Source organism: Trachurus trachurus, assembly GCF_905171665.1.
Source record: "Trachurus trachurus genome assembly, chromosome: 6".
In the NCBI taxonomy this organism is placed as follows: Eukaryota; Metazoa; Chordata; class Actinopteri; order Carangiformes; family Carangidae; genus Trachurus; species Trachurus trachurus.
In genome coordinates, this window is record NC_139897.1 from 26,366,927 (window position 1) to 26,488,822 (window position 121,896).

Below are 121,896 nucleotides of genomic sequence, written 5' to 3' on the forward strand. Positions count from 1 at the left end.
AACGTGCTTTCACTGGCAGATTTTTCTACTTATTTCAAGTGAAAATTTGTTTGAAACAAGTGAAAATGATCTAAAAACAAGTTACTTTATAGGTGGTGAGGTGGAAAGAGATTAGTTTTGACTAGAAATTATACATTTTGACAAGAAATAAATAAGACAAATATTCTTGGAAAGATTTAGAGTTTTTGCAATGCGCCGGGTGGTGCACTTTGACTCAACGTGGGATAAAACAAACGCACACAACACAAGCCCCGAGGAGGAGGAGCTGTTCTGAAAACTGTGATTTAAACATGAGGAATGTGAAAATTGTGGAGATCCGAGCCGAGTGAAGCTGTTATTAAAGAGCCCAGTGAGTGTGTGTGTGTGTGCGTTGTCATCATGTATCATCCTCGTCTTCACCGCTGTGGCTCCATGTGGTGATAGCGATCAGTAAACGTGTGTTCAAGATGATGTGAAGAAGTTGTCCGGACACGTTTTGTTTTGAAGTTTAAGAAAAAACACAAAGACACAAGAAGAAGCCGAGTTGTTTTTCCAGTGCGACAAAAAAAAAGAAAAAAAAAGAAAAAAAAAGTTTAATCCCTGGTTTTAAAAGCTCATGGGACAGATTCAGATACCGAAGTCACAGCAGCACGAAGGTGAAACAACAAACTGGATCTGAAGCAGAAAAGATTTTAATCAGAGTGTCTTTGTTTCTCCACAGCTGGAATCGAACCAGCGATCTTCGTGTTTCATGGTATTTCAGACGACAAGGCCACAGGAATCTAAATGGACCTGGATTTATGTTTTCTGGCACTTTTCTTGTCACATTCACACACACACACATCCATGCAGCACTGTTTCAAACACGCGTTGTGATTGGAGGCGTAAAGTTTCACACACAAGTTGCATCACGATACAGACGACATCGTACCAACATGTAACTGACAACGATTGGATGTTTGCCAATGTCACAGAAACTGATCGGTGATTGATATGAGACGATGTTGTCAACTGAGTCATCACAATCACTTCTATTCAAATGAAATGAAAAACACAAAAAGCAACTAAAATATCATCACCCAGACATGTAAATGAAAAACTATCTTATTTTCTTAAAGGGATAGTTGAACTATTTTTTTTTAGCAGTAGGTTCGTTACCTTACCTACCTGCTATGACTATAGGGATTATGGCAATGGGCCAATTTGCCAAAATGTTGAACTATCCCTTTAAGTTTAAAAATAAGCCTCCTGTTCTGTCCTGATTTATTGAACTTTTATAATTTTCATATTCTATTAAATAAATTTGGAAAAACGTAATAATCAGTCATAGACGTGTCGTCTTTGTGCGTGACAAGTATGAAACTGCAGCAGATACTCATTGCTCAGACATGCCGGGGCGAATTTCAAAATAAAAGCACATCTTACAAACAATGACATATATCAATGATGTCTGATCGATGTTTTAATTTTGGATCAATGCTAAATGACTTATTGATCACTGAATCGATATATCCATGTAGATCGATGTATCATTATACACTTAAAGGAGAATTCCGGCCATTTTTGACCCCTAAATCGTTTTCCTGATGGTCACCCAATGTTGAGGCCACAGAACAGTGTTTGTTTCTGTGGCGGGGAGAGCAGGCGCTCTAATGTCTTTCCAGGATGTTTCAGAGTTCGGCTATCTGAGGTGAGTGATTACATGCAAAAACACAAAGTTTATACTGTACACTATATGAGTTCAGTGGTGTCTCGCCGGGTAGCCATGGTGTAACTCTGGTTTGCCTGCATCAATTTTAGTCGCGTTTTTTGCTCCCCCCAATACTGGGTGACCATCAGGACAACAATTTAGGGGTCAAAAATGTTTATCTTCAGGTATACTGCATTTCATGAAATATGAAATGTTAAAGGGATAGTTCAACATTTTGGCAAATTCACCTATTACCATAATTCCTATAGTCATAGCAGTAGCAGGAAAACGATTTAGGAGTCAAAAATGGCCGTAATTCTCCTTTAATTGTGATACATCAGTTTGGGATTCACTGTCTTGCACATGGACACATCGAGCTGGGAATCAGTTGACTACACGTGTTTTTAAATATACTCACTAAACCGTGAAATGTGTGTGAACGGTTCAGAACAAACTTATAAACTAACACACACACACACGGCACTTACCTGTAGCACCAGAGACTCCTTGTCTCCCTCTAGGCGGAGCAGTCGCTCTTGGTAGGTTTCATTGTTGGCTGGAGAACACAGGTTCACCTGGACACACAGACACACACACACACACACACACACAGAGAAAACATCATTAGACATTATTATAATTATTTCCCTCTGGACCTTCTCCTCCTCTCGACACAGAGTCGACCAACTTCACCTTGATCTGATTGTTGATGATCTGGTTTGAGTGAAACTCGTTCATCAAAATTCAGCTTCTTGACTTTTATCACATTTAACCTCAGTGAAACCAGCGGCGATCCAATTATGAGGATTTCTTGATTTATTTAATCTAATTAATTCACGTTTAAGTGTATTTCAGTGTGTTTATGGTCTGTGAGCTGCCTCTGTTGCCGAGCAGCTGGTTGCAGGTACAGACTCATCGTCGTCTCCGGGACAAACTGCTGACTCGTTGCTGCACCGGCGGCCGACAGAGCGACTCCTGTTCCAACTTCACTTCACAATTTTTTCCCGAGCCACATGACGCAGAGTTATGAAAAGATCATCTGACTCATCTGACTCCAATTTGTCCAGAAATAACTCGGCATTGGACACAACATTATCGACATGCCACTGGAGCTTGTGTTGTGATTTTCACAGCTCACGTCCATGAACATGCACGTATACATTCACCTTTTCCTGCTCATTAATTTATCTTTATATTAGTAATTATTCATTCATGATGAGAATGTTTCACCTCAAACTTTCCTGACAATTTAACATACAATAAAACACACGTAACAGCCATTATGATCAGTACAGGTTTCACCGTTTCCACAACAGTGTTACTGCACATTACATAATAGGAGGAAATGATTTGATTCTTTTCTCATTGGTTGATGTCGTTATTACTTATTATGACTCATTTTTAAATCCTTTTTTAATATTTTCTAGTAGTAATAACCACAAATTACATTACAGTTGCATTTCTTTTTTTATATATATATTTTTTGGGGCTTTTTCGCCTTTAATTGACAGGATAGTTGAGAGAGACAGGAAATGGGAGGCAGAGGGGGGGGGGGATGACATGCAGGATAGGGCCGCTCGACGCGGGATTCAAACCGGGGTCGCCTGCAGTGAGGACTGTAGCCTCAACACATGGGGCGGGTGCTCTACCAACTGAGCTAAACCCCAAAAAGGAAAATAAATAACTTTTGAGTTCCCAACTTCAGTTTTCGACCGGATGCGCCGGTTTGGGCTGAAAATCTAAATACAAATTGGGTAATACAAACAGGCTTCCTTTTTTTTTCTTCTTTTTTTTAGTAAAACACATCTTCTCGCTGGTTGCACTGTGTGAAATGCACTCAATTGGCACTTTTTAAATTTTCTTTGCCGGGTTCGGGCCAGCCTCTCTGCTACTTTGTGTCCTTGTCCAGTTTCAGTCCGATTAAGGCCTTTACACATGCAGAAGAATTTCCAATCGCATTATCTGGGCGTCTTAGTCAGGTTTGAAGAAGTCCGGTATTAGTCGGACTAACACGTTTATTGTACATGCACTTCAGTTGTCCAGTTATAGTCGGATTAAGGCAATAATTCGTTTTTTTCAACTGTCATGTAAACGTACTGACTTTTTTGTTTCTCCGGAAACACTTCTGTTGTGTTGTGTTGTGTCTTTGTTTGTTTTTTTGCAGTGGGTTGAGCTGTCTGGGCCACCATAGTTTTGACCTGGATCAGATCCTAGCAGACGTATCTGAACTGTTAGAGGAGTTAGCATCTTTTATTTGTTTGTTCGCTTGTGGTTTACACAGTGTTAGTTTAGTTTGTACTGATGCAAACTGTGGCTCTCTGTGTAGCCGATGTCGATCTGGCCCTCTGCGTTGTGTTTCTCACGGCCTGCCCTAGGTGGGGTTCGATCCCACGACCTCCCGCACCAGAGGCGACGATGCTAACCTCTTCGCCAAGAGGTTGACAACCACTTGGCGGGTTGGTTAGCACGTCCTTTATGGGTGGAGTGAGTGCACATCCGTTACATCTGCACATGATAAGGTTTCAGGTTTATCACCTGTCACTGGTTCACTGCAGATCGAAGCAGGAAACACACAGTTTTCTCATGATCTGTCCTGTATAACATAAAATAAAAACACTCTATTGACGTGTTATCAAGGTTAAAACTTGATGTTCATCGGCAGAGAATAACAATCACGGCTGCAGCTGAGACGTCAAGCTGCATTAAACCGTATTTATACACAAACAATGGATCAAATGACACCGAGACTTGACCTCATGTGTTCGTCTGAGTGTCTAAGAACAACGCAGATGAAAAGGCCCCGAAAGCAGCGTGTTGTAATCCTCCATGATCTGTCTGACTGCAGCCGAGCTCAGAGAGGATGTATACACACTGGGCTTCCTGTCGCCCACCATATGGACGACGCATTAAACCTATTAACATCATGTAAACTAAAAAAGACAGGAAAGGAAACACAGAGAGAGAGATAGATAGATAGATAGAGGAGGGCTGAGATCCTGAACGCCTCACGAACGCCATATTTGGATTATGTGTCACACCAAAGGTACCAAGAGAAGAGCAGAGCGGGGCCAAGAGAGTTTATATCTCAGCATCGTCCCCTGTGACCCCTCCTTGTTTGGACTAATGTTACAGTGCAGTACGGCGTGCAGGCAGGGGGAGCGGCCAGGAAGTGCGTTAAATGTCCTGTAATCACAGTCAGATATTCCCGTCAGGCTGCAGCAGTTGAAGAGGCTGATAAAGTAAAAAAAAAAAAAAAAAAAACCAGGCCGCTCTGCTTCTGTCTGTCTGTCATCGCCTGCTGGACTGAGAGGAGGGAGGTGGAGGAGGACAAGGGGGGCAACAGGGGCGACACATTATCACTCTCCTGGATGTTTCAACAAACGGTGCAGCTGAAGAAATATTATCTATGTTTCCATTGATGTCTTATAGTGGAAATATGATCCTCACATCTTCTGACTCACAGGCTCCAAGATTTACACATTACAACTCAGTAATATTCATTATTTTCTATTTATCAACGACTGTGCTCTACATCAATGGTTCTCAAAGTGGGGTCCGGGGACCCCCTGGGGTCCTTGAGAGGGTTAAAGGGGGTCCCGAACTTTTTCTTGAAAATTTTACCATATTTTTTAAAATAAATGTTACCTCCAAACTTTTTTTGGGGGGGGGATTTTACCACTTTTTTCTAGAAAATGTTTAACTTTTTTCTTTTTTTTCCTCAGAAATCTTACTTTTTTCCCAGAAATTTCTCTACAATATTTCCAAAAATTCACACCATTGGCCCTAATTTGAATGTACATTGACTAAAAAAGTAACATTCTTCAGTCTCAGAACAAATATTTGTTTATTTCTGGTGTTTGCTTCAAAATTTTGTCCAATGGGGGTCCGTGGTCTAATTTGTGTCAATTTAGGGGTCCTTGATGTAAAAAAGTTTGAGAAGCACTGCTCTATATCATCCACTATTTCATAACCTATAGATGTTGGTGGAGCCACTTGAAGTCAGGCTGCACAGTTACATGCATCTTGTTTGATGACAGTTGCACTATGGCTGCAATTTTGCAAGTTTGATAGAGATGAAATGTGCCACAACATCACTCATCATCATTGTGCACTGATTGCACCATAAGTGGTGTGTTGCTATAGGGATGCCTAAATCTTAAAAGTCAAGGGACATGTTTTTATGGTGTTGTTTTGTCTGTTATTTTGTGGTGTTTTTTTTCTTAAATATTTTTAAGCGCAAATTAAAAGCAAAAGAAACCGTTCCAACTGAAATTGCATATTACACTTGTAATATCTAGACATATAATCTCAATATGATGTTTTATTGTGCAGTGAAGTCCAAATTACAAGTTTGCTTTCACAAGATTTTGAAAAAGAAAGTCCAGACAATTCAATGTTTTCAGCATTTGGAGTCAAATGAAAGTCGCCTGACAACAGAAAGAGTTGAAACTGCTCTGAAACATATTTTGCACATTATATCATAAAAATGAAAACGGTCCTCGGGCCTCAGAGAATGAGTTACACTCTCTACAGCTCTGTGCAGTGTTTACAATAAAGCTGTGGCCAGTGGAGTGGGTGTGTCCTCATGACGAACAGTGGAGTTTACAGTGTGATCCCAGAGTCGAAGAATGTCTGACAACACACAGGACAACACCTACTTTTAATGACCCGCAGCTAAAAGCTTCTCTCTTTGTAACAACCACTGCTCTGGAAATATATATATATATACTATATAAACGTATATGTTCTCCTCTTGTTGCTGTGACTTTTCGCCGTGCAGACTGTGTGTGTCACATTAAGCGTAGGCGGCCTCTCTGCAGTCACACCACCCCGACTCTAAATCCAATTTGGTTAAATTCAATTTCATGTTTGTGCAGTTCAACAATCGACGACGACTGAGAGAGAGTGTGTACGTAAAGTGAATTTTAAAGTGACTCAGCCACAGCAGGGATGAATTGTTGTTCACTTGTTTTCTGCAGATTTGAATTTCACCCGTGGGTTTGAGTCAATGCAGATTATCAAACAATAAACAGGAAAAACATCACATTTGTTGAAAAATACTGAAAATGTTGCAGTGAGCAAAAGTTTTCGTGACGTAATGTGATGTCCACTGATCACCCACAACATTAAAGTCTGAGTTTGATCCATAATATTCAAGCCTCCAACACTGATCTAAATCTTAAACTGAATATTAATAACAACTCTTCCTGTAAAGTGTTGTCTGCTTCTCTACAATCACTGAAACAACGGGGCATTTATTGGAAGACAAGTCATTTATTAGTTTTGTTCTGTCGTCTATGTCTTCGTTCATCATGTTTAGTTAGTTATAATCTACATTTGTCTCTTTAACCATGAGAATTAAACCAGTCTCTAGTTGTTCGACCTTTAGTGGTTATGAGGTGTACATGTGATTAATATAAATATCATAAAATACAAATTGCAAGCCAATTACTGTAGATGAGTAAAACACACACAGGTGACTGGTTCATTCAGATTCCTAGGTTTTTTTTTAATTTTAACCATAATAAATGGATTCAATTAAGAAAAAAAACTGAATAGCCATGTGTTTTGATAAATTGTGTGTGAACTGTTGCACCAAATACTTGGATATAAGATTCCTATGAGTTGTGTGATGGGGAACGACAGATCTGTTGTCAGTGCTGGTTGCAAGTAAAAAAAGAAAGAAAAAGCAATTACATTAAACTCTGGGAGAGTAGAAGAAGCACTGACCAAGGGATCAATATCTAATTGAATTCAATTACTGAAGAAATTTACAAAATGGAAAAAACTGATGCATAAAACTAAGTTCACAAGAAACATGACTGGACGATTTCCTCAAACTGAGAAAAGGAGAAACTGACGGACGCAGGATAAACTCCACATCAGGTTATTTCATGTTTTACATCCTCTGAGTCGACAGAGAGTTTCTCTCAGAGTCACTGTCACCGTCTCTGAGACCTCAGAGCCGAACGTCATCATCATCATCCTCATCTATCTATCTATCTATCTATCTATCTATCTATCTATCTATTGATCTGCTGCGTCAGGATGTTCACGGGGAAACGGAGCAGAACGAGCTGGAAGCTGCAAGACGACGCTGATTTAGATATCAGAGAAACAGAGATCGTCTGCAGAGCGAAGAACCGAGGAGGAGGAGTCCATCCTTTGTTACCTTCGTCCTTACTTCTTCCTTCCTCTTTTGATCTAATTGGCCCAATCTGTTATTCCCTCCATCTTTCTTTCCTTCCTTTTCCCTTCCTTCTTTCCACAATCCTTTTTCTCTTCCTTCCTTCCTTCCTTCCTTCCTTCCTTCCTTCCTTCCTTCCTTCCTTCCTTCCTTCCTTCCTTCCTTCCTTCCTTCCTTCCTTCCTTCGTGCTTCCTGCCTTCCTTCCTTCTTTCTATTCGTCCATCCTGCCTTCCTTCCCTGCTTCCTTTTTTCCCTTCGTCCTTCCTTCTTTGACCCAGAAGGACAACAGGAGAGTTAAACTGTCAGATTTCTGCTTTTACTTGGGCTTTTATTGTGAAAATCCTGAAAGCTGGAGGTTAGCAAAATAAAAGTTCTGCAGGACAACAACAACACCTGATCGCTTTCTGTAAATCAGATGATCGAAAAAATCTGATTAAAAGTGAGATGGTGTTTCACACAATGTGCTCTTAGTGTGTGTGTCTGACTGTGTGTGTGTGTGTGTCTGTGTTTGTGTAGTGGCCCCAAACAGTTGTTGGTCACGTCCCTGAACGACCTCTAGAAGGTCACATTAAAGGTCACCGTCTACTGGTGAAACTGAAACTGGGAAAAGTTTTCCAATGAACGACGTGAACGCTGAATATTCCAAGCCGAACATGAAGGCATCACATAAATAAATAAATAAATAAATAAATAAATAGAGCTATTTATTACTGTATTACTGATTCACATCTGCATTTGAAGGCATCACAATAACACAATAAATAGTCTCTTCCCCTGATTGAATCTCACTCTTGATATCAAGACGCTGCTGCTTTGTCAACAACAACCAGCTGATGGATAATGCTTTTAATCTGATAACACACTCCTTATGACAACACACACACACACACACTAATACACACACACACACACATGCTACTCTTCAAATCTTGAGGGAAATTACATCAGAAAACAGTCAAGTCACCGGGAAACAAGACAATAAGAAGCAGGACAATAAGACGGAGGAGCAGTGATTATCTCACAGGGACAGAGGAGCTTATCCTCTTCCTTCAGACACTCAACTAAACTGTAAAACTCCTCAAACAGACAAAAAAAGAGACGACAACGAGGCTGAAAGTCACAGACGGAGGAGAAAAAGTGTAAAAAAAGAAAAGAAAAAAGTGTAAAAGTGAAGTTAAAGTTAAAGTTAAAGCTCCTGGTTCTGGTTTCTCACCTTTTTGAGCCAGGAGAAGTGTCTGTAGAAGTCAATAGGAGTCTCCATGCTCCCGGCCCATCGCTGCCTCTCTGCTCCGGGTTTATGTCCGATTTTATCTCACTGTGTGTGTGTGTGTGTGTCTGTGTGTGTGTGTGTGTGTGTGTGTGTGTGTGTGTGTGTGTGTGTGTGTGTGTGTGATACAACCGGACAAAGACTGAGTGTGTTCTTGAGTTTGTAGCATGTGAGCACTGTCAAGTAAGTAAGTGTGTACGAGTGTGTGTGTGTGTGTGTGTGTGTGTGGCGGCAACATTCACAGCTGTGGAAGAGGAGGAGGGCGTTTTACGATCTCTGAGTGAGACAACTCCCCCGTGTTTTGTCCTCCCTCCTCCTCCTCCTCCTCCTCTTTTTTCCTTTTCCTCCTCCTCTTCTTCTTCTTTCAACGCTTCTTTCTTCTTTTCCTTCTTCTACTATCACTCTTTCCGCTCCGCCGCCGCTCTCTCTCCACTTTCTCTCTCGCTGCTTCCTCCTCCTCCTCCTCTTCTCTTCTCACCCATGTCCTGGTTGGAGTTGTTCCTCCTCTCCTGCTCCTGCCAAACTCCCCTCCTCTCTTTCTTTCTTTCTTTCTTTCTCTATTTCTTTCTTTTCCTCTCTCTTTTGCTTCACTTCAGAGCCACTTCCCCTCTTTTCTTTTCTTCTCCCTCCTCTCTGAGGTCCGTCTGACAGCCAAATGGCCGAGCCCAAAGAGAGAGAAAAGAAAGGTGGGGGCTTGTGTTTTTCTTCTTTCCTTGTCATCTGTTTGCATCTGAGTCTCTCTCTCTCTCTCTCTCTCTCTCTCTCTCTCTCTCTCTCTCTCTCTCTCTCTCTCTCTCTCTCTCTCTCTCTCTCTCTCTCTCTCTCTCTCTCTCTCTCTCTCTCTCTCTCTCTCTCTCTCTCTCTCTCTCTCTCTCTCTCTCTCTCTCTCTCTCTCTCTCTCACACACACACACACACACCCTAAATCAGCAGCATCTAATGTCGGACACACACAACAAAGCTGTGATGTCAGCACAAACACCGACGCTGCCAGATCTCTCTCCCTCTCCTTCGCTTATGCTCTTTTTTAATTAAGTTACGCTCACAGAGCCTGGAGACTTCAAAACACACAAACACACTGCAGGAGCAAAAGACTTTCTCTCTCTCTCTCTCCCTTTCTTCTCTATGTCACTCTACCTCCCTCTCTCTATCTCTCTCTCTCTTGAGCCCATCTGTCCATCTGATGTTTGCATCCATTTGCTCAGGTTCCAGCTTTCTGTGTATTTTCACTATTGCTGTAACTCTGAATGAAAGGCTCATTTGCCCACACACACTCTCTCTCTGTCTCAATGTTACGAGAACTGTGTTGCCAAAGCATCAAGAATCAATGAAACAAAACAAATACAACTCACAGAATCAAATATATACAAATAAAATAAAAATAAAAAGTATATATACATTTATACTGTATACAGTATATGCGTGTGTGCTGATGAAGTGCTGTCTCTCTCTTATACAAAGATTGGGTGTCATTACAGTAGGTAAGTTGTTATATATAATGAAAAATATATATACAGTTCATATTAAATGATGATGATGATGATAATAATAATAATCATACATAAAATAAAGAACTAACTTTACAAATTGTGGATCTTCTCCCAGACAGACTTTGGTCGTTTACAGACTCTTAATTCTCTGGGCTTCCATTCTTTCTTATGCCGACGTTTTTCAACCTGTAGTTGATGGTCACACACACACTCTCTCACACACACACACACACACACACACACACACACACAAACACTGTCCAACACAACACTAACTGTTGACTTTATGCTCATTTGCATGCCTGTATAAGTTTCACTGGAGACACGTTCATCACAGGGTCTCAACTTCCTGCCTGTAACACACTCATCGCTTCCTGTGTTTACATGTGTGTATCAGTGTGTATATGTGTGTATGTGTGTGTGTGTGTGTTTCACGGTGGATTATCCCCCGGAGAGAGGCCTGCAGGGTGCAGACTAATTGAGGAGCACAAGTGGCTTTAATCCTGTTGCTCCGGGTCAGCAGGGGAGGGGGGAGGAGAGGAGGGGCAGGAAAGGAGAGGGGGGGGAGAAGGAGGATGAGAGGGAGCAGCCGACCCTGCGCACACGAAGACCGCCTTGATAATCTGCCAGGCTTTTGTTCATCGTGAGCTATTGAAATTCACCGACCACGTGAAGTTTCTGCCGAGGAAACACTGACGTCTGTGGACCGACACGGAGCGACACGGACGGACGCCGTTTCTCTGCTCTGTAAGTTTCTCAAATGTAACTTTTATTTTGGTGCAGCCTTGTGCATCTTCATCTGTGACCTCATGACCAACTCTGACCTTATACCATGTGCAGATACAGAGGAGAAAGCAGGAAATGTAAAAACTGCAGGTTTTGGGTGTAAAAAATAAAGAACTGGCACAAAATAAATGTGGGGTTTTCCAGAAGACATTGATATCAGATAAGTATAAGGGAAAAACCTGGTAAAAAGGTTCGACTTATTCATTGCTACTGGAATTTCATTAAATGTATCACACATGAAAATATGCAAAAATGTCATTATATTAAGCAACTATGCAAGTTTGGTCGCTTTTCCTCTGTTTTGCTAACCTTCCTCTCGGCCATGTGCATTAGTTTACAATGAAGCCAACGAGAAATCAATCAATAGAGCGGTAGATAACGTTATATATAATGTATATATGATGTTACAACGTGTATATTTGTGTAGTTTTATCTGTCATAAACAAGAGATTACAGGTTATGGGGCGCGTTTGTGTCATGGTGTGAAGAGACGAGAGCTGGGACACCGGGTCGTTGGCTCTGATCTTACAGTTTTCAGCCAAGAGACGCTATGTGGAAGGCAGAGAGCCTCCATTCTCCCTGGAACAAGTTACAAGTCATTTATTAAACCATCACAATGACTCCAAAGCTGTTTAATTAAGGTACAAATGTAGCGTAGTTAACTTAAAAATCCTGCATAGTTCCTCTTTAATCTATGGACATCTATTGACTGAAATGTCCAAATCTTTATAAATAGTAAAACATGTAAGTATGTGCAGCCATCTTGCTGGTGTAACCGCTCTATTCTGGGAGATTTGTCGCACCTCTTCATTTGTATTGTGTGGTCATCTAACATCTTGGTTAGAAAGGCCGAGTTAACCCTCCCATCATGATACAACTACCCCGTTGACATGTACATGCAAAACAGAGGAGGGGGGAGGGGCTGAGGGCTAAAAACTCAACCAAAACTCAGGACTGAATGAGGAGCACATGACCTGTTCTTCTCATTCATTCATCGTCTCTCTCTTCCTTCATTTCTCCACCGTCCACTATTTATTTATTTGAGAAATTAAACAGCTTGAGAAACCAGTAAACACCTCCTGGCTGCAGCCGTTTCTCTCTACATCATCTGATCCAATCAATCTGCATCTGGCTCCTATTTGTTTGTATTTTCAGAAGCTTTTTCTCTTTTTGCAGCAGCAGCAGCACACATACAATGAGAAAAAACCTCATGCACTAAAAAGAATAAAAACATCTGCACAGAAACATTATCAAGTCAGAGTGAATAATTAGCATAAACACATCTGGAGGATTTTTACTATTGCAAAAACAGTGAGTTTTTTACTTGCAGGTGGTCACATTGATGTTCTGCTGTTTAATTTGAATGAAATGAGTTTTAAATAAGTTTAATTTCTGCTCCAGTGGAGTGAAACAGACACTTAATGACTGATTAATGAGTTGTAGGCCGGTCGTTCAAAGTTAGAAAGTAAAGACAGACAACAGACGGAGTGAGTGGAGGTCCGGTCGGTGCAACATGTGAGACATCTGCTGTCGAAACAATGTAGGAGCTGAAGCAGCAGCTGAACCAGATCCAGGATCCACCTTTCCTTTTCCTTTTTTTTTTTTTAAACACAGCACTGCACTGAGAACAGCAGCCTCTGCAGGACAAAGCTCAGCAACAGCAACAAAGCCACAGCGTCTACAGACAGCAACAGCTGCAGGTCAGTGAACCCACAGGAAACGAGACACACACTTTAAATAAGTTATAGGAAAAAAAATACACAAGATTGATGCACCGAGTGATGTGGTTTAAAAAATAAGAGTTGTTTGGATTCTTGCAGCGCGTTGAAGAAGTTTGTTTCTTACCTCAACCGTCCTGAGCAGCTCAGTTTCCTTCACAAAGAGTCAAACTAAAGCACCTCATGTCCAAACAGAGAGCAGAGGGAGGGTGTGAGAGGAAATGAAAGAGAGTGGAGGAAAGTAGAGAAAGAGAGAGTGAGGGAGAGAGAGAGATGTAAAATGTTGAGGGATGTAAACAAGTGAGAGCAGCTCCAGGACTGAGGACTGAGGGTGTGAGGGAGGGAGCTCAGCTCAGCACAGGAAGTTGATAATAAGCCGAGTTGTAATAGTTTCCCTGAGGAGAAGAGTGTGGACCAGGGCCAAACTCTCACTCCCCCTCCCTCTCTCCTTCCATCCCTCCCTCTCTCTGTCTCTATGGATATTATATGAAAGGAGGGAAAGGAAGGAAGGAAGGAAGGAAGGAAGGAAACGAGGAAGGAAGGAAGACCTAATGAGCTGTGAGTTCATCCTCACAGAGAGATGTAAAATGTCCCTCCTCTCCCTCTGACCTCTCGTCTGACCCTCAGGTCTGAGCATGAGTTTGATCCCATATTTAAAGAGGAACTATACAAGTCCGGTCGCTTCTCCTCTGTTTTGCTAACCCTCCTCCTCCTCCTCTCGGCCATGTGCATTTGTTTCTGCAGAGGAAACACTGACGGCGTCTGTAGATTAACACGGAGCGACATGGACGCTGTTTCTCTGCTCTGTACTGTAAGTTTCTCAATTACAACTTTATTTTTGTGCAGCCTTGTGCATCTTCATCTGTGACCTAACGACCAACTCTAACAGTATACCATGTGCAGATATAATGGAGGAAGCAGGAAATGTAAAAACTACAGGTTCTTGGTGTTAATAAAAAAGAAAAAAAGAAGGAAAAAAAAAGAACTGGCACAAAATAAATGTGGGGTTTTCCAGAATACTTGAGTCCAATCCAATTTCCAACTCATACCCCGTCATCTACTCTTCACCCCTTGCAACAGGGGTAGAAATATTCCCCTTCATAAAGCATTAATGATAAGTGGTAAAAAGGTTCGCCTAATTCATTGCTACTGGACTTTCATTAAATGTATCACACGTGAAAATATGCAAAAATGTTATGAAATTTAGCAACTATGCAAGTCTGGTTGCTTTTCCTCTGTTTTGCTAACCCTCCTCCCGGCCATGTGCATTAGTTTACAACAAAGCCAACGATGTGTAGCTATATTTGTGTAGTCTTATCTGTCATAAACAATAGATTACAGGTTACGGGGCGCGTTTGTGTCGCGGTGCGCAGAGACGAGAGCTGGGACACCGGGTCGGAGGCTCTGATCTTAACAAGGTTGGTTTTCAGCCAAGAGACGCTACTGTAGGCGGAAGGCAGAGAGCCTCCATTCTCACTGGTACAAGTTACAAGTCATTTATTAAACATCACAATCACAATGACTCCAAAGCTGCTTAAATAAGGTAAAAATGTAGCATAGTTCCTCTTTAACTTCTCCTTTAAAACACATAGGAGCCTGGACACGTCCACAGACTGACGGTTCATGCTCACAAGCAGCTGATGCCTTCATCCCTTCAGTTACATCACGGTAAAACGAGAGTCTTCAGAGCCGGCGGTCGTGTAAAAAAAAACCTCTGATGAGACACACAGAGCCTCTATTTGCTAATGTGTTTTCTGAGAAACTCTGAGCAGGAAGAAAAACACTGTAACTCTAAACATAAATAATAATCTCCGCTCAACGTGAAACAGCTGTTTCATTTAGTCGTCAGTTAGTTCGTCGTGTGTCGGAGGCTCGGAGCTTCACGACGGCTTCACTTATGTAACCTGAGCATCACCAGGCGATCGGAGAGCAGAGGTGGAAACAACATTTACTCACAGTGACATGTGAGCCAGTGGTTGTTCCTAAAAACAGCTGAGTCATTGCAGAGATTATGGAAAATAATGGATTTGCATTTATATTGTACTTTTCTAGTCTCTACTATGATGCAAAGTGCTTTACTGTACACCACTTGTTACATATGGGGCATTTCTATCTAACTGTTCACATGCTGATAATAATACATTGGAGGCAAAGTTTGGGACACTTCAACATCTGGACTGGAGGAGCAGGGGATCGAACCACTGCCCAACACGCTCTACCTCCTCCACCCACATTAATTAATAAAGATTGAATCAATTTCCTCTGAATTCCTTCTTCATGCCGACTTATTAAAGCTCAAACTTCTGCATTATTGAGCGTGTGGTCGCTTTGAGTGAGAGCTGGTTGAGAATATACAGTAACTGCAATAAACCAACATTTATTATTATTTATTTACATATTTATTACTTCTTTATGCCATTTTAACCCTTTTTTGACCTGAACAGTTATTTGCTTATTTCTTTCTACTTTTTATTCTTTTTTTTTCTTTTTTTTAAATATTTCTTATCTATTTTCTAGTGTTCCCACACTTCAGATTGTTGAGTGTAAGATGGTGAGGGGATATCTTTTGTGTCAACTGTTTTATGTAAAGCACTTTCAGCTGCTTCTCTCTGCATGAAAAGTGCTCTGTAAATAAAGTTTGACTGACTGATTGAACATGCAACAGAGTTTTAGCTCCTCTTTGATTAATTTTGTATTAGTCTGGAGTTTCGTGGTGTCACATATTGGCAAGATGGCGACATCATGTGATGTCATGTAGGCCACCTCCGTTTTTTATTTAAAGGAGACATATTATGCCCCCTTGCCACAAACTTAAAATAGATCCCAGGTGTCTTAAAGACATGTTTGTGACATGCTTCGGTCAAAACACCCCAAGGATCAAACATCACAGCTCTTTTCATCCTCTCAAAACAGCCCTGTTCAGAACAGCTGGTTTCAGTGCCTGTCCCTTTAAATGCAAATGAACCACAGCTTGCCCTGCCCCTTCTACCGGTCCCAGGTAGGGGTGGGATTATGCAAATTGAATCCTAGTTACATCACTGGAAGAAAACTGAGGGAACAGCTCATAAAACCACGTGGATTTCAACCTAGGGAGTCTGAAAATTACACATTTTGTTGTCAATTCTCACATTTTGGGACCAGAAGGCAAGACAAACACCCAACTATATGTTAAAGAGCCTTCAAAAAGTGATATTTCCATAATTTGTCCACTTTAAAGTCTATAGTGTGATCAAACGTACTTGTGCAAAGTTCATGACATTGAAACGTGCTGCCCTGTCCACACAGGAGAAACTGCCTCTAGTGAATAATTAGGATTTAGACAACAGGTTTGTTATGTGATACATAGCATCTAAGAAATATAGCAGCAGCTAAAGATAAAATCAAAGGACTCTCTCACAGGTGTCAGAATAAATTCAAGCGTTGGCTCCTTATTCAAGACAAATGTGTGAGAAAATAAACTGAAACATCCCAAACACGAAGCTTTGTGGGAATTAGAAAAACCAGACAGCACAGCAGCTCCTCGTGCTCCGAGAGCCAAACAAAACAAACATCCACAGTCTGGGCTGATTCATTCTCAGATATTTCGTCTCACCAAAGACGACGACGATGATGGTCATAAATGGCAAAAACCAGAAGTGCAAACTGCACTCAAATAACTCGTGTTGGGAAAACAGCTTGATACGATGCAGATGATGAATCACGTTTCCATTGACGTAGAAAGAAAGTTGAAAGAGAGACTCACGGTGCCGCTCTGGAGCCACTCGATCAGAGCCTGGGCCGTCTCCGCCTGCAGCTGCGCCCGCAGGTTGTCCCTCTGCTCCTGGCTGGGCTGCAGCTCCAGCGCCAGTTTCAGATCCTCGGCCAACTGGACGACCTGCAGAGGGCCGGCGCTGATGGGCGAGCCCAGGTCGTACATGCTATTGGAGAACTCCACCGCTGCTGCTTTCGAACCTGGAGAGTTGTGGTTGGAGAAGTGAAAGGAGGAAATTCAAAATCAAGATCAATTTATTCAGTTTTTTTTTCTTTTCTTGTTTTTGCAAGAATCCCTCAAACGAAGCTCTGAACACTGAGAAGGACTGAGTCTAATCAGAGCCATACATCCTCCTCCTGAAGGTTTCCAAAGCGTCCATGTGTCACCTGGATCGTTTCCCTGGAACTCAAACATACTGTCAGACACACACACACTCATACACACATACACATCTGGATGCACTCAAACGTCTCTGCAAAAACAGCCACACTTTACAGCGCCTGCATAAAGTGCACTAAGTTCGCAATTAATAAACACAACATAATGGGAATAATGCAAGTTTATGTCAATGTGAATATCTGATCACGCTTCGTCGAGGAGGTTATCGCTGAAAAACATAAAAAGTCCATGAAAACTTTATCGTCCAAGAGGTTTACAGTGAATATTTGTCATATTTTAGTGCTATTTATGTTTTGTTTTCAGTTTCAGGAGACTGTGAGTATGCTGGATATTAAAAATGATGCTGAGACGTCCTGAGCAGAAGCTGCTGCGTTTTTACTGCACTGTTATATAATCCAGTAAGTTTTGGCTGGTCGAGGAGAATCCGAGCACAAAATGAGCAGAGACACTGAGACAGAACATGAACCCCATGAATCTCATTTTCATTTATCCGTCCAGGCTTCAGTTTATTAGAGCACAGAGGGAGAAAAAAACTTGTTGTTCATGCGCTGTCGACTCGGCTGAGTCCAGATCTGCAGCCGCCGCAGCAGCGCCTCCAGCACACGTTTCCACTCGATACCGCTCTGCTGTACATTTAGGAAAACACACGCAACACTGTCATCATCTGTTCCACAGGGAGGTCACGGCAAGTTACAGAGGAATGAATGAATGAATGAATGAATGAATGACTTATTTTTATTTCGATTATGTCTAAAATAAGTATCAACAAATCATAATATACAAGTTCGAAAAGTAGGAAGAAGTAGATAGAGAAGCAGACAGAAATAAATATCAAACTTTTCCACTGCTGTTTAAATCTCAGAGAGAGAAACCAAAGTTTTTCATTATTATTAATCCATTTCTTTAAAAGAAGTTGTTACATTTGTAAATTTATGTAAATTTCTTCCAGGTTTGAGCATTTCCCTGCTGATATGCATTGTGTTAAACTGGCAATGTGCTTCATGACACTCAAGGAACTAACTCAGGAAATAACATTTAAATTAAAATTTAAAAAATGTGCGGCTGTCACAGGAGCACAAAGGTACGGTGGCCCTGAGAGGTCAACACACTTAAAATTGAGAAAACATGCACAAAGGACGCAAACGTGCTTCAAATACAAAAACCTGCTTCATCAATTTGTCAACACATGAGCTGCAACAGTAGTGTTTCCACGGGGACAGAAAATAGTGATGGACTTGGCTAACGACTAACGCTAAGCTAACAGTATACATTTGAATTTGATTTGACTTTTTATTCTTTTTATTTGAACATATAAGCAAAAATATTTTGTATTGTTGTATATTTTATACATATATACACAAAAGAGTGAAAAAAGAAAATAATATGTGAGGTATACCACTAACCGATGGCCGTCTTTGTAACTTCTTAAAGCAGAAGTAAGTGATATATTTGTGTTAATATAAGTCTTAAATAGTTATATATATATATATCTTCCGACAGCAATCACTTACATGGAGTGTTTGGACCGAAACACGGGTCTCTCAGTCCCTCTGCTCTGCTCTGAGCCGAGGAGAAAACTTTCCTTGTATCCTACAAGTTTTATCCAATGAGGAGAGAGAACGGCATGCAGGGCTGTGTGTGCAGCCAAGGGACGCCGTGAATGTGGTGACGTAGGGACGAGGACTGTTATGGTGCGTTCAAGGAAACTCGTAACTCGTGTTTTTCCGACCTGTGAAGTCGTACCAGTTCAATCTGGTACGAGTTCACGGGTCGGAAGTTACGAGTGGCCGTTATAGTGACTTTCACCGGTAAAACAGGTCGGAAAAACACGAGTGGGTTGCCTGGAACGCTACAAAGTCGTAAGTCGTGACTTGAAGCTGTAATTTACGATTTCAAAAGCCTGCCTGGAACGCAGCATTAGCCAAAACGACCGGATTGCTTACTTCTGCTTTAAGTCAAAAAACATTGAAACAAAATCGCACCACAGGTGTGTCCGACACTTTTTTGTGTCCCCCTGGAAACACTTCTGTTGTGATGTGAGTTTTTGTAGATGTTTTCTGAATTTGCAAGACAAAACACCTGGATACTTCAGTGAACACCTGAGATAGTAGTAATATACATAATAAATGCTTTGATTGTTGCTGCTTAATTGCACCTTCGTATTTCACGATACTGCATCTGCACAATTTGGTCTGATTTAATATTTATCTTGTATTAAACCGTCTGATGACTGACGTCCTGCTCTGTGTTTAGCGTGAGTGAAGGGAGTGGATGGGGCGGGGTGGGGTGGGGGGTTAAAAAGTAGAGAAGTCAGTAAATGTGGACATGGTTACATCAACAGCATCCGAGTCATTAACCAATGGAGCAGCTTCCACTGTTATTCCCACTAGATGTTTAATCAGACAGAGGGAAAAAGAGAAAAGTCTTCATCATGGAACGTAATATGACCGACATATCTGCACCCTGTTGATAAGTGGCTCTAATTTCCTTGTTAGTGATTGGCTGATGTTATCACAAATGGGATTTTTAATGTATTTCTATTTGCGGTCACTTGCCTGAGAGCCGGGGATGGCAAAAAAAAAAACTCAAGAGCACTCGATGAGATGAGGTCAGTGGGTTTTTTTCCTCTGAAACAGAGAGAGAGCAGCGACGGTGAACGCTGCTCACTAGTTCACTGCTGCTTCATGTGAAACTGTCGCTGTGTGTGTTGATCCAGAGGGAAGACGTGACACACAGTCCTGACGGAGCTGCAGTGTAATATCCAGTGATTATGTTTCGTCTAAAGTGTTGGTGTGTCACTCCTCTCTCTGTCTCTCTCTCTCTCTTCCCACATAACGACTGTTGCACCACATTAAACATTTACTTCACTGTTAGTTCATGTTGTTGGACGAGGCCGAAGTGGCTGCAGCAAACGTGACTCGACCGACTGATACGGGATTATTGGAGCTGACACCGATGTCAGGGAGCAAAAACTTCAGATAACTGATTAACTGGATGATACAAAACAGCTTTTAACCAAGAGCTCTGCACTTTAAAGGAATAGTTCAACATTTAGGTAAATTGGCCCATTGCCATTATCCCTACAGCAGTAGGTTTGTTACCTTTAATTGTCGGTGCAAGCTATTTTTAAAACGGCGAAGCAGAGCCGTGAGCTGCTCAGAGCTACGCTACGGAGGCTCATGGGATTTCTTGGTTTCTCTCATCAAACTCGCTGTGACCTGCACATTCACCACGCTATGAGAAAATAACAGAACGTTACGAGACAGAGTTGTTTTAGAGGTAAATTCATGCAAAATTGCTGATGCGCGTTCCTGTCGGGGGCAGTTTTTCAGCAAGCAGTCTCTGCATTTCCCTCTAAAACAACTCTGTCTGGTAACATTCTGTTATTATCTCATAACGTGCATGTGCAGGTCACAACTTGTCCACCAGAGCGTTTTGGAGTTGTTGGATTGTGTATTTGATGAGTTTGATGAGGGAAACCAAGAAATCCCATGAGCCTCCGTAGTGTAGCTCTGAGCAGCTCACGGCTCTGCTCCGCCGTTCTAAAAATAGCTTGCACTGACAATTAAAGGTAACGAACCTACTCCTAAAACTATAGGGATTATGGCAATGGGCTAATTTGTCAAAAATGTTGAACTATCCCTTTGAATCTAAAATGCACATTCAAATGATACAATAGTCTGTTATGTGCACTATATTGTTTTAACAGCACTGAAGCTGAGAGTTTTTACCTCAATTTAATTTTACTTGTGCAATGACAGTAAAGATACTCTGATTCTGTAAGCACTTTTTTTTTGCAGTGATCTCTCAAATGTTGTTACATAACAAACAAATCTATAGCAGGGGCTCAACATTTTACTGTTTTACAATAAATAACATTTATTATCCAAAATGGCCTCAGTGCAGCAGTGCAGTAAACTGTTGGAAAACATAAACAAAATGAAAATATACAACTATAAAAATGGGAAAAAGCCTCCACTGCACATTGTGTGGACCAGACCTTTATAAATCATCATAAACTACAAACTTAGAAAACATAATACCACATTGTTTTTCTGTATTGGATGAACCAATGCAAAGTTGTCATTTCTATGTCAAACTCACACTTTGCAGTTCACCTGAAAAGTTTGAAGGCACAAAAAAAGTGTTGACATCTTGTTCTTATCGGCCAACACGAACCCTGATACTGATAATTATGAGAAAATCTAGTGTTTAAAACACAAATACTGCACATGAACATACAAAATGATGCCGTAAAATGTCAGTATTGACCGCACGGGAACCTGCTGTTGTTAGAGAAGATCAAACTGGTGGTTGTCTGAGGTTTAAGATCATTTACAGCTTCAAAAATAATAATCATGAGAGAAAATAAGGCCTTGATGAAGCAGAGTAGAAAAAGTGTGCAGACCAACATACATCCTTATATTTGAGTGTGATATCAACTGAACCTTTTGCCCAAACGAAGAATGCAAGATGGGATAGAAACGACGAGGGATTAAAAGTTGTTTTGGTGATTCAGATCCTGTTGTTTAAATCCAAATCTTTATATATTTATGTTTGTCAGGTTGTCGTTATTGAGGGAATCTGCAGTACGGCTACAAAAACAACGCACAAACGCTGCTGCTCTGGTGGCGTTAACTCCTTTAACACGGCAGTGAGTCCATTAAGGCAGAGTGACAGAGGATCCAGCTGTGCTGCAATCATCAGAAGCAGATGTTGCTTCCTCTCTCTCTCTCTCTCTCTCTCTCTACAGACTCTGTAGTAGCAGCGCGTACTGTACCTGCGATGATGTCATCCATCTGCTCCAGCGCCGCCTCCAGCATGTGACTGGCCTCCGTTTCCATGGTGATGGCGGGAAGCATCAGATCTCAGCGACTCCGATGTGCTGCAGAGAATCAGAAAAGAAAAAAATGTTAAACTTTTACCTACTACTAGACTACTAGTCTCATCTAGTCTGTGACAGGCGACAGGTCCGACATATACAGTAAATTTGATAAAATCTCGTCTGCATTTTGAAGCATGACAAAAGCTGATATTGTATTTTATAAACACTGTACATGTTTCAGAGTCTGTGTTTGCTGTGCGCTACTTCCTCCTCCTCCCATCCTGCTGTGGATGCTCCAAACAACTCTAATCAAATCAGGATAATGTTTCTCATTTGCTCAGTAACTTCCTATGGACATCGAAAATCATCTACACTCAGAAACAAAAACACAAACACCTGAAAACCTCGAGTTCTTTTCTTTTTTTTCTTATTCTGTCATCAATAGAAAGACAATTAAACATTTGAGAGTGATCATGTGGTGATGGATTGACGAGGAATGGTTATTTAAAGCTGCGTTCAGGCTGTCATTGTTGCACACAGTAGTGGTAGAAGTTGTTGTGTATAGATTTAGCATTAAAGCAGGTGAGTAGGGGCAACATGGATTAATGTTAACATGTTATATCTCTGTTGTATAAATCACATGCCCCATGTGCCCTTTAGCGCAGAGCTGCAGGAGGCCGCTTCTAATTTCCAATAATCTCTCTTTTTTATTTTTTTTTATCTCCAGTTTTCTGCTTGTCTCAGCTTTTTCTTTTTCTTTTTTTTTTTAAAGTAAAAGCAAGTGTTACATTTTTACAGATGTTGCTGCAGTTCCACTCGGTCGCCAGCAGAGGTCCAGAAAGTTCACAGATTTCCAGATGCAACTTTTTGTTTGGCTCTGCTTTAATTCAACCAAGTGCTCACAGTGTTTATTCATTTTTATTTCATAACATATCCATCAAAAACAAGCATGTAAGCCAACATGAAGTTTCTATACAGAGATCCAGAGGCAACTACACACTCATATATATATATATTATATGTAACGTCCCTCAAACTATTTCTTGGAGCAGGACTGACTTTCCTCCATCCATCCTCTCCGCCTGTGGTTGCCCCTCCGTCTACCTCGTCTCACGCTGCTGCCTGCTGCCCGTCCTCCCTCCCTCCCTCCCTCCCTCCTCCCCGCTGTCATCCCGTCTTTCCCTGGCACTCGTCCTCCCTCCCTGTCATCTCTCCCTCAAGGCTCTCGTCCCCTCTGTTCGGCTGTCACGCCGACTTAACAGACAAACAGACGTCGTCAACGTGCAGCAATCACCCAGAATGACAGCAATGTAATCGACTGACGCCTCCAGAGAAAGACCCCCCCCCCCCACACACACACACACACAGAGCAGCCCTAATGCTCGTCTTCATTAGCACCAACTTTCACAGCCGCCATGACAGCTGACACCAACAATCTGCATGAAAAACACAGCGAGCATCTCGGATTTACCCCAATGTAACTGATTCATGTACAGAAATAGGTGCAAACAATCTCCAGCCGACCATTCCCATATGTTTTGGTTTTGTCCCAGGCTTGCCACATTTTGGTCTGAATGAAATCTTTGGTAACACTTTATTTTAAGGGGTCCTTGTTCCTGTGTATCTACCTAATTAATTACAGTGTAATTACCTATGTAACCGTATGTAATAACATGTACTTACATTGTAAATACATAGTGTATTTTGGTGTACTTACAGGTCCTTGTTACACTTGTAATAAGAAATGCCAAAGTGGCCTCTCTCTTTGCAAAAGCATTTCTTATTACAAGTGTAACAAGGACCTGTAAGTACACCAAAATACACTATGTATTTACAATGTAAGTACATGTTATTACATACGGTTACATAGGTAATTACACTGTAATTAATTAGGTAGATACACAGGAACAAGGACCCCTTAAAATAAAGTGTTACCAAATCTTTAATACTCTTAGCACAGCATATAACACTACTCCTGATCCTCTCTTGTCCCTTATTTGGTTCCCCCCTGCAGCCTCTTGCCTCTAAAGTTATGCAAACGGTTTTTGCCTTTGCCAACCTGTTAGCCAGGTGACTCATACTTCTTAATTGGAAACACCCTCAACCTCCATCTCACAGCAGGTGGGTGAAAGAGGTGCTACTGTCCATTAAACTTGAAAAAGCTTAGATTTTCCCTCAATGGTTCCTTAAGTCCTTTTGAAAAGACTTGGAGACCTCTCTTAAATTATATTGAATCTTTGACATCTCTGCCTGATTGCGACGACTGGGGGGAAAAAATGATAGTATGGAAGTCTTCTCTGTCACGTTGTACTGTTATGTTGCTACCTGTGAAATTGCTTCCAATAAAGAAAGTCATTTAAAAAAAACACAGTGAGCGCAGTTACAGTAACACGCTGCCATCATCACGTGTGTCCCCTTTCCCATGATGCATCAGTATGTGTGTGTGTGTGTGTGTGTGCATGCATGGAGAAGTGTGCGTGTTCAATTTTATTGTTAATAATCACAAATGGCTCCGTATGAGTCTGGTTGGGACAAAGGGGGACAGCACCATTCAGACACATGACAGTGACTCTGTTCAGCAGCTCTGTGACAACACTTGACCTCAACAGAACAAAGGCCATCTATCTATCTGTGTGTGTGTGTGTGTGTGTGTGTGTGTGTGTGTGTGTGTGTGTGTGTGTGTGTGTGTGTGTGTGTGTATGTGTGTGGGAGAGGAAGTAGTGGGTTGTATAGGACCCTCTGTTGTGTGTTAAGGTGCTCATACTGAGGTTATTGTGCAGCTCCGGCACCGAGCTGACGAGACAAACTGCAACAAGCTATCCACCGTCGCTCCCATGTTGCACAATCTGCACGACTGCTGTGTGTGGAAATGAGTGTGTGTGTGTGTGTGTTAGTGCTTGAGGGAAAGACAGTTTGTAGGCTATATGTATGTGTGTGTATGTGTGTTAGAGAGCGAGGGTGTGTCTGCATGAGTGTGTGATCTGTCTCCTTGTGATCCTGGATTATTATAACAGAAACGCCTTATAATGAATATGATTCACAAACTGACCGAGGAGCCACTTTCACTTTTACTTTAACACACTGACACACAAAACAGCTGAGAATAAAAACTGTGCAACACAATAATAAAAATGTTCTATTTTCTTATCATCTCAAGGTTCATCAACTATGTTACGCATTAAAAAATGTGTTTTGCTGTTGTTACCGCTGAGTACAAGAGTAATAAAGAAACAAAACACACTTGAGAGTTTATTTTAAAACACTTAACACTGCATTATAGTTTGTTCTCATTGTGTATTGGTTGAAGTATTGATCAAGAGTTCCTGTTAAAGTAAACGGCGGGATCATTTTCTAGTGTGACTGAAACACACACAGAGACTCGTAGAGACACACCTTTTCCCAGGAAGAGTCACACACTCCAGAAAAACTAGTTTGTCTGTCGTGAGAATCTGTGACCTGTTTTTCACAACTACACCCGCCTCTGAGTGCTGACAGCTCTGTGTGTGTGTGTGAAGGGTGGAAACACCACAGCAGAGTCATGATGAGAGGTGATATTATTATCAGGCAGATTTAAGATCCCCAACGGTTATTCAGCTGTTTTGAGCCTACTGTATCAATATCTGCAAAGTGGGTTTAATTAATGGGGTTCATTCTCATTTATATACTGTAGGTTTGCTCAATACAACACTGTAGGACTTTCTTTTATTTGCCTTATCCAAGGGTTTACCGTAGGCCATTTTGGATAATTAAAGTTATTGACTGTTAAACCAGAAAAATGTTGAGCCTCTATTATATATTTGTATGGGTTATAAATGCAAAAGCAAAACAAAATGTGAGTTTATGTATAGGCTAAACATGAGGAATATCTGCAGATTAAATGTGATTACTCCAAAGTACTCCCAATATATTAAATAAAGTGTTTTGAAAAATTGCACATGAAATAAACATAACATGCAAAAACTAAGTTATTACGAATAATGAAATGATTTCTTATATTTTAAAGCAGCTTAAATAGAAATAACAAAACAAATAGCTCCTTCAATTAAGTTGTTATTGTAGCCTGAACCAAACTTTAATATCTGAAGTTTTGTGTCTCAAGTTAAGTTAAGCTAAACTAAAACTAAGCTAAGCTAAGCTAAAATAAGATAAGCTAAACGAAGTTAAGCTAAAATAAGTTAAAATAAAATAAACTCAGTTAAGATAAATTAAGATAGCCTAAATTAAGTCAAGTTTAGATAAGATAACTGCTGCTGCAGGTTAAATCAGAGAATAAAAGGGGATAACACGACGTGTGGTCGTTCAGGTTGGAGGAGTTTGTTGGGAAACTGGAAGGCCACAAGAATTTCAAGAACTTCAAAAATGAAGTCGACTCAATCTGAAACCAACAATTTGTTGGACCTGTCATCCTGTGATCACCTGATGAAAGGTGTTTTCCATCTGACAGAGCAGGTTATCGACTTCACAGAGTCCACACACACACAGACACACATACTTCATACAGACACTATACAAACACCTGCTGCTCCATAATAAAACAGTAGTCTCTGATTAAAAATCCAGAGTGGAAAATGGTTCAACAAACTGTAGCTGCGCTGATCCAGCTCTGTTATTACATCCTGATGAGATAAAACATCTGTCATGATGCACACAATCATATCATGAGATCTTTTCCATGTTCTGCACCTGCACAACATATGGAAACAGGAACCAAACGAGTGCTTGTTCGCTGCAGCTTCATATAACCTAAAACCTCCCTCCTCCTCCTCCTGCTGCTGCTGCAGCTTCATAAAGTCTCTGTCCAACCCCGACCACCACACAGAGATCCCTCTATCACAGAAATAAATGGAGACATAGATAAGAAATAGAGAAATGTTTATGTGCAACATCACGACGGTCACAAGGCTCCATACTGTACATCACTGTGTAGCCTATACATCTCCTTCTTTCATAACACTCTGCTGCTCTGATGTGATTCCTCACTGATTTAACAGTTTTTGTTTTTCAGCTGCATGGACCTGCACTACTTTGGGTCGCTCATCAATCAATCTATCAATTAACAATGATGAACTAAAGCTGCAAATGCAAGAAACAACTTAATTTGATTAATTGATCAAACTGATTCATCTTCCAGCTCAACTAAAATGTTAAATATGTGATCTTTTAGATATACAGTAAAACCAATTATTATTGTATTCGGATTTTCAATGTTTATTTTTTATTTTTTAGCTCATTATACCTTTACCAGCTTATTATTACGTCCCCCATCCACTAAAGGGTATTTCAACCAAATCTGTTATGTAACATTTGCAACACACTTAAGTTTTACCAACTCAATATAAAACTTCAAGAAGGGAAATGGAAATATTAGCAGGCTAGTGGTAAAATGGATCACAGTCGCTCTCCACGCCACGGATTGGCATGCAGGTGGTCTGCGGATCTATCGATTAAAAAGGTGTGTGGTGCACCCGGCCCAGCCAAATAAATGGGCAATTAAAAAAACTCTGCTCGTATTTGAAGCTTCAGCTCTACCTCACGCACAACAACAGAATTGTTTGTTTTATCAACTTATTTACTACCCTGAACATCGCGATACACAACGTTAATTTGTGTCGTTGCAGAAGGCACACGTTCAAACGCCAGTTTCCACCTTCGAATGTTCTCATTTTGAAAATAATTCAAATTCTGTTCGGATAGCAAAGTTTGTTCTGACAGCCCGAACGTGTAATTCACTGTCATTACACTAGGGTGTGTTTGTCTGGGGTGGTCACAGGGGCAGGAGCATAAATCAAGCTTTAGGCTGCAGATATTTCTCATGCATGCAGATAATCGTCGATTGTAGTATGAACTTTAAAAAACCCCTTTTGGTTTCACACTGACACACTGTAAGGATTAGGGTTAGAGGCTACATAACATATGAGACCAGCCCACATACAGTACAGTGTGACGGGACGAGGCTACGGCGTGTTAGTGGATGAGGCATCAGATTGTGGGAGCGTGAAACACTGAGAAAGACTCTTGTGTGACGCCCACATGATGACGATTCTAGACACAGATTTATGTTGTGAGAACAGCGACGCACCACAAATTTGTGTTTTCCTTTTCCGCTGGAGTGTTTAAAGTGAGTTTAAACATCCACAGCCGAGAGCGTCCACACTCCACCACCTGGACACACACACTGCAGTATCTGCTTTGTCCAGGCCATAAGAAGCATGATGGCTCTACTTTTTTTTATTTACTGAGATTATTTCTCTATAAGTGGAGCTACTCTCTCCTTTAGACCCCCACACAGGAGAGAGAGGCAGATAAAAAGCTATATATAAAGTATCATCTTAGAGCTGAGTCTGTGGTTAGATTATCTCCTCTGGTGTATGACTGTGGGTCGTGTGTGTGTGTGTGTGTGTGTGTGTGTGTGTGTGTGTGTGTGTGTGTGTGTGTGTGTGTGTGTGCGTGTGATCTGTGAACCGTGGCTGATGCATAGCTGCTGGGAGTGCAGGAATAATATATAGTTTTAATGTGACTCGCAGCGCTGCTCTGCTCTGCTCCGTGTTGAACCGCCCTGCTCTTTATTGTCCTATTTAGTCGCTGTTCAAGCACTTTTGATTCTCTTCTCTCAAGGAAACACAGCTCTGTATTTCCTCTCTCTCTCTCTTTCTCTCTTCATATTATCTGATTTTATTTTTTTCCTTTCTCGTCGGCCGTGCTCCTCCTCCTCGTTACGCTCTCATCCGTCCAGTTTGACTTCTGACTTCGTTGCTGCTGTAATCTATTTTGCCCTCAGAGTTAGAGTAATGAACCATAACACAGAACAACACATGACCTCCAGTCAATGATCATCATGAGGGCAACACACAGCAACATGAGTGTAGTGAAATATCACTACAAATCTTAGGATTTTATAAAGGTTGCTGTTGATTATTTATTATCATGTTGACAATAAGTTTAACCATTTGTGTGATGGAATCAAGCCACAAATACAATACAATGGAGGTCACAGAAATCACAGGAAACTGATCAGGTATTTTATTAAAGGAGATATATTATGCCCCTTTTCCACAAATTAAAATAGTTCCCAGGTGTCTTAAAGACATCACAGCTCTTTTCATTCGCTCAAAACTGCCCTGTTTAGAACAGATGGTTTCAGTGCCTGTCCCTTTAAATGCAAATGAGCCACTGCTTGCCCCGCCCCTTCTACCGGTCCCAGGTAGGGGTGGGGTTATGCAAATTCAAAACCTAGTTACATCACTGGAAGACAACTGAGGGAACAGCTCATAAAACCACATGGATTTCAACCTAGGGAGCCTGAAAATTACAGATTTTTTTGTCAATTCTCGCATTTTGGGGGCTGGAAGGCAAGACAAACACCCAAATATATGTTAAAGAGCCTTCAAAAAGTGATATTTCCATAATTCAATCCCCTTTAAACCTTAAAAAAAATTCCCAAACTGAGTATCAGGCTAACTTTATACTGGAAAAGAGTCCCAATGCAAAGCACATCCATGTTTTCTGCACTGCCACACACTCCTGGTGAAGGACACACAAGGACACACATATCTTTTGAAATGTGAAATCCCTCTGGATATTGAAACTATAAACTTTGGACATCTATCTCAAAAAAGGTAGATTAATATATAACCAGAAAACCAGGAAAAGTTGAAAAAAAATATATGTTTATCTCATTCATAAAAGTGAAAAATTCATATCATACTGTGGAAAATGGATGAATTATGTAAACCCACAAAGGCCTGGTTTTATTTTTTACAATCAGTAAAGATAATTTCTTCATTGATCATAGCTTTTCAGGATCTTAAATCACATCATCAGCATTTCTTATATTTGAAAGTGAAGTGCAAACATGTCAGTTATTCCCACTATCACCAAACTAATCATGATAACCTGTTTTTTTTGTTTGCATATGATCCAACCCTGTTGAGATAAGACAAAACTGCAGCACAGACCATGATGATGATGATGATGATGACGACGACGCTGAGCTCGGTGCACTGAGTCTGAACTAACGTGCAACTGACAAGAGTCACAGGGAGGAGAGAGAAACAACGGGCGAGTCAGAGGAGTCATATCACACCACAGGACGGCAGCGTACTCTGCTCCAAACACATGAGCTGACACTGAAACTTTACCCCTCCCCTCCCCCCTAAAAAATACAGATTTCAGCCAAAAACAACTTGACTGTTGAACCTGAAGCTTTGTTGTGCTTCATTTTACCTCACAGTTAAGAAATCTTCACTATCCTGTAATGATTCCTGAGCATTTTACTCTTTTTTCTACCAATTTAAAGTAACTTGAAGTAATTAATCATTTAATGTGGTTATTAATTACAGTGAAGCAGCTTTAAGACTTTTGAAACAATTCACCACCTGCTAGTTCAACTACATGGTGAGGATTTAGCTGGACAACTGTTTTAAGGTTTGTTTGTTTTTTTCTATTATCACTATTATTATGCTTCTGCAGAAGAGACATCAGGGAAATGGTGGAGACTGTGTGGGATGGATGTCGCCAGTCATTTCTATAGCTTATGGAAATACAAGAGATTTGTGCCATATTAGAAGGAAATACACACAAACACATTAAAAATGTATTTGTTGTAAAAGAGTCCTGATGAGGGACGTCCCTGTGCTAGTGATTAAAAAAAAACTGCCTAAAAAGGTATAATAAGCAAAATCAACAACCAAAAAGAAACACTTGACCAAGTTAAATACTTCTATTAAACCTGCAGAGTCAGACTTTAGCCAATTTCCATTTAAATGAATGAATGAGCCTGTGATGTTGATCTAGAGCCTCTTTGTTCTTTCTCTCTCCCTTGTAACTTCCTGTAATGTTGCAGGTGAAAGTTTCCATAAATATATATATATAAATAAAAAAGGGAACAGCTGCCCCGGACTATGAATAAAACACACACACACACACACACACACACAGGTTGTCTCTACACACATTTAAACCCAAGGCTGCAGCCTGAAGGAGAGATCACAGGGCAGCTATTGTTGCAGTATCACACACAAACTCTCACACGCTCTCACACCTGGCAGGTGTCCAGTACGACCACATTTTTTGTCGTGTCGGTTACAGAGCAGTTTGCCTGTGTTAATCACCCCCTGTAGCAGCTCCGGCCCCTCGGAGGCATCAACAGCTGAGATGGACAGATAAAAAACCTGTAACAGAAACAGACCTGTAACAGCATCTGTGAGGAAGTCGCTGCAGTGAATCACAACCACTCACCCATTAGGACATTAAATGGTATTTAGCTATGGCTCTTTGGCTCTGGCTTGTGATGCCAGCATTAAAATATTACAACATGATGCAACTGAATTTACTGTGAGAAAACACACACACACACACACACACACACACACACACACACACATACACACAGTGATGTACTGTACAAGGGTAGAGAAGCGGAGCCAGAGGAAGTCAGAGATAAGCTATAAAGTGGCCGATTTCACCCACAAGGCAGAGCTGCTGCAACAAAGGCAAACAGCAGAGCTGATATGAGCCGACACTAAGCGGATTGATGTATGACACTTAGCCGCTGGACTATTAACATAAGCATATTACTTATTGCTAATCATCAAACTGACTTACTGTAATCAGGAGGAGGATGGAGACACACACACACACACACACACACACACACACACACTTAGCTGTATGTCAGCGAAACACAACTCATTTCACATTAATTTCTCTCCAATGTCAGCCACCGCTCATCTCTGCTGGAGATAATGAAGGAAGAGATAAAAGCAGCAGAAACAGGGTTAGGGTTACAAACTGTAATCTACCGGTGAGGGGGTAGGGGCACCTTCACAGATAACCAATACAATCAATCGTTTATTAGAGTGAATAGTTGGAGAAACGACCTTCACAGGTATCAAACAGCAAGAAGCAAGAAATCCTCATTAATCAGAAACCTCCAACCAGGAAGTGTTTGACATTTCAACATTCAAATCAATTGATCCACTGTCAGACTTTATTGTTAACTGATTTTATGTCGCTCAATCCCCCTGCAACAGGAACTGCTACTGTAAAATATAATAGAAAATATAAACAGAGATTTTCAGTATAGACTGAACCGACATTGTGATTTTCAAAATAAAAATTTGTACGAAACAACATAACTTAAAGAGAACAGTTAGCAAAGATGCTAAATGCTGTGTAGCATCAAAACAAACGCTCAACTTCCAGAGTTGAAAAATGAAGTAGACACTTTAGCAGCAAAACTTTTCAACTCCAAAACTTCAACTTTAAACAGGAACAAACACGTACGGATCATTAGATTTATAACCAACTCATTTCAGTTTCATTAAGGCCTATAGTTTTAGCATAATTGTGGGTGTGGCCACTTTGAGTGACAGGTATGCAAGGGTATCTATGCCTCAATCAAACATTACAGTACTTAAAGCAGAAGTGAGTGATCCGGTCGTTTTGGCTAATGCTGCGTTCCAGGCAGGCTTTTGAAACCGTAAATTACAGCTTCAAGTCACAACTTACGACTTTGTAGCGTTCCAGGCAACCCACTCGTGTTTTTCCGACCTGTTTTACCTGTGAAAGTCACTATAACGGCCACTCGTAACTTCCGACCCGTGAACTCGTACCAGATCGAACTGGTACGACTTCACAGGTCGGAAAAACACGAGTTACGAGTTTCCTTGAACGCACCATAACAGTCCTCGTCCCTACGTCACCACATTCACGGCGTTCCTTGGCTGCACACACAGCCCTGCATGCCGTTCTCTCTCCTCATTGGATAAAAACTGTAGGATACGATAAATGTTTTCTCCTCGGCTCAGAGCAGAGCAGAGTGACTGACAGACCCGTGTTTCGGTCCAAACACTCTATGTAAGTGATTGCTGTCGGAAGATATAACTATTTAAGACTTATGTTAACACAAATATATCACTTACTTCTGCTTTAAGTCTCAGGCAGCTCCTCTTCCTCTGCCCATATATGGAACAGCCAGGAGAGTGGGCGGAGTCAGACGCTGCCAAGTCGACTACAGCTCAGCAACTCACTCTGAGCTTCAACAACCGACATCACAGAAGCCGTGTCCACCTTTAATTACACTTTTCTGCTCATTCCTGACAGTGTTTTCACTATTTCATTCAGAATTTTGACACATTTAGCACAAGAAATCCTGTAGAGACAGTGAACGCACCATCATGAACACTAAAATACATCTGCTTTAAAAATGTGTGATGCTACTGTTACAAAGACATGATGCAGTTTGAATTTACTGTTCTTATAAATACACAGGTGGGTTCACCCATCGCTGCCTCCCTGATTATAACACAGGGGGAAATATTAGGGACGTGAGGCAGCGGAGCAGTAACAGCTGTGATCTATGAGAAGAAAATGTTCCATCTGCACTTTGTTTTCTAACTCGCCTGACAGGAACAGAAGGTTGGAAACATTATTCCAGTGTATTCACATATATATAAATATATATATACACGCACACGATGTAGCCAAGGCATTTGGATGTGCATATATTACTGTACACATGCAAATGGCTGCATCATGCATCTTGCGGAAAAAAATAAAATAAAAAAAGTTTATTTACTGTTATGTAACAGTATCAGGCTGTGAAATGACCAGGATTCACCTTTCACTCACTGATAAAAGGTCACGACACGGCTCAGCTCAGCTCAGCTCAGGGGTCCCTGCATGTTAAACATTAAGCGAGTCGACCTGTCAAACATCCACAGGCCTGTCATTGTTTCGCTAAAAGTAATGAAACCGGCAGCGTTTGAAATTCCAGCATCACTGGACTGAAACCTTAAATGCAACACGGGGGGTTTTAGTTTGGGATGAGCCTGAGAGAAGAGAGAGAGGAAATGCCAGAAGGACGCATGTGAAGCTGCACGGTCGAGAGGAAGGGTTAAACATTAACACAGGAAAACACAAACGCAAGAAGAGACACACACACACATACACATACATATATAAACACACACAGCGAGGGGTGTGTGTGAGTTTGCTGTTCCTCCTCATTTCACTGAGGTCTGGCCTCTAGCTGGTGACACTAATCCAAACAGGCTAAGCCCCCGAGGCCCTCCTGTCACACGGGGTAAATACAACTGTGTTTAAACACCGACCTTGTCAGGACCAGTCGTCCTCATGAGGACCGCGGCCCGGGTTTTAACGAGGAAAACGTCACTAGTGAGGTCCTGGTGAAGGTGGGGGGGTGAGGTGTGAGGTGAGGCTGAGTTACTGTACGCATGGATCTGTGGTTGTGGTGGTTATTACTAGGGGTGTGCCAAAAAAATCGATTCACATAAGAATCGCAATTCTCATTTAATACGATTCAGAATCGATATAAAATGTCCCAAAACCGATTTTAAAAAAAAGTGAAAAGTAAAAAATGAAACAAATCTGCTGGCTGTCGGCCTCCATTTCCTTAGAATTTAAAAGGCGGCATGTTTAACTGCACTATTATTTTTTTTAAATGAAGAGGCACTTTTAATTTTGTTACTTAAGCAATATGTGATAGTATTGCTTTTATGCAACAGTTTCAACAATTCTATCTAAGCATGGATAAATGTTTAAAACTCAATAAATGTGAAAAAGACACTTTAGTCATTCTGTCTTGCAAAGCAGACTGGAGTAGATCATGAGGATCTTTGCACATCGATAGACTGAAGCAGAAATCATTATGAATCAAATCGTTTTGAATCGAAAATCGATTTTGAATCGAATCGTAGCCCCAAAAATCAGAATCAAATCGAATCGTGAGATAGTAAAAGATTCCCACCCCTAGTTATTACGGTTCAGTGTTGTGGGGTAGGAAGTGGGTGCAGCGTCCTAACAAGGACAATGACACAAACCTCTGTGTGTGTGTGTGTGTGTGTGTGTGTGTGTGTGTGTGTGTGTGTGTGTGTGTGTGTAGCACCGAGCCAACAAGAAACACCAGATTCTTCACCAATTGACATCAATGCGACAGGACCACTGACATTTAAGACGAGGATGTTCCCTGTGCCGGTCTGTAGTTCAGCCAGAAAATCTACCTCCTCCTCACCCTCCCTCCCTCCCTCCCTCCCTCCCTCTTTCTGTGTGTGTGTGTGTGTGTCTCTCTCTCTCCCTGTTGTGGTTTTTGGAGCAATGTGTTTTCACATTTTCCACCACTTGGACTTCTTGGTCGTCGAGGAACCGGTGGAGTTCAGGTCAGTTCATGGTTTGTGCTCAGCCTCAGACTGACACAGACTGTGGACATTGTATTCACACTACAATCTGAGATACATACATATAGTAGGGATGTCACAATTATAGATTTTCTTGGTACAATTATTGTCAGAGAAATAAACACGGTATTACAATTATCTATCTATCTACATCGTCTCTTGCAAAGTGTGGAGAGCATCAACTGGGTTTTAGCCTAAAACACTGGTTCACTAATGCAAATGAACGTCTGCAGTCGACCATAACCGACAGATAACAGCCTTCTTTACATATTTGGCTGGTTTTGATGCTGTGGAAACATTTTACACTGTCACAAAACATAATCATAAGAAATACAATGAATTAATTTGTTCCTTTATGTGTTAAAAATCCACAGATCAAGACCGGTCACCTCTATTTCTATGGTCGCCTATTTTTTTTTCTCTCTTATTTTGGTTATTTGAGTGAGCCACAGTATGAACATGCATTGACATGCTAAATAATTTAATTTTGAAAATATAAATAAACTTGATATTGGAGAAGTGTGTTCAGTAAAAGGATGTTGAACTGCAGCATCACATATCAGATGCTGGTCAATCTCAGGCTATCAAACTGTTGAGTCGCCAAATTAATTAACCATTAACAATTAATGAGGGAGAGAAAACCTGCAGAACGTGGAAGAACATGGAAACTCCACACAGAGAGGCTGCAGATTCTTCCTAACCGCTGTACCACCGTGCCGCCGCCTCACAGTCAAATTGAAATTTAAAGGGACTACAAGGACTTTTGGAAAGCGGAAGTGTTTTCACACTACATTTCCCATGAGCCTCTGCACGCACGATGAAATTCTTGGACCGGTGCAAGATGGGCAAAAGCGAAAACATTTTCCAAGAATGTTTTCATTAATCAAGAACAAAAGTCGGAGGTTGGAAGACGATCAGATACCGTCGCAGTTCTGACCATCAACGATGCCAACTAGCGATCCAGCGGCATTATTCCCAAACCAGGAAACTAGGAAATGCTGGGCAAGTCAACCACTAAATAATAATATCAAAATAACTATAAAGACAAAACGATATATTTATTGAAAATGGACCCATTAACAAGTGGGTAACATAGATTCATCCACATTAATGTGAGACTCTTTTATAACCAAAAGCAAACTCCTCGGGGGTCTCTTTAATCAAAAATTTAACTCACAAATTCACAATTTCCTGACTTTGAGCTGATTTCTGAAACTTGAAAATTATAACTTTGACTTCTTTTTCCCACAGTGTTTGAAGGACTTTGTTGATTTTTATCTGGTTTCTACACAACACTGGTAAATCAGTGGCTGAAGCTGAAGCCATGGTTGACTTATACACAAACATCTCCATGTCTATATTTAGCTCTTCCACCTCAACAGCCTCGCTCACGATGAAATGATCACTGGTTAGGTCACAGTCTGTGTGTGTATTTGTGTGTGTGTTTTTGTGTTATCTCTCTGGGACACGTTCTGGTGTAAACAGCGACCCTGTCAGCACCCGTCGTCCTCGTGGGAGACAAAACCTGGACAAAAAACCTCACCTCTAAAGTCCTGGACAGGGTCGGGGGTCACGCTCTGGGTCCTGGAAGTCAACACAATGTCCTAACAAGGATAGCTGCACAACACAATCTGTGTGTGTGTGTGTGTGTGTGTGTGTGTGTGATGACCATAGTAAAATGACTTCTGACAAGTCGATGTTGCATGGCCCTGTCACACACATTCACACACAGATGCAGAGCCTGCAGAGCGGCAGTGAGAGCGGGTTTGTCAGGCGAAACACAACAACAAGAGCCTCGCGTACAACAGCTCTCTGATGATGATACTTTAAACCCTGTATCGTGTTAATATTTGGCTACGACCTCGTCAACCAACACTCAGCTAAATGCACAGAGCACAATCGTGTTCGACAACGTGGACGAAGTGTGAAGCTTCACACAAAACCGACAAGTCAGGATGTTGTTTATGGGACAGATTTTGTTCTCATGGGGAACAACTTATCAAATATCACAGGAGGGATCTTAGCTGCTGCCAGATTTATGATGCACATTGTTATCCGAGACATTTCTAATGTAAAAAGTCAGAGGTTCGTTTGCTGTTTGTTTGCATGAGTTTCAAGGACACCAACAATGAGCCAGGTGATGTGTTAGACTGCTAATGGAGCAACAAGTTGACACAGGCTAATAGAGAGAAACCTATTTGTATCTGGGCAGCCGATACCTTGTGCAATACATCAATATCATTTGAGCTTCTGCACAAGGTGGAAAAAACGTCAACATATTGAAACATGCACAGGAAGTTGGTTTTCAGTATAAAATGTCTGATTCCAAAGGTTGCCAAGAGTAAAACAACTAAAACAGCAGCATTTTGCAGTTTTCCACATCTCAGCGACAGGTGTGAATGCAGCACAAGTTTTGTGTTTTAAAGGAGACATATTATGCCCCTTTTCCACAAATTAAAATAGTTTCCAGGTGTCCTAAAGACATGTCTGTGACATGCTTTGGTGAAAATACCCCAAGGATCAAACATCACAGCTCTTTTCATCCGCTAAAAGCAGTCCTGTTCAGAACGGCTGGTTTCAGTGCCTGTCCCTTTAAATGCAAATGAACCACTGCTTGCCCCGCCCACTATACTGGTACCAGGTAGGGGTGGCATTGTGCAAATTCGAAAGCTAGTTACATCACTGGAAGACATCTGGGGAAACAGCTCATAAAACCACGTGGATTTCAGCCTGAAAATTACAGTTTTTTTTGTCAATCCTCACGTTTTGGGGCCGAAAGGCAAGACAATCACCCAAATATATATTAAAGAGCCTTCAAAAAGTGATATTTCCATAATATGTCCCCTTTAAAACTACAATGGATCAGTGTGGGTGCAGACTAATGACGCATTAGACTTCATATCACATCACCACTCTTGCAATTAAGTAATTAGCTTTTAGTGAATTCCTGATTAAACAGGAAGTTCATGATGTACTTCCTGGACATCAACTCACTGAAGTCCATCAAAAAACAAGCTCCTCTCTCTAATTACTGGCCGGGGATCGTGATTCGTGACGACAATTAATGGTGTGTAATGATTTTTTTCTTCATGGATTTTCTCTGGTAAAGAAACAGCCTCCAGAGCTCACATGCACAACACGAGCACTGATGAGAATAAATCATTATCAATCGCACATGATTCTTTAGAGAGGAGATGGGACGGAGTATAGGCCTACACACATGCAAAAACCACAGATGTGCAGGAAACGAACCGTCGGACGTCCTGCGGTTCATAAAAACAGGACTTTTACTGTTCCTCGTAACTTCTAACTGTCGACCTACAAAAAGCAGGAAAGGAAACCGGTTCTTTCTGAAGCAACACCTGGATTAGGAAGCACACACAGCCTGTGCAGACGACACACTCCTCTGTCTCGTCCTTCTTTCCAGAACAGATGTAAAAACTTTTTTTTCCCCTACTCATTTCGAGGCCCCGACGACGCGGCCCCGAGCGTAGAAACCAGCAGAGAGCTCAAAGACCAGTGTCAGCAAGCCAGTGCTGTAAAAACAACATGTCAACACCACTTAATACACACACATACACACACATTAAAGACCAACACGGACCCATGTGACAGCTGGAGATAACCAATCAGCACTGAGCTGTGGACTGACTGGGGGGTGGGAAAGAAAACACAGTGGGAGCTACTGTGAGTAATGAAGTGGACAATTAGATAGTGGACTCATTCTGCCATGTGTTGAAGCTGATGAGATGACACAGCAAAGCATCATGGGAGCGACAGCCACATAGCGGCTATAGAGGCAGATGAAGCGCCCACGTCCTCTCTATGGACTCATTTAAAAACACACATCGCGATGCAAATTAAAACAAAGACGTCGTGTTGAATGAGACGGTTGAAGCTGTTGTTGGTCGACGAAGTTCAAAGAAAACAAATAATTTGCACAACTATTGGTTTTATTGATGTTAAGTTGTGATTTAAACTAATTTTAAAGTTTTAGTTTAGCATTAGCGTAGCAAGACTTCAGCAGATTTAGCACAGAGCAACAACGGTTCAAGGGTTCATGTTGTAAGCTATATAAGTCAAAGATTGTTTGTTTTTTTATCAATGAAGTTACTGTGCATGTAATTTACCACCGAAAACTGTTAACAATAGATTTTACATCAACCCATTAATAATTCATCAGTGTGACAGAGCTGTTTGGAGGGATTTTGGTTTGTTTTTTGCTGGTGATATTAACATCAAAGTCCTTTGACCTTTAAATTAGCAAAACTTTTGTTTATATGAATTTAAATAAGACTAATTAGGTGCTTAAATAGAAGTAAATGACATGTTTTAGGCCGGAGACTTTTGACATATTGTAAAGGTAGCCTAAACAGAGTTTGTTTGAATCTGGCACTTATATATGTTCCTATACTACTAAGTTTTGATCCTGCCCTTTACTCTATATATCTTTATTATCTTATAACTACTTTTTAAAAATTAATGTAATTATTATTGGTTAATTCAGAAAACTAAAAACACACACATGGCTCATACACATTTCCCATATTGACCCTGATATACTGTACAACTAAGCTTCTTTGATCGTTTCTGCCACCTCCAGTTTTAAGCTCTTTCGTAATCTCCAAACTTGAATTTCCTCACATTCAAGTACGAACATCACTCCTCCACTGACCTTTCCATCTGTGTGTGAACGCTAGCTACTTAATGTCAAAACAGAAACGGCTTTTTTTAAATCCCAGTGTAGATGTTCCTGAATAAAACCCACTGTTGTCATTATCTCACAGGCCGATCTCATCCCATTCCCATTTATGAGAAAGTGCAACACACACACACACAGAGCCAAGAAACGTCTCGGTCGGGTCAGGTGACAAGAGCAAGAAACAAAAACTTTCAGTTGCATGAAAAAGAAACAATGACGGTAGGCCTATAAAACGGAGCCAGTGCCACTTCCTGCTGGAGCAAAGACCCAACTTGAGCTGCTGAAGTGTTTTTGTGCTCTGCCAGCTGATTCAGACGGAGCTCAAAGGTTTTTTTGTGCAACGGTCTCATTCGCCTCCTTCCTGAGTGTAAGAAGCTCGCCGGGTGGTAACGACTTGTATCTCCACGATGATGACGACGAGCCAAGCATGCAGACCGACCGACCGGGCAGGGACAGAACAGAAAAGCAGCAGCAGCAGCAGCAGCTCTCCTTCTACGGGAGGAGATAAGGTTTCACAGAGTCAAGATCACATTACAGGATGATGTTGCAGTCACATAAGCAGAGGCTGTATGTGCACGTTATGTGTGCGTTTGTCTTCCAGAGGGTCTCAGGTAAACGTTGTCATGCAGGATCTGCAGCAGGCAGAAAAACTGACTAAAACCCCTGTTTTTTTTTACACTCAAACTAATGACAGTTCAATTTTTAATCTGGAAAAAGGAGAATTGGGATTTCTGTCCACCCACATCCACTGACCTCATTCAGCATCTTGCTCTTTCTTTCCACTTAATTCACATATTTTTATCTCTTCATTGAAAACCACAGACTTCTTGCATAAGAAAGTTAAACAGCAACTCTGCAAAGTGATATATCTTCCTCTGGTAATATATGTGTATCTATAAATCATGCACCAGAGGACGGACATAAAGGGATAGTTCAACCAGACAGGGTTGTTTTAGAGGTAAATTCATGCAAAACCGCTGATGCGCGTTCCCGTCGGGGGCAGTTTTTCAGCAAGCAGCTGCATTTTCCTCTAAAACAACTCTGTCTGGTAACGTTCTGTTATTATCTCATAGCGTGGTGAATGTGCAGGTCACAACTTGTCCACCAGAGCGTTTTGGAGTTGTTGGATTGTGTATTTGATGAGTTTGATGAGGGAAACCAACAAATCCCATTAGCCTCCGTAGCGTAGCGCTGATCAGCTCGTGGCTCTGCTCCGCCGTTCTAAAAATAGCTTGCACCGACAATTAAAGGTAACGAACCTATTGCTATGACTATAGGGATTATGGCAATGGGCCAATTTGCCAAAATGTTGAACTATCCCTTTAAGACAAGTGACAAATATTCTCATCAGTCACATTTCCTTCAGTGATTATTGGTTCTTTATCTTTGTGAAAACGACACTGACGATCGTGTCCCTGCAGCACAAGACACCCTGATAAAAGACAGAAGTCATACTCGTAGAGGGGAAGTGAAAGGTTCAAATGCAGCAGTGACAACTCTTATACATCGTTTAAGCAAATGTGTTTTTCTTCTCTCAGCGGACGGACGTACAACTCTGCTGTTTGTTTAACGTGTCAGTGCATGTGTTTGTGTTTGTTTATGCACAGAAAACAGCCACTTCCTAAACTATTGCATAACATCACAGACAAACTGACTTCCAAGCGTCTTAAACGTGCGAAATGACAAAGTGCTGCTTCCTCATCTCAGAGTGTCGAGCTGATGGAGACGGAAACAAACAAGCTGCTGACTGATTCCCCTTCTTTCCGTCCTGATTTTCCATCTTGACACTTCCTGTCCTCGTCCAATCACATCCCTCTCTCAACATCAACATCCCTGGAGTCACATCATGGAGATCCACTACTATATAAATATGTTTAATACGTCCATACCAACCAGGAGAGAGTAGGAGACACATGGCTGCAGTGGAAGAGTTGATTCAGTCACACAAGTGAAAAATCGATAACTCTGAGTGTAAATACAGAATAAGCAAATGGAGGACGCAGCTCCACCCACTCATCAGATTATTTTCTTGATTCACTAATCAATAAAGGGAAGTGCATCAGCTTTAATCCTCCATCCTCAAACAACCAGAGGCTTTAAAGACTCTTCTCAAACAGGGGGATTAAAGTTTAAAGTCGTGAAGTTTCATGATGGTGCGTTATATTTTCTTTATCACCTGTTAAATCTTTTAAATATGCAAAGAAATGTGCATCCACCTTTCCATTTTACTTTCTTCCTTGTCTGTTTTCCGTCCACGGCCTCGGTGCACCCTCCGTCCTCTGTTGCTCTTCTCTACCTCCTTTTTCTCATTTCCTTTCCCTCGGCTCGACGGCAAACTAAAGATAACCTCTAATAAACTACAGTTCACTCATTTCATTTTGTTTATGCCCCCCCAGCCCCCCACCCCACCCCACCCCTCTCTATCTCTTTCTTTTCTTCCACCCTCTCTGAGGATTTTTTTTCTTTCCCTCCCTGCAGATTAACAGCATGACTTTTTTTTCCTCCTCTTGGTTTCTTCTCCTTTTCTTGCTCTTTCTATCTCATCCCTCTTTGTGCAGCTATTCCTCTGACTTAATCTGCCCCCCTACCCTCCACCCACCACCACCACCACCCTGTACTGTACTGTATCTCTCTCCTTCTCTTATTCATCTCTCAGTTTTTTCCCCTCCCCATTAGGGAACAGTGGATTACCTCCAGTGAACTGCAGTGCAGCGCTGTGATTAGCAGCGGCGGTGAAGATGACAGGCGAATCATCTGAACCTATCTGACTGCAAGAGAAAGACCACCGCTCTTGGTATTACACGAGCCGCTTTGATCACAGGGATGAGTGCCATCATCTGCTGATGATCCAGCGCGCGCGTGTGTGTGTGTGTTAATGTGTGTGGTGCAGAAGCTTGGCTTTAAAACAAGTGGGCTAAAACAAACTGCTGGAGTGAACAACTATAAATTTGCTCCAACATGCTCGTCTCGCCACTTCACTTCAGCCTCTTGTGTTTTCATTTCCTCTGTTGTCTCTGATGAGTGCTGCTAATGCCACCCGACTGCCAACCGACCGGAGCGGCTTTAATCAATTCACTGTCATCAGTGGCAAATGATGCTTTTCAACTCCCCCCCACCCCAACTCCCACCCCCCACTCCATTTATTTTATTTTTTTTTTTAAATGGGATTTGCAATAGAAAAGAGGCACCGTCCTGCTGCATTCACTGGCAGGAGGCTCCTTCAGCTCTCTCCAGCCGCCCGCCTGTGATCTCCTGCTTTGCTTGTGTGTGTGTGTGTGTGTGTGTGTGTGTGTGTGTGTGTGTGTGTGTGTGTGTGTGTGTGTGTGTGTGTGTGTGTGTGTGTGTGTGTGTGTGTGTGTGTGTGTGTGTGTGTGTGTGTCGTGTTGCGTTCATGTGTATAACTCCGGCGTTGGATGCAGCAGATGCTTTAGCAGAGGGGAGCCACACATCAGCCTTGGTAATTCTGCCATTAGCATATCAGCATCCCTTCTTTTTTTCCCCCTCTGTCCCTCCTCTCCTCTCTCTCTCTCTGTTTCCCTCCTCCCCTCCTTTACTCACGCTGTCAGAGGCTGATGATTTGCAATTACACAGCATGTGTCAGTACAACTAAACATCATTTTGTATCTCCGAGCTGACAGTGGTGGTGGTGCTACATGACTGAGCAGGCGGAGAAACAAGGGGAAAAGTCGCCTGTCTTCTGTCCTGGAGTGTGTGGCTTGTATAAAAAGGGGTGGGAGAAAATGTTCAATATACTGAAATATCACGATATTTTAGGACATGATGGTGTATCGATTGATATTTTATCTGTAGTTTACATGGTGACAGTGGTTTTGTGTTGTATTTGAACCTCCGACTGGTGTTTAATGCTCTATTCAGATGGTACAACAAGTATTTACACTGATATATAAGATGTTATAGGAGCTGTAAAACACAAAAACGTCTGTATGCATGAAAATAAACTGTGAACTGAGAATTATTCTAAAAATAGACGATTTTCCCCCTCCGTCCCTTTCAGATATCTATCATAACGCCATATTCTCACCAATACACAGCCCTATAGTTGCTTGTGCACAAGCCACATTTACTGTCATGTGGGAAAAACCAGCATCTATCCTACTAACTGTAAATGCATACCAAATAGCCTAGTTACTATTAAAGCCATACATTACATACTGACATTAAAAGCAACAATAAGTCCCTATAAGAAAAGTATATAGTGTGTCCTGGTATTAGTCAAGAGAATTAAAGGTATGATTAAGTGTGCAGACAACACACCCGAGGCACCATGATATAAACAGCAGAAAGAAAGAAAGAAAGAAAGAAAGAAAGAAAGAAAGAAAGAAAGAAAGATCCTTCAAAATAAACACAGCTAGCTTAGAAAACATATTTTTGTTGAGTTTAAAAACTAATGTTGTAATAAACTTGACATCCACTATGTTCATTTCAACTTCTCAAGGGAAACCAATGACATTTATCTCAAGGTGTAACAACCACAACAACAACAACCACAACAACCAGTGTTCACGTTAATGAGCGTCATGTTGACAGTTTACTTACAGGACAGGCGCTGCAAACTCCTCTGAAGCTTTTACCGGAACTAAATCCTCTGATTCTGCTGTGCGGGGAGAGAGAGACACCTAAAGTGATGAAGTGAGCCCTCAAACACACACACACTTCCTCATAACATACATAACACTCACAAACACACACGCACACACTCACTCACCACTCAATCACTCACTCACACACATGTAACACATTCACACGGGCAGGGAGATGCCGTGAACTGAACACTTGCCCCTCCGTCTGTTGCACCCAGCAGCGTCCTCACTCTGCGCGAGCTCCTCTCAGCGATCACCTGCCATGTGATAGGCGCGATGCGTTCACGAGCGCCTCGAAACTGGCAACTTCATGTCTCCTCCGCTCCTCATATTAGGCTACTGGACTTTGTGCGGTTTTTTTTTCTAAATGATTTGAGATAATTAAGATGAAAGGAGTGTAATAAAGTTGTGTGAGACTAATAAATATATAAGACACCATGGAAGTGGGCTAATTTGTGAAGAATGAATTCAATGTGTGGTTAAAGTTATTATATCCGTCAGTAGCCTATGTGAAGGCAGTAAAATAGCAGAAGGTAATACTGTAAGAATAACTGGTTGTTGGATGTAGAGTTTAAAGACTTTAAACAAACAAATGAAACAAATAAAATATTGTTATTGTACATTCTCTACCTGTTAACCAGCGATATTTATTGATTTAATAGGCTAACCTTCAACTAAATGACAGTTTATCCAGATGGAATGAATGGATCTTTGTCAATGCTTTCAGAAAAATAGATATAAACAAAGAAAAATCAATAAAAATACAACTACAACAATAGCAAACAAACAACACGTGGTTAAAGCGTGTGAAGTTTAGCTTTACAGCCATGCATCTTTTTTTTCCTATGACCTAACACTGACATCTAGTGGCTTAATGTGTGTTTGCAATAAAAGCCACAAAACCTCATATTCATCTCCTGTAACAAGCACAGACCTTCTAGCTATTTGTTTCCAATATGAGTGAATATAATTTGTCTAATAATGAGAAGAAGTTAAGTTATTGCAGTGTCACTTTACTAATTGTTGTTAATTACAGTTCCCTGGAGGTCAAATAAAGTTTACCTTATTTCCATACACTCAACTACTGTCTTTATCTCCAGTGAAAACGAAGGGTAAGCTAGTAGCCTATTGAGTTACTGTTTGAGGACCCAGACCCAGGCAGTTGTCTTCATGTTGATATTTATTTATAGCCATAAATTCAGTCAATAATTTGGATCAAGGGGGATACAAAGTGCTACATGAGCCAAATCTGAGTCACCTGCTCTTCCCAAACAAGCTTGATACAAGATTTTCTCTGCAGCGACCAGGACAGACAAGTATGAAGTCGCTATAGAGTCGGACCTAGATGTCCAGGTGAGTTGGTTTCTACCTGTGATATTTCATCAGAAGGCTAATTGAGAGGAAGAAAGAGGAAGAATGATACAAATAGTGATAGAGAGCGATACAAAGCACTGACCCAAAGCCATACAGCATTGAAATCATATAAATGTTGTTAGAGAAAAGTGACTTTGATATTCTGCAGTTCTTTATTATCTTTTGCCCTCTGATTGAAAATTGATAAATCACTTTCACCAAACTGTTTGAAAAGTCAAATTCTTGTTATGGTGCATCTGGTACTGTTTTGATTTTATTGTTCATGTAACATGATGATGGTTTATTTCTTTATTAGCAGTATAAAGAGTTGATTGGCTTGATGACTTGATTCAAAACGGGTCAAGAAACAATTTTGTCAAACAGCTTTCATCAGAAAAACAAAAGCATCAGTGAGATAATGATCCTTACAATGTATTTTTGTGTGTATATGTGTGTTTGAACAACATCACAACACTTTTGTTCTCTTCTTTCATTGTCGGGGATCCAGCTGTGCACTGAACAATTAACGACCAAATCAGTCTCTGTCACCCCCCACTGTGAACCATCCAATGAGGACAAAGTGCTAAAAAATGATAATAATACTAATAAAAATAGACATATTATAAGTGCACCCTTGAATATGACTTTGGGAAATACACATAGGAGTGTGCAGTAATATCAAAACAAATGATAATAGCTTCAAGGTAAGTTACACATCTTTTCTGTCTGTGTTCTCAGATGAGCCTCTCATCAAAATTAACCAAGTTAAACCAAATCACCACAAAAATAAAACAGCAGGGGGCAGTAACTTGACTTTTCTTCTCATGGTCTCCTAGTGGGTGAATGGGATGGGACGGTATGTACTGTATAATGTTCCTTTCCTTTTGTACTTCATTTCTCAGTTTTCTGTGAGAGTATAAAGGAAAAGAAATCAAATACATTATATGTACATGACCCTTTAAATAAAACTATCTGGTTACAGTATTTATTGTGTGGGCTATTTTTTCTAGGCTATTTGTAAAGGAGGTAGAAATATGATCAGCAAGTGGCATAAATGCAGCCTATACCGTGTGGGCAAGTAATTTGATGCAGACAATAGGTATGTTACTTGTTCTCACGAATATCTCCAGGTTTCAAAGTTGATTGTAAAGACACATTTGAATTTTACATTTTTTTATTGACAAGTAAACTTTAGGTGCTTTTTTGACCTACTAAAAGTGAGGAAAAATACAGTGTAAGGCAATTTATACTCGACCACCTGCTTTTATAGGCCACAAACATTTGGGAAATTATAGGGAGAAGAACCATAATAAAAGGAGTTGTGACATTTAAATGCATCTTTGCAATACGGTATGTGTGCTTTTAAGTGGTGTGCAATTAAGCACCAGGCCACCTCACATTTCATGCAGTGTTTATTTATCTTTTCTTCTTTATAATGTTGAGTAAACGTTACCTGCTTTTCTATATATAGCCTACTCTGTAGAGAGCTGGAAAACCGTGGGAAAAAGCTGAATAAAGGGGATTAAAACACATAATAGGATGATATACAAACAAACAAGGAAAAATCGTAATTATTTTACCATATAATGATAATAACATGCATCGTTTAAGATCTTATATCACTTCTAATCAGTATAAGTAGGCTAAGTGGGCAGATCCTCCTGGTACAACAACGTAACGACATTAAAATACAGGCAGTTCAGCACCGGTCCACCTCATGTCTCCTGGTGTGTGCTTACCTTCCAAATGACTCGTAATGCAGCGTCCACAAGTAGCCTCTGCATTCCGTTCTACCTCGGCTGTGATTGGCCGATGGGCACGTCAATCACATTCTCCTAGCGTGAACTTGCCTGTGATTGGCTGGAGGAGTACCTACGGCAGTAGCGCGCACGCCATTGGCTGAAAAACTAGGTTAGTGGTCCGACAGGCATGACGGTGAAGAGAAACTGGGTCACCGATTGAAATTCGTTTATGTCACACTTGTGTGGGTTGCTATTACATATTACCCGGCGGCTTCCAATGGATAGACTACTCTCAGTGGACCCGATGTAAGTACACAGCGAACGGCAGCCTATGAGTTATCGATATTGCATCTCAGTGGCTTTGGTGTCGGGAGGGAGGTTTAATCTATGATGGATATCATCGTCGATGTTTTCCCAGCGATGTGGTCATGTCAGTGTGGTTTTCTGGAGCAGCAGCAGTAGGAGGAGGGACATTTAGCTCGCTGCTGGCCAAGTCTTGACAGTTAGCAGCTGTATGCTAATATTAGGCTACGGGGACTAAACGTTGTAAAGGAAAAAAACGAATAAAAGAGAGTAAAAAGGTAAGGAAACCGCCCCGCGTGCGACCTCCGTTGTGACTGTTGACGTCAACGTTCGGGAGGTTTTAACGGCCGTTCGGCGTTTAACGTTCGGGGAAACGTCACCCATCAGTGCTATCTGAGTGCTAGCACGCATGCTAGCTATGTAAACAGGCCTTGGTTGAGGGGGGGTTAAATGTAGCACACGGTTTCTTCGACAGCATCCAACCTGCTGCGCTAACTTCAAAGCTCACATCGCGTATTTCTTAAAATAAGACTCAAGTGAATGTGTTATGTGTGTGTATGTGGTAGGTGCAGCCCAGAAACGGACACCACCACCGCTGCGAGCTTAGCTGTTATCTTTCGCAGCAGTGTTGGTTGGTTGGTTGGTTGGTTGGTTGGATGGATGATGGATGGACCCATGGTGGGTTATTATGAAATATCCGTGACACAGTGTTGGCACTGGCAGTGGAAATGAATGTGGCGACCGCTCGGTTTCTGCAGTTTCCGCAGTGATTCCCCAAAAGATGTTCATGATATTGTGTTTTTTTTTTTTTGTGTGTTTTATTTTTTTTTCCTCGGATGTGGTTTCGTTGTTGTGTATCAGCAGCAGACACCTCTCTGCTGCCTGTTGGTGGGTGATTTAACTTCAACTCGAGGTGCAAGGATTTAAAAAAAAATCTCTTCATGAGTAGTAGTAGATCTTGCTTGCCTTTTTGTTGTCATTTAATCTCCCGAGTCATTCCCACCAGCATGAATCCTCCTCACTCTGATTTGTATTTATTTATTTATTTTCAAGGCTTTTCCAGTGGATTCAGGGTGTGTTGTGGGGATCCTCGATGTGGAAAAGTCTAGTAATAGTTGATTATCAGTTTGCAGTGGCTGCTATTTTTAGGATTGGAAATATGTTTATTGGATTTTTAAATGTGCAACTTGTGTCTTCCGATGTTTTTATTGTAATTTCTGCTAAAAGTCTACACTGTTTGTCAAATGTTTGGACATACCTTCTCATTCAATGGTTTTTCCTTTATTTTTTTCACTTTCTACATTGTAGATTCATATTAGAGACATCAAAGCTATGCAGGAACACATATGGAGTTATACACAAATGTATCAATTAAAACCAAAGTGTTATCTGTCACCTGACCTAAACCCAACTGAGATGCTGAAGGCAAAACAGCCAACAAGTGCTCAGCACCAATGGGAACTCCTTCAGAAAAGAAGAATCAAAAATATAAAACATATTCTGCTCTGTTTAACACTTTTTGTTTACTACGTAGGCTAATCGCATATGTGTTCCTTCATAGTTTGAATCTACAATGTAGAAAGTAATGAAAACACTGTCCCCAAACTTTCGACTGGTAGTGTATCTTGTAACATCAGCATCAGCAGTGTTATCAGTAGTTTTCATTTAAAAAAGAAGAAGGAAAGAACACCCAACGTGAACTTCAGACCTCAACTGACAAGTGTTATTTTTCTTCTGGTATTCAGGTAGCAACCTACATGAGGGTTTATCGGTGCTGCTATGCCGACAGTAAGACATGTTGATAATGGAAGTGCATTGTGATGAATCAGCAGGGCTGCAATTAACCACACTGTTTTTCATGAAGACAAACAAACTACTCATATCTGTAAGGAAACGTTGTCTGTGAAGAAATATTGTACAAAGGTCAATGAGCTTGAAAAAAGGGGAAACATTAGGAAAAAGGATGTTGACTTGTCACTTTTGATTATTTGTTTTCTTTTAGCAACTTCTGTGCTGTCGGTCAGCTCGTCTGCTGCATTATCATTATCATAATAATATGATTTTTCCCTCCCAGTTTGGAAACTCAGTGAGTCATGCAGAAAATTCAGAGCTGCCTGCCATTGCTGCCAGTAGCAGGCTTTAGTAGCAGTTTTTAGGAGTATATGGATAATTATGGCTGTTTGGTTAGATTTAAAAGTTGATTACTTAATGAAGTCCAACCTCTTACGTCTAATAATTGTGTCTGGAAGTTATTTTTATGCAAATTATGACCTATGAGCTTGATTTGTTTTAAAATGTTGTCATTGGTGCTTTCTCTCTGTATTGCTCAGTTTCATTATGACAACTTTTTTTTTTTATATGAGCAATTTTTGTGAGTATTGGCTGTTCCAGATGTTTCCATAATACAAAGGGCATGTTTATTCTTAGATGAGAATATTAATTAAACAACAGGTGTCTGTCTTAAATTAATACTTGTCAAGTAATCTGAGTCGTTTACTTACAAATGCTGTGAAGCTTGAACATCTTGTAGGCAATTAAAGTCAAAATACTTGTCTGAATAATTGCACTAAAGAGGAATTTACTTGAGGACTGGAAATAGTTTTATGTCTTAGCGTTCTATGGGAGCTAGTATGGCTGACCAACAATAACAACAACATTTCAACTAGACTGAATTAACACGAGCAGGGCAGGATCAGCTAGTAACAGGAAGTATAAACATCTTATCGCCGCCTCAGTAAAGTGAAAGGGAAATTTTAGCGTGACTTTATGTCAAGAGTTGTAATTATGCATAATTATGTTAGCCCTGCCCTGCGAGTAAAGGCAGCCAAGTGTCAAGTGCGCAGGTTTGGTTGTACGTTATAGGTTCAGCCAGGTGAAAAATGTCTGTGGTGACATACTTTGGATTTGCTGGAGCATGTTGTTATTCACCAAGTTGCTAAAACAAACCTATGTAAATAACTCTCGATGCTTTGAAATGCTTTTTACAAAACAGAAACATGAGCCCTTTGGAAACCGCCTTAAAGGAAAAGCTTGATGTTTTTACTTCTTTACTTATTTTTATGCCATGGATGGACGCGTAATGTCTGTGCATCCGTATCATTCTTGTGAGCAAATATCTGTATTTAAACACCATAACTCTGTAATGGATTTCTTCAAATATTACGTCAAGGTTCACTTGGACTAAAAGATGAACAGATTTGATTTTGAGGGTCAAAAGTTGAAAACCAATGTCTGATCTCACATACCTTGAGGGAATCCCTTAAAATTTAAATTTGACCAATCACAAAGCAGCAGAGAGGTTTTTGTTTCATCTCAATGCCTCACATCCAGGAATGAGTAGCACTGACACATTTGGGATTTAGTTTACAGGTTGGTTTTACTACTGCAGACTTTGGTATTATTTGTGTTCATCTCTCTTTACACGCCTGAGAAACGTATTATCCCTAATTTGAGCTCATAACACCTACAACTGAGCCCGTCTTGGCGTATGGAAAACTACTGGCTTTGGGCCTGAGTCATCATGGTTACCGTGGCACGGTTTACTGCAATGTAGAAGCGTTTGAAAGTTTAGCAGAAAGTCATCATCATTCAAGGATTTAATGTTGTTATAATATTGTGTTTGGCAGCACATTTAAAGAGAACATTTTGCTGCATTAGACTCAGCATTGAGCGATACTATGTGAGCAGTAGATTTACATATCATCTATAAATTACTAATATTAGAATCATTCAGAAAAATACAGGGCCAGACATTTCAATTAATCTTCCCGTGAACATCAAATCTATTAAGTCCTCGTTTCACCTGGTGCGTGACAAAAGGCTGCAAAGTCTGTGAAGTTGACATTTAGATTCAGACCCAGAGTTAAGTGTGTGTGAGTGTGTGTGTGGTAAAATAAAAAAGTCTATCATCAGTCGAGCTCCAACACAGTGTGGCAATGGGTAAATGAAGATAAGAGCCTCTCTTCTGAAGATGTATTAATGGTGGTGGTGGTGCACATTTATCTTCAAAAGACACAACAGCGTCAGCAGCAGCGGTAATAGAGGCTGAGAGGGAGTGAGGAAAAGAGACAATAAATCAAAACAATTATGGGATTCATTCAACGTAGTCCACTCATTCATTATTTAGCCGGCTTGAATTTCCTTAATGGAGGATAAAGTGGGGGAATTGTTCTGTATGTTGCATTAAATTTTCAAATATATTTATTCAGCTGTGACCTGATGGAGACAAAGAGCTGCAGAGCCACAGAGGATAAATTTAAACAGAAGACATAAGTTTATTTATACACTTGTTAGCGCAGCCTCGGAGTCGGAGCTGGTTATAGCTCGATTATTTTGGTGATTTGCAGCTGTCAGTCAAAACGAGAGAGGAAGTTTTTTTTGTTTGTGTACATCTTAGTCATTTGATTATACTTTTATGAATGTATAGTAAAAAAAAAAAACACACAACTCATGTGGGAACTAACAAACAGTGTAATGATTTCTGAGTCTTTAGAATAATTGAATATTCTTTGTAGGGGATAATCAATGATGATAAGTTATCAGAACAGAAGTCTATGTTTATGAACATTTTGAATGATAAGACTGAGAAGTAGCATTTATGACAACTGAATATTTCCGATGTTGGCATTGGTAGTGCAATTAGCAATTGAGTGAAAATAGGTCAACTCATGTTTTGAGTTGACAATCGTTTAAGATATCTATATTATGATCCCCCCCAAAAAATACTGTGATGTTAAGTTAATCGTCACAGCAACTACTCCTCACAGTCAGTGTTTTTGATTATTATGAGTGTTAGTGAAGGTGACCTGATTTACAACTCTCACAATGTTCACAGTCACAGTTTGAACATTGAATACTGACAACTGATTGATTATTACAACAATAAATCATAATAAAATTGGTGAAGTAGGTTACGAGCTACAGACTAATTGGCTGCTATCCAGCCTTATTTTCATCTTCTCCATATCCCAACATCTTTTTTATTTAATGCACACTCAAGTCTAAATGGGGGGGGGGGGAAACTCCTGTGTGCTTCACTAATTGTTTTACGTCTCTCTGTACAGCACTCTGTTTCAGCTACGGTTGTTTTTAACGATGCTATATTAGATAAAGTTGAGTTAAGTTCACAGCAGTCGTATTCAGTTTAAACGTTAAAACCAGGCGAAGATGCCCTCGAGGAATACAACATGAGCGGGAACATCGTGTATAATTACAACCGAGGAGGAGTGCTGCCAGATAAATGACAGGATACTGACATGATATCTGATACCTGATAAGACATGTATAATCCCTACAATTATTGGCACCGCGTTGTTGTCGGCCACATTAAACACAACCTAAGCCCCAGTTAACGACGCTGTGACTTGTGTTGCCTTTGAAAACCATTTGTAACAAGTTTTTGTGTTCATCATTGTTTAAAAATGCATTTTTTATGCGTTAAAGGTAGGCTTGGTGAGTGACGAATTATTGTGTTTGTAAAGCCAACTTCTTGTTGCTATGGCTGTGAGACTGGAGGGTTGTTTGTGTATTTTCACCTTACGCATTCCACGCTGCATTCAAGGAATTCAAGGGATCTTTAGTGTCATTTCAACACATGTTAAAAACACGAGGTGGAATGAAATTAGTTTCTCTGGTCTCGGTGCAAGCCCAATAATCAGAATAAAAGTAGCGAAGTATAATATAGCAAATAGAGATAGATAAAAGTATAAAATATATATAAAAAACTGCAAATGAAATGACACAGCAACAACAATATACGTACACAGTCCTCCTGTACATGCAGCTCAACAGGTGCAGCAGTACTTGGACCTTTCCTCCGTGAGGGTTCGCTGACCTGACATCACACTGTGATTCCCAGCACGGCTTCAGCCGGCGAGTTCAGCCTGTCAGTCTCTGTGTTAGAGGCATAAGCAGAAAGATTAGCGGAAAACACCTGTGAGGAAGAGCAGGGACTTAAAAGGTTTCCTCAGATATATCAGGATGTGTCAAAGTCGAGCTGAGTATCTTACAGCAGATTGCAAAATCCCTCCTTGTTCTGTGACGCCGCCGCACTAGATGTTGATTGCAGTTACGTTTCACATCTCAGATTGACTTTGTAATGAACTGAGCTCTGTGCATTTTGGTAATTCTTGCAGTGTGAAGCAAAGCAGACTAACTAAACGTAAGCTGTCTGTGTGAGTGGGTGTTGTTGTAATGTAAAGTGTGATTTCTGTTGTGGTTCATCCTATTTAATCTTGTCTGAGTCGAGCTGCTCTTCGTTGTTTTTAAATGTCAGTCTCAGGGTTTGTTCACACGTTTCCCACAGAATTCGACTCCATTTGAGGCGAATGGCTGGTTATTTAATTATTTATTTACTTATTCATGTATTCAATAATACCATATATGAGGTGCTCCACTCACTGCAAATACTTTAACTGCTTCCTGCCAGCTGCCTTGTGATACATAAATAGCTGGACCGTAGTGTAAACATCTCCACTGCTTTACATTGTGTCAGACAAATACCAAGCCCTTCTGCTCTGGGTCAGGTCACTGCGGCTTGATTACATGTTGTTGTGATTGGCCAGATAAGCCCAGCTCTGGCGGCTATTGTGTGCAGCCTGACTGACAGGCACTCAGAGAGGGAATGTGGAGAACTTGTCAAGATTGATTGATTGATAGTGGGGTTTTAAAGGCTGATTTTAAAGTTTGGAGCGAGAAAAAGCTGATACCTGATTCCTGCTGTATGTTTTTAAATGTAAAGGAACTCAGATACACAATAGTGTTGCTTATGTGTGTAAATGATGTAGCTCAACTGCTGGAGGTTGAGTCGTTGTTTTTGTGGCTTAAAAACACAAAAAGGTGAAATTACCCTCCGTAAATCTTAAAGGGATACTTCACCCAAAATCAATAATTCACCAATTTTCTACTCACCATCATGCCAAGGAAGGGCTCTGAGAACTTTCTGAATCATAAGGAGTTCCAGGGGGGGGTCCGACTGGCAACAATTCACATTTGGTGAATTATCGATTTTGGGTGAAGTATCCCTTTAAAAACGCAAAAGTCTGCTTTGATTGGCTCAGATCTGCTCACATCACGTACGCATTTACAGACATGCGCCCGTACAGGAAAATAACAACAAACATGTTGGATTCAACAAACTTTTTTGTCACCGTATGCACGCAGATTTCCCCCCAAAAACGCTTGTTAAACGCAGAATAAAAAGAGAGAATGTAACGCCACTTTGCTTTTTCTGTTCAGATCGTTTCCATGTAAACGTAGCCTCAGTGCAGTTACACCTGCTCTTTTTCTTAGCTTCAACTTTTAATGAAATTCAAATGAGCGACTCGTATAAAAATTCACAAAGGAGCCGTCGTTATGAAGGAGGAAATTAGTCGTAGAGACCAAATATGTTTTTGTACCAGGCTGTAAACGTGTTTATTTCTGCTGTGGAGCTGGAGACTCGGGTATTGATTCAGGGAACGAGCCAGACTTTAAAGGGAAATTTTAAGAGATTCAGTTTTTGGTGTTTCCAGGTTTGCTTCATGCAGTTTTTAATGTCTTCATTTTTCAGCCTCTTAGCCGGTTGCTGCTTGTTCTGTTGTCAGTGTGAGAGACCAAGGGAGAGAGGGAGAGAGAAGTTAACGAAGGACTGAGCAGATCGATACGCTGCTGCACACAGCTGCACGGTGAAATAAGATTTTACCAATTTGAAATGGTTAAAGGAGGAAAAAAGAAAAAGAAAATCAATGTTTGGCCTTCAATGTTGATATCGTTGCAGTTCACCATGAATAAATCAATGTATGGGAGAGACTAACTAAGGTTTGAATGAATCCAGACGACACTGAGGGACATTGGGCCATGTACTGAACTGAAATGCTCAGTTAATAGTGTTGGTAGAGCAGAGAACGAACTTAATGGCCTCATGTTTTATTGAGTGCAGCCTCAATATTAACACTTGTGTTTCTAACTCTCTGACAAACACAGGTCCGGTTGTTTGGGGGTTTGATTTCGGGTCATTTACATTGGGCTCGTCCTTTCTGCCACTGGAAACCAGGGTGATCGGCTTGGTGACACACTGAACCCGACAGTGAATTTGGTGGCTGTAAAAAAAACAATCAATGAGCTGGAAGGCTCTTTGCCCCCGGGAACAAAGGTTAAACGAGGAGTTCAGGAGTTTAATTACTGATGTCAAATCCACATGCTTAAATATTAGCCTATATTGTTATAACAACAAAACACACAATAAAGGCTAGAAAAGCAGGTTTCCTCAGGAGGGTTTCCTGTGTAATGGAAAACACTCCTCTTTTCATCTTTGTATTGATTACGTACTTGTTTCTTTCAGTGGCAGTGATGTCAATAATAAAGTGGCTTCACAAGTGGTGTTGGTGTGGTCAGCCTCCGTGTTTGAAACTTGCTCCACCACAAAAAAGGGTGCGTCACTTCAACCAGCGTGACTGCATTTACGTACATCCTGTTGAGCGCAGTGAATGGCTCTGCTGCACACACCTCTTTAAACTGCACAAGAGTTATTTTTTCTTTTCTGATAATTGTACCCTAGTAAAGGTGTCGAAGGAACTCAGTTTGAAACTTGATGGAGGCAGCTTTAAAGTGTAGTAGTTCTTTTTAAACATACTTCTAATGAGCAGTTTACTGTTTTGATGTCATCTGAACTATAACATGAAAAATGAAAATGGAAAACATCCATAAAAACATAATAAATGAGGAAAAAATATGGCGTTTATACCAAGATCCACAGATTATTATTCCTTTTACCAACGTTTAAACAACCTGTAAACTGGAGAAAAGTAATGAGGTTGTTTTTTTTTTATCATTTCGTCCATTCAGAAAACGGCATTTTGGGATTTTTAAAACAATATTTTTTGAAAACGTTTCCAAGAATGAATACATATCAAAACGCCACTCTTGGCTTGGCTTTTCACGTAGACAACCAAAAGGCATCTTTTGTAAAACAGATATGTCATAACTCCACCTGTCTAACCTGTAACCTGAGACACACCGCTGGACGCCACATAACAACAGCAACAACTAGGGCTGACCGATTAATCTTATTTTCAACATCTGTGATAAACACATCACAAAGAGTGACCTGAAATGTGATGAGGATCTTTTCATTTACAGGCGGCTATACCTTCACACTCATACACCTCATACCTGTAACCTCTAACACTCGGATACCACGCCTGAAACATATTGATTGGCAAATACTGTATGTTCTGACGGGACTTCTCGTGTTTAGTCGACTTCTAATGTTTGGAGTTTGTTTACAGCAACAAGCTTTCCACTCTTCATCTCAGTTTTTGGTGTATTTTTGTGGCAGTGTTATAGCGCCACTACAGGCCAGGTGTATGTACTACAGCTTATTCAGTCATTTTCAGTAAGACACATTAACTGTATGGTTAAAATGCACATCTGAATATTTGCTTAAAGGTCCAGTGTGTAAAATGGGGGAGCATCGAGCGATGAGGTGAAGATCTAAACTACTAACTCACTCTCTCTCCACAGGAGCGCTCGGTCTATTACAATTGACAGTGATGCAACAACTAACCATTTCAAGAGAAATAAATGGAAAAAGGAAACAAATTTTCATAAATCAAAAGATTTGAAATCTTAACAAAATTTCACCAGACAAAATATGAGTAATAAATACATCGGGACATTTTGCTGATATCGTGTGGGCCTTACAACAACAACAATATCAGACTCCTGTCAGATCCCTCGGATACTGCGCTTTAAGAAAAACATCGTTCTGCCCTAAGACCGGGTGACGAAACAGTTTGTAACCGGATCGGCCCGGTCCGGATGCCTCTGAAGGTTAAGAGATGTAGGGTGTACGAGTCCCCAGTGTCCCCCTTATACTATAACTTGACACCCATAGCATTAGTGCAGTGAGTTAACCCTTCACTGTTTCCACCGCCACCGCTGGTCAAGAAGACGGACGCCTTTGTGACGAGGGAAACGAAACGGGGGGTTGCTGGGATGTTTCCCTGCTTCCTCTCTGACCGTCTGAGTAGGTGTAGTGCGTAGAGCGGAGGGAGACTAAGCTGAATGGCATGCTGACTCACTGATGAAGTACAAGTAGGTGGTGGTGGTGGATGGAAATTAAGGCTGGCTGGTTTGAGACCATAGAGACCGGCTGACCCACTTTCCACTCCAGCAACCAGTTCCTTTCAGTGTTCAATCATGACATAGTGGTTTTCCCCTCCTAGCCTAGAGCTTTGTCCCAGTAAAAGAGCTCAGCGAGCCCATCCTGACCTAGTAGCCGGCTGCCTGCTACTTCAGCGCTGCTTCTTGAGCTCTGCATTTTGTAGTCGATGCACATTAAACATTCAGGTTGCCCACCTAAAGTGTTTCCTCTGAACCCTCAACAGGAACTGGTCACAGTTTCAGACCAGCTTCTGTTTGTTTTCTGTGTTTTTTTTTGCCTTAACATAATAATGATAATAATAACAACTTGATTTATATAGCACATTTAAAAAGACAAGTGCCATAATACCATAAGAGATGGACCGCCCAAGCGATAGCTACAGTAACACAGGTAATACGTGAACCCAATAAAAAATTGAGACCAGGAGGAGTCAAATTAAAATGCAGGATGCCGTTAATTAGATAAAATAAATAAAAAGGGGGATAAATACATGATAAAACAAGAGATAAGATGATATACAATTAGATAAAAGATGGGATAAAAGAGTTAAAACAGAAGAAAGTGTGAAGTAAAACGAAGAGCATCTCAGTGAAACTGTGAGATAAAATAGATGATAGGAAGAAGAGGATGATGTCGCATAAAAGCAAGTCTGTAAAAGTGGGTTTTAAGAAGTGATTTAAAAGCCGACGCTGAGTCCACACGCCTTTATCTCCCCGGGAGACCTGAACATGACCGAGCAAGTTTGTTTTATTGAGCATTATTATACTACCCTGATCTGAACGCCCTGTGCTGCGTCTGACTTATCTTAACTACTTCTTCGCTAAAGAGAAACAACCTGACTGACACACTTTCACATGCCTTTAATACGACCGAGCCGTTCATTAATTCAAACATGAGTGAGCACAGGTGACAGGTGAACTAAAAAAAGCTCTGTTCATGAATACGGCAGCAGAGTTGAAGGTCATTTACAGTGAGTGTGTCGTGGTTGTTGTGCTTGTTGTGGGATTTATTAGGTAGTCAACACTTCAGACAACGTTACCCAAGACGTCATGATTGTTTGTCAAACCTCTTCCTTATTTTTCACTTCAGTTTTCTCTTGAAGCGTTTATTTGATGTCGTGAAAAACATATTTCAAAATTCGAAAGGAAACGTATTCACAAAGGACATGAGCAGCCAAACAATGTTTTGTTGCAACAAACTATTTGATCCTGTTGATAATATTTACTTCTGATTTACTATTCTAAGCCCTTTTGCCTCCTCCATTTGAAATCAATCATATCAGTCGATATCGATGTATCATATCACGATATAACTCAAAAAAACCTATTTTTGTCGAGCTTAAATGTTTCCTTACACTCACAAGTGAGATTTGAAGATATCAGAAGGTTATTTGTGATTTAAATATTTATTTTCTGCCAAACATTGAACATGACAGGTGTAATGATGACGAACATTATACAACAGTTTAAGATAAATAAAACAGGTAGCCTATTATTTATACATATATGGGCCATATGGAGCATAGTGGAGTCCAGTAATAGGAAACTGAAACCTTTTGACAGCAGCCAGGGTGGAAAGAAGAAATGGGACTGTTCAAACTGCCGACACTGTAATTAATCAATTCAATTCAATCAATTAATTTGCTGTAGAAAGAACTTTGGGTTCTTGCACAAGGACACGACGTCTTCATGTCTTCGTGACTGAGCCAGAAACCCATACGACCCGGTCACAGCAGAGGCCACGCGACCTTATTGGCGGGTCTCTGAGGTCTTTGGTTGTTTCATGGTGTTAATGAGTGGCTAATAAGGAAGCAGCGAGATCTGAAGTCTGCACATCAAAGAGCAGTTTGCAAATTCAGGTTTAGTTGCAAGTTACACCAGAGATTGAATCTGCTTTTAGCTTTCATTTGAAGATTACGCTTCAGGAAACGATACGAGCATCTGATGACATTTTTTTTATTTTTGTAATTGTAATTGGTGCTTTGATCGTAATCAATGTCTGTCATCTTTACAGAATGGTTGGTACAAGTGGTTTTGCTGAGAGTTTCTGATCCATTTTTGTTTATGAGGTTAAAGGATTAGATGAGCACTTGACTGACGCTCTTCTCTTCTCTTCATCTCTCTCTCTCTCTCCAGAGGTTGACATTTTGCACCAGCTGCTGAAGGATCAGATCGTAACCGGGCGAAGACAACACATCACATCAAAGTGGATGAAACTAGGTCAGGCTCAGTGAAAACTTAGACCAGATTTAAACCGAGCGAGACCAGATTGATCCAAAACCAGATTGATCCAGACTGAAGATACCAGGTCCGTGCAAGAGGCCTGTTCCAGTTTCCTATCCAGGTAACTTCTCACTCATACTCATATTTATCTGTCTGACTTGTGCGGGAACTGTCACAGAGTTGAACACAACTTTTCTGGGTTACACAGAGCCTGGCTTTCCTGAAAACACACAATGTCCTGTTAAGGTGGTGGCATTGTGACAGAAAGTTGGAATTGAAGGATTTTTCTTTTTCTTTTTCTTATATTTTTTCATATTTTGATCAACAGCTTGATAATGTCAAGAAATAGCCTAGAAATAATGGTCAATTTCATAGTAATGTTGATAAATATAGCCAAGAAATAACAATTGATTGTCAAGAAATAGCCCAGAAATATCAGTCAATTGCAAAGGACTTGGTGGAGAAAAAATCTGGCCTTTTTGAAAAAATTCAAAGCATGAAAAGCATGTGTAATCTTTTGGCTTTATGAAAAAAATGACATTACTATGAAATTGATTGTTATTTCTAGGCTATTTCTTGACATTACTACGCAATTACTTGTTATTTCTTGACATTATCATGTATGGTAAAGTAGCAGCCTGTAAACACTTCATATCACAATTTTCCAGTCCTAAATGGGGGTTGGTCCCATTCACAGCAATCAGAGAACTAAAATAATATCCAAACCCCCCACAACAGACAAAAAAAAAAAATCAAAAACAAGAAACAAACGAAAGAAACAAACAAAAAAAGTGGTAAATAACCCACAACAACTACGACTTGTGCTCAGTCATGGCCGTTCCTCATCGTCCATCAGGCTGCAGTGAGGCAGCTAATTCTGAACCAGTGCAGGAAGTGGTTCCTGGGGGCCTCACCAGTGGTTATTATAGGAACATGGGTCTGCATTTAGTTCCTCTTCCCCCCCAGTGCCCGGCCCCCGGGGGAACGCCCACATGCTAACCGCTCTCTGGGAGGTCATGCTGCTTCACAGTCGTCCTGACCTGGAGCCGTGTGAGTGATGACAAAGATGCCAAACATTTGATTTGTTGCAGCTTCTCAGAAGTTAAAAAAACAACAACAAAAAAACAAGGCATGAGTGACGTTAATCGTTCTGTTTCTGTTTTCTGACCTTCAATGGACTAAACAATTGATGGATTATATAAAATAAGTGCTGAGTCCAATTTTCTGAGCTCTCAGACTTTTAAATGTCACAGAAAAGTGGTTAAAAAGTAAATTTAAATGCTTCTCTGGGTTGAAATTAGGGAATCTGTGCACACACAACATGTGGATGTCGATAAAACGATGTGAGCACTATAGATCAATCATGGTTTTGGTTTGTTTTGATTGGTCTTTGTATCTTTTAATCAATATCTAACAGTCTTAACTCTTCAAACACACACTTTTCTAAATGTAAATAACTTTAAAAAGGGAGCAGGGGCATTAGAAACTGGTTTGTGTTGCAGGATTGTGCAGCATCTGGCTTCCACAGGTCCCATGAACATTTAAATCAACCTAACATAGCTCATATTAGCCACCCCCAACACACACACTCACATAGACCCACTGGATGTTTATCTGTTTAGTCCATTTAAATAAATAACAAACAAATAAAGACATAGATTCATATCTCTCATGTGACTGATGATGCGGCTGCTGGAGGAATGATAACTGTGACTTCTCTGCGTGCACTCACTCACACACAATAGTGGCTTCCTGTTTATTCTGCCTCCACGTCTGACCTAGATGGTATGATGTTTGCCGGCGTGTGTCCAGGCAACTGTAACTGTGTGTGTCTGGTGTTTTGAATTTTTTTTTTTTCTCTTCTTCAGTCTTTGCTAAGTTTCAGAATGACTCGTCATGTCGTCGTCGTTGCTGCTGCCAGAGCTCACGACAAGTTCACGATCGTCACCTTTTGTTGTGTGTTTGTTTGTTCACAGTTGAGGGCTCGAGTGTGGATGGAAGGAGATGATTTTAACACAGAGGCCGTGATGAACATCTGTGGTGAGTGTGACCTGGCTTCCACTCATCCCCAGGGTCTTCCCAAGCTTTTATTTCCTTCTGTGCATGTATCAGTTTTCTCAAAGACCTGTAAATCTTTTTTTTTTTTTTTTTTATACATTTCGCTCCAGAAATCTGACTGAAACTCCAAACTGATGATATTCCCATATTATTGCCCTTTTAATTCTTGCAAAGGTTTCAAGTCGCAGCATCCTGCAGACAGTAACATGACTAATCCTGCACATAGCCTACCTTGACTATTAGAGGATTATTTGCATATTTAAATGCACATCCATTACATTTAGAGGCCTGTCGTGATTAATACTGTAGTGCTGCTTTTTAGTCTAACTCACTTATGCATGCTGTGTTTAGAGCGACTGTCCTTTTCTGGCTTATTAACATTTTCCTTTCCTCCAGTGATTTTAGTTAATATCCATGGAAACGGTGCGTGCTGTGGTACAGAAATGATACAGCTAAGGATGTCACCATTATACATTTTCTTGGTACGATTATTGCCGGAGAAATAATCACGGTATTGCGATTATCACGATTATTATGCATTAATTAATCTCACAACACTATGAATCGAATCATATCAAATATAGTCAAAATATAATAACATTACTAATTATATGATCATTTCAAGTATCTATGAATATAGTACCAATTATTAATCTCCCAGGGGAAATGTTTGAAATATTTATGTCATTAATTGTCATCTATACCAAATGTTTAAGTTTTTTTTAATTATAAATGACACAATAACATTGAAATTCCTACCAATTCATCGTTACAATACGTAAATTGACATCAACATAATTTGACCCAGTTACTGTGCATTAACCTTTACTGTGGCCAAAGAGTTTCACACACGTGGTTGTTGTGCAACTTTGTTTTCGTTCGTGCGAGTTGCACTGATCTGCCGATATGAGACATAATCTTTTTTAGAAAGTGACGGTATATAGGAATCTTTATGATTAATTAGTTGTGGCGTTTAAGAAAACAAGTAATCGTGACATCTCTAGTTACAACTTTGAACGTTTGCTTGCGTCTCTCCATCATCTGCTGCTGTACTGTACAGATGTAGTTGTGGGTTATTATTACAAACACCTGTAACTCCGCCCATTTCTTGTTTGCAAAGGCTGCTGGGAGGAAGTGTCAGAGTGAATAATGGAGGTGTTTGTTTTTCTTTCTCTGCAGATGACCTAATGGCAGACCAAAGGATGGACATTTCGTCTACAATGACTGACTTCATGTCCCCCGGGTCGACCGACCTCATCTCCAGCTCCATCAGCACACCCGGCATGGACTACACCCGCAAGAGGAAGGGCAGCACCACCGACTACCAGTAAGAGACAAAAGTGGGGGAAAAGAAAGAAAGAGAGGAGGAAGGAGGAAGTGAAATAATGACAGTGAGGATAAAAGACAGAGCTGGTTTAAAGGCAGAAAATGGGACAAAGGAAGGAAAAGAAAGGGAGGAAAAAGGAGGAATAATGAAGTTACGAAAGATGATTATCACAGTGAACACAACTCATGCTGCCTGTTTGGCCTTATTGACCTCATGAGTGATTATGGAGAAGCAGAATTTACAACCTACTGGAAATTACAACCGGGTGTAATGATTGACAGCCCACACGTTGCACATTTTCACATCTCTAATCTAATATTTTGTTTTATGTTTCTTCGCAGAATCGATGGCTTCTCGTTCGAGTAAGTTCAGACTTCTTGATTAAAATGAATCAATGCGAAATGCCAACGACGCACAATTGATTTCACACATGAACTAATGAGTTGAATGAAAGAGAAAAGCAGCTGAGCGCAGCGAACCCTCTCCTGAAACTAATATCTCCCTCGTCTGCTCCTCCTCCACAGCGACATGGACCCAGACAAAGATAAAATGGGAAGGTAAGAGCCCATCATTACTATGGCAACAAAGCTGGAGCTTAAATCTTTATTGTGCGTTTTTCTTTTTTCTTTTTTTCTCCCCCTGTGGCTGAGATGAACCAGTTTCCCCCACTGTCTGAAATCACTGAACTCAAACTAAATAGTCGGGTTTTTCTTTTTTTTTTTACCCCAATTCAGAATAAACATAGTTGTTGGAGAGCAGACAGTTTCAGTTTTATTTGTCAAACAAATTAAATCTCCAGAGAGATGAGGAGCGAAACCCATGTGGTGCACCAGTAGTGGAGGAAAATAAACTTCATTGACTCCATATTTATGTATATATATGAATTTGTAATAGTTATAGTTATTTTGCAGTTTGTTTTCTTTGGAAAAACTTGTTTTTATGAAGGACTATCAGGACCAAAAAAAGTTAAACATCCTAATTAGTCTTATTGTGTCATCCGTATTCTCGCAGGCGTCCGTTACCTGCTACAAATCCAGCTACTTCCCCTTTTTGTAAACAGACTCAGTTTTCTGCACGACGCTGACAGCTTCACTGTGTTTATGAGCCAGAACGGGAAGAATTAGTTTGTTTGTTTGTTTGTTTTACTGATAAAAGACGCCACTGAAGTAGCTACGGTGTCACCTGTTCATCTCTACATCTATATCTGTAGAGGCACTCGAACACACCGTTTGATATCAACTCAAAAGGTCGACTTTAATCTCCAAATGTCAAGTTTATTCTTGACATAAAAATCCTCTTCACTTTCTTTTATCTCAAAGTGCATGATGGAAAAAAAAGATCTTTATTTGTTTTTGTGTTTAACTTAATTCCCTTTTAATTTATGTCATGCCATGACTCTCTGAGACCAACATGTTGACACCTGTGGCCAGATTTTCCCAATTTCCTGTCTCCTGCGTCTCATTAACACTGATGCTGCTATGTATGACTTCATCTGCTCTAAAACAACACTTGAGGTTTTGAAAATACATCAAATGACTTGAGTTTCAAGAACGTTAACTTAACTCCAGGAGCAGTGAAGCTCATGGAAAAGAAGCAAACAGTGTTTATAATACAAATAGAGAAACAATGAACAAAACACGTTCACCCTTAATATATATATTCACCCATAATATAATCGCAGTTTAGTTTTATTTTCATGGATACAGAAATGTTCATGAATGCAGCTGATTTATCTGAAGTGAGTGAAACTTTAATATCTATAAACTGAAGTGAATAAAACTAAAGCTGTATATAATTAGGTCAAATACTAGAAGAGATTTAAGTTTCTGAATCTAAAAGAAAGTGGACAAATGGAGGAGACGGAGCACAAACACAAGCCCCAGTGCTATAAATAAATAAATTCTCTGTAAAGATCATTCTTACTTTTAATCGGAAAATCATACTGCTCCAGATTTCAGATCAGTCTGTGCCAGTGGGTCAGGTGTGAATTCAGCTCAGTGTTACATGTTGCATAAGTGTCCAAATGGGGAAAGAATGTGAATCCTTTTTCTTTTCTTTTTTTTAATCGTGAGCGAGCGCGTCATATTTCGTATTACATCAGTCATTAGATTGTACAGTCAGATACAAACCCCCGGGAGCCGAGGCCTCGTTGCATAAGCTTTGATGCTGTTAAACCAATAAATGAGGTTGGTTACAGAACCTGTAATGTTGGCCGCGGCCCCACTCCCTCCCTCCCTCCCTCCCTCCTTTTCTCCCGCCCTCCCTCTGTCTCTGCAGCCACATTCATTTCAACCTCACAACCTCTGACGTTTATTTTCCTCTGAATCATTTTTGCCGGTTTTCCCTCTCTCTAATGTTTTCTCTGTTTGTCTTTACAGTGACCAACAGGGCCGGATTAAAAATGCCAGGTATAAAAACTCCTCACACTCTCTTTCTCTCTTATTCTTTCTGTGTCACCCTCCCCCTCCTCCCCTCTCCTCCTCCTCCTCCTCCTCCTGCTCCCTGCTTTCTAATCTCCCTTACATGAATTAAATGTCACTCTGTCTGATTAGGGACAGAGGGAGCTTTGTGTATGTCGATAATAAGAAACTTTATACATTGAAGTCTATACATCCGAGCATTATGTGGAACTGAGCAGCTGTTAAAGTTCATCTAATGGCTCACGACAGGCTCCCTTTTATTTAGCATGGAAAGAATATCCACTTCCTGTGTGCAGCTGCAGCCAGGTTGAGAGTTGGATAGATGTGATTTTTACCGTCCTGAAGGATGCAGTTTTTTCTCAGCATTAGATTTATTATATCATGTCAGATAAGAGCAGCAGATGCTGGATTATCTACCTGAAAGAATCCAAGCTCTGTGCATTTCCGCATTTTTAGGATCCAGTTTCTTCTAGAGCAGGTAAAACGCAGCCAAAGTGACTATTGTAGATATTTACTCTGGATTAACGCCAGCTCTGTGGAGACTGAGGAAGAGAAAAAAAACCCCAAAAAACATCTGCTGCCTGCTCATGTGTGTTTTTGTTTTTGCTGCCACACAGAGAGGCTCACAGCCAGATCGAGAAGCGTCGCAGGGACAAGATGAACAGCTTCATCGACGAGCTGGCGTCACTGGTGCCCACCTGCAACGCCATGTCCCGCAAGCTGGACAAGCTGACGGTGCTGCGCATGGCTGTCCAGCACATGAAGACACTCAGAGGTTGGGATCAGTACAGAACATACTGAATGTTTGATGGCGGTAGAAAATACTAGTAAAGGATGATTTGGGTTTAATACCTGCAGAAACATAGATAGTGATTGGTTGAAGTTAATACGCAACAGAGCCATAAGTGTTTTAGGAGGTGGGACAAAAAAAACTCTGATTATCACAGATTTGATCAGTAAAAAAGCTGCAACAGTTTGTTAGTAAATTATTAGTTTGGCTCTAGCTTCAGTTGTCTGCGTTTCTGTATTTTTAATAACACATTTTGTCTCGTATGCAATGGGATTTTATTGGCCAAATGACTGATTAGGAAAATAGCTGGTGGATTAATTATTAATTCAAATAACCATGAGGCGATGCCAGCTAACAGGGGACTGGGATCTGCAATAATGCAGCAGAATATATTTTAGTTGTGTCTTGGTGGAGAACAGAGAGTGTGCACCATGTTTGCAGAGTTAAAAAGACAAAGAGTTGAGAATTATTCCAAAGGAAAAGTAGTAATAATGAAAAGAGGAGATTTCAGTGATAGATTTTGTATTGATCAACAACCCTAATGGCCATCTATGCATAATAAGAGGTTCAATAACATGAAGAATGACACAGAAACACTTGAGTTTTGGTGACTTGCATCCAGCTGCTGCCTGCAGATCTGAGTGTTGTGTTTACTGTTGTTGCAGGTGCAGCCAACCCGTACACAGAGGCCAACTACAAACCCTCCTTCCTCTCAGACGATGAACTGAAGCACTTGATACTAAGGGTGAGTGGTCGAACATTTCTAGTCTTTTCTGCTCAAACTAAAATATCATAAAGTTGAATTGTTTTGTGTTTTTATTGATATTATTGAGCCAGTTTCATATTTTGAGTTATTTTATTTTGAAAATCCTCATTTTAATTCCTGTGTTTTTCTGGTGCAGGCTGCTGATGGTTTCCTGTTTGTGGTTGGGTGTGATCGTGGGAAAATTCTCTTTGTTTCTGAATCCGTCTACAAAATCCTCAACTACAGCCAGGTACAGGACAGACACCTGCTTTTATGATCAATGTATTTGATTAATTCAAGATCAGTTAAAGACTTATTTTGACATACTTCCTGTGTTGTATCACAGTTGTACAGTAGCTCACAGTGTCGACTTTGTGTTTCTGCAAAAAAAACTATTTAATTCAACTTTTTTTTTTTTTTTTTTTCTACCTGAGCTGGAGCTTCTGCCTGTCTCAGCTGTTCAGTCGCAGATTTAAAGTTTTAAATTGCCTCCTACTTCCCCAGAAACATCTCCACAGAAAATGATTTAAATAAAACTCACCTCAGTGCAGATTTGAAGAATTAAATGTTGCTCGAATTTGTGTGCAGAGGTAAAACTTAGTCAGCTGTTTACTTTACTGTTTATTATCATCTGCAGCGTTTTCCTCACTTCTCCCTCCCCTCTCTCTCACCCTCTGTGCATCTAGAACGACCTGATAGGCCAGAGCCTGTTCGACTACCTTCACCCAAAGGACATCGCCAAGGTCAAAGAGCAGCTGTCCTCCTCCGACACGGCCCCACGGGAGCGGCTCATCGATGCTAAAAGTGAGAAAACCCAAACACACGTCGCTGCTGTCACTCTGTTTTTGCAGAATCTTTATCTCTTGTTTGTTGTTTTTTTTCCCTCCTCGAGGCCTCGCAATGTGTCAATTTCAGCGCAAGGTCGTCTCTCTCTCTCTCTCTCTCTCTTTATCTGTGTATTGTTTCCGCTGAGTCGCTTTAAAACCGATCAAACCTCTGCGGAAGGTAAAGATCCAGTAACTGAGATGGTTATTAAACGCATCACAGAACATTATTAAACCTGACGTGTTGTTTCCTCCTCGTGTGCTACATCACTCGGCTTTCGTTTAGTGATTTGTGCAAAACGAGTTGAACAAAGTGGAGATGGAAATCTGCAAGTATTGAATATTACTAAAAGCAAATCAAAAGCCTGAGACACGGAGACGGAGCAGAATTGAATTTCACCACGGGAGCGTCTGACTGATGTGGGGGATTATTAGACTGTAGCTCCCAAATGTTTTTCTCCCAGACAGAAGAAATAATGGTTTAAAAGCTTCTGCGCTGGAAATGAAATGTAATGACTGTGTTGTGTCTGGTGTGTGTGTGTGTGTGTTTTGCAGCTGGTCTTCCTGTGAAGACAGACATCACCCCCGGTCCATCCAGACTCTGTTCTGGAGCCAGGCGGTCGTTCTTCTGCCGAATGAAGTGCAACCGGCCGTCTGTCAAAGTAGAAGATAAAGACTTTCCCTCCACCTGCTCCAAGAAAAAAGGTGCAGCAATAACACACATTTTCTCTCTCTTTCTCTTTCTTCCTCTCAACTAATGGGATCGCCCTCAAATAATAAATGTCAGTCAAATCCTCTCCCACTGAAAAATGCAAAGCTTTGTTTCCCAGAGCGACCGCTGAAGAAGCAGCTCTGTGCCGTTCAAAGCAGCTCCCCATCAGTTTTTCCCCTTTGAGCTCTTTTTACTCCCACTTTAACTTTTTTTTTTTACTCTGTTCAGTCTTTTATCATAAAAGCACAAGCCCTGGTTTCCTGGTGTTCCCTGTTACAGAGGCACATCCGTATTAGAAGGAGGAATCACAGCTGAGTTAGCATGAGAGTGCCTGAGTTACACAAGCGAGGAAGTTGGCCTCTTTAAGTCAGTGATTTTACCTACAGTAACCTTTGTTGTTCCAACCAGGTCGACACACAAATTCTCACACACACAGTAGTAACGCAGCACACAGAGATGATGAATGAACTCTCAGACTCGAGCAGGATCTTTACACCAGAGATTAACGGAAGAAGTTGGGATGATGCTGTTAACCTTTTAGGTGCCAGATGCCTCGACGATCTGTGATCCTGAAGCAGGGATTGTAGAGAGGGAGTAACAGACTACACAGCACTTTATGATCAGTGCATGCAGTAAAATTTTAATTCATAACATTGTACCGCACCAACTTTATTTATAACGCACTTAATAACGACAAAGAGCTGTGCAAACAAAGGAATAAAAAACAGACATGAGTAACATAAACAGATAAGAGATCAGTAAAACCAAATAAAGCAAAAGGAAAAAGTCAGTATCTCAAAGGTTAAGAAGAAAAGGTGTGTTTTAAGGCGATTGTGTGTGACGTTAGGCTCAAATATCTGATAATCGATGACTTATTGATAATAATAATAATGATAAAGGTGCAGACAACTGGAAATAAAAAGCTTATTTTGCTATAACACACGGTGCTGTTGGAGGATTCTTCTCAGATTGATAAGAGACGGGGTTGGGGAAAATAAAATCCACAACGCTCAGGTGCTGATGATGCGCACCGGGCGGCGTTACTATGGTTACCACATGTTTTTTGCATTCATATCTAATCCGCTTACGCCGATTGCTTGTTGAGTTTGCTGCCTTTACTCTAACACAGGTCATGATGCAGCTTTATTAGCTTCGAACTGATGATGAAAACCAAAACATCTACAGTACTCTGATGTTTGGTTGGTGCGTTTTGATATTCACACCATGACGACAACCAGGTCTCATTAGGTTTCAGTTCTGTGGTCCACATCTGTTCAACAAACTCCTCACTGTGCAAAAAAAACAAGGTGTCGGACTTCATTTTTTACCAAAAGCAGAAAAACGGGTCGAGTGTGAGAGCGTTGGAGCCAGAATGTGCAGCAGCAGCAGCAGTGATGGATTCAGCAGATTAAATATTCAGGTCCTCGACGGCAGCAGAAGCAGCAGTTTGTAGTCACACAACATGTTTCCCTGTGGACACAGTTATAAAAGAGCCCCAGTTTTAAGGACCAGTGATTCCCCCCCTCCCCTCTCCCCTCTCCCCTCTTCCCTCCCTTCTGTCCTGAATATGGCCGACAAAAGCCAGCTGGGATGTCTTTCTGAACTCTTACTCGCTCTTTGTTGCAGATTACATCAGGTTCTCAGGGAGTTTTTTCTTTTTTTTTAAGGCAGCTACAGTGACGTGTTCAGGCGCCGTCATGCAGGGTCACGGTGCGGAGAAGCCTTTAAACTCTCCATCTGCAGGTGTTGAAATGACCCTAAAACTACTGAAAGATCCTTCGTCCAAATGAAATTCAGTTCAATAATTGAATACTTAATTGTTATTTAGCCCATTTAGCCCTGACTTCCTGTTTCTGTCGATGAGAAGAGGAGGTTATTTAATCATGACCATGCAATTTTTTTTTGAGACAGTGCCCCAATTTTTCCCTGAATATCACTGCACTACAAATATTTTGGTGTTCAGAAGTTTATTTCTTTGGTTTGCAGTGAAACCACACACACAAAAACTGTGGGAAAAAATTTAAAATCTTACATTTTACACACAGAACTCCAAAAATTACCTGTTAATTGTCACAGGTGAGTTAAAGGAGCATCACATGCTTGAAATCCAGTGATTTCTCTCAGTTTTAAAAAGAGGACAACTATTTTTCCCACAGTTTTCGTGTGTTGTTCCATTGCAAACCAAAGAAATACACTTTTAAAAACCAAAAAATGTGTAGCTGCAATGATTTTCCGGGGAGAAATCGGGGCGTTATCTGTAAAAAAAAAAAAAAAGAAGTGCAGAGGTGTCAGTATTTTTGGGCCTTGACTGTACACGTTATATAAAGATTATGTATGAATTCATTTTTGTCCAAAAATAGAAAAATGTGTCATGTCGTGTTATGACATAAATCAATCCCTGCCAGATTCAGTCCGCTGAGCTGTAACGCCGTTTCCGTCGTCCCGCTGAGTTGCTGCCAATCATCATTTCTAACTCCCCCCTCCCTTCCTCCCTCTTTCTCTGTCTCTCCTTCCCTCGTCACAGCGGACCGTAAGAGCTTCTGCACCATCCACAGCACGGGCTACCTGAAGAGCTGGCCTCCCACCAAGATGGGCCTGGACGAGGACAACGAGCCCGACAACGAGGGCTGCAACCTGAGCTGCCTGGTGGCCATCGGCCGCCTCCACCCGCACATCTTCCCCCAGCCCAGCCTGGCAGACATCCGGGTGAAGCCCACCGAGTACGTCTCCAGACACGCCATCGACGGCAAGTTCGTCTTCGTCGACCAGAGGTGAGGCGCAGCACTGTTCTATCTATCTATCTATCTATCTATCTATCTATCTATCTATCTATCTATCTATCTATCTATCTATCTATCTATCTATCTATCTATCTATCTATCTATCTATCTATCTATCTATCTATCTATCTATCTATCTATCTATCTATCGTATTCTGCTTTTATGGTGATATGGATCCCCTTGGGTCTGAAATAAAGATTTAATAATATCTATCTATCTAAGATCTCAATTAATGAAATATTACAGTTTAAAATCGTTATTCAATATATAGTAGAGTGTGTTGAGAACAAAATCTATCTATCTATCTATCTATCTATCTATCTATCTATCTATCTATCTATCTATCTATCTATCTATCTATCTATCTATCTATCTATCTATCTATCTATCTATCTATCTATCTATCTATCTATCTATCTATCTATCTATCTATCTATCTATCTATCTATCTATCTATCTATCTAATCTCAACATAGAAAACTTCCTTCACAGGTTTTTTTTTTTTTTTTTTTTTAGATTTCACACCTTCAATGTAATTTTATAATCTCTTTTGTGTTGAGGAATTGATTCAATTTTCTTTCTTTACTCAGATGTATATTTGTAATGTTTTATTTTATAGCTTCACAGTCTCTGCTTTTAATTCTCACAGACTTAATTTAAGTTTCTAAGAGACGAGGTGTTTCCAGGCAGCAGCTCAGATCTGTGACACTTCGGTTAACCGATGACTTTAATCTGTGTCTGCCGGCGTTGGGTTTCTGCCGAGAGTCAGAAACTAATAACAGATCAGATCCAGTTTTAGTTTTATATCTCATGATTATTAATTTATTAATATAACACTCTGGTATTTTTTACCACAGTATTTTGTGTATCGCATGTTATTTATATAATGCAAATATGCTTTGAATGGCTTGTGTTTGTCTGAAGATAAGACTTCTTCTATTAGTCCCATGATGGGGAAATGTCCAGAACTGCAGCAATAAAAAAAAGCATAAAGAACACTAAATAATAAATACAAAGCTATAAAAAGTCCAGTAATGAGTCCTGACATTATATACAGAGCTTTAATGGCTCCACATGTTTACTGTGATGAGAAATATGTTCTATTTTTACCAAAGAGTGAATATTTGTTGAACTTCCTTTGCAGCAAAAATAAGTAGACAAATGGGATGTATATAAATATTGTGATGTAAATATTGAAGTGTTTCTGTTTATCTGTCTAATATTACTCATTGATATTAAACAATGTCTAATAAGAACTGGCTTTGGGAAACAGCACTTGTTTTTGCTGCAGATCAATACATTGACCCCTTATTGCAGCTAAACACAACCTCTGTGTGTGTTTGTGTGTGTGTGCAGAGCCACAGCCATCCTCGCCTACCTGCCCCAGGAGCTGCTGGGAACCTCCTTCTACGAGTATTTCCACCAGGACGACATCAACCACCTGGCAGAGTGTCACAGACAAGGTACCTGTCCACACACACACACACACACACACCTGCAGGAAGAAACACACAAAGTTGTGTTTTTTTTTTTCTTTTTACTTATCGATTGTGTCCCTTTTCTTCGTTCTGGCGCTCAGTGCTGCAGATGAGAGAGAAGATCAACACCAACTGTTACAAATTCAAGATCAAAGACGGCTCCTTCATCACGCTGAGGAGCCGATGGTTTAGCTTCATGAACCCCTGGACCAAGGAGGTGGAGTACATCGTCTCCACCAACACGGTTGTTTCGTAAGTAACACAAACACACACGCACACACAATACACACACACACCTGTGAGAGTGATTTATTTTGATTGACGTTTAATCTTGGGAACGTGTCGTTCTATTTCCCAGGTGTCCTATGATGGAAGGATCAGACTACCCTCAGTCTGCCGTCTCACCACAGAGTATGGACAGCGTTCTCACCTCAGAGGGTAAATCCTCTTCATCCTGCTTCAAGTTTAGATGATTTCTGTCAGGAATAAGAAAGAGACAGCCGCCGTTGTTCATCGTGTTGTAGTCGAGAGACTCGAGACCACTTAACCCGAGAGACAGAGTCAAGATTAAGTCTTTGAGGGGGTCGAGACCGAGTCAAGACCAAACTCTCAGTTCTGCAGATGAGAGACCATTACTGTATTCAGTACCAGTACTCATAATAATCATGTGGCTTGATATTTACATTATTCCTCAGCTAAATAGTCTAATAAAAGATGATTTTATATAAAATCTAAACCATATTTAATTAAAATAAAGTTTGGATTGAACAGAATAACACAACAGCACAGAACCTGCTGAAGTCTCCTCCGTCTGTTGACACTGGTGCAACTAGTGTTGGGCTCGTTGCTTTAAAAAAAAGTGATTAGTTATAGTTACTAGTTACTTTCCCCCAAAAGTCACTGAGTTAGTAACTGAATTACTACATTATCAAAGTAACTAATTACCAGGAAAAGGAGCTATTGAAAAAAAAAAAAAAATACTAAAAAGGCTCTGCGCGGAGGAATACTGAGTAAGTCGGTTAGTTCCAGATAAACTTTTTTCCGCAGTTGATGGACTGAAAAAAAAGGTGTATATAACATACTACCCTTTAACGGGTGTATGTATTATGATTTTGTGACGGGACTTGTTGAGTAGAGTAAAGGTGCATTTTATTGTCTATAACGGGGGAAACAGTAACTTTTTTTGATTACTCGTTACTGAAAAAAGTAGAGCCGTTATTCCCATCACTGGGTACTGAAGTTTTTCAGATGGTTACACGAGCAGATACGTTTGTAAAACTATTTAATTATCTTAAAGTTATGAAATACATCACATAAACCAAAGTGAGCGAGTAACAGAGACATTTGCGGTTTAAAAAATAAAAAAATAGATGTCACTGCAGCTCGACCGAGACCTTGAAATCGGTCTCGAGTACCACACTAGTCGTCCGTCCGTTCGTTTGTCTCCTGCTGTGAATCAATTTTTATTCTTCAGCGTGAATGAAAACCTGCTTCTCCTCCTGATTGGTTGGTTGCTGTGTGATGTGTTTTAGGTGGCGGGCGGCGGGCGCTGCAGACGGTGCCCGGCATCCCCGGCGGCACGAGAGCAGGAGCCGGCAAGATCGGACGCATGATCGCAGAGGAAGTGATGGAGATCCAGAGGTGAGCGGAGACCAAAAACATCTGTATTTCAAACATGTTCAATGCTTTATTCTGGCCAGTGAAGGCAACACGGTGAAGAAAAGCAGTGTGAAGTAGGACGGTGTGTTCACAGTTTCTGAATCCAGGCTAAACTGGTGACTCACATCGCCGCCGCGCTGCCAAAACATTTACACCGGTCGTGTGTCTGTCCGCGGATACATTATAATATCTTCCTATTGTCATGGCAACGCTGACAAATTTTTAGAAACCGATGTGCAAAAAAAAAAAAACGTGTGACGCATGTAGGTCACTCGTCCTCCTCGGGTCTGGATGTTGAAACTCTGTGACTCAGAGCAGCTTTCAGGTTTCAGGTTTCAGGTCTGAAACGTTGAATCTGAATATGAAGAGGATTTTTTTTTTTTTTTTTTTTTTTTACATAACGTCGTCATCACAACCGTCTGTTTCTCTGTTTCTGTCAGGATTCGAGGCTCCTCCCCCTCCAGCTGTGGCTCCAGCCCTCTGAACATCACCAGCACCCCTCCGCCCGACACCTGCTCCCCAGGGGGCAAAAAGGTAACACACGCACACACACACGCAGAGAAATAATGAGAAAAAGCACCTAATGCAAACTTTAATTAAGAAAGTTCCTACCGTAGAGCAGACCATGAATGCAGCACACACATAATATTATCAAATACTTGTTTATTTTATGGCCAAACCCATGTTTTTAAATAGAGTAAGGTTGTAGTTATGTGCTAAACTACCAAAAATGTTTATTTTATTACAAAAGAGAATCGTATATTATCATTAAAACAGTGCACATTTTTATTTTTATGCACTTTTAAGACGCATCTGGGTCATATTGTGGGAAAAAAAAAGTTTTGCCACCTGAGATTCTGTTCAGTTTGAGCTCTTTTATCGTTTTTAATTAAGTTTCTGGTGAGCCTGTGTCAGACGTGACCAGATTTAAAGAGGAAACGATGAATAAACTTATAAAATGACTAATTTCTCAGTACATTTACTTGCTACATGATGCACCTGCATTTGTCCCAGAACTGAATTTGTACTTCAAAAGCTCTAATTCAGATTTAAATGTTGCTTAAACATGCTTCATAATTAATGAGAAGATTTTAACATAACATAATGGACATGACTCAACACTGTAAAACGTTATTAGTGATGATGGTTTGTCATTTTAAACTCTTAGACTTAGATCATTAAATGGACTTGAAGCTTCTTCCACAAAGTGTTACATTAATAAGTAGGTTAATAAGTTTCTGCTGCAGTTGTAGTTTCAGATGGAAAATAGACAGAAAGTCTAAACAGGACGATTCAGGTCACATGAGTGAAGAATGAAACCGGTGAAAGAGTCTCTTTGTTAACAGGGTGATCATTAAATCTCAGAGGAAACGGAGGATTTGTACGTTTCTCTTTATCAGTAAAATAAAAAGAAAAGAGTCAACGCTTTGAAAGTTTATTTTCTTTGTCTGAGGACGTGAATCTTCGTATAAAACCGATCTGTCTTAAACTGGGTCAACAACAGTGACTCGTCTCTTCTTCAGTGCATCAGTGGTTTTAGGCTTCGCAGCCTCAGTTGAACCGTTTTTCTAATTACACTGCAAAAAATAAATAAATCATGTTGTCATTATTTTGACAGATAAAACCAAATAACTCAGGATTTTAGTGTTTTAAAAAGTTTTAATCACTATTTCTTAGGAAATAAAACAATGATGATGTGATCTGTACCATGTAAACCTGTTCCCTTTATCATGTGGTGAATAATTTTGGCCTCATCAATCACACATTTATTTTATCTTTATTAAAAATTGCAACTCTTGCAATTTGAATATCGCATTTTAGGTCTTCTTTCAAATAAGTGTTGTTGTTTCCCAAATTCACACAAATATATACATATATACTGTATATATTTTTTACCAATTAACCGTCTTATTTATGTTTTAATTTAAAATAAAATAGTAAATGACACAAATAGATTAGATAAATAGAAACATTGTAAATCAATATCCATAACAACATTATATATAACATTACATATATAAAGTATTTATTAGTATTAATATTAAAATAGTGATGTTAAGGATGCGTTTGTGATGTGTTTTTTTTTCCCCATGATCCTTTGTGTCGAACAAACAAAGATGATCAAAGACTGACATTTTCAGTTCAGGTTGAAACTGATCTGTTGTCACAGTAAACTGATACATATGTGTGTGTTTCTGTGTGTGTGTGTGTGTGTGTGTGACCTGGTAGATTCAGAACGGAGGGACACCCGATCTGCCGAGCACAGGGATCATCCCCGGCCCCGATTCTGTCGGCTACCCGTACTCCAACCAGTCCATCATGAGTGAGTCCAAACACCAAACACACTTTGTTATTAGTTTTTCTATTAGCTTTTTGTTTGTTTGTTTGTTTGTTTGTTTGTTTGTTTGTTTGTTGTGTTCAGGGTATCCGCGGGGTCTTGAAAAGTATTAAAAGGTGTTAAATCAATTTGGGGAAAATGAAGGCCCTTAAAAAGTATTAAAAAGTCTTTTCACGACTTTATAAAGTCTTAAATCTTTAAGGTATTTTTCTGAATTAGCTGTCAAAGAGTTTGAGTCCTAAAAAAACATTGTAAAAGTGTGTGAATTTATTCATTTTATTAAAAAACAAAGAAGAACCGGTACATAAAAAAGAAAAGAAGATTGTTGTTTTTGTTTTTTGAGAGTGGAGCAATGTTTTTGGGTTGTTTTTTTTTATAAACTTTGCCTTTGATTTCTTATCCTAGCCTATTTTGAATTATGTTGTATCATAGTGGTCTATAATCTTTATCACAAACTAAAACTGTTCAGTTAAAAGTGTCACTGATGTAAAAGGGTTACAGCTTGAAGTGGCGGTGAGGTATTGAAAAATATTGAGAAGGGCTTGAAAAAGTCTTAAAGGGAAAATTCAAATTTCACTCATTATCTACTCACCCTCATGTTGACTAAGGGCTGGGAGAAGTTTCAGAGTTATCCGTGGCTTCTCTGAGTTACAGGGGGTTTCGGCGTAGCAGTGCATGTCCATATAACTGTTGCAAATGGATACCAACTGTCTTCGTAACAAAAAGACACACCAAAAAACATCCAAATACCTCCATGCTGCTCGTATGTAATGTCCATCCTGTATTGAAGCCCCGAAATGCGAAATTGTACCGGAAAAAATTAAATAAGTCTATTTTTCAAGCTTGTTTGTAGCGGAAGCTTCTCGAAGCTCCTCTTCCCGGTTAGTCAAATTTGGACAAACCAGGGTCTGTCCTTCGAGGAGCTTCCGCTACAAAACAAGCTTGAAAAATAGACTTAATTAATTTTTTTTGGGACAATTTCGCATTTCGGGGCTTCAATACAAGACGGACATTACATACGAGCAGCATGGAGGTATTTGGATGTTTTTTGGTGTGTCTTTTTGTTACGAAGACAGTTGGTATCCATTTGCAACCGTTATATGGACATGCACTGCTACGCCGAAACCCCCTGTAACTCAGAGAAGCCACGGAGGACTCTGAAACTTCTCCCAGCCCTTAGTCGACATGAGGGTGAGTAGATGATGAGTGCAATTTGAATTTTCGGTGAACAATCCCTTTAAGGTATTTTTTCTGAATTAGCTGTTTGAGTCCAAAAAACATTGTAAAAGTGTGTGAATTTTTTCATTTTATTAAAAAACAAAGATGAACCGGTACATAAAAAAAGAAAAGAAGATGAGATTTTTTGAGAGTGGAGCAATGTTTTTTGGTTTTTTTTTTTTAAAATACACTTTGCTTTTGATTTATTATCCTAGCTTATTTTGAATTCTGTTGTATCATAGTGGTCTATTCCTGTATATACCCCCTGGTGTTACAGTTATTTGTTGTTTTCTGACCGTCTTTCTCCTTCCTTCCTCCCTCCGCTCAGGCGACAACTCCCACCTGAGCATCGACATCATGGACGAGCCCGGCTCCAGCAGCCCCAGCAACGACGAGGCGGCCATGGCCGTCATCATGTCGCTGCTGGAGGCGGACGCCGGCCTGGGCGGCCCCGTGGACTTCAGCGACCTGCCCTGGCCTTTGTGAGGAGGCTCCGAACACACACACAGAGAGAGAGAAAGAGAGACTTAGAGACATAGAGAAGGACAGAGAGAAAACAGTGAGAGAGAGAGAGAGAGACTTCCTCTTAGCACCAGAGCCACTGACGGAGAGAGTTCAGTCTGGCTGCCATGTTTCCTGCCCCTCTGCACACGACGACGACGACGACGACGCTGCAAACGACGCTCATCTGAACCCGCTTTGAACTGACACTCACACAGGAGGAGACGCTGCTGCTTCTTCTTCACTTCTACTACTTCATCATCATCTACTTCATCTTCTTCATGTTGTTCAGTGCGGTTCAGTCCGGATGGCTCAGATCTCACTCCTCCTACTGCTCTGACTCATCATTCCCTGTAGGTGGACCTGTGTCTCATCGGGGCAGGAAGGAAGGAAGGAAGGAAGGAAGGAAGGAAGGACGATCCTTTTTATTATTTAAAAAAAACACAAACTAACGAAACTGAAAGAAATCGAGTTGAGATGATCGTGTGTTTGCAGCGTCGGTTGTTCTTTCTGTAGACTGAGGGCTTCTCTAACATTGCCACGGTGACAGACCATTTTACTCTTTTAAGGAAAAAAAAGAAAAGAAAAAACAGTCCAGCAAACGGAGTCGTTAGTTGTTGGTATTATTTTTTTTTTGTTTTGTTTTGTATACGTACGTAGGTCTGCGGTGCTAACGTTGTTCTGCTCACAGGGACTGATCTCTGTCTAACAGTGGTTCTGGGCCCAGTCACAGAGAGACTACCGCCCACAGCGACACAGCGACACAGCGACACAGCAGCGACAAAAACTCCCGCAGGACACTTGAAGTTGAAGTGCGGTGCAGGTGGAGCGCGGACGGACGGACGGACAGAATCAGCCGCTCCGCTCCACAGCTCTGTGCAAACTAACTGTGCGTTTGAGTCTCCGGCTGTTTGGTTTTTTAAAAAAAACACTCATCTCCAAACGACGGGAGATGAAGACGCAGCAGCAGCAGGAAGAGGAAGAGGAAGAGGAGGAGGAAAAGGAGGAGGAGGAGGAAGAGGTCGTTTGGACTCTCAGAAATCCCACATGCAGGTGTATTTTAGTTCATTTGAATAATCACAACGTCCTCTTTTTTGGAAAAAGTCACCAAGCTGCTGTTTTCCTCAACTCACATTACGAACGTTAACAACCTTTTCTCCAAACCGCTCTGAAGTTCATATTGACTGAAATATTATTAATATTATTATTATTATCATCATGTTATCATTCTATTCTCCCAGAAGAAGAGCAGATTCAGTGTCTTTCCTGAGTTGAAAACACAGTAATTTATTAATTTCAACCAAAACTGATCAAATGTTGAAACTATAGAAAGTAAAAAAGCTCTTTGCTCGTTGCAGCCGAGTGACTCACGACACAGAGGCGTTCACAGGTCCAGACTGAGCTGACCGACCTCCTGCGCTCAGGAGAAATAATTCAACTTGATTCAACTTTTATGGATTTTTTTGGGCCAAACAGTCTAAATTCTGATTATTAGAAGAGTCACATGTGGATAAACAATGATCTATTTGTAACCGTTGCTTTTCTAATGGTTGTTTCCACAGCTCAGAGCTGATGGAAACAGGAAAAAACTGATCTGAAATCAGTTTTAATTGGCGTTTAACACCATTTCCTGTCTGGATTAAACAGTATAAACTTTAGTAAACAGTCTATACTGTATATAACTGCTACAGCAGAGAGCTGGTAGGATCTGGACCTGTGATCTTCTTTGTTCTCCACTGTTTGTTCTGCCGGTTGAAGCCGGTTTGAACCTGGTGGTCGTCACACGGCTGCAGCAGATGATATGAATTATTACATTAATGGAGGAAAGGAGGTTAACGAGGATCGAGTGGCAGCAGCAGCAGCAGCAGCAGCTCGGTGTGTCGTGAGGAACCGATGTTTTCACTGCCATTTGACCGAGGTGGACTCCTCACACTGCAGCCACACACACACACACACACACACACACACACACACACACACACACACACTCTGACAGGCCTACAGCATCACGTTACCCGTAAACCACCTGGTGGTTGAAAACCTGCTCATCTTCCAAGCTGCACACTTCAAAGCACTTAAAGACACAGTTAAACTGTCACTAAACTGACTCTGGATCAGTTCTCTGAGCTCGCAGTTCTTCGCCTTTTTTTGCGAATATATGAATATTTAAAAAATAAATAAATAAATAAGTGGCAGAAGCCTGATGTCAGTTTCTGGGCTTAAATTTAATCCCCAGAATTAAATAAAATGGAACAAATTATTAATGAAAAAGAGTCGAGTCCCTCTAACTTGTTTGAGAGGTAAAAAAAAAAAAAAAACGGACTTCATGTAGGTTTTTAAAAATCCTACAATGTTAAATTTGAATCAGCACTTATTGAAACACAGATGTGATGAAACTGTCGAGCGTCTGAATGAAAACCTGCATTTCACTCCTCATTTTTTTTCTTCTGATATTATAATAATAATGATGATGATGATGAAGAATATCCTGAACACAAACTCTTCATCCCGAAGAAAATTTAATGTGGGGGAAAAACAAAACGTTCCTATAACAAAATGTTTTATTTTTTCCCACAGCTGATAGCAACAACAACAAAAAAAAAGTATAAAAGTAATACAACCTGAGAAATTTAGACCTTTTTTTTTTTTTAATATTGTGTGAAATATTTAAGAACGTATTGGAAATGATCATTTTGTCTAGATTTTCACAGCGTTCGTTGATGATGTGAATTAATTGGAAACTTATGGAAAAATAAATAAATACTGAAATAATAAAAGCAGGAAAAGAAAAAAAGTGAAGTGAGATGTACAGAAGTGTTGAAACGTACTCGGAAACAAAGAATACTTGATTAGATTTCTTTAATTATACTCAAAATTAATTCCCCGTGTGTTTATGTGTCACACACACTCACACACTCCTGCAGTTATAGGTTTTAAACGAACCCCGGTTTGTGCCTCGTCTGTTTTTATCGTTACGTTTGAGTCACAGAGACGAGTTCATTCACTGTGTTTTGTGGTTTTCAGCCCCTGATCAAACTGAAACACTGATCGAGTTGCAGGTTTCTGATTGGCTGCTGATATTGAAACTTTACTTTTAATATTTGTTTTTTGTTTAATTTGTTTTCCCCCCCTAAGTTGCAACGATTTTTCTTAATTGTACGTCGTTCATTCGTGTTGTTCAACACAGAAACTGTAAAAGAAAAGATGATGAAAAAAATGTTTTGTATTTCTGAATCTGGCGACAGTTGATCAGATATTTGTCGCCTGTCAATCAAATCTGATCGATACAATACGCATCCTATCCTCCCAGCCCTGATAAAACAGATTGATACATAAGAATAAAAAAAAAAAAAAAAAAAACTTTATTGACTGTTAAACGTTTCAGTTCTGACTGTTATTACAACACAGGGGCTAAAAAAAAACTGAGACAGCAGCGTCGATGTTGTCGCTGTTTTACGTCTTTTACATCTTTGTTTGGACGACTTGAAGGAAAACATGTTGTTGAGCGACTTCCTGTATGATGATGATGATGATGGTGGTGATGATGATGATGATGATGATGATGTAACAGCAGACCTGAGGCACAGACGGGGTTAACGCAGCTCCAACACTCACTCACTCTTCCTCCATAAGGGCAGAAACTCCCCCTCCCTTTCCCCCCTCTCCCCCCTCACACACACACACACACACACAGTCGGTCTGTTAACACAACCCCCCCCTTCCTCTTCCTCTTCTTCCTCTTCCTCCTCTTCCTCATGAGGCAGCAGCTGGCGACCCCCTCCCTCCCCCCTCCTCCTCCTCCCTGTGTATCTGTTCTAGTGGTTTTTCTGTTTCAATGTTTTTACGCTACACACTACAATAAAGTGTCTCTCCTCCCCTCCCCCCTCCCCCTCTCCCTCTCTCTTGCCCCTCTCCCCCCTCTCCCCCCTCCCACCTGACAATAATGTATCAAATCTTTAAATATTATCATGTTAAGAGTATACTTTATGCAAATATATATGAGTATGATGAGTGTATTGTATGTATCAGCAGTGAAATATTTTTAAAATAAAACTATTTGTTTCTGTCAACGCTGCTCGACTCTTGGTTTCTCTATGTCTCTCCTTCTCTCTTTCTCTGTTTCTCTCTCTCTCTCAAATTCAAATTTGCTTTATTGGCATACATACATTTAAAGGGATAGTTCAACATTTTGGCAAATTGGCCCATTGCCATAATCCCTATAGTCATAGCAGTAGGTTTGTTACCTTTAATTGTTGGTGCAAGCTGTTTTTAGAACGGCGGAGCAGAGCCGTGAGCTGCTCAGAGCTACGCTACAGAGGCTAATGGGATTTCTTGGTTTCCCTCATCAAACTCATCAAATACACAATCCAACAACTCCAAAACGCTCTGGTGGACAAGTTGTGACCTGCACATTCACCACGCTATGAGATAATAACAGGACATTACGAGACAGAGTTGTTTTAGAGGGAAATACAGAGACTGTTTGCTGAAAAACTGTCCCTGAAGGCAACGCGCATCAGCTGTTTTGCATGTATTTACCTCTAAAACAACTCCGTCTCTTAACGTTGTGTTATTATCTCATAGCGTGGTGAATGTGCAGGTCACAACTTGTCCACCAGAGCGTTGTGGAGTTGTTGGATTGTGTATTTGATGAGTTTGATGAGGGAAACCAAGAAATCCCATTAGCCTCTGTAGCGTAGCTCTGAGCAGCTCATGGCTCTGCTCCGCCGTTCTAAAAATAGCTTGCACCGACAATTAAAGGTAACGAACCTACTGCTATGACTATAGGGATTATGGCAATGGGCCAATTTGCCAAAAATGTTGAACTATCCCTTTAACAAATGAAATAAAAATAAAAAGTATATACATTTATTTACCCTCTCTTTCTATCTCTATCTCTTTTTCTTTCTCTAAAAGAATTGCTTTATTGGCCTGAATGTCAAAGACTGTGATGCCAAAGCATAAAGGCTCAATGAAACAAAACAACAATAAACTTCATCGGATAAAACGTAAGAAAACTAAAATAAAAAAAGAATTGTGTGTGTATAAACAACAATAAGATAAGTGATATTGAGAATAGTGATAGTTTATTAACAAACATAAGAAATAAATTAGATTAACAGTCTTATATTGCAACATTTCTCTCTCTCTCTCTCTCTCCTGTCGTCCATGACTTCACACCTGATCTGCTCCTGCAGCCAATCACTGCAGCCCGCTGGTATTTTTATATGATGTTGCCATCCAGCCGCTGGAAAGGAAGAACGACGGAAGGAAAGAGAGAAGGAAGGAAGAAAGGGGGGAGGGAGGGAGATGTTGGCATCGCTGTTATCTTCCTCTTATTAAACCACAGAGCTGAATGAATGGAGGTCAGCGGCGCTCTGATGCCCCCTGCTCATCCCTGAATGAGAGAGAGAGACCTCTTTGTTTTACTCTAATAGATATTTAATATAACACAGAGTCTTGTGGTTTGGATTCCTGGTCCAAGAAGTCGCTTTAACACACCAGCAGCAGCAGCAGCAGCAGCAGCAGTGTATTTATATTTAATCTCTGCTCTCTATAGATCTGAGGCGGTGGGTCGTTTCCAGCTTTCAAACGTTTCAAATCTTTTTATCTGCTGCCAAAAAAGCTGCAGTAAAAAAAAGAAGCTGAAAATGAAAAACTTTTTCAGTTTGTTTGTGCGTCCTGATGAGTTCCCACTGAGATCACACTCCCCGACTTTTACAGCTTCTGCTTCAGACATGGTCACATTTCTACAAAAAGAAGCAGAATAGGATCAATTTCCCTGAGGGTATCTATCTATCTATCTATCTATCTATCTATCTATCTATCTATCTATCTATCTAACACACTCTCCACTCTGACATGGTTGAAGGTCACAGTATAAAGTTGTCAGACTCTCAGGAGGAGGAGTGTTAGGTCATGATGTCGTGACACAGCAGTGCAGAGTGTGTTACGTTGCACCAGCTAAGACACACACACACTCACGCCGTCCAGCAGCAGGATGCAATGCAGAACAAACGCTGAGTCACTCGTCTCTGTTCGAGCGCTCTCTGATCATCATTACACACTGTCAGAATATGGACGACCAGAGGAAAAGTTATTAAATATTTAGTTCATTTCTTACTTGAAGTGGGACTTTAAATAGGAATTGTTGAAGTCAAGATACATGTAAGTAGCCTGCCTCCTGATAACAGTGATTGGATTAACTGTTATCTATGGATGTTGTGGTTACTGATGCAGGAATTAAGAGTTTTACAATGATAAAATATGGAAGTTAGAAAGAGAAAAACTTCATCTTTAAGAATGAATCGACACAAACTCATAAAAATCATCACTTATAGTTATAGTTATGGAAAAGATGTTTAAAACCCTCAATAAAACATTTATAAATACGTTTTTACTTCATGAATAAATGACAGAACTTGAAAAGTTCAGTTCCTTCTTCCTTTTTTCTAATCAATCTGTTATTTAGCTTCTCGTTTTAAACTTTCTGCAGGTAAAACCTAAAGACGAAACTGTCTCAGTGCATCAAGCTGTTATCACCTGTAGAGCTGAGCAGATGAGATTTTATCAGCACTGAAGGCCAAAGATTGATTGAGATCTATTGATAGATAAATTGCTCATTTATAAACTCTTTTAAATAAAGTCCAGGTCTGATTTATCATTATTAAAATACAACATAAATAAATGTATGTATGTATGTATGTATGTATGTATGTATACATGTTTATTCAATGAGATTTGTTTGTATTTTTATGCTGTATTTTATGTTTTCATTGATGGATTAATGGACCATTTGTATATCAATAATTCTTATTCTTAATGCCTATTAAGTGTAAGATTATAACAGACCCTCAGAGCAGACTGGACACGGTATGTAACAAGTTTAACACTTTATAACAAGTACACACTATTAAGCATTAATAAATACTGAATTCTTCATTTATAATGCATCAATACTTAGTATATCGTTTTTTATATACAGTTAGTGCTTATCAATGAGTAAAACATTTTTAACTGTTTATAAACTACATACTAACGAGTATTCATGTGTTATAATAATTAATACAGTATTTATTAATGCTTAATAGTGTTAACTTATTATAAAGTGTTACCGTAACAAGTTACAAGTCGTTTATTTAACCATCACAATGCCTTCAAAGCTGTTTTATAGCATAATTAAAGTAAAAATCCTGCATAGTTCCTCTTTAATAGTTCTGTTGACATCTGAAAAAAAATGACGTGCTTTGAAAATAATCTAAAATAACGAGGTGTTTAGGATCCACACAGTTGTTGTGAATACTCTTTATTAGAAAAACATTGTGTTCAACATCTCTTCTGACGTCCCGTGTGCTCACAGCAGCGGTGATCAACATGTGCAGAGTTTTCTGAGCAGCTCAGTCGTGACTCAAACGGGTAAAAAAAACAAAAACAAACAAACAAAGAAACAGAGTGAAACGAGGAATAATTCATGTGGTAAAAACAACAGGAGGAGTGAAACATGGAAATAATCTTCTATGACAAAAACAAAACAAACAGAAACAAAACAAAACAAGACCTTCACATGTGCTGGAGACAAAACAAAACAAAAACAGCGTAACTCGTTCAGAGGCACTGAAGTCCAGTTCAGTTCAGTACGACACACACGACATGCTCCTTTGAAATGAGAAATAAAAAAGAAGAAACAACCGACTTCTTCTCCTCTGGACACAGAAACGAGAAGCCGACGACGAGCGACGAGGCCGATGTGCTTTTTTTATTTTGTTGTTGTAGTTGTTTTTGTCTCTCGTCGGCCGAGCAGCTCTCGTTCATTCGGACGCTGTGTGAGGAGAAGAAAAGGCTGCAGCAGGCGACAGAAGGCAAAGTGGTGTGTCGCCACTCAGGAGGGGGTGGGGGAGTAGGGAGGAGGAGGGAGGAAGAGGAAAGAGGAGGAGGGAGGGAGGGAGGGGGGAGGAGGAAGAGGTAAAGGGGAGGAGTAGAGGAGGATGAGGAGGGAGGAAGAGGTAAAGGGGGGGAGTAGAGGAGGAGGAGGAGGGAAGAGGTGGAGGAAGGAAGAGGAAAAAGGGGGCAGTAGAGGAGGAGGAAGTAGAGGAGGAAGAAGGAAAAGGAGGAGGGAGGAAGAGGAAAAGGTGGGGAGTAGAGGAGGAAGTAGAGGAGGAGGGGGAGGAGGGAGAAAGAAGAGGAGGAGGAAGAGGAAGAAGAGGAGGGAGGAGGAGGGAGAAAGAAGAGGAGGGAGGAGGAGGAAAATGGGGGAGTAGAGGAGGAAGAAGAGGAGGGAAGAGGAGGAGGAAGAGGAAAGAGGAGGAGGGAGGAAGAGGAGGAGGGAGGAAGAGGAAAAGGGGGGAGTACAGCAGGAAGAGGAGGAAGAAGAGGAGGGAAGAGGAGGAGGAAGAAGGACGAAGAGGAGGTGGGAGGAAGAGGAAGAAGAGGAAGAGAAGAAGAGAGGAAGAGGAGGAGGGAGAAAGAGGAAGAGGAGGAAGAAGAGGAGGGAAGAGGAGGTGGGAGGAAGAGGAAGAAGAGGAAGAGAAGGAGAGAGAAAGAGGAAGAGAAGGAGAGAGAAAGAGGAAGAGGAGGAGGGAGAAAGAGGGAAGAGGAGGAGGAAGAGGAAGAAGAAGAGGAGGAGAGTTTGTGTTCACACTGGGAGCAACAAGTGGCCTCAACATTCTCGTGGAGTTTTAAGCTTCAAATTCATCGTCCAATCAGGTTTCTCTGTGTCGTGCTGCGTTCAAGTGCTTCGTCCCAGTGTAGGAGATTCCAGCGCCGGATGAATGAATGAAATGTAATGACGTAATAATAAAGTGTTGTTGCCGACAGTGTGAACACAGACAGGGAGGAGTGTGTGTGTGTGTGTGTGTGTGTGTGTGTGTGTGTGTGTGTGTGTGTGTGTGTGCCACCGGTCTCATGCGGACGGTGACGGCGTGTCGGGGTCCGGCTCGTAGTGGTACGTGGCCTGAGTGTAGCTGTTGCCGTGCTGCTGCTGCTGGTTGCCGTGGGCCAGACTGTCCTGAGCCTCGTGGGCCAACGCTAACGGCAACGGCGGCGGCGGTGGCGGTGGTTGAGGGCTCGTGTTGCTCTCCAGCGCCGGCCCAGGTCCGAGCGCCGCTGGCTGGAGGTGTGGGTGGGGGAGGGGGAGGGGGTCACCGGCGGTGGACGCGGGCGGCGGCAGAGTGTCCAGCTCGTCGACCTGCGGGCCGGGCGGCTGCATGACCACCAGCTGGTCCTGCGGGATGTCGGCGGCGGCGGCGGCGAGGTTGGTGGTGGACTTGGACTTGACGCACTGGAAGTCGACGTGGCGGCTCTTCCCCTCCTCCTTCTCCCACGACATGCGGATGAACGGACGCTGCACGTAGTTGTAGATGACCTCCGGGCGACCGCCGGGGCGCCGCTTCACCTTCTCCTTGTACGTCGGGTAACCTGGCGAGGAGCAGAGCAGCGGGTCAGGAAACAAACACGGCTTTGACTTTGGAGAGGAAAGGAAACGTTCTGAGGTTCGACTGTCGTTTATCTAACACCAAGTCTTATGTCCCGTTCCCTTTTTAACCTTGTTAAGCAACACTTTATAATAAGTAAAGGGATAGTTCAACATTTTGGCAAATTGGCCCATTGCCATAATCCCTATAGTCATAGCAGTAGGTTCCTTACCTTTAATTGTCGGTGCAAGCTATTTGTTAGCTGCTCAGAGCTACGCTACGGAGGCTCATGGGATTTCTTGGTTTCCCTCATCAAACTCATCAAATACACAATCCAACAACTCCAAAACGCTCTGGTGGACAAGTTGTGACCTGCACATTCACCACGCTATGAGATAATAACAGAACGTTACCACACAGCGTTGTTTTAGAGGGAAATTCATGCAAAACCGCTGATGCGCGTTGCCTTCAGGGACAGTTTTTCAGCAAACAGTCTCTGTATTTCCCTCTGAAACAACTCTGTCTGGTAACGTTCTGTTATTATCTCATAGCGTGGTGAATGTGCAGGTCACAACTTGTCCACCAGAGCGTTTTGGAGTTGTTGGATTGTGTATTTGATGAGTTTGATGAGGGAAACCAAGAAATCCCATGAGCCTCCGTAGCGTAGCTCTGAGCAGCTCGCGGCTCTGCTCCGCCGTTCTAAAAATACCTTGCACCGACAATTAAAGGTAACGAACCTACTGCTGCTATGACTATAGGGATTATGGCAATGGGCCAATTTGCCAAAATGTTGAACTATCCCTTTAACAAGTTACATCAGTGAACATATTCTTCTGGGTTTGTTGTTGTTCTTCTCGAGGCGAACTGTGAGGACTGACGGCCGAGGACAAAGATCTACACAAACTCCCGTTGTGAGACGCTCTGCTCTGACCCAGTTACTAAACCTCCTGACTGCAGACGTGTGTTGTGTTCAGACTGTGAAGTTTCTGAAACTCGTATCTGGAGCAGACACAGTTACCGCTCCACACGTTGTTATAGTAAGTAGAAGTAGAGCAAGAAGAAGAGGAAGAAACCACTGTGGACGACGGTGTACCTTCGATTCCCAGGCGGATCTTCTTGAGTCCTCGGTCCTTCAGCACCGACTTGGCCACGTCTCTGTTCTCGATGTACTTGAAGAAGCGGTAGAGCTTGGTGCTGTAGATGACTGTGGGACAGGACGAGACGTCAGGACATGAGGCAGCTGCAGTTACATGTGTTTTTATAGATCAATTACAGGGCATTGATAACAACAACCTGTCCTGTCTCATCTGAACCAGCTGTTCCACTCTCCCCTTTTGTGTCATCATTTCCTGGGAGGTGGCTCATTACAATAAACACAATGAATATAGAATAATATATAGAATAATCAAACAGTCAAATTAAATTATGAACCTCATCTTAGCAGCTATGTGCAATAATATTAATGATAATAATGATCAAACAAAATATGCAAATATGGCTCTAATACCAGATGTTATATCAGTTTGACAATGAGCAATTAATAGAACACATGGATAAAGTGTTGTGTCAACTGTATTAGTCATTATAAGAGTTAGTAGTCCGCTGTAAACATCAGTGTAAAACCCAAACCCTCTTTATGGCTCTGAATACTTCAACACATATTCACTAATTCACTAACCAGCTCCAAACAGACATGAAAACTATTTTTAGCGAGGCTGATCAACAACATATTTTCACTAATGGTTTGCGTTGTAATGTTAATTTTGTGAAACATAAGTTATTTCTTGACTATAAAGAAAAATGGGCTAATGATATCTGGCTTAAACCAAAGCTCAGAACCTATTGCCAATTGAAAAATGTATATTGTCCAGAACCCTATGTGACTTTGCCATTGGATAGATCCAAGAGATCTTTATGTGCCCAGTTGAGGGCTGGGATTCTCCCTCTGGCAATAGAAGTTGGTAGGTTTAACTCAGTACCTGAGGATGAAAGACTATGCACATTATGTAATCTAAATGTAATTGAGGATGAACTGCATTTTGTGTTTCATTGTCCGTTATATGACGAAGCCAGGCAGTTTTTGTTTCAGAAAATGCAAAATGTGAAACCGGAGTTGTTTTGGGTTGATGATGAGGTAAAGTTGGAATGGTTCTTCAGAAAAGAAGTCTTTACTATAGCTACTTTCATGAAAAATGCCTGGTCAAAAAGAAGAGGTGAATTATTTATGTGAACTCCATGTGGTTTCTGTTTTTGTTTTTGTTTGGTTTTGTCTGTGCTCTGATTATTTTGTTTGGTGTCTGGATGTGATGATAATGTGTCTTGTAAGCCCTTATAGGCTGGGCGCCTTAATTGGTGCACGACATGTTAATAAATATAAATTAATTAATTAATTAATTCATTCATTCCTGAACCTGGAAGCTTCGACCGCTGGTGAACAGTTCAGACCAACGTGTGAACTAAGCTTGGACATTTCCATGAGTTCACTGTCATGTAGTATAACATCTACCCAATGTGCTCGAGTTGTGACAGTTGGTGTTAGTGTCTCAAATGAATACTGTCGCCGTGCACTAGAAACTGACGATCACAACCAACGTCTTCTTTTTTGTTTTCGCCCGTCAACACATCTACCGGCTTGTTTGGTTTGTAATTTCAATTAGCGATAATGAACGCCTTACTTATAATCAGCTGGCTCCTCTTACTGGCAGAAAATATTGGCCTACCAGTATGTTGATTATTATTATAGCTCGCTATGTAGCCAAGATGGCAACCTTTTTTTTCTTTCTTTCTTTCCTATATTTATTTATTTTATTTGTTTAATTGTGTTTTTAACTGAGCTTCTGATGAAATTTGTGTTTTTTTTTCCACCATGGTGGATAATAAAGTATCCAGGGTGGGAAGTGTCCATTGTTCCACACTCAACTTTTTGGCTGTTAGGAGTGCAACATCCGGGTTCTTACAGTACACTGTGTAGTGTAAGAACTTGAAAGTGTGAACGCACTTACACACTCAAAATAGTTAGTGTAAGTGAGGAAGTATTTGAATTGAGACACAGAACTAGTGGAGCTATTTACCTGTTCTATCAGAAGTGACTCTTATCTGATAAAAGAGGCAAAAAACAGTGGACATGTCTCGTCAGTATTTACCAGAACCAACAGAGACGATGTGAGTTAATCGGGTCAGTGAAGCTCATGTAGAGGGTTTTTAGTCGTCTGTTATAAAGTGGGAGCAGATTTTTCTTACTGGTTTAAAGTTTCTTCTTTCTAACAGCCTGAAGAGAAAAATTCACATCATGTATCCACTTCAGAAAGAGTCTGACAGTAACAGCGACTCAGCAGGAATCCTTCTCCTGACCCTCTGACCCCTGCAACGAGCCGGCGTCCGGCTGACAGACAGGGTCGACTCGAGGGTTAATCCAGAAACTAAATCTAAATCTACGGAGTGTCGGCGTCTTACTCTGCGAGTACTCCTCTCCCATCTGCGGGGGATACTCCTCGTCCCAGTCCACCACGTCGTCGTCCGTCAGCACCACCACGTGACACTCCCGCTCTCCGCTCTGCGCGCTGGCCACCATCAGCGGCAGCACCATCTCCTCCAGGTAGCACTCGAACTGACGCCGCGCTCCGTCGTTGGACAGCTCGTGCATCAGGGCGCCTGAGGACAGAAACCACCGAGACCAGAGTCAGAGTTTTGAACATGATGATTAAGGTGTTGATTATAGGCTTCGGAGAGATTTGGGTTTGACTGTTCTTTAAACTTTAGTATTGCTTATATGCTTTTGATTATAATTTTTGGGGGTTTTGTTTTATTCTTGACATGTTCAATAAAACCGATAAAAATGAAACTGAAACTTTTCCTCCGACCAGCGAAACACAAACTCTGAGTTAGAAACAACGTGAGGTTCAGTTACAGCAAATAAACTTCTCCTGTGTTTTGATTTTACAACCTGAAACTAAACAGCTGCCTTGACCTTGTTACTTTTGAGGAAGTAAAGAAGAAGATGCTACAGTAAAAATATTTTAAACTGTCTGTAAAGTATTAAATGTCCCCGCTACAAATTACATCACAGCACTTCCCAATCCACATACTCCATCAAGATGTCTCAGGTCATCATTGTCGTCCTCCGAATCAAAACCAAAATCAGTTGAATCAGCATTTAGTTGTCAATATTAGAAGTGTCTCAACCATCAGTACGGTCAACAACAGACTCCAGACATTTCTTTTTGCACTCTCTAGTCACCAACATACATATTTCTGTTCATATCTGCGCAGTTTACTGCTCTGTTTATTTTTATTTTTATATTTTTGTATTCTGCTTAGTTTGCTTATTTGTGTATTTTATGTTGTGAAGCACACTGAGTTGTCTCTCACATAAATAAAGTGTCTTCTTCATTCATCTCAGGTGAAAATAAAATTCACCTGAGATCATTATTATTTCTAATAATGAGTATAAACAGTTTTTAACCTGATTTGATGAAATCAGATGCAACAAAAAAGGTGAAAGAGAGACGCATTCATGCAAAAAAAAATACCACACATTCAAACAGAGTGAAATAAACTGAGTTTCACACTCTGCTTTTAGATATCTGAGTTTTCTAGCAGCTTGTTTCAGATTCTTAGAGAGTAGATTGGATTGGAGAGGATCAGCTGATCACAAATGTTTTTCAGTCCTTTGTAAAACAACTATGGATGCACGATAACTATCGATACAGATAATTATCGGTCCGATAGTAACTGATAATTATCGGCCAAAACACACAGATAAGTCAGATAATGCAGCACTAGAGCCAACATCACCTTGATTTCACTCATTTTCAGCCTGTGTGATTTAAACAATAATAAATATTGATTTTAATTCTCAGTCATAACTGTTCTTGTTTTTGTTGTGATTACAACAGTAGTGATGGCAGTTGTATGCAGAGCTATAAAGTATAATTCACCTTTACTCTCTAAATCTTTGCCTTTCTTAACCTCAAGTGTGGATATAAACTTTTAAAAATGTTATCAGTATCGGTTATGTGAAGCAGGAGGATATTGGTATTCGTATCAGTATCGGTGGAAAAAACAAGAGTTATTATCGTGCTTCCTTAAAATAACACAGCACTCTGACACCAAAACACAGGTTGTGTTAGTGTTGTTGTGCTTAAAGAGACGATGTATCGACCGGACCAACCTTATGTAATGATTATATAACAGGAAGAAGAAGAAGACGCCTGTGAGGATCTAAACATGGACGTGAACAATGAAGCTTTTATGGAAAATGTTTTTTATGGAGGAAAGAAATGTGTTAAATGTGGATGATAAACAACAAACTGTTCACAAGAAGAAAACTCCACACAGTTGAGTGAAGCAGCCGAACACTGATCACTGAGGTTTTCCAGAGCCACGAGTCGATCAATGAACTCGTCCTGGTTTAATTTCCCTCGTGCTGTAAAACTGTGATTTAGCTCCAAGTTAACGACACAACGACTCGGTTCTTCCTGGTTTCTCTGCTCATCATGAGACTCAAACAGCAAAGCTCTGCAGCAGCCGTGACCTAAATATTATTATTATCATCATCATCATCATCATCATCACCTTCTCTGCCTGCGGAGCTGCTTTAACGTCTGAAACCGTCCTCAACGCTTCAAACGCTTCAAACTAAAACCAGCAGCTGAACCAGAGAGTGAAACCTGCTCACGTTTGTTTGGCTTTCACCATAGCAACCACTTCATTTCCCAGCTAATCATGACCTACTTACAGCCACACATAGCCACACACAGCCACACACACACAGCCACACACACAGCCACACACAGGAGCAGGCTCAGGCTCCACCTCCCACACACACACAAACACACAAATAAAAGGTACCAACAACAACAACAGAAACATCCAGAACGCACACATGTAGCATGATGTAATGACACACACACACACACACACACGACACAGGTGCATCGGCTGTGAATACAAAGCTGCGTCGGACTCTCACACAACGTTTACAGTGATGAGCTGTGTGTGTGTGTGTGTGTGTGTGTGTGTGTGTGACTCTACTGTGGTGCAGTTACACAACCACAACAACAACAGAGCTCCACTCTCACCAAACTAAGTGAACCAACTACACAAAAGCTTCGGTTCAGACCGGAGACGCTAGCAGCAGCTAAACCAGCAGAAACTACGAGACGAAGTGTGTGTGTGAACGATGTGTGTGTGTGTGTGTGTGTGTGTGTGTGTGTGTGTGCGAGGTGTGTATACTCACTGAGGTCTCTGCACTTGATGGTGCTGTAGTTGAAGGAGATACAGAGGTAGTCACATGCCTCCCGCAGCTCGGGAATGGAAACGCCATCAGGACAGCGGATTATCCCCGACTTGTAGTAATCCTGCCATTTTCAGCAGCGCGCACACACACACACACGCACACGCACGCACGCACGCACACGCCCCCGCATGCGAGCGAGCGAGCGACACACACAAACACACACAAACAAGTGTATGCACACACACACACACACACACACACACAGGGGAATGGATAAATGGCGGACGTTCACATGCACACACGAGCAGCAGGGGAGAAAAAACAAGACGCCATTATTGATTCAGCTCCACTCACACAGGCTGAGCAGAGGGAGAGAGAGAGAGAGAGAGAGAGGGATGAGGAAGAGGAGGGGGAGGGATGAAGAGCGAGCAGAGATGAAAGTAAAAGTGAGCAACGTCACAGCAGAGAGAGAGAGAGAGAAAAGAGAGAGAGAGAGAATGAGAGAGAGAGAGAGAGAGAGAGAGAGAGAGAACCCTCCCTGCTCCACTTTCCATCCTCTCTCTCTGTGTCATGTGAGACGATCACGCCGGACGCTTTCCCACGAGGCCGCGGGGCAGCAGAACCAGCCTCCTCCTCTTCCTCCTCCTCCCTCCTCCTCTTATTCATCCTCCTCTTCCTCCCTCCTCCTCTCTTTCTCCTTCTATTCCTCCTCTTCCTCTTCCTCCTCCTCCTCCCTCTCATCCTCTTCCTCCTATTCCTCCTCTTCTTCCTCCTCTTCTTCCTCCTCCCTCCTCCTCCTCCTATTCCTCCTCCTCCTCCTCCTCTTCCTCCTCCACCTCTTCCTCCTCCTTCTATTCCTCCTCCTCTTCCTCCTCTTCTTCCTCCCTCTTCCTTCTCCCTCCTCTTCCTCCTTCTATTCCTCCTCCTCTTCCTCTTCTTCCTCCTCCACCTCTTCCTCCCTCTTCTTCCTCCTCCTCTTCCTTCTCCACCTCTTCTTCCCTCTTCTTCCTCCTCCTCTTCCTTCTATTCCTCCTATTCCTCCTCCTCTTCTTCCTCCCTCTTTCTCCTCCACCTCTTCCTCCCTATTCTTCCTCCTCTCTCCCCTTCCTCTCTCCTCCTCCTCTTCCTCCCGCCTCCTCCTCCTCCTCCTCTTCCTCTTCCTCCTCTTGTGTTTAAAGCCCAGTGACAAACACACACTCCGGCCACCAGCCCATTAGATCAGCAAAACCACAGTTAACGACTCATCAGCTCCTCCTCTGTAATAACGTCGGTCCAAATGGAAACGATTCGCCGTTTGCCAGAAACATTTCCGAGGCCTCTTTCTCTCTCTCTCTCCTTCCCTCTCTCTCCTTCCCTCTCTCTCTGACAGAGGAGTGTGTTGTGTTGCTGCTCTGCCTCCTGTGACTCTCTGACGTCTCTGTGCCGCTGCCATGTTTTGTTTTCCTATCAACATCAAATGAAACGAGGCTTCGACATCCGCACTACGGTAATCACCGGAGCCTGTTCCACTCTGAGCCGGTGAAGAAGATGGACCTTGTTGTTGTCAGAATACCAAAAACTGCTTGAATCTTCATATAATTCTGTTTTAAGATGCTTTCTGGGTTATTTTATTTCTGGTTTATATTTTTTATCGTTCTTTTATTGAAAGTCATCTTACATTTTCTTTTATATGTTGGTTCCATGGGTTGTTTAAAAAAAGACAAGAACAGATTGCACAGCATTGTGAGAGTTCAGCTGAGTGATTTGGGTTCGGTGTTAAAGAAGCAGCTTGTCAGGAAGAAGGCACAAAGTTGTATTGTGCATCCTGACTGGGGATGCATGATAATAACTATCGGTAAAGATAATTATCGGCCCGATACTGGCAGATAACTAACGGCCAAAATACACAGATAAGTCTGATAATGACATCCCTAGAGCCGTTTATAATCAGCCAACATTGCCTTGTTTTCACTCATTTTCAGTCCATTTGATTTGAAACAATAATAAATGTTGATTTATGATAAATAAATGTTAAAGTTCAGAGTTAAACATCCACAGATTCATGCACTGAAACCTGAGTGATCCACCTGTTCAGGATCCTTCACGTACAGACACAGCTTTATAATATCACATCTGCTCGACCACAGCTGAAAGTCCCAGTCAACTCAACGTAGATCAACTCATTGTGGACTAAATAAGAAGATGCTAACTCCCTGACCCTTTAACAGTAAAATGTAACTACATGTTATTTTATAATTTTAAGAAAAATAGCAGCAACACCTAGATAACAAAGGGCTCTTGACAAAATGTAATTAACTCATTGAGTGCCAACCACGTAATTTCTCGTTTTTCGTTCCCATGCGTTGAGTGCCAACAACGTAATTTTACGTTTTTTGCTTTTTTTTTAAATTATGAAAATAGACACTTTAATACACATTATATGTAAATTTGGGGACTCTACGACGAGGAGAACTGAAATAGATGACGATCAAAGTCACATGACAGCTCATGATCTGGAAGTTTTTATCATAACTCGGCTTCTGCAAACGAGTTCTGCATGCAGATGCAGCGCAGCTGCTCTGCTCTCACTGCGCTGCTGCTCCAGCTGCTCGAGCTGCTCGGAGCAGAAACAGGAAGCTCTCAGCCGACAGTCCGCCCGGTCTTCAGCTGGAGCAACACCGTGTCCTCCCCAAAGTCCCCCCGCGGTAAAATCTGATGGTCTCTGGGCCAAAGCAGACCGGCATCACCGACCCGTACCACAGAAGGACCGCGACCACCGGCGGGACCGGTCTTCCCGAGCCGCGGTGGCCGACTGACCCTCACGTTCCGCGGCGAGAAGCTGTGACACGGCACGGTGCGTCTGTGTTATTGTTGTTTAGTGGCGCCCCCCCCGCCCCCGCTGGTGGTTTTGTGAATAGAACAACCATTGTTGTATATATTTATCTTATACGAGCCCTTTGATCCAGAAATGCGAGTGTGAGAAGAGCGACAGACACAAACAGCGCACCTTTCATAAAAGACGCTCTATCTCCTTTTCTAGAAAAAAAGGAGGGATTTTGGTGAAACCCAGCCATGTTTAGCTTGACTTTTCTCAGGAACGGAGGCACGTAGAAACAAACGGTTTGTGGCCACTTGAAGCATTAAGTTAAACCTTTCAATTGAGCCACAGTATGTGTTGGTGGCAATAATATAGAATACACTGTGGCTCTACATAAAAAGTCAAAAATGGTCTAAATTGCCGGTACACTTGACTAAAACTTTGGAAAGGAGCGCGGCACTCAATGAGTTAAGTGCTTAATTTAACAAAATAGTGGAGCTTGATTTTCTATTTTTCTTCTTTCTTTCTCACTCCAACAGTCTCTCTGCAGCAGTACCTCAGCACATCTTTTAACGACTGAGCAGCTTTTACACCTTTTCTCTTTCTTTTCCCACCTCAGACTGTGAGGAGAGAAGAAATAAACAACGCAATAGATAAAATAATAAGCAGATAAACGATCAATCGTTCATATCTGGAGACTCTCTAAAGCCACTGAAGCCAGATTCCTAACAGGAGGATTTCCATCTAAAGACCGAGCTGATGGGCAGTCGACGGATTAGAGGATGAATAAACCAGTGCAGTCTGACTCTGCTGTATATTTCACCAAGGCTCTGAACTCACTGGGCCACAGAGAGAGAGAGGAGGTATAGAAGAAGAGAGGAATAAAGATGAGGATAAAAAGATCAGGAAAGTAAGACATAGGAGGGGAAGATGAAAGACGGGGCCATGGTAAGTAAGAGAATAAAGAAAAGAGAGACAGAGGGAGGGAGGGGAGAGGAGAAAGGGCAACCGAGGAGAACAGTGTAACGAAGTGGGAAGAGAGAAAAGCTGCAAGAAACTGAGACAAAAAGAGACGTAAAGGGCAAAAGAGACAAGAAACTCACCAAGATGGCTCTGAAGACGGTGGAGCTGATGCCGTCGGCCACCTCGAACTCTCCCTTCTCATTTGGCCGCGTGAAGTTGTTGTCTCGGCCCGAACCGAACATCCTGAAAACACACACATGATGAGGAACGGCCCTTATACACAGGTCAATTTTTTTCCCTTTCAAATTCCCTTCACACAGCGAAAAGGTGACATACATTTTTTTTTTTTTCGGAGTGAGGTTGATTTTTCTGAGCTTTCTTCTGCCAGGCAACTAAACGCATCAACCAATCATGTTGCGTGTTGCATTTACAACCCTACACACAACTTGATGCTTGTCTTGTTTGACAAACATTACAAAGACAACGAAGTGAAGGACGATGCGTGGCGAAGCATCGGTGAACAGCTGGGCCGTCGGGACAGAGATCAGACAGCGAGCTGCTGCTGTTGGAGGTCGTAGAGTTGGGAACAAGACGACAGCGACACAGCAGGTGAACAAACTGCTGTTGAATATGTGAGGGATGATCAACCAGTAGGTGTGTGTTGTACGCAGGGATGCAAACGGGTCAGGACCAAAAAAGAGAGGAATTGTCCTGGGGGGGGGGGGGGGTGCTCACCATTAACAATATCACAGAAAAGTCTATTTCCAGTAGTTCAACCCCAACCAAGTATTGAGTGCATATAGATGGACAGTTTTCAGAAGGCCAACATTTCTATATTAAAAATGCTTTAAAAAAATAAAAACCATTGCAATATTTCAATTTTGGAGATACTGATTTTTAGGTCTTCACTGAATGTTAGTCATAATTATTACTATTAAAATAAACTGAAGAAATAAAGACATGGGATTTAACATCCCATTCAGTGTGTAATGGACATATAGGCCTATATAATGTTAGTTTCACTTTAATTGAACACATTCTACATCGCGGAGGCAACGTCTCTCCTTCACCTCTGAAACGGGGCAGAGCTCCGTGGGAGACACCTGCCTGACACAGCAACGGACATGCACGGGGGGAAAACGGCAGCGCCGTCGCACCGAATGCACGCGGATACGCGCCGCTTTGGGTAACGAGCGCGCACGTCGCGTCTACATTGGAGGTGAATAGGAAGGCTCTGGGACTGATTGACTGTGGACCACCACCAGTCTGATCAGGTCCATCACAGCACAGCAGCTGCAGCTCTGCCCCGCTGTCACATGACATGTCTCATGGACCAGAAGCGACGGCGTTTGGCCTCAGTGTCTCGGACTTCCAGAGCAGCTACAGCGCAGCGTTGTGACCTCAACCATGGTTGGTGAGAGCAGAAATGTTGTTGTAGGCCTGTGCATATTCTCATTTGTCCAGGTCATAGTATTTCAAAGGAGGTTAAATCGAAAGCAACTGGACTTATACTGAGTCTCCACACCAGATAGTTGGACCAGTCCCAGCCTGGTCAGATGCTACATGATGAACTGATGAAGCCTCTTGGATGAGAGGTGAAACGTCTTCCTAGACTTTTTTTTCAAATGAGGTTAAATCGAAAGCAACTGGACTTAGTTATAATAAGTAAATAACTAAGTCCAGTTGCTTTCGATTTAACCTCCTTTGAAAAAGAAAAAAAAAAAAAAAAATTGTTGTAGTGAAATTTTTTTTTGAAACGAGTGAAAACGAGCGCTAATTCGCGTATCTCGCGTATCTCGCGTTTGGTTGCGCGTAAAAGCTCGCGCGAAAAAAAAGCGTTCCTCGTGTTTGAGTGGGAAGCCCCTTTGGGTCTTCCCACCAAACACGATGAAATAGACGAAGACGCGAGGGTCCCGTCGCCATAAAAGAATCGGGTGTATTGCGTCGCAAAAAAAAAAAGTCGCGTATACCGCGTCTCGCGCCTAATCGCGTCTTTGCGTCACGGCCTTTTACACCGCGGACGTAACGAATAAACGGTGACGGTGTGAACGAACAACATAGAACAGGACCAGACGTGGCGTTGTTTCCTCTTTTCACCGACAGCTCCACTCTCCCTCACTTACACTAACTACTGTTATTGTTGAGGCCAGAGGATTGTGGGATTTGTAGTTTTTGACCAATCGCAGGTTGTGCTCTTTCTTTTTTGTGATTTTCCTGGTTCACACATGTTTTTTTTTTTTTAGGGGCAAATGCGAGCGAAATGCTCGCCCATGGTGGGCATACGAAAATTTAAGAGCTGTCTTATTTAAGTCTTGAACACAATAATTCAACAAATTTAAGACATTTTAAGGCCTAAAAGTGTGTAATGGACATATAGGCCTATATAATGTGCTATAACCAGAGACAACCATGAATGAGTTCGCCTCAGTTTCACGTGATTGTCACTGTCAGCCTGTTAGAAAAACATTTTACTGACCCCAGCTGAGACCCCCCCCCCCCCCCCCCCCCCCCAGCTGAGACGCTGAGACCCCCCCCCCCCCCCCCCTCCCAAAAACAAAAACTCTTCGGATCTGAACGATTCACACAAGTCACCTAATTGGTCATGAAAAAAGCGAGTTTCGCTTTTCGGCGCGCTGTTTGCATCCCTGTGTACGGGTTTAAGGCAAAGAACCACCCGACAAGAAGCGAAACTTGGGTTTATAGTAGTCGCATATAGGGCTGGGTTTTAAAAAATCGATTTTCCGATTCATATCGCTCTTCATTTGAGAGATCGGATATCGATCTTTTATCATATGCCATTTCCTATTTCCTCTGTTACTCTCGTGCGATTGACTGTTAAACCTGTGGAGTGGGTCATGGTAAATAAATGTGCATTAATGCAACTGCTTTTGAGTCCATTTTTAATGTTAACATTATTATTTTTAATAAAGCACCAGGTTAGAGAGTTCCATCTTTGTACAATTTGCAGCATTAGCTCTGTGGAAATCTCTTTCATAATCGAGCAAAACTGGTATTAAAACCAAAATGTCACTGAATGAATCAATATCAAATCGAATTGAATCAAATCGGGACCTTGTGAATCCTAGATGTGGTTGTGCATATGTGTGCGGTTAGGTATGAATGGTTTTGATGCGAAATATTTAGCATTTTCATGTCTTTTATTCGTTACGTCCCTGGTGTGTAAAGGACTGACGGAAAACAAGAAGACATTTCTACCACCGTTTCCTATTGAAGCTTCAAAGCTGCAGTGAGACTTTTACATCTAAACCTTTATCATATACAAATACTGGTCTGTTGCCACCAGCTTTAGTTCAATGCTCCTTGACACCGACTCGTCAAGTGTCTGAACTCCAATAAAGAGATAAAAACCTTCTTCTTTAAACATCACAGGTTCTGAACAGTGTCGGCTGCCGTGTCTTGTTGGTGTCGTGGTTTGAAATCAAAGGTCGCTGATCAACATTGAACTCCAACAACAGACAGTTCCTCTCCTCAGAGAACCGGAGGTCGCTCTGCGTCTCTTCAGACCCGAGAGCTGCTGATATTTGCATCGGAGACGAGTTAATATTAGATGAGGGGTTTGTATTAGTCTGTCTGTAGCTTCAGCACCACGGACAGCGTCACGCTTCTATCAATAGGTTGTGGGCAGTGAGAGGGAGGACGGCGTGTTTCTGGTAACGTGTCTATAAATAAACAGGAAAACATGCCCAAATGATCTTATATTTTATCAAGCACACTCATAATCTCATAATCCACAGAACTCCACTGGTACACAGGAATACTACGTACAACAAACTATAAAACCTCACAAGATGAAAAACAAACGTTTATTTGTCCAAAGCCAAACTCATCACACCCCCGTCATGTTCTTGAGAAACTAAATGTTACGTTTCATTGAATTATCAGATATTAAACTATAGTAATTTAATTTACAGGAGCAGATGAGTCTTGGTCGAGCTGGACTTTTTTCTCTAGACCAGTCGAGACCACAGCTGCAGACAGTGACATCTTTTTTTTTTTTTTTAAATGCAAATGTCTCTCTGTCACTCACTCACTTTTGGTTTATGTAATGTAGTTCAATAACTTTAAGATATTTAAAATTATTCTACAAAAGTATCTGCTTGTGTAACCATCTGAAAAACTTTGTTTGAATTCAAATTAAATATGGTTTAGATTTTATATGAAATAATCTTTTCCTTTCAGCTGAGGAGTTATGTAACAAGCCAGATGATTATTATGAGTACTGGCACTGGCATTGAATACATTAAAGTTCTTGAAAATGGTCTCGGTCTTGACTCGGTCTCGGGTTAGGTGCTATCTTGACTACATCAATAAATACAATATGTTGGCTCTATGGAAACCATGAAGTAACTCTACATAAATCCTTCTTTTGATTGGGGGATCATTACATGAACTATTTGTGGCTGAGTTTTTTCCATCTGTGGAGGACTTCTGTTCGTAGCAGTTTTATATCGGCTGAAAAACATAATATAATACATAATATATTTCTTTTCAGTGAAAGTATGTGGTCTTATGTAATTAATTCAAGCTGGAGGTAAGAAAAATGTTTATATAAAAGTCTGGCTTTTCATGGGGTGGGTCAGAATATTGTCTTTGTTGTGTTTTGTGCGTGTTTACATGTTTACACGTCTACAATCAACAGAATTATTTATATCTATATGGAGACAGTCTTTTTGTGGGTGTTCTGGGTTGTTTTTTGTTTCTTTCCCATTCTTGCGTCGTGGCTGTTTTTGTTTGATGAATGTACTTGTGTGTTGTAATGAATTGACAATATAATAAAAAAAATCAATCACAAAGAAAAATGAAAATGTAAATGTAAATGTAAATGACATAAACAACACTGGTCGACTGGCCCTGTGGGTGGTTACCTGCCCAGCATGGTGTTGGGTTGAGCCGTGAAGATGGCCGGGTCCACCACGAACCGCGTGTTGTCCACAATGAGCGTCACTCTCTCGGCCAGTCTCAGTCCGCTGCGGTGTCCCTCTTTACCGCTGAGGTCGTACACGTAGATCATGTCGCAGGGGCCCTGGCCCAGGCTCTTGGGGTGGTGGTCGAGCCCCGAGAGGCCCAGGGCCCGAGGTATGTGTCCTCCGATCAGAGCGCCTCCGATGTGGGAGTAGGGGAGAGAAACCCTGGGAGGACGTGGGCTGGACGACCTGGAGGACGAGCCTTCGTCTCCACGGTCGCGATCTGACAGGGAGAAAGAGAGAGAGAGAGAGAGGACGACTCATGAGGATCAACACAAGTCAAACATTTAAAGGGATATTTCACCAAAAAAATCGATAAATCACCAATTTTCTACTCACCGTCATGCCAAGGAAGGGTTTGGAGAACTTTAAGAGTCATCAAAATGCTTTAGGAGTTCCAGGGGGGGTCCGGCTGGCAACGGGTTTTCATATCATGGATAGAGTTCACTTTTGAATCGTCCAAAACACACACTATGAAACACCTAGATACCTCCATACTGCTCGTCTGTACTGACCCAAGTGTCTTGAAGCCGCCACATGAAAAAGTTGTTCGGAAAAAAAATAATGTGATCTCTGTTTTTATCCTTGTTGTAGCAGTAGCTCCCAGTGGCTTTGTTGTGTTTGTGCGCATGCGCGAGATTTGCTGCGAGATGTTCGTTCGTCGTTGTAAACTATTGGATGTTTGATGTAAACACGGAAGAACATCTGGCAGCAAATCTCACGCAGCCCCTGGGAGCTACTGCTACAACAAGGATAAAAACAGAGATCACATTAATTTCTTCCGAACAACTTTTTCATGTGGTGACTTCAGGACACTTGGGTCAGCGCAGACGAGCAGTATGGAGGTATCTGGATGTTTCATAGTGTGTGTTTTGGACGATTCAAAAGTGAACTCCATCCGCCGCCATTATATGAAAATCCGTTGCCAGTCGGACCCCCCCTGGAACTCCTAAAGTGTTTTTTGATGACTCTGAAAGTTCTCCAAACCCTTCCTTGGCATGACGGTGAGTAGAAAATTGGTGAATTATAGATTTTGGGTGAAGTATCCCTCTAAGCCTACAACAACAGTTTGGTAAGTAAACTCTCTCCGTCTCCTCCCCTCACCATGTTGCCGTGTGGGAGACGTGACGTTCCTGATGCACGGCGTCAGCTGGCTCTCTCCTCTCTCGTGGGAGGAGTCACGCGAGCGGTCGCTGGAGCGCCGCCGTTGTTCCCGGTAATGTTCGGCTCCTCCTCGTTCTCTGGCGCCACCGACAGCACCGCCGCCGCCGGCACTGGACCCGTACAGACTCATGGTGTTGACCTGCTGCTGCTGCTGCTGGTGGTGCTGGTGGTGGTCGCAGTCCAACGCTGACAAACCACACTGACAGTCACTGGTGGAGATAAGAAAACACAGTTATTATTTTTTTTTTCCTGAATATGCTGCTAAATACTATTGTGTCTCTCTTTTATGAATGTTTTGATACTGTTGTAAAATAACGACCATGTTATGTTCAAAACCTGCTTTGCAAACGTATTTCTCTTTTAAATATTGAGGTTATGTAATATTTTGGGACTTCATGGCCTGAAAAAAAAGAAGCTTGGACTAGCAAATACTCCTCTGACAGGTTTCCAACTTGGCGCCAACTTTTCTGAAACTTTCCTTGAGGCAACAATAAACCGTTCAGTGACAGCAGTTCTCAAAGATGGATGGAGGGAGCAAAGGCCCTTTTCTCCAGGGCTCCGCTTTTGTAGATAGAGATATTATTTTCCCATCCTTTGTCCGTTGGATTTTAAAATCCTACGACGTGTCTATAAAAAGCAGTCGACCTGTATGATACGAAGCATCCAGAACCCTCAGGTTAACATGATCCAACTAATAGCTGCAGTTTACCAACATCAGAACAGCTCCTATGTAACATCTTATAAATCTTGTACTATATTGCTCTTAAATCTTACAGCAGTGCTTCTTTTAAAGGTCCAGTGTGTAAAATGGAGGGGGATGACATTAAGCATTCAGATAAAACCATATTCACTCTCTCTGCTGTTTTGTCCTCCTTCTTTTTCGTTGGTTTATTTATACACTCAAAACTCGCGAATCACTCTCTCTGGTTGGCTGGGTTTCCCGTTTGGGCTGCCATACAAACATGGCGGCGCAAGATGGCGACACTCTCAAAAGCAAGACCCTTGCTATATGTATATATAAAAGAAGAATTGTAAGGCTACGAAAACCAAACTAATTTTATTTTACAGCGATTACACACTTAAACAATATATTCATGGGTATTATATTCAGATTTTGCCAATAAACCTTGACAATTATTACACACTGGACCTTTAAAATGTCCATACTTCTGTCTCTCTTGCCTTTGCTCACAGCTTGTTATTTAAAAATATTGCAATCGATGCAAAACTGTTTGGCATCTTACCAAAAAAAAACCTTAATAGGGAACATGTCACCTAATTTAACGTGACACTGCAGCAGCCTCATAACTGCATAACTCTGCAAAAAAACAGCCAGAAATTGGGACGACAGCCAAAAAAAATTGACACAGGTGGGACGTGGCTGAAGGAGGGAGTGTGGACAGGACAGAGGACTTTCTTCTCCTCAGACTGGTCCCTTGATACGAGACACAGGGAGTTAAACTGCAGCCTCATTGTTGGATCAGAGGCGACATCGATGAGCTGTTCCTGTTCTGCAGTGCTGAACTCAGCAGCTGCTGTTTTTTACTGAATCGGCCGCATTTAGCAGAGTCCTGACCTGCACTGGTGGGAAACATTGTTTATAACACAAAGTGGGATCAGTGTGTCGATGATCAATGATTGTACATGAGTCTATATTTTCCTGATATTTCACTTCCTGTTCTCACGTCTACAGTTTCCTGGTGAATGATGTGATTTTATTCCCCAAATGTGGGAGCTGAAGCGCGGGGGGTTTGTGACCAGGTTGTTACTGTTACAATCATGATGATGTAGCTTCATCTGCTTCCTGTATGAAGAGTCTGATCTCATCCTGCAACTCAAACCGTCCCATGTGACAGACGACAGGACTAACTGTTAAACAGAATAAGTGTGTGACTGGATGGATCCCATCTCCTCGCACACTGTGGATAAAAATCCTGCCTGGGACGGATCTTGTTTTGATGTAGTTTACAGCAGCAGTGATGATCTGTTCAGGATTCGGCCGTTGAGACAATCACACAGCAAATGTGTCCGCTGCACATCTGGGAGATTTGGGGAAAACGCCCGTGCTGCTTTTAGGAAAGCAACTGTTTTGCTCGACAGTTGAGTCTTTTAGTGTTTGGAGCTGGAACCTCTGCATTTGCTCAGCTTCATTCTGTAAGAAGCTAATATTTTGACACTTTACACATTGTCATTATCATTAATGCAGTTATTTTAGCAGATATTGCCATTTGTGATTCTGATTTCAGCTGAACAGTTGGCTTTGTGTTTCATTTTAACTGTGAATAACTTTAAAATGATGATGATTAATATTTTTTACCAAAACAAATGTTTCTCTACATCTTGAGAATATGATTTGTAGGCAACTATGGCAACACAACACTCGTGATGCAAGTAATGCACAACAATGTTGCAGCATTTCACCTGCCTTCTTTTCCATGACTGAACCATCCCTGTTTATACCATATTATCACATGTTGTAAACTGGTTTCTTGTCTGTACACAAGATCCATTTCTTGTCTGTCGCTCTCCCACTTTCTTCTTGGGAGTTTTTCCTCAGTGGATGTGAGGGTCTAAGGCCAGACGATGTTGTTATGATGCTGTGTAAAGCCTTTGAGACAAACTGTTTGTAAAAATGGGTTATTCAAATAAACTTGCTTTGCCTTAATCAAAAAAAAAGAAGAAGAAATTGCTGCTCCAGCGGTTTGGATATTGCATCTCGCCATATTACAATTTCAATTATATTTCAATTAATTATACAGCTCTGGTGCCCCAGACCAATATAACAATGGAAACAGTCAAGATGATTATTTGCAGGAAGTCGGATCGCTCCCTGGCTGACGACGTATATGAACTGCTCACTGCTGGGTGGTAATATAGTTTCAGACCGACGTGCAGAGACAGTTAAAGGAATGGAAATATCTTCTCTCATGTTTGTTTTTTGTGTGTGTTTTTTTAATCCAAGTTAAGACTGAACCCCAAACTGCTGCACAACTTTTGCACTTGGTCACAACTTGGAGTTCAAGTAGGATCACACATTACTAATCAGACAGAAACCAAAGGGCACTGATGCATGACTTCATGGAACAAGTGGATAGATTACCCGCTGCACTGACTCCACTCTCTCTAGGCACACTCACACAACCTCTTGTGCAGTAAAAAAAAAAAAAAAAGCTCCGGGGGTAAAGGGTTTATTTTTTTGCGTGCCGAGCTGTGGAACTAGAAGAGAGCCTGTAAAAAAAAAAGTCTGCAGTCAACTCATGTGAACCTTTACAGGAGGCTGAGTGCTGCAGGAACAGGACCGACAACAAACCAAACCGCCAGCGTCAGCTCGCAGCTACAGAAACACGCCACCGCCACCAGTATCCATTAGAGAGCGACGAGTCCGAGTGAAACAATCAGAGCGAGAGGAGGAACTCACTTAGGTGAAGCACAACAAACAGGACTCGGCTTCACGCGCTCTTTTCTCTGAGATTTTTTCTCTGATAGGTAACGACCCCACAATGCCTCCGAGCCGGCGACGCCTCCTCGAGTGGCTCTCCGAGTGTTTTTACAGAGTCGGAGGAGCAGAGCGGCCCAGAGAGAGCTGTTACACCACCTGCCCTCCATTTTCAGAGAGGACTTTAACACACACACACACACACTCCCTCATGCATGCATTAACGCACATGTGAGTGAGTCTGATTCTTTTTGTTGGGCTGACTTTTTAAATAAATGATGGTAAATATATAAAGATCTAAACGCAGAAGAGTGAATTAAAAGGACATGGACGGTTTTAAAAGTACTTATAATGTCTTTTAAGGTCACGTGGACATTTACAGTCGGCTGCAACGATTATTATTAGGCTTTTAGGATCGGCTATATCGGATCTGCCAATATTTTGCATTGTAGGCAATTTATCAGATTGGCTGTAATGTCTTTATTCACCAATCTGATCAATGTTTTGCAGATGGCTTGTGTTTTATCCGTCTCATTTACTCCAAAGTTCCACGTTTGTTTGTTTTCTAGTGATGATGTTGCTAACTAATTTAAACCAATGAGACGCCTTGGTTTAGCTTTAAACAAACATAGCAAAATAGACACGTCTTATTGGTTTAAATGTGTTTTTTTATGTCTTTGTGTTTGTCCTGACTGAACTTTGAACTTATATTGGCCAGTCCTTGAATGCCCTTTAGAGGTCGTTTAGATGTTTAACCGTTACATCTCAGTCAGTTTGGGGCAAAAATTGCTTAAGAATACTTTTGTTGATACTCGGTAAACACACACAGTAAATAAATCAACATATTGCTCCCTCAAATGATCGGATCGTGATCGGTTATCGGTTTATTAAAACTCATTAATCGGTGATCGGCCCGAAAAATCCTGATCGCATAAAGCCTGATTATTATCTGTGATTATTAAACTGATAATTTCCTCAAAACAGCTTATTGCATTTATTTTAGTATTATTCTGTTATGATACATGACATTCCTACGAAGGAGTATTAGGGCCAACCAATACAAAAAAAAAAGCCAGCCAAAAAAAAAAAAATCGGGGAAAAGGGGGAAAAAGCAGGCAAAAAAAAAAACGGCCCAAGAAAAAAAAAAAATCAGCCAAAAAGAAAAAAAATCCGGCACAAAAAAAAAAAATCCAGCACCAAAAAAAAAAAAAACCAGGCAAAAAAAAAAAAAATCCAGCACAAAAAAAAAAAATGCAGAGGCTTGACCACGTACCACAACAAAGCGACAAGCGACCGACTGCTCTATGACAGCAGCAGAGTGACAGACAGGCTCTTGTAGTAGTATTTGTAAATACTACAAGTACTACAGGAGAGGAGGAGAGGAGATAGGTCTATCCTGTATAGTATTTGTATTTGTAAATACTACAGGAGGAGGCAGAGACCTGGATCACGGTGGTGTAGTCACGGAGGTGTCTCCAGTTAACGTTTAGTCACGCTAAACGTTAGCTCATATAACGTCTCTATGTAACTTATAAATGATTGTGTGTGTGTGTGTTTGTGTGGGGGGCAGCCATAGATATGGGGGACAGCAATGAAGAACATGCATTGCTGATTGCTGTACGTTAGCAGCAGGGGTTGGTCGATTCTGGCCTACCGCTTAAGTTTTCTTGTTTTCATTGTCATACTCCGGCATTGAGTCAAAGTTAATCGGCTTTATTGTTCACTTTTATGGCGCTGCAGAGTTTGGCAGCCTGTCTGTCACTCTGCTGCTGTCATAGAGCAGTCAGTCGCTTGTCGCTTTGTTGTGGTACGTGGTCAAGCCTCTGCATTTTTTTTTTTTTTTGTGCTGGATTTTTTTTTTTTCGCCTGGTTTTTTTTTTTTTTTTGGTGCCGGATTTTTTTTTTTTCTTGGGCCGATTTTTTTTTTGCCTGCTTTTTCCCCCTTTTCCCCGATTTTTTTTTTTTTTGGCTGGCTTTTTTTTTTTTTTTTGGTTGGCCCTAATACTCCTTCGTACATTCCTGCAGTCATGTTGATGAATGCGCCCGTTTCACTTCCACTGTGACAGCGTGGCCGTCCCATCTGATCAATAGCTTTGAGCTTATGAGGCCAAAAACACTCCCAGGTCTCACTAATGAAGAGAGGAGCTGCTCTCTGGAGATGAGCCGCCGTTAAATATGATGATGACTCCACTACTACTGTAGGCAATGGCATCAGTGAGATGGAAAAAATGGGAGCAGGTAGGGGGCGGGTGGTGGGGACTTATTTTTATTATTTTATAAAAATGGAGTCAGTGACGTATAAAAAAAGAGGCCAGAGTGCTGCCTCATACTCGGCACAGCAGCACACAACTGGATACACATGAATAAACCAACACAACACAACATGAAGCCATGATGGAGCTTGCTGAGACTAGACCTAATTTACAGGCCGTTAATGATGTGATAATGTCAAGAAATATCCAAGAAATAACAATTAATTATGATGTAATGTCAAGAAATAGCCTAGAAATAATGGTCAATTTCATAGTCAGGTTTTTTTCATAAAGGTTTCATAAAGATTGTATGCTTTTTGTGATTTTTTGGGAAAGGTCAGAATTTTTCTTCACCAAGTCCTTGCAATTGACCGATATTTGGGCTATTTCTACGCAATCAATTGTTATTTCTTTGCTATATTTCATTACTATGAAATTGACCGAAATTTCTAGACATTATGACGCAATTAATTGTTATTTCTTGGCTATTTTTTGACATTTTCACGTATTAACGGCCTGTAAATTTAAGGATTACCCAGGTTTTTGCATGATGTGGTTATATAGAGCTCAATATATATAAAAAAACTAATCCAGTGCGGGGTTAGGAACATTTGTTAATGAATGACTTGTGTTTCCATGCGCAGTGGACAGGCTGTGTACGTTTTGGCAGAGCTTCAAAAGCCGATAATGAGAGACGCCTCCCTGGATACTGACTGACATCTCAACGTGCTGGACGGCCGAGCAGCTGCGGATGTGATGTGATGTGATGTGAAGTGAGGACCGGCCGGGCGGGTGGACGGACGGACAGGCAGGCGGGCGGACAGGCGGGCGGACAGGCGGGCAGGCGGGCGGACGGCTGACTAAAGGCCTGATTGAGTGGCTAATTGGTGAAATGTCTGGGTGGGCAGAGCCAGTCAGAAAAGAGACCAAGCTGTAGCAACAAGGCCCCCCCAAAAAACAAACACGATGCAGCAGCAGTGTGACGACTGCACATCACCTTTAATTCCCACTAACGCCCACACACCCACACACACAACAACACACAGTCAAGGTCATGGATCAATTATTGTTTAGATTGTCAACGATCAGTTTGGTCTCAATCAACATTAATGTAACCCCCTCTCCCCATATTTAACTACAGGATCTTATCATGCTAAGAAAATCAATCAATCAATCAATCAATCAATCAATCAATCAATCAATCAATCAATCAATCAACACACTGGCTGCCAGTTAACCTCTGAATATCAAATGGCAGGAATCAAATCAGCCAACAAGGAGCTTCATCTTTTTCCCGTTCACAACAGCTGAGCTTATAGAGCTGCTGCACCGTCTGACTCTGCCAACGTCCTTGAACATAAGACACAGGTCAAAACAGCAGCTGAGGAAAAGAAGAAATGTGCACACACACACGCACACACACTCCTCTCTCTCTGGTTCAGTGTGTTCAGGTTGAACCGACTGACATGGACAGAGATGAACCGATATCACAGACACTACTTCTACTTCATCACATCGAGTGTGTAAAAACACAGCACACGAGACAATAAGACAAAGAGTCTGTTATTGATTAGACAAAAGGTTAAATATTCCACTGATGAAACAACCAGCTCTCCTTAAATGACCTCGCAACACATGACTGATGTGTTGTGTTGCAGCCGACACTTACAGCGTAAATGCATGTTTTAATGTCTAAATGGGATGTTAATGTTTTTTAATGTTAGAGTAGAAATGAGGAAATGATCATAGAGAGGAGCAGCACAAATATATATATATATTTTTTAAAAAGCAGGTCGTCCTTCCAAACAAACAGGAGGCAGGCAGCCAGTGGCCGGAGCAGCGGGGCAGAAAGAACAAAGGAGCTGAGGAGGCAATATTTCACTCGCAGCCGGCAGCTCCTCTCATCTTTCACATGGCCGTGCAAATCTACGGCGGTCAAGATTTCACACGGCGGCGGTGGCAGTGGCAGTGGAGAGGAGAGGAGGAGAGGAGGGGGGCTAACGTTTCCTGATACCGGGGGCTTCCTCTCTCTCTCTCCTGATGATACCTCAATTTCCCTTTTTCCCTTTGCTGAGTGAAAGCCTGTACATGAGTCGGTTTGATGCGTTAAAAAATACGAGGAGGAGAAGTTTTAACAGCTCATCTAAAGGCACAGTATAAAGACACAAGACGGCAGTCTATTAAAAGCATGAGGTGAGAGCCCCGAGGGGTGAGGGTCCCATCTATTATTTAGGGGCTGCTGACACCGACACACTGATGGGCAAAGGCAGGAGAGCTGCTCTGTGGAAGAAATCTAGATATGCAGCTGAAAAAACAATGAAATGCCCCTTTATTACAGTACTATGATTGAGATATGAGATTATATGAGATTATAATCTATGATAAATACAGAAAAGACTCTATTCAGCACCACGGAGTCCCAGCGTGGATGTCAGAGTCTGTGATTTTCTTTTATGGGGCACTGTTGTAAATTACACACTGAATCACACCGAGGAGCAATGCCATGCACTAAAAAAAAAAGTGTATAACATCGTGTAACACAATGACAGCGCTAAATCCTCGGTGCTTGGAAAGCAGCGGACGTGCAGAACCTACCGGTCGGTGTCAGCGGGCCAAGTGAAGACAAAGCAGCAGGGGATGAGCTGCGGGATGACGGCGGCACAAAAGCCTTGCGCTCCTGCGAACAAAGCGGGCTTGCCGGCAGCTTCAGCATCCTCGCTCATTACTTTGCAACTTCATCAGCATCGTTTAAATCGCGCACTAAAAACCCCCGGACCTCGAGTCGCTGTCGGAACATCAGGTCAGACAAGATGGCAAAAGAAAAAAAGACAACAAAAATCCACCGCTTCGACTCCAAAGCTTTGGAGAGAGAAAAAAAAAAGATGGGAAGAGTCACTGGAGGGACCTGAAACTGTGAATGGCCGCGTGCTTGACTGAATCAGAGCGATGCTGCCTTCACGTGCTCCTCGTAAAGCTCCCACTTCTGAGTGCTCGCTGCACCGGCAGTGCATTTAAATGGGAAGCAGGTCGTTAATAACGACATCTAGCTACATATATAGCCGGTTTAATAGCATTTAACCGGAGACTCTCAAATGCTGCACGTAGCAAATGTTATGTAAATAATGAACATTGTAAGGACTGCGCTAAAAATATAATCTCTGCTGATTTTAGTAAAACAAAAAAAAAAGTGAGAACATTTCATTGCTCAAGCCAAACATTTCCTTTTTTTTGGGAAGATTTTTTTTTAATTATGCCTATAAAAAAAAACACAACAACCAAGAAACAATTAGTGTCTCAGCAAACATACAAACCCAGTTCAAGATCTACTTCACGAATGGACATCCCACAAAACAAAGCCTCAAATATATTTTGGGGGAGAAAATACACGCAACAGGCGACCTCCACAGAAGAACAACAAAAACTGACACAGCTTCTCATGACAAGCTGTTACCACTACATCTGTCTCGCCATCCAAAGTGGGAGATGACAAGTGCCTACAAAACCAAAAACAAGTCCATTTTACATGAGGTTTTGCAGTTATCTTTTCCACTAAATACACTTTCTTTAGTCTCTCTCATCATTTTTGAAGGGTGGAAGGTAGTAAGGGTTTGAGCCAGGACAGGGTTATCATTTTCCTCGCCACAAAGTAGGAGAATCTGTAATAACTAGGCCAAACATTTTCAAAAGGAAATCAAGACTTGGACCATCAGCATTTGAATTGTAAATGGGTTGGCACAGATAGCACCAGATCCAGGCTCAGTTGTTGTAATATCTATGTCATTTGAAGGCAGCATCAAGCAGACAGTTATAGAGGGGAAATGTGCTCCACAAGCACAGGAGATTAAAGCCTGCTGAGCACTACATCTGCTAATAAAAGAGGCATTAAAGAGTCAATACAGAAAACTTAACTGACTGCTCAAATGTTCCCACAATCTCCTCGGTTCGACTGCAGAAAGCAACAAGCCATCAACACAAAAACGTTGGTCATCATAACTTCAGAGCCATAAGGAAAATCGTATCATTCATCACTTTTAAGGGGGAATCTATTTGATTGTGAACTGTGACCCAGCAGAGAAACCTCAGGTAATTTCACCTTTGTGGCACCAGGGGACTTCTGCATGGAGCTGAATAAATCATGCTGCTGGTATACACTGATGAGACTTACATCCTGTAACGACTTATACAGACAGATGCCAAAGCCTCTCCTTGTCCACAAAGAAACACTCCTAACTTCTTGAACATCACATGAATAAGCAATAGGTCAATTTGAACTCAGTTTTACCGTCCGTCATCTGTCTAGAAAACAAATACCGTCTGGGTTTCAGACAGTAAAATATGATTACTACCGTAGCCTATGTATTATCAGATGAACTCCAGATCGATCCTGAATAGATTTGGCAAATTTTTATACTAAACCAAAGTTACACACGGAGTCCACATCCAGTCTACATGAAAATTGTTGGCCTCAAGAAAAATCCCAGGTCCAAAACACTATAAAACATAACAAAAATGTTTTGTAAAACGTGTGTGTCCATATCAGCAGGAGAGTCATGGGTGTATCAGTAAACATCAATAACATGTCCAGACATGTCGAACTTGTTCCACATCAACAAACAGCTTGTTACCTGCTGGGTGTTGCATTATTCATTGTCGGTGTCTAAACCAGATGAAAAATTAGGGAGAAACTCATAATACAATGTATTTAAAGGCCCAGTGTGTAATAATTGTCAAGGTTTATTGGCAAAATCTGAATAAACTACCCATGAATATATTTGTATAAGTGAATAATCGCTATAAAATGAAACTTGTTTGGTTTTTGTAGCCTTATAATTATTTTTCTATATATTCATATAGCAAGGGTCTGTGCTGCCATGTTTGAACGGCCGCCCGAAACGGAAAATCCAGCCAGCCAGAGAGCACGTTTTGCGGGTTTCGCGTTCATAAATAAACCAACGAAGAGGAAGGAGGAGGAAACAGCAGAGAGAGTGAATATGGGTTAGATCTTAACCTCATCGCTCCATGCTCCTGAAATACTCCCAGTCGTGGTAAACAAGTTATTTTGTACTCGGAGGCCACCGTCACTTTGCCGATGGGAGGGGTGAGTGCGAGTGCTGCAAACTAGAATCTGAACGCTAGATAACACAGTTTTCTCCCCATTTTACATACTGGACCTTTAATATATTTTCCTTCAAGCCTGTTGGGGATTATGTTAAAATGAAAATGTAATGAAAAACACATACATTTCCACTCTTGTGTAAACATATAAATGAAAATGCAGCCATCACAAAGGAATTAATTGACAATATTACTTCACTCACTGCAGTTACCCTGGCTTAGATTAAAAACAGCAGACATGGAGGATATTTAACTTGTAGTTAACCGATGGCATTCAGGTCATGGTTAATGTTAAGCTATAACGTCAGCTCACATGAGCGTCAACCCTGACAAGCTGCAAGACATGTATGGACAAAGTGTAGTGATTGACAGGCTGTCAAACCCCCCCAACTCATCCTGAAATAAGCCTTGAACCGACCATCATCCAGGCAAAGCTCCTGGACCAGCTGATTTTACTCCCCATGTTTATCCTCTTCCTGAGGGGCACGTCCCACAGATTTATGTTTCCCTGCAGGAACCAACGTCTCACTCCATCAGAGCCGGAGAAACCGCCTAAATTACATATCGATTAAAGATAGTTGTTCTGGCTTTAGAACCACGTTTTTTAAATTCAAAATTTCAATTTAAGTGGGTTTTTGATGATAACTTAAATATTGCTTCCCTGAATGTATGTTACATTGTTTACAATAATGTTACTTTTTGCAATTAAGATTGGACTGTTAGATTTACATTGATTTCTTTGTTTATTTTATTTTTTAGGGAAGTCTTCAGCCATAATTGAGTTGCTTGTGCTCTCTTTTTCTTTTTGTCTGTGTTATTTACAAGTAATTTAGCAGATCATCTACTTCTAATTTCAAAATGAATTGATTAAGAAGCAGGGAAAATAAGATTTCTTGATCCTGCTCCTTTTGATGCATGGAACCTATGTTCAATTACCATTATGTAGCCTACAATAATACGTAGATAAAGATAGAACCTAGACTATTGAATATGAAGGAAATATATTTTTATTATATTATATATTTTTTAAAATATTATTTAGGCAACTACTTTCCATTGGGAGATTGGTTACTTCTGTTAGGCACAGTCCTCTATACGCTTCCCAGTGTCAGCTTATCAACTATGAACACATTCACAGCAGTAACTTTACATTTAGCTCAGCAGCTCTGATCAACGTAACGTTAGTTCCCTTAGCAACCTAACGTTGCAACCGTTGATGGACAGATAGCACTGAAAGAGACAGTTTTATCCATTATTAAACATTACAAAATGATTATATATGAACTTACCGACGAGGTTATTTAAAAAAGCGAAATGTCCCTTAGCATCGTGCTTCACAAACACCTTGTAGCGACTAAGAGGATTTTGGACTTTTTGGTTAGCCTGTTAGCTTAGCTTTAGCCGCTAAGCTAAACACATAGCTGCTAACGGCTGCTAGCTGTGTAAATCAGAGTTGTTACAACCTTACCTGTTTACGTTTCATTCCGACTCGACGTTTTTCTTGTCCGGTGGCTTCTCTCTGTGAAATCAACCGGAGACCAAAGCAAAGCGGTGTTTTCGTAACAAGTCCTAGGTTATAATCAACTGGTAGCTACACTTGGTTGTAGGTTCTTTTTTGTTTTGGTTTTGAGGTAGCGGAGATCACGTTGGAAGATATCGCGATAAGATAGCACATTCCACGGGAAGCCCCCCTCCCCTCCCCCGCGTGCACATACATGCCAAACATGGCTATCTGATTTAAAAGGCATAAAAACACATACACAGAGACAAATGTATTCATTTATTTGTATACATTCATAAAATATACATCCAACATGGTTATAAAAATAAAATATCATACTTTATTGTAGCCTAATATAAAAAAATATAGGCTATACAGTTTTTTTTTTAGGCTATATCTTTACATTTTCAGCTTGACCTATATCCATTTGGACGTCTCAGGTTGAAGTTATTAACATTGCGAATAGGTGTGCAATGCAATCATACAGACTAAATCTATATCTAAACCAGTGAAACCCAAATATAAGGGCATTGTCAATTCAAGCCATAAACAACAATGTTGGTCCATCTTTTCATCTCCTTCAGTTTGTTGAAGTAGCCTACACTAAGTAGCTTTAGGAGTGGTTTACAACGCCACCTGTCGAACTAAAGTGCATACACAGCAGGGAAACTTTATCAGTTCCCTTAATCATTTTCATAAATATCCAGTTCACAAATAAAATGTAATAAATAATGTAACAATGAACAATAAAATACAACAAAAGTGCAAAAATCTAAAAAGAAGCAGACGTCTAGGCGAAACATTTCAAATTAAATAGAAAAAAGTAAGAAAGAAAGACAAAAAAAAGTGGTAAAAGTTGCTACAAATCAAATAAAATCAACAAAAATCAAGAGTGCTTTGATTTGAGGAGCTTTTCCAGGAAGTTCACAGCGTATTGAATCTCCTCTGGTGTGAGGTCCGGGAGGTCCTCAGGACGCAGCCTCCTCCTGGTCCGGCCCAGGCCCAGCTCCCTGCTGCTGCTGCCGCCGCTGCCGCCGCTGCCGCCGCTGCCTCCCCGGGCCGCAGCGGTGTGGATGTCCCGGAGCCTCATCTGCAGCCACTCCCGGCGCTCCTGCAGCTGCTTGTGCTCCCCGACGTTGTGCATGAGCTGGACCTCACTCACCGACCTTTTTCTGTAGGTACACAGGGTTATGAGACAGATAAAGCACATTAATTACCTGGCTGTGACTGACACAAGGATGCGCGTTAATTAAGTGCATAGATGATTTAATGACCCTCAAAGTGAAGGTGATCTTAATTGATCTGAAACCTACCTCATGGGACGTCCTTCACAGAGAATGGAGAGGTGTAAAATACAGAATGAAATGAACACGATTTTGTAGTGGCTGTTACGCATCTTGACCTTGATGACCTATAGAATAAAGCAGGGAAAAAAAATTATTACAAGAATTTTATTATTGGATAAAGTACAGTCAATTTTTGTGCCTATTTTAGCCTATTTATTCCAATATCTGACACGTCAAACGTTATAGGCTACTATAACAAATCACCCTAAAACTGACATAATAATCAATTAACCTGAAGATTATCCATACTGAACATACCTCTGGTGCTGGTTTCTCCTCAGTCTGATGAAATTAAAAGTTTTGTACAAAGGTATAAAGTGGTATAAAGTTAAAGCCAGGAGCTCGTTTGGCCCGTTCGCTCCCATCAGTTATTATAACCACCACCGGTTCCCTAACTTGCTTTTATAGCCGCTGGGCCCAGGCTGCCATTGATGAGCCGCCTTCATTACTGCAGTTGATGTCACACCTCTAGCTCCTGGAGGGAGAGGGAGAGAGTGGGAGGGGTAGTGGTGGTGGTTTGGTGGGGAGGAGTGGGCACAGGAATGGCGACCCCTCCTCACCCCCCCAACACCATGTGAGCTCCGGGCTTTCACCGCTCTCATGCACCGCACCAAAGTTAAAGTGGAGGAGACCATTGATCAGCGATGAGGTCACACCAGCCGCGACGCCCGTCAACATGTTGACATCTCGACCTATGGGTGCTCAGTGTCATTACCACGTTATGACATGAGGACTCGCTGCTCATGTGTTGGAGTGGATGGCGTCATATGTTGAGCCCAACTACCTTTACATCCACCAAAATCACCGTATTCACACGTATGTAGCCTATTATGGAATTAATATATAGGGTGAACATGGGTAAAGTGGGACAATGGGTAAAGTGGGACAGTTAAGCTTAATCATGTTTATCTTTACATGTGTATACTAATATTACTAAAAATCATCATTGAGCTCATCATAGGTATGTATGAGATTAAAAAAGAGTGGTTCTGTGTTGATGACATCACTTACAGGGGCGTGGCTCACCATATTCAACTACCTCCACAGTGAAACAGGGTGGTAGCTAAAATGACATAGCGTTCTTAGCTGAAAGATGTTAGTGTTCTAGAAATAAGCAAACTGGTGGATAGTTTGTAATTGTGATATATTTTGTTAAGGGGTGTAATGGTGATTCATCATTTTAAAAAATCACATCCATGTGAGTCTTACATTTTTTTTAAAGTGGCATTTTACTACTGTCCCACTCTACCAATATGCTATTGGTAAAGTGGGACAGTGTGTTATTGGCAAACTGGGACAATCATTTAAGTCATTCTAAAGGTAGAAATAAGTTCCATTTTTATTCATCCCCCATAAATTTAGCTATGGCTAGCTAGATATATAAACAAATTTACTTAAATTGCATAAATCAAGGTAGCTACAATGAAAATGATGCTTGTGATGCTTAGCTAGCCTATCCTAGCTAGCTAGTAGGCTAATGATAATTGGCCTAATCCAATTTCAGAATCCAATGGCAGAAAAGAGCAGAACAGGGACAAGGAAAATAAAGATTTTAAAATAAAATTGTATTTTTAATAAAAACGTTAATATTTCTATTCATTAGAAATGAATTGTTGTTGTTTTTATTATTGTGTTTAAATAAAAATGGAGGTGTCCCAGTTTGCCAATATATGGTGTCCCACTTTACCAATAGTGCCTCAAAATTTTGGTTTTGGGTCAATTTTTTTTTGGTGAAGGGTCATTCATCCAGTGTTTAATGTTTCTTTGTTTTTTCTTCTACATAGTATAGGAGAGATCTTAAGCTATTTAGATTGGTATCATATGATGGGCTAAGACATTTGGTTCATAATCAAAAAAGATGTTGAAGGTACATTTTCAGAAAGTGTCCCAGTTTACCCATATTCACCCTATATTATAGGCTCAGAATAGTTTTCTAAACTGAATCGGTACAAAAACTTAGTTATTCCCTTCTCAATTAATGGAAACAAAAGCAACATCACTTATTGATATTATATTGTTGTAGGTCTGACTACTTTTTTTATTGGAACTATTCGGATATTGAGATTGCCATGTTACGTATAGGGCCTACTGATATGTTCTATGTATTATGATGAATCTTAATTGTGATGGATGTGGCCTGGCGCCCAAGACAAGTTTCCCTTCACGACACAATAAAGTATACCTTTACCTTTATACAAGAAAAACATTTATAAAAAGTAAACAAAAACTAAAAAAAATCAATATAGCCTACTTATATGTCTAGCTATTATATGGAAAAATATGCGTATAGAAATGCTTATATCATTAGTATGTTAACAAGACTGTTTTCAAACATGTTTGAAATAAAAACAGAAATACATAATGAGAAGTATTTTTCACACTGTATGTTGTTTAAGTGGATTAACATGACTTTGTAATATTCTCACAACATGTTTAACCCCATAAAAATTCATCATGAATACCGACTCTCTATCAGTCCACTTTACTGTCCAGGTGTAAAAGGTATCTGCATCCCACTGTATGTTGACTGTACCATAAGTCTGTGACCATTTATTGGTTGTGGAGGTTTTTCAGACAGAGGTGATTCTAGTTGAGTCACAATAACTGTGAGGTCTGACTATGTTTGTGGTGAGACGTGGTGGTCGTCTGGTCAGGTGACTCACGATCCAGGTCATGAATGGCGGGGGGTCTGAGGGGGGGTCCACCTCCTCTCTTATCTTTAAGAATATCATGCATTTCATAAACTCATATCATTATAAATCCAGATAATGATGTGTCACGTTATGTGATGATAATATATCCATGTTTGGACGTGGTTGTTATATATTACATTCCTTCACAAGTTTCCCTGATATAAATCTGTTTGTCTTTTCAGTTTATGATTATTTAAATTGAAAAGACAGGTGTAATTTTATTTCTTTCACTGCAGAATAACATATCTATAACCGACACATAAGCCGATGTCTTTATTGAAATATTTATCCAAGACAAATGATCCAAAGAAGACTGTACTGCTCTTTCCATTAGAGGCAAACCATTTTTTTTAATACTAAACTGCACTTTCCCAGGAACTTTTTCTTTCTTTTTTTTTTGTCTTAGCACAGAACTTCCCTCCACATTTTCAATTTTGCATGCTTGTCTTTTATTTTTTTCTATGTTTCCAGATCCATTACTCCACATCTAATGTGACCTTTTTTGTCCGACTTCCAGCCTGTCTCACAACAATGGTGCCAACATTTGGATGGATTTATGACGCTCATTGACCATTAAGGCGTCTCCGTGGTTACATAGGAGCCTTACTCAGGAATTAACATTGTTTTAATGAGTTTGCCTCCTAAAAAAAGAGCTTTTACAGCAACGTGACGTCAGAGAAAACTTCCTGAATCAAAGAGTGAGTGCGAGTTCAGGAGTTGTGTCAGTGGGTGATGCTGTTGTCGTCACTGTCTCGGTCACGACTGATGTGTGAGCGTGTTAATTTGAGAA

General features: G+C 41.1%; 3 protein-coding genes across 5 annotated transcripts in view; 1 reads left to right on the plus strand and 2 right to left on the minus strand.

Moving 5' to 3' along the window:
- The window catches only part of ppfibp2b (PPFIA binding protein 2b), a 95,360-nt gene extending 50,542 nt beyond the window's left edge, over positions 1 to 44,818 (minus strand). Inside the window, exons 1-4 of one of the 2 annotated variants that reach the window (XM_083973207.1) lie at positions 44,548 to 44,818; positions 22,048 to 22,152; positions 16,860 to 17,068; positions 2,158 to 2,244 (exon numbers count right to left, since the gene is read on the minus strand). In XM_083973207.1, the coding sequence (XP_083829333.1) occupies positions 2,158 to 2,244; positions 16,860 to 17,068; positions 22,048 to 22,129 (378 nt within the window). In that variant the 5' untranslated portion in view covers positions 22,130 to 22,152; positions 44,548 to 44,818. Of the gene's footprint in view, positions 1 to 2,157; positions 2,245 to 9,070; positions 9,156 to 16,859; positions 17,069 to 22,047; positions 22,153 to 44,547 lie in introns of those variants that run through there. The other variant, XM_083973208.1, reaches the window with a different exon arrangement.
- Positions 44,819 to 47,868: 3,050 nt separating this feature from the next.
- On the plus strand, positions 47,869 to 83,002 carry bmal1a (basic helix-loop-helix ARNT like 1a). 2 transcript variants are annotated; one of them, XM_083973075.1, is made up of 20 exons: positions 47,869 to 47,992; positions 60,269 to 60,476; positions 62,332 to 62,395; positions 63,593 to 63,740; positions 64,082 to 64,102; positions 64,265 to 64,297; positions 66,119 to 66,148; positions 66,778 to 66,935; positions 67,616 to 67,695; positions 67,853 to 67,945; positions 68,382 to 68,499; positions 69,075 to 69,224; positions 71,756 to 72,002; positions 73,369 to 73,475; positions 73,592 to 73,742; positions 73,849 to 73,928; positions 75,023 to 75,131; positions 75,590 to 75,683; positions 77,379 to 77,472; positions 79,034 to 83,002. In XM_083973075.1, exons 3-20 carry the CDS (start codon positions 62,350 to 62,352, stop codon positions 79,189 to 79,191), a joined length of 1,917 nt encoding a protein of 638 aa, XP_083829201.1. In that variant the 5' UTR covers positions 47,869 to 47,992; positions 60,269 to 60,476; positions 62,332 to 62,349; the 3' UTR covers positions 79,192 to 83,002. The 2 variants fall into 2 exon arrangements, with proteins under 2 accessions (XP_083829201.1, XP_083829202.1); XM_083973076.1 differs by lacking the exon at positions 47,869 to 47,992 and adding an exon at positions 48,155 to 48,267.
- Positions 83,003 to 87,809: 4,807 nt separating this feature from the next.
- On the minus strand, positions 87,810 to 113,174 carry LOC310987898 (BTB/POZ domain-containing protein 10-like; the record flags this gene model as incomplete). Its single annotated transcript, XM_083974367.1, has 8 exons — positions 87,810 to 88,620; positions 89,710 to 89,820; positions 92,070 to 92,267; positions 94,855 to 94,975; positions 98,755 to 98,857; positions 103,501 to 103,822; positions 104,704 to 104,972; positions 113,047 to 113,174. 8 exons carry the CDS (start codon positions 113,172 to 113,174, stop codon positions 88,106 to 88,108), a joined length of 1,767 nt encoding a protein of 588 aa, XP_083830493.1. The 3' UTR covers positions 87,810 to 88,105.
- Positions 113,175 to 121,896: the final 8,722 nt, after the last annotated feature.

Bases quoted from the DNA above. Each gene is read 5' to 3' on its own strand.
- bmal1a (XM_083973075.1), top strand. From the start codon at position 62,350: ATGGAAGGAGATGATTTTAACACAGAGGCCGTGATGAACATCTGTG. The intron at 64,103-64,264 runs GTAAGTTCAGAC...CCTCCTCCACAG, and splicing joins ATCGATGGCTTCTCGTTCGA to CGACATGGACCCAGACAAAG. The intron at 64,298-66,118 runs GTAAGAGCCCAT...TTGTCTTTACAG, and splicing joins GACAAAGATAAAATGGGAAG to TGACCAACAGGGCCGGATTA.